Source organism: Pseudophryne corroboree, chromosome 2, assembly GCF_028390025.1.
Source record: "Pseudophryne corroboree isolate aPseCor3 chromosome 2, aPseCor3.hap2, whole genome shotgun sequence".
Taxonomy (NCBI): domain Eukaryota; kingdom Metazoa; phylum Chordata; class Amphibia; order Anura; family Myobatrachidae; genus Pseudophryne; species Pseudophryne corroboree.
Window position 1 is genome coordinate 260,719,580 of NC_086445.1, and position 144,179 is coordinate 260,863,758.

At 47.1% G+C, this 144,179-nt stretch overlaps 1 protein-coding gene across 3 annotated transcripts; it reads left to right on the forward strand.

The window, feature by feature from the left end:
* Window positions 1–18,002: 18,002 nt before the first annotated feature.
* DDX23 (DEAD-box helicase 23) lies at window positions 18,003–112,638 on the forward strand. Of its 3 annotated transcripts, none has more exons than XM_063952723.1 (17): window positions 18,003–18,122; window positions 18,903–19,113; window positions 38,818–38,901; window positions 40,605–40,701; window positions 40,826–40,891; window positions 63,960–64,098; window positions 86,460–86,593; window positions 87,877–87,989; window positions 88,773–88,916; window positions 90,024–90,249; window positions 90,649–90,794; window positions 91,269–91,446; window positions 105,889–106,131; window positions 106,213–106,364; window positions 106,545–106,653; window positions 106,901–107,075; window positions 110,886–112,638. In XM_063952723.1, the coding sequence occupies exons 2-17, from the start codon at window positions 18,920–18,922 to the stop codon at window positions 111,107–111,109; spliced, it is 2,424 nt and encodes an 807-aa protein (XP_063808793.1). In that variant the 5' UTR covers window positions 18,003–18,122; window positions 18,903–18,919; the 3' UTR covers window positions 111,110–112,638. The 3 variants fall into 3 exon arrangements, with proteins under 3 accessions (XP_063808793.1, XP_063808791.1, XP_063808794.1); XM_063952721.1 differs by having other exon boundaries at window positions 18,004–18,122; window positions 18,920–19,113; XM_063952724.1 differs by lacking the exon at window positions 18,003–18,122 and adding an exon at window positions 18,183–18,204 and having other exon boundaries at window positions 18,920–19,113.
* The last annotated feature ends 31,541 nt before the right edge of the window (window positions 112,639–144,179 follow it).

The window sequence follows — 144,179 nt, forward strand, 5'->3', positions numbered from 1 at the left end:
AAACATCTGGACTTCAGGAACTGAAGCCAATTCTTTCTGGAAGAAAATCGACAGGGCCGAAATTTGAACCTTAATGGACCCCAATCTGAGGCCCATAGACACTCCTGTTTGCAGGAAATGCAGGAATCGACCAAGTTGAAATTTCTTCGTGGAGCTTTCCTGGCCTCACACCACGCAACATATTTTCGCCACATGTGGTGATAATGTTGTGCGGTCACGTCCTTCCTGGCTTTGACCAGGGTAGAAATGACCTCTTCCGGAATGCCTTTTTCCCTTAGGATCCGGCGTTCAACCGCCATGCCGTCAAACGCAGCCGCGGTAAGTCTTGGAACAGACATGGTACGTGCTGAAGCAAGTCCCTTCTTAGCGGCAGAGGTCATGAGTCCTCTGTGAGTATCTCTTGAAGTTCCGGGTACCAAGTCCTTCTTGGCCAATCCGGAGCCACGAGTATAGTTCTTACTCCTCTACGTCTTATAATTCTCAATACCTTGGGTATGAGAAGCAGAGGAGGAAACACATACACCGACTGGTACGCCCACGGTGTTACCAGAACGTCCACAGCTATTGCCTGAAAGTCTCTTGACCTGGCGCAATACCTGTCCAGTTTTTTGTTCAGGCGGGACGCCATCATGTACACCTTTGGTCTTTCCCAACGGTTCACAATCATGTGGAAAACTTCCCGATGAAGTCCCCACTCTCCCGGGTGGAGGTCGTGCCTGCTGAGGAAGTCTGCTTCCCAGTTGTCCACTCCCGGAATGAACACTGCTGACAGTGCTATCACATGATTTTCCGCCCAGCGAAAAATCCTTGCAGTTTTTGCCATTGCCCTCCTGCTTCTTGTGCCGCCCTGTCTGTTTACGTGGGCGACTGCCGTGATGTTGTCCCACTGGATCAATACCGGCTGACCTTGAAGCAGAGGTCTTGCTAAGCTTAGAGCATTATAAATTGCCCTTAGCTCCAGTATATTTATGTGGAGAAAAGTCTCCAGACTTGATCACACTCCCTGGAAATTTTTTCCCTGTGTGACTGCTCCCCAGCCTCTCAGGCTGGCCTCCGTGGTCACCAGCATCCAATCCTGAATGCCGAATCTGCGGCCCTCTAGAAGATGAGCACTCTGTAACCACCACAGGAGAGACACCCTTGTCCTTGGAGATAGAGTTTTCCGCTGATGCATCTGAAGATGCGATCCGGACCATTTGTCCAGCAGATCCCACTGAAAAGTTCTTGCGTGGAATCTGCCGAATGTAATCGCTTCGTAATAAGCCACCATTTTTCCCAGGACTCTTGTGCAATGATGCGCTGACACTTTTCCTGGTTTTAGGAGGTTCCTGACTAGCTCGGATAACTCCCTGGCTTTCTCCTCCGGGAGAAACACCTTTTTCTGGACTGTGTCCAGAATCATCCCTAGGAACAGCAGACGTGTCGTCGGAAACAACTGCGGTTTTGGAATATTTAGAATCCACCCGTGCTGTCGTAGAACTACTTGAGATAGTGCTACTCCGACCTCCAACTGTTCCCTGGACCTTGCTCTTATCAGGAGGTCGTCCATTTTCTTCGAAGAAGAATCATCATCATTTCGGGCATTACCTTGGTAAAGACCCGGAGTGCCGTGGACAATCCAAACGGCAGCGTCTGAAACTGATAGTGACAGTTCTGTACCACGAACCTGAGATACCCTTGGTGAGAAGGGCAAATTGGGACATGGAGGTAAGCATCCCTGATGTCCCGGGACACCATATAGTCCCCTTCTACCTGGTTCGCTATCACTGCTCTGAGTGACTCCATCTTGATTTGAACCTTTTTAAGTGTTCAAATAATAAGATTTTACTTACCGATAAATCTATTTCTCGTAGTCCGTAGTGGATGCTGGGACTCCGTAAGGACCATGGGGAATAGCGGCTCCGCAGGAGACAGGGCACAAAATAAAAGCTTAAGGATCAGGTGGTGTGCACTGGCTCCTCCCCCTATGACCCTCCTCCAAGCCTCAGTTAGGATACTGTGCCCGGACGAGCGTACATAATAAGGAAGGATATTGAATCCCGGGTAAGACTCATACCAGCCACACCAATCACACCGTACAACTTGTGATCTGAACCCAGTTAACAGTATGATAAACGCAAAGGAGCCTCTGAAAAGATGGCTCACAACAATAATAACCCGAATCTTTGTAACAATAACTATATACAAGTATTGCAGACAATCCGCACTAGGGATGGGCGCCCAGCATCCACTACGGACTACGAGAAATAGATTTATCGGTAAGTAAAATCTTATTTTCTCTGACGTCCTAGTGGATGCTGGGACTCCGTAAGGACCATGGGGATTATACCAAAGCTCCCAAACGGGCGGGAGAGTGCGGATGACTCTGCAGCACCGAATGAGAGAACTCCAGGTCCTCCTCAGCCAGGGTATCAAATTTGTAGAATTTAGCAAACGTGTTTGCCCCTGACCAAGTAGCTGCTCGGCAAAGTTGTAAAGCCGAGACCCCTCGGGCAGCCGCCCAAGATGAGCCCACTTTCCTTGTGGAATGGGCTTTTACTGATTTTGGCTGTGGCAATCCTGCCACAGAATGTGCAAGCTGAATTGTACTACAAATCCAACGAGCAATCGTCTGCTTAGAAGCAGGAGCACCCAGCTTGTTGGGTGCATACAGGATAAACAGCGAGTCAGATTTTCTGACTCCAGCCGTCCTGGAAACATATATTTTCAAGGCCCTGACAACGTCAAGCAACTTAGAGTCCTCTAAGTCCCTGGTAGCCGCAGGTACCACAATAGGTTGGTTCATGTGAAATGCAGAAACCACCTTAGGTAGAAATTGAGGACGAGTCCTCAATTCCGCCCTGTCAGAATGAAAAATTAAGTAAGGGCTTTTATATGATAAAGCCGCCAATTCTGACACACGCCTGGCTGAAGCCAAGGCTAACAGCATCGACACCTTCCATGTGAGATATTTTAAGTCCACAGTGGAAAGTGGTTCAAACCAATGTGACTTTAGAAAACTCAACACCACATTGAGATCCCAAGGTGCCACTGGAGGCACAAAAGGAGGCTGTATGTGCAGCACCCCTTTTACAAATGTCTGAACTTCAGGTACTGAAGCCAGTTCTTTCTGGAAGAAAATCGACAGGGCCGAAATTTGAACCTTAATGGACCCTAATTTTAGGCCCATAGACAGTCCTGTTTGCAGGAAATGAAGGAAACGACCCAGTTGAAATTCCTCTGTAGGGGCCTTCTTGGCCTCACACCACGCAACATATTTACGCCAAATGCGGTGATAATGTTTTGCGGTTACGTCCTTCCTGGCTTTGACCAGAGTAGGGATGACTTCTTCTGGAATGCCTTTTTCCCTCAGGATCCGGCGTTCAACCGCCATGCCGTCAAACGCAGCCGCGGTAAGTCCTGGAACAGACAAGGCCCCTGCAGTAGCAGGTCCTTTCTTAGAGGTAGAGGCCACGGTTCGTCCGTGAGCATCTCTTGAAGTTCCGGGTACCAAGTCCGTCTTGGCCAATCCGGAACCACGAGTATAGTTCTTACTCCTCTCCTTCTTATGATTCTCAGTACTTTTGGTATGAGAGGCAGAGGAGGGAACACATACACTGACTGGTACACCCACGGCGTTACCAGAGCGTCCACTGCTATTGCCTGAGGGTCCCTTGACCTGGCGCAATATCTGTCCAGTTTTTTGTTTAGACGTGACGCCATCATGTCCACCTTTGGTTTTTCCCAACGGTTTACAATCAGGTGGAAGACTTCTGGGTGAAGTCCCCACTCTCCCGGGTGAAGGTCCTGTCTGCTGAGGAAGTCTGCTTCCCAGTTGTCCACTCCCGGAATGAATACTGCTGACAGTGCTATCACATGATTTTCCGCCCAGCGAAGAATCCTTGCAGCTTCTGCCATTGCCCTCCTGCTTCTCGTGCCGCCCTGTCTGTTTACGTGGGCGACTGACGTGATGTTGTCCGATTGGATCAACACCGCCTGACCCTGAAGCAGAGGTTTTGCTTGACTTAGGGCATTGTAAATGGCCCTTAGTTCCAGAATGTTTATATGAAGAGACGTTTTCAAGCTTGACCACAGGCCCTGGAAATTCCTTCCCTGTGTGACTGCTCCCCAGCCTCTCAGGCTGGCATCCGTGGTTACCAGGATCCAATCCTGAATGCCAAATCTGCGGCCCTCTAGTAGATGAGCACTCTGCAGCCACCACAGGAGAGACACCCTTGTCCTTGGCGACAGGGTTATCCGCTGATGCATCTGCAGATGCGATCCGGACCATTTGTCCAGTAGATCCCACTGAAATGTTCTTGCATGGAATCTTCCGAATGGAATCGCTTCGTAAGAAGCCACCATTTTCCCCAGGACCCTCGTGCACTGATGCACTGAGACCTGTCCTGGTTTTAGGAGGTTCCTGACTAGCTCGGATAACTCCCTGGCCTTCTCCTCCGGGAGAAACACCTTCTTCTGGACTGTGTCCAGAATCATTCCTAGGAACAGTAGACGTGTCGTTGGAATCAGCTGCGATTTTGGAATATTTAGAATCCACCCGTGCTGACGTAACACTACCTGAGATAGTGCTACTCCGACTTCTAACTGTTCCCTGTATCTTGCCCTTATCAGGAGATCGTCCAAGTAAGGGATAATTAAAATGCCTTTTCTTCGTAGAAGAATCATCATTTCGGCCATTACCTTGGTAAAGACCCGAGGTGCCGTGGACAATCCAAACGGCAGCGTCTGAAACTGATAATGACAGTTTTGTACTACAAACCTGAGGTACCCTTGGTGAGAAGGGTATATCGGGACGTGGAGATAAGCATCTTTGATGTCCAGAGACACCATATAGTCCCCTTCTTCCAGGTTTGCTATCACTGCTCTGAGTGACTCCATCTTGAATTTGAACCTTTTTATGTAAGTGTTCAAGGATTTCAGATTTAAAATTGGTCTCACCGAGCCGTCCGGCTTCGGTACCACAAACAGCGTGGAATAATACCCCTTTCCTTGTTGCAGGAGGGGTACCTTGATTATCACCTGCTGGGAATACAGCTTGTGAATGGCTTCCAAAACTGCCTCCCTGTCGGAGGGAGACTTTGGTAAAGCAGACTTCAGGAAACGACGAGGGGGAAACGCCTCGAATTCCAGTTTGTACCCCTGCGATACTACCTGTAGAATCCAGGGATCCACTTGCGAGTGAGCCCACTGCGCGTTGAAATTCTTGAGACGGGCCCCCACCATATCTGAGTCTGCTTGTAAAGCCCCAGCGTCATGCTGAAGACTTGGCAGAAGCAGGGGAGGGCTTCTGCTCCTGTGAAGCGGCTGCATGGTGCAGTCTTTTTCCTCTGCCCCGGGGCAGAAAAGAGTGGCCTTTTGCTCGCTTGTACTTATGGGAACGAAAGGACTGAGTTTGAAAAGACGGTGTCTTTTTCTGCTGATGTGGAGTGACCTGGGGTAAAAAGGTGGATTTTCCAGCCGTTGCCGTGGCCACCAGGTCCGATAGACCAGCCCCAAATAACTCCTCCCCTTTATACGGCAATACTTCCATGTGCCGTTTGGAATCCGCATCCCCTGACCACTGTCGCGTCCATAACGCTCTTCTGGCAGAGATGGACATAGCACTTACTCTTGATGCCAGGGTGCAAATATCCCTCTGTGCATCACGCATATATAGTAATGCATCCTTTAAATGTTCTATAGTTAACAAAATATTGTCTCTATCCAGGGTATCAATATTCTCGGTCAGGGACTCCGACCATGCGACTCCAGCACTGCACATCCAGGCTGAGGCGATTGCTGGTCGCAGTATAACACCAGTATGTGTGTATATACTTTTTAGGATATTTTCCAGCCTTCTATCAGCTGGTTCTTTTAGGGTAGCCGTATCAGGAGACGGTAACGCTACTTGTTTTGATAAACGTGTGAGCGCCTTATCTACCCTAGGGGGTGTTTCCAAACGCGCCCTAACCTCTGGCGGGAAAGGATATAATGCTAATAATTTTTTAGAAATTAGCTGTTTTTTATCAGGGGAAACCCACGCTTTTTCACACACCTCATTTATTTCCTCTGACTCAGGAAAAAATATTGGTAGTTTTTTCTCACCCCACATAATACCCTTCTTTGTGGTACTTGTAGTGTCAGAAAGGTTCAATGCCTCTTTCATTGCCGTGATCATGTAACGTGTGGCCCTACTGGACATTACGTTTGTCTCGTCACCGTCGACACTAGACTCAGTATCTGTGACAGGGTCTGTGTCGACCCACTGAGGTAACGGGCGTTTTAGCGCCCCTGACGGTGTCTGAGACGCCTGGACAGGCACTAATTGATTTGCCGGCTGTCTCATGTCGTCAACAGTTTTTTGCAAATTGCTGACATTATCACTTAATTGTTTAAATACAATCATCCAGTCAGGTGTCGACTCCCTAGGGGGTGACATCACCAACACAGGCAACTGCTCCGCCTCCACATAATTTTCCTCCTCATACATGTCGACACACGCGTACCGACACACAGCACACACACCGGGAATGCTCTGATAGAGGACAGGACCCCACTTAGCCCTTTGGAGAGACAGAGGGAGAGTCTGCCAGCACACACCCAGCGCTATATATATATATATATACACAGGGATAACCTTATATAAGTGTTATTCCCTTATAGCTGCTGTTATTATCGTTATTTGCTGCCAAAAATGCCCCCCCTTCTCTTTTTTACCCTGATTCTGAAGCAGGACTGCAGGGGAGAGTCAGGGAGCCGTCCTTCCAGCGGAGCTGTGAGGGAAAATGGCGCTTGTGTGCTGAGGAGATAGGCTCCGCCCCTTCACGACGTCCTTATCTCCCGCTTTTTTGTGTAAAATGGCAGGGGATTAAAATACATCCATATAGCCCAGGAGCTATATGTGATGTATTCTGTTTTGCCACCTAAGGTATTCTGTTATATTGCGTCTCAGGGCGCTCCCCCCCCAGCGCCCTGCACCCTCAGTGACCGGAGTGTGAAGTGTGCTGAGAGCAATGGCGCACAGCTGCGGTGCTGTGCGCTACCTTAGTCTGAAGACAGGATGTCTTCTGCCGCCGATTTCACCGGACCTCTTTGTCTCTTCTGGCTCTGTAAGGGGGACGGCGGCGCGGCTCCGGTGACCCATCCAGGCTGAACCTGTGATCGTCCCTCTGGAGCTAGTGTCCAGTAGCCTAAGAAACCCGATCCACTCTGCACTCAGGTGAGTCCGTTTCTTCTCCCCTTAGTCCCACGATGCAGTGAGCCTGTTGCCAGCAGGACTCACTGAAAATAAAAAAACCTAACTAAACTTTTATTCTAAGCAGCTCAGGAGAGCCACCTAGATTGCACCCTTCTCGGCCGGGCACAAAAATCTAACTGAGGCTTGGAGGAGGGTCATAGGGGGAGGAGCCAGTGCACACCACCTGATCCTTAAGCTTTTATTTTGTGCCCTGTCTCCTGCGGAGCCGCTATTCCCCATGGTCCTTACGGAGTCCCAGCATCCACTAGGACGTCAGAGAAATTTCAGATTTAGAATAGGTCTCACCGAGCCTTCTGGTTTCAGTACCACAATATAGTGTGGAATAATACCCCTTTCCTTGTTGTAGGAGGGGTACTTTGATTATCACCTGCTGGGAATACAGCTTGTGAATTGTTTCCAATACTGCCTCCCTGTCGGAGGGAGACGTTGGTAAAGCAGACTTCAGGAACCTGCGAGGGGAAACGTCTCGACTTTCCAATCTGTACCCCTGGGATACTACTTGTAGGATCCAGGGGTCCTGTACGGCTCCAGCGTCATGCTGAGAACTTGGCAGAAGCGGTGGAAGGCTTCTGTTCCTGGGAATGGGCTGCCTGCTGCAGTCTTCTTCCCTTTCCTCTATCCCTGGGCAGATATGCTTATGGGGACGAAAGGACTGAGGCTGAAAAGACGGTGTCTTTTTCTGCATAGATGTGACTTAGGGTAAAAACGGTGGATTTCCCAGCAGTTGCCGTGGCCACCAGGTCCGATGGACCGACCCCAAATAACTCCTCCCCTTTATACGGCAATACATCTTTGTGCCGTTTGGAATCTGCATCACCTGACCACTGTCGTGTCCATAAACATCTTTTGGCAGATATGGACATCGCACTTACTCTTGATGCCAGAGTGCAAATATCCCTCTGTGCATCTCGCATATATAGAAATGCATTCTTTAAATGCTCTATAGTAAATAAAATACTGTCCCTGTCAAGGGTATCAATATTTTCAGTCAGGGAATCCGACCAAGCCACCCCCGCGCTGCACATCCAGGCTGAGGCGATCGCTGGTCGCAGTATAACACCAGTACGTGTGTATATACTTTTTAGGATATTTTCCAGCCTCCTATCAGCTGGCTCCTTGAGGGCGGCTGTATCTGGAGACGGTACCGCCACTTGTTTTGATAAGCGTGTGAGCGCCTTATCCACCCTAAGGGGTGTTTCCCAACGCGCCCTAACTTCTGGCGGGAAAGGGTATACCGCCAATAATTTTCTATCGGGGGAACCCCGCGCCTCATCACACACTTCATTTAATTTATCTGATTCAGGAAAAACTATAGATAGTTTTTCCACACCCCACATAATACCCTTTTTTGTGGTACTTGTAGTATCAGAAATATGTAACACCTCCTTCATTGCCCTTAACAAGTAACGTGTGGCCCTAAAGGAAAATACTTTGTTTCTTCACCGTCGACACTGGAGTCAGTGTCCGTGTCTGTGTCGACCGACTGAGGTAAAATGGGCATTATAACGTCCCTGACGGTGTTTTAGACGCCTGGACAGATACTAATATGTTTGCCGGCCGTCTCATGTCGTCAACCGACTTGCAGCGTGTTGACATTATCACGTAATTCCTTAAATAAGCCATCTATTCCGGTGTCGACTCCCTAGAGAGTGACATCACCATTACAGGCAATTTGCTCCGCCTCCCAACATCGTCCTCATACATGTCGACACACACGTACCGACACACAGCACACACACAGGGAATGCTCTGATAGAGGACAGGACCCACTAGCCCTTTGGGGAGACAGAGGGAGAGTTTGCCAGCACACACCAAAAACGCTATAATTATACAGGGACAACCTTTATATAAGTGCTTTTCCCTTATAGCATTTTAATATATGTAGTCATATCGCCAAATCAGTGCCCCCCCTCTCTGTTTTAACCCTGTTTCTGTAGTGCAGTGCAGGGGAGAGCCTGGGAGCCTTCCCACCAGCATTTCTGTGAGGGAAAATGGCGCTGTGTGCTGAGGAGAATAGGCCCCGCCCCCTTTTCGGCGGGCTTCTTCTCCCGTTTTTCTGAGACCTGGCAGGGGTTAAATACATCCATATAGCCCCCAGGGGCTATATGTGATGTATTTTTAGCCAGAATAAGGTACTATCATTGCTGCCCAGGGCGCCCCCCCCCAGCGCCCTGCACCCTCAGTGACCGCTGCTATGAAGTGTGCTGACAACAATGGCGCACAGCTGCAGTGCTGTGCGCTACCTTATGAAGACTGAAGAGTCTTCTGCCGCCGTTTCTGGACCTTCACTTTTCGGCATCTGCAAGGGGGGTCGGCGGCGCGGCTCCGGGACGAACCCCAGGGTGAGACCTGTGTTCCGACTCCCTCTGGAGCTAATGGTGTCCAGTAGCCTAAGAAGCCAATCCATCCTGCACGCAGGTGAGTTCACTTCTCTCCCCTAAGTCCCTCGTAGCAGTGAGCCTGTTGCCAGCAGGACTCACTGAAAATAAAAAACCTAACAAACTTTTACTCTAAGCAGCTCTTTAGGAGAGCCACCTAGATTGCACCCTGCTCGGACGGGCACAAAAACCTAACTGAGGCTTGGAGGAGGGTCATAGGGGGAGGAGCCAGTGCACACCACCTGATCCTAAAGCTTTTACTTTTGTGCCCTGTCTCCTGCGGAGCCGCTATTCCCCATGGTCCTGACGGAGTCCCCAGCATCCACTAGGACGTTAGAGAAAACAGTGCTAAAGCCTCTCTTATGCAGAAGAAAACCAATAGGTTTCCTACCGTTCTCATCGTCCACTGGATCAGTACAAGATACCGCCGGACGGGATCCCGGCGGTCAGAATACCGACATCGGGATCCCGACCAGCACAATCCCGACAGGGGAGCGAGCACAACGCAGCCCCTTGCGGGCTTGCTGTGCTCGCCATGCTGCAGGCATGGTGCCTCGCTTCCCTCGGCACACTAATTTATTCTCCCTCTATGGGTGTTGTGGACACCCACAGAGGGAGAATATGTCGGGATTTTGCCGGTCGGGATCCCGACTGGCGGAATCTTGACCGCATCCCTCATCCACTATTTGCACCTACCCCTCACTACCCACAAATAATGTGGCTCTCTCAGGTGTAAATGCACCTGTGTCCATGTCTGCATTGCATGAGATTGTGTGAACACAGCCTTACTGTACTCAGCTTACACTAGAACGTTCCACATCAATGCACAAGCAGGTATGAGTTGCAGGATCACGCAAATCTGCATGAGGCATATACACTTTTCTAGGCAAAACCATACAACTTGCACAACACAAACTGTATAGTACTCACTTTGGGGTGCATTTATCAATAATCACATTTGCAATGCGATCTGGGTGTAATATTAGTGCACAAACTCACATTGCAGGATGTAATTACATCGCTGGCACGTATGAAGCAACATACGCAGCACACGCATTTTCCCTGCCATGTGTTTACTTCAGAGCTGGGACTCCTTCGCATGTGTTGTCTACTCACCCCGTATGTGCAGCGCCATTGCTGGAAAGGAACCCTCGTCCGGGCTAAGTTTGTGAAGTGTAGCCCAAACACTACAACAGGGTAACTGCATTAGTGGCGGAGGCCAAACTCGTGAATGCTTTGCTTTCCTCAGCTTGGTAAATCTGGCAGCATCATATCCCCCTTAGAAACATATTGGGGCTGCAGCTGCTTTCGGGAATGGAGGGACCGCAGCAAATATCTCCAATATCTGCTGATATTCCCCCCCGAAAACAAGTGCTTTTGGGGAAATAGCCACAAATATTTAATGATAAATGGTCCCTCTGTCCTCCTCATGGTATAGTTACAATGCAGAATAGTGTGCAGTAGAGTTATTCACCTGACAGCCTTCCAAGAAAAAAAAATCACATCCATCATTAATGACATCTTCAAAGGAACTGCTAAATATTTGATGAAACCCATTCAGATCACATATGCACATCCAGCGTTTTTTATTCACAGGCTATGGAGTATGGAATATAAAATACACAGAAACACAATTTTCCATGCATTATGTACACAGTTACAATCCATCAAAGAGTAGCATAAATAGGCTTACCATACCATCCCTTTAAACTGGGATGCTCATTAATTACACGTGTTGTGTGGCTGATTAAACCTAGGTAATATGCAGGTTTGGAGTCAGCCAGCTACAGAACCTGTGTAATTTATTAGTGTCCTGGTTTAAAGGGATAACATGGTTAGCCTAAGCATAAACTACTATCATCGGCAGCATCCAACTCCTTCTTGTTTTATTGTCAGATTTGTTATAACTTATAACGCATTTGCATCATTTCGCACCTGAGAATCCATGAGAAATTGCAGCAGCGCATGATCTGCATGCACCTCAGAATCAGGCCCACCTACATGCAACATTACAGAAACCCAGCACATAGGTGTGTTTGGTAGCGGAGAGGCAGGCAGCCTCCCGTGTCTGCTTTGGTATTTGGTTCTTAGGCCGACCACTATTGCTTGACATGGACACTAGGTGACATGGGAAAATGTCGACACGAGTTTAAAAAAAATTAATTCTTTTTTAGCTTTTTCATACTTTATGATCCACGTAGACTACAATTGGGAACGGTAACCTGTGCTGAGCGCTGCAGTAACGGAGTGAGGCACCTGCGAGGGGACACGGTGCACTAATTGGGGTTCCCGGTCACTTTACGAAGAAAATGACACAATTTAAAAAATAAATAAAATAAGAATTTACTCACAGGTAATTCTATTTCTCGTAGTCCGTAGTGGATGCTGGGAACTCCGAAAGGACCATGGGGAATAGCGGGCTCCGAAGGAGGCTGGGCACTCTAGAAAGATTTATGACTACCTGGTGTGCACTGGCTCCTCCCACTATGACCCTCCTCCAAGCCTCAGTTAGGACACTGTGCCCGGACGAGCGTACACAATAAGGAAGGATTTTGAATCCCGGGTAAGACTCATACCAGCCACACCAATCACACCGTATAACTCGTGATATTATACCCAGTTAACAGTATGAAACAATTGAGCCTCTCAACAGATGGCTCAACAATAACCCGATGTAGTTAACAATAACTATGTACAAGTATTGCAGATAAACCGCACTTGGGATGGGCGCCCAGCATCCACTACGGACTACGAGAAATAGAATTACCGGTGAGTAAATTCTTATTTTCTCTGACGTCCTAGTGGATGCTGGGAACTCCGAAAGGACCATGGGGATTATACCAAAGCTCCCAAACGGGCGGGAGAGTGCGGATGACTCTGCAACACCGAATGAGAGAACTCCAGGTCCTCCTTAGCCAGGGTATCAAATTTGTAGAATTTTGCAAACGTGTTTGCCCCTGACCAAGTAGCAGCTCGGCAAAGTTGTAAAGCCGAGACCCCTCGGGCAGCCGCCCAAAATGAGCCCACCTTCCTTGTGGAATGGGCATTGACAGATTTTAGCTGTGGCAGGCCTGCCACAGAATGTGCAAGCTGAATTGTACTACAAATCCAACGAGCAATAGTCTGCTTAGAAGCAGGAGCACCCAGCTTGTTGGGTGCATATAAAATAAACAGCGAGTCAGATTTTCTGACTCCCGCTGTCCTGGAAACATATATTTTCAGGGCCCTGACAACGTCTAGCAACTTGGAGTCCTCCAAGTCCTTAGTAGCCGCAGGCACCACAATAGGCTGGTTCAGGTGAAACGCTGACACCACCTTAGGGAGAAACTGGGGACGAGTCCTCAATTCTGCCCTATCCATATGGAAAATCAGATAAGGGCTTTTACATGATAAAGCCGCCAATTCTGATACTCGCCTGGCCGAAGCCAAGGCCAATAACATGACCACTTTCCACGTGAGATATTTCAGATCCACGGTCTTTAGTGGCTCAAACCAATGTGATTTTAAGAAAACTCAACACCACGTTGAGATCCCAAGGTGCCACAGGAGGCACAAATGGGGGCTGAATATGCAGCACTCCTTTTACAAATGTCTGAACTTCAGGTACTGAAGCTAGTTCTTTTTGAAAGAAAATCGACAGAGCCGAGATCTGTACCTTAATGGAACCTAATTTTAGGCCCATATTCACTCCTGCTTACAGGAAATGCAGAAATCGACCTAGTTGAAATTCCTCTGTTGGGGCCCTTTCGGCCTCACACCATGCAACATATTTCCGCCATATGCGGTGATAATGATTTGCTGTAACCTCTTTCCTGGCTTTAATAAGCGTAGGAATGACTTCTTCCGGAATGCCCTTTTCCTTTAGGATCCGGCGTTCATCCGCCATGCCGTCAAACGCAGCCGCGGTATGTCTTGGAACAGACAGGGCCCTTGCTGTAGCAGGTCTTGTCTGAGCGGCAGAGGCCACGGGTCCTCTGAGATCATCTCTTGAAGTTCCGGGTACCACGCTCGTCTTGGCCAATCCGGAACCCCGAGAATTGTGTTTACTCCTCGCCTTCTTATTATTCTCAATACCTTTGGTATGAGAGGCAGAGGAGGGAACACATAAACTGACTGATACACCCACGGTGTCACTAGAGCGTCCACAGCTATCGCCTGAGGGTCTCTTGACCTGACGCAACACCTCTCTAGTTTTTTGTTTAGGCGGGACGCCATCATGTCCACCTGTGGACAATCCCACTGATTTACAATCATTTGTGATTTTCCGCCCATCGGAGAATTCTTGTGGCTTCTGCCATTGCCATCCTGCTTCTTGTGCCGCCCTGTCGATTCACATGGGCGACTGCCGTGATGTTGTCTGACTGGATCAGCACCGGCTGGTGTAGGAGCAGGTATTTTGCTTGACTTAGGGCATTGTACATGGCCCTTAGTTCCAGAATATTTATGTGAAGGGAAGTCTCCTGACTTGACTATAGTCCTTGGAAGTTTCTTCCCCTTGTGACTGCCCCCCAGCCTCGAAGGCTGGCATCCGTGGTCACCAGGACCCAGTCCTGTATGCCGAATCTGCGGCCCTCTAGAAGATGAGCACCGTGCAGCCACCACAGAAGAGACACCCTGGTTCTTGGAGACAGGTTTATTAAACGATGCATCTGAATATGCGATTCTGGCATGGAACCTGCCGAATGGAATTGCCTCGTAAGAAGCTACCATCTTTCCCAGGACCCGCGTGCAGTGATGCACCGATACCTGTTTTGGTTTCAGGAGGTCTCTGACTAGAGAAGACAACTCCCTGGCTTTCTCCTCCGGGAGAAACACTTTTTTCTGGACTGTGTCCAGAATCATACCCAGGAACAGTATACGTGTAGTCGGAACCAGCTGTGACTTTGGGATATTCAGAATCCAGCCGTGCTGGCGCAGCACTTCCTGAGATAGTGCTACTCCCACCAACAACTGTTCCTTGGACCGTGCCTTTATTAGGAGATCGTCCAAGTACGGGATTTTTTTAATTAAAACTCCCTTTTTTTTGAAGGAGTATCATCATTTCGGCCATTACCTTGGTAAACACCCTCGGTGCCATGTACAGTCCAAACGGCCGTGTCTGGACTTGGTAATGGCAAACCTGTACCACAAATCTGAGGTACTCCTGGCGAGGATGGTAAATGGGGACAAGCAGGTAAGCATCCTTGATGTCCCGGGATACCATGTAATCCCCCTCGTCCAGGCTTGCAATAACCGCCCTGAGCGATTCCATCTTGAACTTGAATTTTTTTATGTATGTGTTCAAGGATTTTAAATATAAAATGGGTCACACCGAACCATGCGGTTTCTTTACCCCAAACCGTGTGGAATAGTAACCCTGTCCTTGTTGAAGTAGGGGCACCTAGAGTATTACCCGCTGGGAATACCGCTTATTAATCGCCTCTAGCACAGCCTCCCTGCCTGAGGGAGTTGTCGGCAAGGCATATTTGAGGAAAACGGCGGGGGGGAGACATCTCGAATTCCAGCTTGTACCCCTGAAATACTACTTGAAAGAAACAGGGATCCACGTGTGAGCGAGCCCACTAATTGCTGAAATTTTTGAGACGGCCCCCCACCGTACCTGGCTACACCTGTGGAGCCCCCGCGTCATGCTGTGGACTCACAGGAAGCGGGGGAAGAATTTTGATTCTGGGAACAGCTTTTTCCCTCTTCCCTTGTCTCTGTACAGAAAGGAAGCGCTATTTGACCCGCTTGCTTTTCTGAAGCCGAAAGGACTGTACCTGATAATACAGTGCTTTCTTAGTCTGTGAGGAAACCTGAGGTAAAAATATTTCTTCCCAGCAGTTGCTGTGGATACGAGGTCCCAGAGACCATCCCCAAATAATTCCTCACCCTTATAAGGCTCTATGCGCCTTTTAAGTCAGCATCACCTGTCCATTGACAGGTCTCTAATACCCTCCTGACAGAATGGACATTACATTCATTTTGGATGCCAGCCGGCAAAATATCCCTCTGTGCATCCCTCATATATAAGACGACGTCTTTAATATGTTCTCATATTAGCAAACTAGTATGCTTGACAGGGTCACCGACCACGTTGCAGCAGCACGATCTGCAGGTCTCAGTCTAGTACCTGAGTGTGTAAATACAGACTTCAGGATAGCCTCCTGCTTTTTATCAACAGGTACCTTCAAAGTGGCCGTTCCTAAAACAGCAGTGCCACCTTTTTTTGACAACCGTGTGAGCGCCTTATCCACCCTAGGGGATATCTCCCAGCGTAACTTATCCTCCTGGCGGGAAAGGGTACGCCATCAGTAACTTTTTAGAAATTACCAGTTTCTTAACGGGGGAACCCACGCTTTTCACACACTTCATTTATTCATCTGATGGGGGAACAAAACACTGCCTGTTTTTTCTCCCCAACTTAAAAACCCATTTTTAGAGGTGCTTGGGTTAATGTCAGAAATGTATAACACATTTCTTATTGTCGGGATCAAGTCACGGATGTTCCTAGTGGATTGTGTATATGTCTCAACCTTGTCGACACTGGAGTCAGACTCCTTGTCGACATCTGTGTCTGCCATCTGAGAGAGCGGGCGTTTTTGAGCCCCTGATGGCCTTTGAGACGCCTGGGCAGGCGCGGGCTGAGAAGCCGGCTGTCCCACAGCTGTTACGTCATCCACCCTTTTATGTAAGGAGTTGACACTGTCGGTTAATACCTTTCAGCTATCCATCCACTCTGGTGTCGGCCCCACAGGGGGCGACATCACATATATCGGCCTCTGCTCCGTCACCATATAAGCCTCCTCATTCAACATGTCGACACAGCCGTACCGACACACCACAGACACACAGGGAATGCTCTAAACGAGGACAGGACCCACAAAAGCCCTTTGGGGGGACAGAGTGAGAGTATGCCAGCACACACCAGAGCGCTATATAATGCAGGGACTAACTGAGTTATGTCCCCTATAGCTGCTGTTTCTATATAATGTATACTGCGCCTAAATTTAGTGCCCCCCCTCTCTTTTTTAACCCTTTTCTGTAGTGTAGACTGCAGGGGAGAGCTAGGGAGCTTCCTTCCAGCGGAGCTGTGAGGGAAAAATGGCGCCAGTGTGCTAAGGGAGATAGCTCCGCCCCTTTTCCGCGGCCTATTCTCCCGCTTTTTTATGGAATCTGGCAGGGGTATTTACCTCATATATAGCCCCTGGGGCTATATATTGAGGTATTTGTGCCAGCCAAGGTGTTTTTATTGCTGCCTCAGGGCGCCCCCCCCAGCGCCCTGCACCCTCAGTGACCGGAGTGTGAAGTGTGTGAGAGGAGCAATGGCGCACAGCTGCAGTGCTGTGCGCTACCTTGGTGAAGACTGATGTCTTCATGCCGCCGATTTTCCGGACCATCTTCTTGCTTCTGGCTCTGTAAGGGGGACGGCGGCGCGGCTCCGGGACCGAACATCAAGGCTGGGCCTGCGGTCGATCCCTCTGGAGCTAATGGTGTCCAGTAGCCTATGAAGCCCAATCCGGCTGCAAGCAGGCGAGTTCGCTTCTTCTACCCTTAGTCCCTCGCTGCAGTGAGCCTGTTGCCAGCAGGTCTCACTGAAAATAAAAAACCTAAGACTATCTTTCTTTCTAAGAGCTCAGGAGAGCCCCTAGTGTGCATCCAACCTCGGCCGGGCACAAAATCTAACTGAGGCTTGGAGGAGGGTCATAGTGGGAGGAGCCAGTGCACACCAGGTAGTCATAAATCTTTCTAGAGTGCCCAGCCTCCTTCGGAGCCCGCTATTCCCCATGGTCCTTTCGGAGTTCCCAGCATCCACTAGGACGTCAGAGAAAAGCTAATGTCCATGTCAACCTAGTGACTATGTCGACCTATTTCAGGCGTCGGCTGAGTCCCTGTCGACCAATAGCGGTTGACCACCTAGTGACTTTCGACCTAGTTACTGTCTATGCTATGATCCACAGCCATCTGCTTTATAGGCACAGCTTTTGCTGCAGCAGCACAATTATTAGGGGGATAACAACGTATCCCATGTAGGAGCAAATGCACAAACTGAGGCAAATGTGGGGACCAATGGTGACTTGCTGCACCTTGCACAATTTGCTCTATGTAAAGGATGACCAATGTCTGGCATGATACATAGTCACCCTCATAGAGCTGTTAGTTTGATACTAAATACACGTATGGGTTGTGAAGCATAACTTTCCTTACCAACATCACTCACTTACCTCTCACTGCTCCATGCACAAGACAATGCACCCATTTCCCTCTTATCTAGCAGTCTTTATAAAAATAAACTGACCATCAAACTAATGAGTACGAGTATTCCAGGTAACTGCAGTAACAACACCCCTCACAGTAACCCCTAGAGGCGCTATAGAGCAGTCTGTCACCAGCAGCCAGATACGTAATACGCACACTTCCGTACAGCGGCGGCCTTCCCAGCATTCCGTAGGTAAACAAGATGGCGCCTTAGTGTGTACGGATTAGCGACGTATAGCGAGAGATCAGTATATTGCCGGTGTATAGCGGTGAGTAATGGTGGCCCGTGTGGGTGTGATCATGTCCATAGCAGATTACAGGGCTGGTGTATAGAGGCGTCCTGGCCATGTTGTGTGTATATTCCGTGTGACCTGAGAGGTTTTCTACACAGTCTTTCCACGTTGAGGGAATACAGGGTGTAAAGCATGGGTCTTCAATCTGCGGCCCTCCAGCTGCTGTGGAACTACACATCCCAGCATGCCGTACCTCAGTTTTGCCATGAAGGCATGCTAAAACTGAAACAGGGCATGCTGGGAGGTGTAGTTCCACAGCAGATGGAGAGCCACAGGTTGAAGACCATTGATGTAAAGCATCTGGTAAACTGTACGCATTGTTAAAGTGATGTGCAATGTGCTTCCAGCACATCTGTTTGTAGCTTTTACAGATTGCATGTAAGGGGTCATCTTTCCTGAAAAAAAGTAAAAATCTTGCTGCTGTTAAATGATTGTAACAAGTGTCTCCACATTATATTGCAGCTCATACTGCTACCTACAATGTTGTGCGTCATAATATATGTTAGTCATTTCATCTGAAGCCTCACTTGCTATCCGCAGTATTATCTGTATACAATTCATACATAAAACAGGCTGCAGTATTTCTTATATAAAGTCCAGAGCAAGACAAGGGTGTATTTGTAGCATGTAGAGAAGTGTAGATGGAATAAGAAAATTCTCCATTTACTGGAAATGTACTGAACATCTCACCTTTTCATTTATTTTGCATGTGTTTAAATTAAAGATATGAGAGCTGTGGATATATCTTTTATGTAGCTAATTATTGTATTCAGATGGCTGGGGAGCCGACCGATAAACGTGAGCGTGATGCGTCTCCATCCAAGGATCGTAAGCGGTCTCGCTCCCGATCTCCTGAGAGGGACCGTGATAGGAAAGCTTCTCCGACAAAAGACAGGAAGAGGCATCGCTCTCGGGAGAGAAGACGCTCACGAAGCCGTACCCGCTCACGCTCTAAATCTAATGAAAGGTAAGAACAAGCTGCTGTGTGAATTATTTTTTCTTCAGTTTTTGAAGCCATTGAAGTAAGCTGTCACAATACATTTTAAATAAATACCGCAGTAAAGATCCTTATAACATGTCCGTGTATTTACTTTTTTCTACTTCTTAAGACTGAATTATACCAAACAGTAAAGGATTTGGGACATTAAAATATATAACTTCTCGAGATATATTGTTTTTTATTATGTTTTATATCCTATCTTTTGTATTCTGTGCTCTCTGTTTGGTGAATAGCTCCAGCCATCCACCAATCAGCATGCTGACAGCCATTCACTAGCTGGAGGCAGATAGAGGATGCTGCCTGGCTACTCTGATTGTGTGACCACCCACCAGCCCTGCTTGTAGACCCCTAGAATTGTGGGTCCCTGGGTGGCTGCTCAGTGTGCCTATACATTAAGAATGCCCTGATATGGGATCCGGTCTGAAGATCGACAGTGTCTAGGTTGACCACTATAGGTCGACAGTCACTAGGTCGACATGGATGGAAGGTCGACAGGGTTTCTAGGTCGACAGGTCTAAAGGTCGACATGAGTTTTTCACATTTTTTTCTTTTTTTGAATTTTTTCATACTTAACGATCAACGTGGACTACGATTGGAACGGTAAAGTGTGGCGAGCGAAGCGGTAGCACCATGCCCGACGCTCGCCATGCGAGGGGACGCGGTGCACTAATTTGGGATCCCGGTCACACTACGAAGAAAACGACACCAAAAAAAAAAAATCCTCATGTCGACCTTTAGACCTGTCGACCTAGCACATGTCGACCTAGAAACCCTGTCGACCTTCCATCCATGTCGACCTAAACATTGTTGACCTAGACACTGTCGATTTGATGAACCACACCCCCCTGATATATATACTGGATGTAATCAATTTGCGGTCTGTTGGGATCCCAGCGATCAGGATACAGACGCAGGGACTATTCTCACTCGTGGGTGTCCACGACATCCAGAGAGTGAGAATAGAACCTGCGCTGGCATTCTGGTGGGCGGGATGCCGCTGTCGGGATATTGACAGGCGGCATCCCACCCACCTGGAAATAGTATGTATTCCATATATTCCTAAAACAGACCAATATAATATAAAAGCCAACACTACTGACAGTGTATCTTATTTAAGTAATGCTTCAGAATATTTGCCCTTTTTTGTTTTGTTCTACTAATGGATTTTAGGTTGAAATAAAGGTAAGACAAAAAGAAATGGCAGTAGAGTAATTTTAATAAGATGACGGACACCACGTGCATCCAGTATGGCCTGTATGCAAGTCTACCAATGTCTGGAATTGAACAGTAGGAATGCAACATCATTCTTCCACAAGAACATCATGTACCTGACACCTGTTTGATGGTAGAAACCACTGTCTCTGGCGTTATTCCAGAATAACTCATGAATGCATGGTGGTGCTCCGATCTGAAGAAGCTCCTGTCATATGGATAACATCAGTGTCATGCTCATAATCACCTCATAATAACGGATACAGTTTATGCTCTGTATCCGTTATTATGAGGTATCCAGCAAAAGCAGTAATATATCATGTCAATACTGATTTAGAATCCTATAGACCATCTGCTATAAGAAAATGATACTCTGTTGTGCAAAGCAAGGAACCACTGCCTGGGTTGTTGACTCCGGGTTCTCATTGATGACTGTCTATATTGTGAAATTATATATAGGAGTGTGCCTATGACAGCTATGTAATATTCTTTTTACAATCAGGATATATTTACAGGTGTTGATTGGTGAAGGTTTTATGAAATAATTATCAATAAGTTTGAAAACGGATTCCTAATCTATAATCTTATATGGAAATGTTTTGTATGCTGTAGCGGCCATAACAACATATCACTACTAAAATAATAGGTGAATAATTATGCCCTAAATTAACTACTTATGATACTTTGAGCTAAGCTGTATGACTTAGGTATTGATTATCCACACGTTGGATTTAAGTAAAAATGTAATTCATACAAAAAATTCACCATGGACACGAATATTGTCCTTTAATATATATATATAACTAGAATAAGGAGGGGGTGACATGCATATAATTATTTACAAAGTCACACAAATCACAATTACTTACCCCTATTATCCTAAGTAAGAATATTAAAAGTTTTTTTAAATTAACAATCATATCAATTTAATCATCACATATACAAAATATAAGAGTAACTGCCAATAAGTAGATAGTATCAAAGTCCACCTGAATGTCAATGTTTTTCATGCTTTTTTGTGTGCAGCCTCTAATGTCTGTCACAATCGCTATATATTGCACAAAAAATGCAGAGTTTTATATGGGTTAACAGCACATATCCAGTTTCAAAAGTCACTAAGAATGTACACCCAACTGGGGAGTGGGGGATTACTGACATTGCCCTGGGGTCTTAATGTAGCATTGGGTTAGTGAGGAATAGGTGGAGGCTGCGACAGCACGACAAGGTGATCCAGACTCTGTGTAGCTGTAAGGTGTCCGGAGTAGGTTCACCACTGCACACCTAATGTGATTCTTGGTCTCCTGTATAGTAAAGCACTGCATCATCCAGTGTTGTGGATTCTCTCCAGCATGTTCGTTTTCAGGAGAATACCCAATCATGCGATGGCATCAGTGCTCTCCATTTATCCATGTATTTCCATATATTATTTATTTATTTACGTCCTAGAGGATACTGGGGTCCACAGTATCATGGGGTATAGACGGGTCCAGTAGGAGCCATGGGCACTTTAAGAATTTGATAGTGTGGGCTGGCTCCTCCCTCTATGCCCCTCCTACTAGACTCCGTTTAGAAAATGTGCCCGGAGGAGCCGGTCACGCTGAAGGAAGCTCCTGAAGAGTTTTCTGCATTTATTTTATATGTTTGGTATTTTCAGGCAGGGCTGGGTGGCACCAGATTGCCTGCTTCGTGGGACTGGGGGGGAGGGGGGAACGGCCCAACCTCTTGAAGGGTTAATGGCCCCGTTCCCCGCTGACAGGATACTGAGCTCCTGAGGGAACTATTCGCAAGCCCTCCAACGGCGAGCGTACATTCCCACAGCACGCCGCCACCCCTAACAGAGCCAGAAGAATAAAGAGTGGCGAGTACTGAGCCGGCGTCCCAGTTAGCGGGCGCCGGCCATTATGGCGACACAAGGGTACAGAGTCGTACGGCTTCTAAATGGGGCGGAATGCGTCTCCAGACACAGTACACAACTGAGTCACTGTACACTGTACCCATACTGGCAACACAGCCTTAAAACGGTTTCTGTCCATGTTAAGCACCAAATTCCTCAGCCAGTATAAAAAAAGTGGGAAGACCGCGCACCATTGAAGGGGTGGGGCTTCACCAACACCATTTTCCCTCTGCAGTGTACACAGACGCTGATTGACAGGGACAACTTGGCATTAGCGGTAAGGGTGCGGTGGGGGCTGGCTCCAAACAACTCTGTGTCTCCCTGAAGGGCTCTTTGTGGGTTAATTGTGCTTAACCTTTTCGTGTGTGTGTGTGCTGTCACATTTACATTATGTCAGTCAAAGAGTGTGTTTCTTGTACAGTGGAGTGTTCCTCTTCACCAGGGGGCTTACTGCTGGGTATTCAGGCTTCACAGAATAGCGGGACTGAACCAGAGTGGGTTAATTCTCTGAAAGGAATGATCTCCACTCAAAAGCCATCAGGGGCTCTAAAACGCCCGCTACCTCAGCTGGCTGACACAGATGTCGACACGGATACTAATCTCCAGTGTCGACGACGATGAGACTAATGTAACTTCCAGTAGGGCCACACGTTACATGATTGAGGCAATGAAAAATGTGTTGCACATTTCTGATGTTACCCCCGGTACCACAAAAAAGGGTATAATGTTTGGAGAGAAAAAACTACCAGTAGCTTTTCCTCCATCTGAAGAGTTAAATGAAGTGTGTGAAGAAGTGTGGGCTTCCCCTGATAAAAAGCTGGTAATTTCTAAGAGGTTACTAATGGCGTACCCTTTCCCGCCAGAGGATAGGTCACGCTGGGAAACATCCCCTAGGGTGGATAAAGTGCTCACACGCTTTTCAAAGAAGGTGGCACTACCGTCTCCGGATACGGCCGCCCTGAAGGAATCTGCTGATAGAAAGCAGGAGGCTATCCTGAAATCTATATATACACACACAGGTGTTATACTGAGACCGGCTATTGCTTCAGCCTGGATGTGCAGTGCTGCTGCTGCGTGGCCAGATTCCCTGTCAGAAAATATAGATACCCTAGACAGGGTCACTATATTGCGAAACGTAGAGCATATAAAAGACGCACTTTTATACATGAGGGATGCACAGAGGGATATTTGCCGGCTGGCATCCAAAAATTAGTGCAATGTCCATTTCTGCCAGGAGAGGGTTATGGACTCGGCAGTGGACAGGAGATGCAGATTCCAAACGACACACGGAAGTTCTGCCTTATAAGGGTGAGGAGTTGTTCGGGGATGGTCTCTCGGAGCTCGTTTCCACAGCAACAGCTGGGAAGTCTACATTTTTACCCCATGTTCCCTCACAACCAAAGAAAGCACCGTATTATCAGGTACAGTCCTTTCGGCCCACTAGGGGCAAGCGGGTTAAAGGCGCGTCCTTTCTGCCCAGAGGCAGAGGTAGGGGAAAGAAGCTGCAGCATACAGCCAGTTCCCAGGAGCAAAAGTCCTCCCCCGCTTCCTCTAAGTCCACAGCATGACGCTGGGGCTTCACAGGCGGAGCCAGGTACGGTGGGGGCCCGTCTCAAATATTTCAGCAATCAGTGGGCTCGCTCACGGGTGGATCCCTGGATCCTTCAAGTAGTATCTCAGGGGTACAAGCTGGAATTCGAGACGTCTCCCCCCCGCCGTTTCCTCAAATCTGCCTTGCCAACCACTCCCTCAGGCAGGGAGGCAGTGTTACAGGCAATTCACAAGCTGTATTCACAACAAGTGATAGTAAAGGTGCCCCTACTTCAACAAGGAAGGGGTTACTATTCCACAATGTTTGTGGTACCGATACCGGACGGTTCGGTGAGACCCATTTTAAATTTGAAATCCTTGAACACGTATATAAAAAAATTCAAGTTCAAGATGGAATCGCTCAGGGCGGTTATTGCAAGCCTGGACGAGGGGGATTACATGGTATCACTGGACATCAAGGATGCTTACCTGCATGTCCCCATTTACCATCCTCACCAGGAGTACCTCAGTTTTGTGGTACAGGATTGTCATTACCAATTCCAGACGTTGCCGTTCGGTCTATCCACGGCTCCGAGGGTCTTTACCAAGGTAATGGCCGAAATGATGATACTCCTTCGAAAGAAGGGAGTTTTAATTATCCTGTACTTGGACGATCTCCTGATAAAGGCGAGGTCCAGAGAGCAGTTGTTGGTAGGGGTAGCACTATCTCGGGAAGTGCTACAACAGCACGGCTGGATTCTAAACATTCCAAAGTCACAGCTGGTCCCTACGACACGTCTGCTGTTCCTAGGGATGGTTCTGGACACAGAACAGAGAAAAGTGTTTCTCCCAGAGGAGAAGGCCAAGGAGCTGTCATCTCTAGTCAGAGGCCTCCTAAAGCCAAAACAGGTGTCGGTGCATCACTGCACACGGATCCTGGGAAAAATGGTAGCTTCCTACGAAGCGATTCCATTCGGCAGGTTTCATGCAAGAACCTTTCAGTGGGACCTGTTGGACAAGTGGTCCGGATCGCATCTTCAGATGCATCGTCTGATAACCCTGTCTCCGAGGACAAGGGGGTGTCTGCTGTGGTGGCTGCAGAGTGCTCATCTTCAAGAGGGCCGCAGATTCGGCATACAGGACTGGGTCCTGGTGACCACGGATGCCAGCCTTCGAGGCTGGGGAGCAGTCACACAGGGAAGAAACTTCCAAGGACTATGGTCAAGTCAGGAGACTTCCCTGCACATAAATATTCTGGAACTGAGGGCCATTTACAATGCCCTAAGTCAGGCAAAACCCCTGCTTCAAAACCAGCCGGTACTGATCCAGTCAGACAACATCACGGCGGTCGCCCATGTAAATCGACAGGGCGGCACGAGAAGCAGGACGGCAATGGCAGATGGGCGGAAAATCACGTGTTAGCACTGTCAGCAGTGTTCATTCCGGGAGTGGACAACTGGGAAGCAGACTTCCTCAGCAGGCACGACCTCCACCCGGGAGAGTGGGGACTTCATCCAGAAGTCTTTCAAATGATTGTAAACCGGTGGAAAAAGCCACAGGTGGACATGATGGCGTCCCACCTAAACAAAAAGCTAGAAAAATTTTGCGCCAGGTCGAGAGACCCGCAGGCGATAGCTGTGGACGCTCTAGTAACACAGTGGGTGTACCGATCGGTTTATGTGTTCCCTCCTCTTCCTCTCATACCAAATGTACTGAGGATAATAAGGAGAAGAGGAGTAAGAACTATACTCATTGTTCCGGATTGGCCAAGAAGAGCTTGGTACCCGGAACTTCAAGAAATGATGTCAGAGGACCCATGGCCTCTACCGCTCAGACAAGACCTGCTGCAGCAGGGGCCCTGTCTGTTCCAAGACTTGCCGTGGCTGCGTTTGACGGCATGGCGGTTGAACATCGGATCCTGAAGGAAAGGGCATTCCGGAGGAAGTCATTCCTACGCTGATTAAAGCTAGGAAAGAAGTAACCGCAAACCATTATCACCGCATATGGCAAAAATATGTTGCGTGGTGTGAGGCCAGGAAGGCCCCAACGGAGGAATTTCAGCTGGGCCGTTTCCTGCACTTCCTACAGTCAGGGGTGACTATGGGCCTTAAATGGGGTTCCATTAAGGTCCAGATTTCGGCTCTATCGATTTTCTTCCAGAGAGAACTGGCTTCACTACCTGAAGTTCAGAATTTTGTTAAGGGAGTGCTGCATATTCAGCCCCCTTTTGTGCCTCCAGTGGCACCTTGGGATCTCAACGTGGTGTTGGATTTCCTAAAGTCACATTGGTTTGAGCCACTGAAAACCGTGGATTTGAAATATCTCACGTGGAAAGTGGTCATGTTGTTGGCCTTGGTTTCGGCCAGGCGTGTATCAAAATCTGACACTGAAGAAGCCGCCGACGCAATAGAAGGTGGGGAAACGCGTCTGTCGTTACAGGAGTTAGCAGCGGAGACACTAACGGGCCGGCCGGCCGCAGGCATAAGAAACCCCACCGAGGTTGGGAAGTGAAATACGCTGCAGTAAGAACCCGGAGGCTCCAGATAAGGCTAATACCAGCCGGGAGGGGTTCATCCAAGAACATCTCACAGGCATAGTATCATACCCTGAAAGAGTGGAATGCTATAATTGCTGTATAAGAGGCTTTAATCTTGTATGATCTGCCTAGCTAAACGGCAGAAGCCCGAAATATGGATAATGCAAGTCTAAGAGCATAATTGAATGTGGATCTCTTTTAATTGACTAGAGAGACTTTCTGATTCAGGACTGAGCTATTAATTGAATTTATGCTGGGACAAAATATCACTATCTGAAAGGAAAGATACTTGGCATGGTTGCATGTCACAAACCATAAAAAAGCGCTGGACAACCTATTTTGGTTTGAATTCATTGGAGGCGATATAACTATAATATTCCAAGAGAAAGTTATTAATGGTTCATCATCTTTTAACATATATATTGAGGATATAAAGTGTATTAGGTATATGTTGGAATCGATTAATGTATCCTCTATTAATAGACCCAGGAGTAATATATTGATTGGTTTCATAATATAATTTTTATGTGATGCTGGCCGGCATATAGCAGTGTATGTGTTTGTATGTATTTAAACATTTTTAGAGATTAATTTTATGTGATAATAAATATCCATATCAGAGTGAATTGCGCAGTCCCAGATTTGTTTTTCTTGTGTATCAAAATTGGCGGCTTTGTCATGTAAAAGCCCTTATCTGATTTTCCATATGGATAGGGCAGAATTGAGGACTCGTCCCCAGTTTCTCCCCAAAGTGGTATCAGCTTTTCATCTGAACCAACCTATCGTGGTGCCTGCGGCTACAAATGACTTGGAGGCTTCCAAGTTGTTGGATGTAGTCAGGGCCCTAAAAATCTATGTTTCCAGGACAGCTGGAGTCAGAAAGACTGACTCGCTCTTTATCCTGTATGCGCCCAACAAGTTGGGTACACCTGCTTCAAAGCAGACTATTGCTCGCTGGATCTGTAGTACGATTCAGCTTGCACATTCTGCGGCTGGACTGCCGCATCCTAAATCAGTAAAAGCCCATTCCACGAGGAAGGTGGGCTCTTCTTGGGCGGCTGCCCGAGGGGTCTCGGCTCTTCAACTTTGCCGAACAGCTACTTGGTCGGGGTCAAACACGTTTGCTAAATTCTACAAGTTTGACACCCTGGCTGAGGAGGACCTTGAGTTTGCTCATTCGGTGCTGCAGAGTCATCCGCACTCTCCCGCCCGTTTGGGAGCTTTGGTATAATCCCCATGGTCCTTACGGAGTCCCCAGCATCCACTTAGGACGTTAGAGAAAATAAGAATTTACTCACCGGTAATTCTATTTCTCATAGTCCGTAGTGGATGCTGGGCGCCCATCCCAAGTGCGGATTGTCTGCAATACTTATATATAGTTATTGCTTAACTAAAGGGTTATTGTTGAGCCAACTGTTGAGAGGCTCAGTTGTTATCATACTGTTAACTGGGTATTGTATCACGAGTTATACGGTGTGATTGGTGTGGCTGGTATGAGTCTTACCCGGGATTCAAAATCCTTCCTTATTGTGTCAGCTCTTCCGGGCACAGTATCCTAACTGAAGTCTGGAGGAGGGTCTTGGTGGGAGGAGCCAGTGCACACCAGTAGTCTAAAAGCTTTCTTTATAGTTGTGCCCAGTCTCCTGCGGAGCCGCTAATCCCCATGGTCCTTACGGAGTCCCCAGCATCCACTACGGACTATGAAAAATAGAATTACCGGTGAGTAAATTCTTATTTTATATATATATATATATATATATATATATATATATATATATATATATATATGCACACACACACACACACACACACACACATACATACATACATACATACATACATACATACATACATACATATATACACATATATATATATATATATATATATATATATATATATATGTGTGTATGTATGTGTGGATATATATATATATATATATATATATATATATTATGAGCCCCCGCCAAATTTTGATGTTTTGAGCGGGACAGAAGCCCGCCGCCGAGGGGGCGGGGCTTCTCCCTCAGCACTCACCAGCGCCATTTTTCTCCACAGCACCGCTGAGAGGAAGCTCCCCGGACTCTCCCCTGCTTATACCACGGTAGACAGAGGGTTTTAAAGAAGAGGGAGGGCACAAAATTAGGTGCATATTGTATATGTAAACAGCGCTATCTGGGTAAACATAAAATTGTGTTTTTTTTCCTGGGTCATATAGCGCTGGGGTGTGTGCTGGCATACTCTCTCTCTGTCTCTCCAAAGGGCCTGGTGGGGAAACTGTCTTCAGAATAAGAGGTTCCCTGTGTGTGTGGTGTGTCGGTACGCGTGTGTCGAAGGCTCACCTAGGGAGGAGGGGGAGCGTATGAATGTGAGGTCTCCGTCGGCGGTGCCGACACCTGACTGGATGGATATGTGGAATGTTTTAAGTGCTAGTGTGAACTTATTACACAAGAGATTAGACAAAGCTAAAGCTAAGGAACAGTCGGGGAGTAAACCCACATCTGTCCCTATGTCGCCGGGACCTTCATGGTCTCAGAAGCGCCCGCTATCCCAAATAGCAGACACTGATACCGACACGGATTTGGACTCCAGTGTCGACTACGATGATGCAAAGTTACAGCCAAAAGTGGCTAAATGTATTCGATATATGATTATTGCAATAAAAGAAGTGTTGCATATCACAGAGGAACCCCCTGTCCCTGACACGAGGGTACACATGTATAAGGGAAAGAAGCCTGAGGTAACTTTTCCCTCCTCACATGAGTTGAACGAATTATGTGAAAAAGTGTGGGAATCTCCAGACAAAAAACTGCAGATTCCCAAAAGAATTCTTATGGCGTATCCTTTCCCGCCAACAGACAGGATACGTTGGGAATCCTCCCCTAAGGTGGACAAAGCGTTGACTCGTTTGTCAAAAAAGATAGCGCTGCCATCACAAGATACGGCTACCCTCAAGGATCCTGCTGACCGCAAGCAGGAGATGACCTTGAAATCCATTTACACACATTCTGGTACATTACTCAGACCGGCAATTGCGTCGGCCTGGGTTTGTAGCGCGGTAGCAGCATGGACAGATTCCTTATCGGCGGAGATTGAGACCCTAGATAAGGATACCATTTTATTGACCCTAGGCCATATAAAGGATGCTGTCTTATATATGAGAGATGCTCAAAGAGACATTAGTTTACTGGGTTCCAGAATAAACGCTATGTCAATCTCTGCTAGACGAGTCCTCTGGACCCGGCAGTGGACAGGTGATGCCGACTCAAAAAGACATATGGAGGTTTTACCTTACAAGGGTGAGGAATTGTTTGGGGAAGGTCTCTCGGACCTGGTCTCCACAGCTACGGCAGGTAAATCGAATTTTTTTGCCTTATGTTCCCTCACAACCTAAGAAAGCGCCACATTATCATATGCAGTCCTTTCGTTCAAATAAAAGCAAAAAAGTTTCTTGCCAGAGGTAAGGGCAGAGGTAAAAAGCTGTACAACACAGCTAGTTCCCAGAACAGAAATCCTCCCCGGCCTCTGCAAAATCTACCGCATGACGCTGGGGCTCCGCTGAGGGAGTCCGCCCTAGTGGCGGCACATCTTCGACTTTTCAGCCACATCTGGGTTCACTCACAGGTGGATCCCTGGGCAATAGAAATTGTTTCTCAGGGATACAAGCTGGAATTCGAAGAGGTGCCTCCTCGCCGGTTTTTCAAATCTGCTCTACCGACTTCTCCCCTAGAAAGGGAGATATTGTTAAATGCTATTCACAAATTGGGTCTTCAACAAGTGGTGGTCGAAGTTCCCCTGCTTCAGAGAGGGAAGGGATACTACTCCACCCTGTTTGTAGTTCCGAAACCGGACGGTTCGGTCAGACCCATATTGAATTTAAAATCCCTGAACCTATACTTAAAACGGTTCAAGTTCAAGATGGAATCGCTCAGAGCGGTCATCGCCAGCCTGGAAGGGGGGTATTTTATGGTATCCCTGGACATAAAGGATGCATACCTTCATGTTCCCATATATCCACCTCATCAGGCGTACCTGAGATATGCGGTACAGGATTGTCATTACCAATTTCAGACGTTGCCTTTTGGGCTTTCCACGGTCCCGAGGATTTCCACCAAGGTAATGGCGGAAATGATGGTGCTCCTGCGCAAGCAGGGTGTCACAATTATCCCGTACTTGGACGATCTCCTCATAAAAGCGAGATCACGAGAGAAGTTACTGAACAGCTTGTCACTTTCATTGAAGGTGTTACAGCAACACGGCTGGATTCTCAATATCCCGAAGTCACAGCTGGTTCCTACGACTCGTCTGACCTTCTTGGGCATGATTCTGGACACAGACCAGAAAAAGGTTTTTCTCCCGATAGAAAAAGCTCAGGAACTCATGACTCTAGTCAAGAACCTATGGAAGCCAAAACAAGTGTCTGTGCATCATTGCACTCAAGTCCTGGGAAAAATGGTGGCAACATACGAGGCCATTCCCTTCAGCAGGTTCCATGCAAGGACTTTCCAATGGGACCTATTGGACAAGTGGTCCGGGTCACATCTACAAATTCATCAGCGGATCACCCTGTCCCCTAGGGCCAGGGTATCTCTCCTGTGGTGGCTGCAGAGTGCTCACCTTTTGGAAGGACGCAGGTTCGGCATTCAGGAGTGGATCCTGGTGACCACGGACGCGAGCCTCAGAGGATGGGGAGCAGTCACACAGGGAAGAAACTTCCAAGGACTTTGGTCAAGTCAAGAGACTTGTCTTCACATCAACATCCTGGAACTGAGGGCCATATACAATGCCCTACGTCAAGCGGAGAACTTGCTTTGCGACCAACCAGTTCTGATCCAGTCAGACAACATCACCGCAGTGGCTCATGTAAACCGCCAAGGCGGCACAAGGAGCAGGGTGGCAATGGCGGAAGCCACCAAGATTCTTCGCTGGGTGGAAAATCATGTAAGCGCACTATCAGCAGTGTTCACTCCGGGAGTAGACAACTGGGAAGCAGACTTCCTCAGCAGACACGACCTGCATCCTGGGGAGTGGGGACTTCATCTGGAAGTCTTCGCACAGATTGCAAGTCAGTGGGCACTGCCCCAGATAGACATGATGGCATCCCGCCTCAACAAAAAGCTACAGAGGTATTGCGCCAGATCAAAAGATCCTCAGGCGGTAGCAGTAGATGCCCTAGTGACACCGTGGGTGTTCCAGTCGGTCTGTGTGTTTCCTCCTCTTCCTCTCATACCCAAGGTGTTGAGAATAATAAGAAAAAGATGAGCGAGAACAATTCATTGTTCCAGATTGGCCACGAAGGACCTGGTATCCGGATCTGCTGGAAATGCTCACAGAAGATCCGTGGCCTCTTCCTCTACGACAGGACCTGTTACAACAGGGGCCCTGTCTGTTCCAAGACTTACCGCGGCTGCGTTTGACGGCATGGCGGTTGAACGCCGGATCCTAGCGGAAAAGGGCATTCCGGATGAGGTCATTCCTACTCTGATAAAGGCTAGGAAGGACGTGACAGCTAAACATTATCACCGTATATGGCGAAAATATGTTTCTTGGTGTGAGGCCAGGAATGCTCCTACGGAAGAATTCCATCTGGGCCGTTTCCTTCACTTCCTACAGACTGGAGTGAATTTGGGCCTAAAGTTAGGATCCATTAAGGTTCAGATTTCGGCCTTATCCATTTTCTTTCAAAAAGAATTGGCTTCTCTCCCAGAAGTACAGACTCTGGTAAAGGGAGTGCTGCATATTCAGCCTCCTTTTATACCTTCGGTGGCGCCTTGGGACCTTAACTTGGTGTTGTTTCCTTAAGTCGCACTGGTTTGAACCACTTCAAACGGTGTAGTTAAAATATCTCACTTGGAAGGTGGTCATGTTATTAGCCTTGGCTTCGGCTAGGCGAGTGTCGGAATTGGCGGCGTTGTCTCATAAAAGCCCCTATCTGGTTTTCCATATGGATAGAGCGGAATTGCGGACTCGCCCTCAATACTTGCCTAAGGTGGTGTCATCTTTTCATATGAACCAACCTATTGTGGTGCCTGTGGCTACACGAGATTTGGAGGATTCTGAGTCCCTTGATGTGGTCAGGGCTTTGAAAATTTATGTGGCCAGAACGGCTAGAGTCAGGAAAACGGAAGCACTGTTTGTCCTATATGCAGCCAACAAGGTTGGCGCCCCTGCTTCGAAGCAGACTATTGCTCGCTGGATCTGTAATACGATTCAGCAGGCGCATTCTACGGCTGGATTGCCGTTACCAAAATCGGTCAAGGCCCATTCCACTAGGAAGGTGGGCTCGTCTTGGGCAGCTGCCCGAGGGGTCTCGGCACTACAACTGTGCTGAGCTGCTACTTGGTCGGGTTCAAACACCTTTGCAAAGTTCTATAAGTTTGATACCCTGGCTGAGGAGGACCTAAGGTTTGCTCATTCGGTGCTGCAGAGTCATCCGCACTCTCCCGCCCGTTTGGGAGCTTTGGTATAATCCCCATGGTCCTTTCGGAGTCCCCAGCATCCTCTAGGACGTTAGAGAAAATAAGATTTTAAACCTACCGGTAAATCCTTTTCTCGTAGTCCGTAGAGGATGCTGGGCACCCGTCCCAAGTGCGGACTACTTCTGCGAGACTTGTATATTGTTTTGCTTACATAAGGGTTATGTTATAGCTCCATCAGGTTGAACTGATGCTACGTTATTTTTTCATACTGTTAACTGTTTAATTGATACACAAGTTATACGGTGTGATTGGTGTGGCTGGTATGAATCTTGCCCTTGGATTAACAAAAATCCTTTCCTCGTACTGTCCATCTCCTCTGGGCACAGTTTTTCTGTAACTGAGGTCTAGAGGAGGGGCATAGAGGGAGGAGCCAGTGCACACCCAGACCTAAAGTCTTTCTTAAAGTGCCCATGTCTCCTGCGGAGCCCGTCTATCCCCATGGTCCTTTCGGAGTCCCCAGCATCCTCTACGGACTACGAGAAAAAGATTTAGCGGTAGGTTTAAAATCTTATTTTCCTGTGTCAAAGGAATTGAATACCCTGTTTGAAGAACCGTGGGTTAATCCTGGTAAAAAAAGTCAGATCCCTAAAAGGTTGCTCTCACCTTTTCCCTTTCCTCTGGAGGATAGGAAAAAATGGGAAAATCCACCGATAGTGGACGCATCAGTCTCTAGGCCGTTACGAAAAATTGTATTGCCTGTTCCTGGTGCAGCCTCCCTAAAAGACATGGCTGATCATAAAATTGAGACTACACTCAAATCCTTGTACACAGCTGCTGGGGTGGCCCAAAGACCCACTATTGCATGTGCGTGGATCACAAAAGCCATTGCAAAATGGTCAGGTAACCTAATTGAGGGATTAGATTCCTTGTCTGGGGGGGGGGTGTTGTTTTACTCCTGTAGCATATACAGGACTGCAAATTTTATGGTGGAAGCCATAAAAGAGATTGGCTTTCTTAATGCACGCACCACCGCTATGGCAGTGTCGGCTCGCAGGGGCTTGTGGATACGCCAGTGGACTGCTGACGCGGACTCCAGGAAAGGCGTGGAAGGCCTACCATTCACAGGAGAGGCCTTGTTTGGAGATGCGGATAAGTCTACGTATCTTCCTTCTGCAGCTCCCCTACCAAGAATTCAGCTTCTAAGTTATAGTCCTTTCGGATGGCCAAGTTCAAGGGCAAACCCAGAGGTGCTTCTAGTTCCTCCAGCAGCACTAGAGGTAAACCACGCAAACCAGCAATTGCAGGTGCTCAGGAACAGAGCTCAGGCTCTGCTTCCTCAAAGACTTCAGCATGACGGTGGACCGCAATGCCTGGAAGACTGTCAGGTGGGAGCCCGACTACAATTCTTCAGTCAGATCTGGTCAAGTTCGTTCCAGGATCCCTGGGTCATAGATCTTATTTCCCAGGGCTACAGACTGGAGTTCCAAGAGTTCCCACCTCACAGATTCTTCAAATTAGGCTTGCCAGTTTCACAAGAGGCAAGTATAACTTTACAGTATGCCAACCAGAAACTGGTACAGACTCGGGTCATTGTTCCAGTTCCACCTCATCTGCTCAACAAGGGGTACCACTCTTTGTTCGTAGTACCGAAACCAGACTGTTCGGTAAGACCGATTCTTAATCTCAAATCTTCGAACCCGTACTTACCGGTGTTCATATTCAAGATGTAGTCTCTGAGAGCAGTAATCTCAGGTCTGGAGGGGCGGGGGAATTCCTAGTGTTTCTGGATATCAAGGATGCGTACGTTCACATTCCGATCTGGCTGCCTCATCAGGCTTATCTACAGTTTGCACTGCAGGACTGTCACTACCAGTTCCAGGCCCTGCCCTTTGGTCTCTCCACGGCACTGAGGGTGTTCACCAAGGTGATGGCAGAGATGATGTTTCTAATCCGCAAACAGGGAGTGAACATAATTCCGTACCTAGACAATCTCCTGATAAAAGCACCGCCAGGGAAAGGTTGCTGGACAGCATTGGTCTCTCAACCAAACTCCTCCAGGATCACTGGTGGATTCTGAACCTTCCGAAATCTCACCTAGAGCCAACAAGGAGGCTCCCATTCCTGGGAATGATACTGGACACGGAGTCGCAGAAAGTGTTCCTTCCGTTGGAGAAGGCATTGGTGATCCAGTCGATGGTTCGGGATGTCCTGAAGCCAACCCAGGTATCTGCATTCACCTTCTGGGGAAAATGGTGGCCTCTTACGAGGCTCTTCAATACGGAAGGTTTCACGCAAGACCCTTCCAGCTCGATCTGTTGGACAGATGGTCTGGATTGCATCTTCATACGCACCAGAGGATCCGTGAGTCGCCAAAAGCCAGGATCTCCCTTCTGTGGTGACTACAGACGTCTCACCTCGTCTGAGGTTCGGAATTCAGAACTGGATTCTGTTAACCACAGACGCAAGCCTCAGAGGTTGGGGAGCAGTCACTCAAGGGGTGCAGTTTCAAGGAAGATGGTTAAGTCAGGAATTCGTTCTTCCAATCAACATTCTGGAACTCGGGACCATATACAACGCCCTTCTGCCGGCCTCACATCTTCTTCAAGATCGGGCCATTCAGGTCCAGTCGGACAATTTGATGGCAGTGACGTACATAAACCAACAGGGTGGAACGAAGAGCAGAGCAGCAATGTCGGAGATGTCGAGAATTCTCCTCTGGGCAGAAAGAAACGCTGTGGCTTTATCAGCGGTCTTCATTCCGGGAGTAGACAACTGGGAAGCAGACTTCCTCAGCAGACACGACCTGCACCCGGGGGAGTGGGGCTTTCACCAGGAAGTGTTCAGGTGCTTGACAAGTCAAAGGGGATATCCACAGATCGACATGATGGCCTCTCGTCTCAACAAGAAGCTCAAGCGATATTGTTCCAGGTCGAGAGACCCACAGGCGGTGGCAGTAGACGCCATGATGACTCCATGGGTCTATCAGATGGTGTACGTATTTCCTCCACTTCCTCTGATCCCAAGAATTCTAAAGAGAATAAAAAGGCTCAAGCAATACTCATTGCTCCGGACTGGTCAAGAAGGGCCTGGTACGCGAACCTTCTGGAGATGCTCCTCGAAGATCCGTGGCCTCTACCTCTTCGCGAGGATCTTCTGCAACAGGGCCCGTTCGTCTATCTGGACTTACTGCGGCTACGTTTGACGGCATGGAAGTTGAACGGCTGATTCTAGCCAGGAGAGGGATCCCTAACAAGGTTATCCCAACTATGATGCAAGCCAGGAAGGGGGTAACGTCTAAGAATTACCATCGTATTTGGAAGAAATATGTCTCTCTTGGTGTGAGAGCAGAAATTATTCTGCGGTGGAATTTCATCTGGGACGTTTCCTGCTTTTTCTGCAGGAAAAAGATGTGGGCCTGGATGTGGGCCTGTGGGCCTGGATGTGGGCCTGTGTCTGGGCTCCTTTTTAAAAGTCCAGATTTCGGCCTTGTCCATTTTTTTTTCAGAAACAATTGGCTTCTCTCCCTGAGGTCCAGATGTTCTTGAAAGATGTTATGCACATCCAACCTCCCTTTGTGCCTCCTACGGCACCTTGGGATCTCAACGTGGTGCTGCATTTCCTCCAGTCGGACTGGTTTGAACCGTTACAGGAGGTGGACGTAAAATATCTTATGTGGAAGACCGTCACACTGTTGGCCTTGGCTTCAGCAAGACGTGTGTCGGAGTTGGGGACTTTGGGGGTAATTCAGAGTTGATCGCAGCAGCAAATTTGTTAGCAGTTTGTCAAAACCATGTGCACTGCAGGGGGGCCAGATATAACATTTGCAGAGAGAGTTAGATTTGGGTGGGTTATATTGTTTCTGTGCAGGGTAAATACTGGCTGCTTTATTTTTACACTACAATTTAGATTTCAGTTTGAACACACCACACCCAAATCTAACTCTCTGCACATGTTATATCTGCCCCTCCTGCAGTGCACATGGTTTTGCCCAACTGCTAACAAATTTGCTGCTGCGATCAACTCTGAATTACCTCCTTTGTCTCATAAAAGTCCCTATTTAATTTTCCATGAGGACAGAGCTGAACTTGGAACTCGTCAGCAATTTCTTCCTAAAGTGGTGTTTGTGTTTCACATCAACCAACCTATTGTGGTTCCGGTTGTCACCGACACTTCTGCTACTTCAAAGTCTTTAAATGTTGTGAGCGCTTTGAAGGTGTATGTGAAAAGAACTGCTCGTCACAGAAAAATGGACTCACTGTTTGTTCTTTATGATCCCAATAAGATTGGGTGTCCTGCTTCAAAGCAGATAATTGCACGCTGGATAAGACTTACTATCCAGCATGCTAATTCCACGGCAGGTTTGCCATGTCCACAATCTGTATAGGCCCACTCTACTAGTTCGGTGGATTCTTCCTGGGCGGCTGCTCGGGGTGTCTCAGCTTTACAGCTCTGCCGAGCAACTACTTGGTCAGGTTCGAACATGTTTGCTAAGTTCTACAAGTTCGATACTTTGGACTCTGAGGACCTTCAGTTTGGTCAATCCGTTCTGCAGGAACCTCAGCACACTCCCACCCGGTTTGGGAGTTTTGGTACATCCCCATGGTACTAAATGGACCCCAGTATCCTCTAGGCCATAAGAGAAAATAGGATTTTAAATACCGGTAAATCCTTTTCTCGTAGTCTGTAGAGGATACTGGGCGCCCGCCCAGTGCTTCGTTCTTCCTGCAATGTTACTTGGTTAAGTAATGTTGGTTCAGCCGTTGCTGTTCAGGTTTCAAATTTGGTTAGGTTGGCTTTCCCCGTGTGTGTGTGTGGGTTCAGAATCTTACCACTATCCTTATCTATCCTTCTCTCAAAGTATGTCCGTCTCCTCGGGCACAGTTTCCTAGACTGAGTCTGGTAGGAGGGGCATAGAGGGAGCAGCCAGCCCTCACTATCAAATTCTTAAAGTGCCCATGGCTGCTAGTGGACCTGTCTATACCCCATGGTACCAAATGGACCCAAGTATCCTGTACGGACTACGAGAAAAGGATTTACCGGTAGGTAAATAAAATGCTATTTTTTTGAGTCATGTATTTTTTTATAGAGTTTTTTTTCAAAGTACAATACAGAACAAAAAACATATTCGTCGATGATGAAAACAGTAACAATAAAAAGGTGCCATCAATAAAAAGGTACAGATAAACTATAAATCTATCTGTGTGTCAATTTGTCTTATCAAACTATAGCAAGGTCACAGGAAACTCCTACAGATGTAAGCGTAGCATCTATGACGACTAATAATAGTATGCTATCAATGGAAAGGCAAGATTAGTACGGTGTTACTGCATTTGCTTATTATCTTATCGTATATACATTTAGGGGGTTTGATAGAGTCCCGTCAGGTCTGCCCAGTCTAGAGCTACACCAGCCACCCTACTTCTCAGAAAATTTACTGATAGAACCACGTATTTTGATCATGTGACGTTCATGTCGGGCCACATCGTTAACCAACGTCCTCCAATGATATATATTGGAAGAATCAGCTGAAAATCAGACAATTGCTATAATCGCCTTAAGATAGAGGACATAATCTATCATTTGTGACTGAGTGTGACTCTTCAAGATCTAAACCAAATAAACATATCCTTGGATTTATAGCAGGAAGTAAAGGAGTAGTGAGCAATACATCCCTCCGTATGCCTTCCCAAAATGCATTGGGGCAGATGTATTAACCAGGAGAAGGCATAAGGAAGTGATAAACCAGTGATATGTGCAAGGTGATAAATGCATCAGCTAATCGGCTCCAATATGTAAATTAACAGTTAAAAGCTGATGGGCTGGTACATTTATCACCTTGCACATATCACTGGTTTATCACCTCCTCCAGGTAAATACATCTGCCCATATAACCTTAGGGCAGTCCCATATCATATGCCAAAACCCAGTGTTATCAGCCCGACACTTGGGGCAAAAGGAATTATCTTTAAGGCCAGTTTTTATTATTATTATTATTATTATTATTATTATTATTATTATTATTTGTTTTTTAACTGCCTTTTTCAAATTTAATTTTTGGAATTTTTTTTACTGATTTATAGGGATCGAAGACAGAAAGATAGGAAGAAAGAGAGGGAGAGAGAAAAGGACCCACATCGTCGGGACAAAGAAAAGAAAAGATCAAGGTAAAAGTAACCTGACCATTTTATAAACATTCTTTAATTAAATATGAAGGTACCAGACCATAACGTTTAGTTTCAGTGTGAAAGTTGGATTGTCTGCAATCCACCTCAGTGCAAGATAATGGGGTCCACGCACCAACTGTTTTTCTCGGCACTGAGGACACCATTAATCCTGACCAAATCCCCAACTCTTTTTGCTGAAATGCAGCTTCAAACTTGCAAGGAACCTCCACCATGCTTCTAGGTTGCCTGCAGACACTCATTATTGTACTGCTCTTCAGCCCTTCAGCGTCTTTAGTTACAGCCAGATATTTAACATTTTTACTCATCAGTCCAGAGCACCTGCTGCCATTTTTCTGCCCACCAGTTCCCATGTTTTCATGCATAGTTGAGTCATTGAAGATACGGCTTTTTAGACGCAATTCTTCCATGAAGACCACTTCTGGCTAGACTTCTCTGAACAGTAGATGGGTGTACCTGGGTCCAACTGGTTTCTGCCATCTCTGAGCTGCTGGCACTGCTGGACATATTCCAATTTCGAAGGGAAGTAAGCATGATGTGTCTTTTATCTGATGCACTAAGTTTACTTGCGCGATCACTGCGTCTACGGTCCTCAACCTTGTCTGTTTCTTTGTGCTTCAGTGCTGGGAAATACAGGCAGTTGCTTATCCATCATGCAGTACCATCAGGGAGGCGTCTGATTGGCTCCAAATTTATTCGGCAGCAGGACAACAACCTAAAACATACAGCCAATGTCATTAAGAACTATCTTCACCGTAAAGAAGAACAAGGAGTCCTGGAAGTGATTATATGGCCCCCACAGGGCCCTGATCTCAACATCATTTAGTATGTTTTGGATTACATGTAGAGACAGAAGGATTTGAGCAAACCTACTTTCACAGAAGATCTGTGGTTAGTTCTCCAAGATGTTTGAAACAACCTCTCTGCCGAGTTCCATCAAAAACTGTGCAAGTGTACCTAGAAGAATTTATGCTGTTTTGAAGGCAAAGGGCGGTCACACCAAATATTAATTTATATTAGATTTCTCTTCTATTCATTCACTTTGCATTTTGTTTAATTGATACAAATAAACTATTAACACTTCTATTTTTTTAAAGCATTATTACTTTGCAGTACCTGCCTAAAACATTACTGCATATGTATAATATATATGTTTATTTGTATCTAGACAAAATCTGCACTTTAACTGTATTTGTGCAGGGCTTCATGCATAAAATGGGGTGACTGCAGCAGCTAAAATTCTAGACTGTATGAACATCGGAATTTATCAGTACAAAACTTATCTACTTTAGCAACTTGTATGAAAACAAATACAGAACCACAACTGGCTAGTACTAGAGTCTATTACTGTAAGCTTTACATTGTATGTAATGTCTATTCATTCAGCAAATAGCAGAACAGTAGGAGTTGGATGTGCTGTGCACCCTGGACACCTCATTGTACTGGGCGTCATCGTGTTAGGAGAACTTTGAAATTCACAAAGCCGACTCCCTTGTCACGAATATTCGGTGGTCCAGTTTTGGAGTCCCATACTTTGGTACCCCGAAGGTTTGGGTAGGGGGGGAGGGGATATGTCATCTTTATAAGGCCCTCACTTTTTTATATGCCCTGCAACATACTGGGTTTGTTTGTTTTTTTTTTTGTTTTTTTTTTATAGTTGTCAATATGGTTTTTTTTTGTCTTAGGAGCCCATCTCCCAGCCGAGGAGGTAAAGATGCCAAACTGAAAAAAGAACTGAAAAAGGAAGGTGAAGAGGAAACGCAGGCTGACAAAAAGAAAAAGGTAACCTCCTTGTTCTGCATTACTTCATTATATATGCATGTAATTGATACTTTCATTATTATAAACCAGGCAACTTCCTGTATGTAAAAGATCAGCAATGATTCTTATGGTATTTGTGTTGCAGTTTAAGCCCCTCTCATTGGAGGAGCTGTTGGCAAAAAAGAAAAAAGAGGAAGAGGCAGAATCTAAGGTAGGTCAGGAGTCTGCTGTGCTTCCTTTCATTTTCCTTTTACATATAACCTCTGACTTACAGTTTTTACGTCTTTCCTCGCTCGATCTTTTTCATGTCTGTGAGCGCCACTCCACCTTCAGTTGCAGTTTTCCGTAATTCATCTTGGTCAGGAATGCAGATCACCTGGTACCCTGCTGTAATTTTCAGGTCTTCCACTCAACGTCAGCAGCCTCTACAAGTTAGCTGCTGGGGTTTAGAGTAGCATAAGTTGGATCTGTGTCACTGGATCCAACGGAGGGCCTGATTCTGAGGTAATTAAAAAGAAAAAAGGAGCAATTTGCTCCTGAAACAAGCCATGCTGAAATGCAATGGTGCATTGTTTTTACACTGGAATTTCACAACTCTAAATGTTTGTGCACATTTTAAATCTGCCCGCAAGGCAAAATGTTTGTGCCAAAGTTAAAATCGCTCCTCAACTTTGAATGAGGCCCTGAATGTGTGACATTTTATGATTCAAAGGGGAACTCTTGATATGCATTTGGGGTTATTTGGGAACTACATTGTAAATGAAACATATCTGATTACATGGTAAAACATTTAATCTATTTAATTTTGACTGGTTTAATTTAAGATATATATCTCTCTCTCTACAGTTGTTGTGTTGAGAAGTGACCCAGCACTTTACATAGAGCTGGCTCTTGTGCAGCTCCCCTCCAGTCCTCATCTAATCTCTGGAGTAGTAGAGATCTGAAAGCTGGCTGCTGATTGGAGTAGCTGTTATTTACAGCTGCTGCAACCGGATCTACTGTTCTTGAGAACCCCAAGGAAATGAACCCCCTCCAAAGTACTATGTTAGGGAATGAATTTAAACATGCAAACTTTGGGCCTGATACAGATTTGGTTGAAGGTGCTATCGCTGCTGCTTACATGTAACACTGATATGGGAATGCTGATATAAGTAGATGCCTCCTGCAAGCATTAATATTCCTGGTGCATCCTAAGATGCAGCATTGGATCACCTGCGACACAATTAGCTGGCTGCATGACACATGGGTTCATGCAAGCTAACTGCTACAGATCCAAAGAGGTCAGGATCCTGGCCTCGTCACACCCCAAAAAACAGGCAACTCGCTTCTGTTTTTTTGGAACTGCCTCGTCGCTGCCCCTAATCACTGACATTCTGCAACCGTAGTCTCTTTACATTGAAAGAAAAACATGTAACATTCTTCTGTAAGTTTTTTGATTTTATTTTATTTTTTGTTGTAATTTTCAGGGTAGACATGTCGTCATAAGAAAATAGTGCCATACATCCCCAGAACCTAGTTTCAGCAGCAAATGCTAGAAATTAGGAATTCTTAATGCTGTAGCTATTCATATTTCTGTAATTCTCTTTTACTACTACCTTTCTGTATATGACTTATTGTTTATTAGACAAAATATTGTGTTCAGGTTCGACCCTTTTTTTTTTCATATTTCTTCCACCCCTTTATTGTGTAATGCCTCATTCTGCTTAAACACAGTTTTGGATCTGGCTAAATACTGTTGTTCCATTTTCGATCATGAAATGGGAACATTGCCTCAAATCATACTGTCCTCTAGAAGCTAAATATTATAGTTTATCATTTGTTTAACGCCACCATATTATGCAGCACTTTACAGAGATTGTTTTGATCATTCACATCATTATTATAAAGTGGTGTTTGAGCTTTTTCTCATCAATGCCACAAAATCATACCAATCATCATGATTTTATTTCTGCAGAGTTGACATATTACACAATGATGTACAGATAATTATTGTTCCCCTCAGTCTCTGCCCGTATTGAGTTTATAATCTATATTCCCTACCACCAGCACGCAGTTATTTTCCCTTTCATCCACTAGGGGATACTGGAACAGCATATACATTAGGGGTGTGAAGCTTGCAACCGGAGGTGTGGCACAATCTAAAAATTAAACCTTGTCTGCACAGCCGGCTCCTCCCCCTTCACGCCCCCCTTCCCTCAGTTTGAAAAATTGTTCTTGAGGTACAGCACGTGGGAGCTACTGCTCCTTGAAAGAATTTAGAATCCGCTTAATGAGAAAAAGAATGGTTAGTGCTGCATCCTCCTAATAAAAGGAGGACAAAGCCTAAGGTAGCTGAGAGACAATGATCCCTTCTGAAGGGAACTGCATCTCTCTACTGGAGATCCTAGAGCCAGCAAAACAGTGAGTACTGGTGGTAGAAATATGTGACCAGGAAGGCTATACCACATTGAAGGGCGCCGCGGTATAACATTAGACCTAAAGTACTCCCCTGCTCTGAGCAAGAGAGCGGAGAAAGGCAGATCAGACGCGGCAGCTAATTGAAGGAGAGGAGCTCTCCTTATAGAGGCGTCTGCGGCAGTCAGTTTCCCCAACGGGTATCACCACTGGGTTTGTTAGGAGACGGCATGCGCCGGCCGGAGGAAGCGCTCAGCCTGGAAGCGTGCGCTGGCCGGAGGAAGCGTTCAGCCTGGAAGGTCCGCGCCGCCGCAGCCGCGCCCCCGCTCCCCCTCCGACAACTGGAGTTGCACATCGCCGCAGAACAGACCTGACAGAGAGCGGAGAAGAGCTACTCAGGTCAGGAGGGGACGCGCTGCGGGTACAGTGATCAGCGCTGCGGCGGCTATCACAGTTTAGGTGTATGGCAATGTGGATTACGCCAGTCGCTGGCCAGCATTACAGAGCTCACAGCAGGGCTCCATAGAAAGATAACTAGTACTCCCTTGTTAACAAGGGGGGAGTTTTGAAGTGAATATGAATTTTAATTTGCGGCCATTTTTAATACATTCATGGGCGCCAAAACTGAGGTAGAGGGGGGGTTACGCCCCTCTCAGTGAGAAAACCAGTTAGCTACAGGGGGAGGGTTCCGCACAACAAAAAAGATTGCCCCATCTACTGGTAAGAGTCTATGCTGCAAAGGATCTCCTGTACATTAATCATGCATTCTTATACTTTTATTTTCAAGGGACTTTATTACATAGATCCTGATGAAAATAAACAGAAGCTATTGAATATCAACCCCATCATCAAAACTGAATTACAGTGGATGTGCGAGGGTTGCAGATCGTCTGATGTTTTAAATTGTAATTTTTTTATTTATGTATTTATTTTCTCTTCTCTGTATTTTTCTTATTTAAAGAAAAGAAGAATACAGTTTTCTCTAACGTCCTAGTGGATGCTGGGGACTCCGTAAGGACCATGGGGAATAGACGGGCTCCGCAGGAGACTGGGCACTCTAAGAAAGATTTAGTACTACTGGTGTGCACTGGCTCCTCCCTGTATGCCCCTCCTCCAGACTTCAGTTAGAATCTGTGCCCGGACAGAGCTGGGTGCATTTTAGTGAGCTCTCCTGAGCTTGCTAATAAGAGAGTATTTTAGTTAGGTTTTTTATTTTCAGAGAGTTTCTGCTGGCAACAGACTCTCTGCTACGTGGGACTGAGGGGAGAGAAGCAAACCTACTAACTGCGGCTAGGTTGCGCTTCTTAGGCTACTGGACACCATTAGCTCCAGAGGGATCGAACACAGGAACCTAACCTTGGTCGTCCGTTCCCGGAGCCGCGCCGCCGTCCCCCTCGCAGAGCCAGAAGACAGAAGCCGGCGGGTTTAAGCAAGAAGACGTCAAAATCGGCGGCAGAAGACTCCTGTCTTCATATGAGGTAGCGCACAGCACTGCAGCTGTGCGCCATTGCTCCCACACTAACCCACACACTCCGGTCACTGTAGGGCGCAGGGGGGGGGGGGGCGCCCTGGGCAGCAATTGAGTACCTCCTGGCAAGAAGCAGCATATATACAGCTGGGCACTGTAATATGCATGAGCCCCCGCCATTATTTTTACACAAAATCGCGGGACAGAAGCCCGCCGCTGAGGGGGCCTTCTTCCTCAGCACTCACAGCGCCATTTTCTCTCCACAGCTCCGCTGAGAGGAAGCTCCCCAGGCTCTCCCCTGCAGAAGCACGATAGAGAGGGTGAAAAAGAGAGGGGGGGCACATAAATTTGGCGTAAAAACAATATATACAGCAGCTACTGGGTTAACACTAAGTTACTGTGTGATTCCTGGGTCATATAGCGCTGGGGTGTGTGCTGGCATACTCTCTCTCTGTCTCCCCAAAGGGCCTTGTGGGGGAACTGTCTTCAAATAGAGCATCCCCTGTGTGTGTGGTGTGTCGGTACGTGTGTGTCGACATGTCTGAGGTAAAAGGCTCCCCTAAGGAGGAGATAGAGCAAATATGTGTGTGAGAGGGTGTCTCCGTCGACAACGCCGACACCTGTTTGGATATGTGTAAGTGCTAAGGTGAATTTATTGCACAAAAGATTAGAGAACAGACAGGAAATCTACCCATGTCTGTCCCTATGTCACAGAGACCTTCAGAGTCTCACAATGCTCACTATCCAAAATAATAAACACTGATATCGACACGGAGTTTGACTCCAGTGTCGACTACGATAATGCAAAGTTACAGCCAAAATGGCAGAAAGGTATTCAATATATGATTATTGTAATAAAAGATGATTTGCATATCACTGATGACTCATTTGTCCCTGACAGAAGGGTACACATATTAAGGGGAAGAAAGCGGAGGTAAATTTCCCTCCTCTCATGAGGAAAAAGAGCAAAAATCTCCAGACAAGAGACTGCAGCTTCCCACAAAAAATTCTCAGGCAGTATCCTTTCCCCCACTAGGGCCAGGATGTGATGGAAATCTTCCCCTAGGGTGTCACGTTCGCCCAGAAGGTAGCACTAGCTATTCTCAGGGATCCTGCAGATAGCGTGCACATTCTGGTACACTACTCAGACCGGCGATTGTGTCGGCATGGGTTTATAGCGCTGTGGCAGCGTGGACAGGTACCTTATCAGCAGAGATTGAGACCCTAGTATGCATATAGATATATATATATATAGAGATAGATATATATATAGAGATAGATATATATATATATATATATATATATATATATATATATATTAAAGATGCTGTCTTAAGAGATATGTATATATAAAACATGCCCAAAGAGACATGAGTATACTGGGTCCTAGAGTCAAAGCTATGTAGATTTCTGCTTGACGTGTCCTGTAGAATATGCAATGGACAGATGATGCCGATTTAAGAGGCATATGGAAGGCTGAGGATTGTGTGGAGAAGGGTTCTCGGACCTGGTCTCCACAGCTATAGCTGGTAATTCTGATATTTTGCCTTATATTCCTGCACAGCCTAGGAAAGCACAACATTATCAAATGCAGCCTTTCGAATAAAGAAACAAGAAAGTCCGATGTGCGTCCTTTCTTGCCAGAGGCAGGGGGCAGAGGAAATAAGCTGCACAACACAGCTAGTTCCCAGGAACAGAAGTCCTCCCCGGCCTCTACAAAAATCCACCGCATGTCGCTGGGGCTCCACAGGCGGATCTAGGCCCGGTGGGGGCACGCCTTCGTAAGTTCAGCCACAAGTGGGTTCACTCCCTGTTAGATCCCTGGGCAATAGATATTGTGTCTCAGGGATACAAGCTGGACTTTGAGAAGATGCCCCCTCACCGACGGCCCTGTCGGCTTCCCCCCACGAGAGGGAAACAGTGTTAACTGCAATTCACAAATTGTATCTTCAACAGGTGGTGGTCAAGGTTCCCCTCCTTCAACAAGGAGGGGGTTATTATTCGACCATGTTGTAGTCCCGAAACCAGACGGTTCGGTCGGACCCATATTGAATTTAAAATCCCTGAACATATACCTGAAAAGGTTCAAGTTCAAGATGGAATCGCTAAGAGCGGTCATTGCAAGCCTGAAAGGGGGAGATTTTATGGTGACTCGGGACATAAAGGATGCATACCTTCATGTCCCCATTTATCCACCTCATCAGGCGTACCTCAGAATTGCGGTACGGGATTGTCATTACCAATTTCAGACGTTGCCGTTTGGTCTCTCCACGGCCTTGAGAATATTCACCAAGGTAATGGCGGAAATGATGGTGCTCCTGCGGAAGCAAGGTGTCACTATTATCACGTACTTGGACGATCTCCTCATAAAAGCGAGATCAAGAGAGCAGTTGCTGAACAGCGTATCACTTTCTCTGAAAGTGTAACGGCAACACGGCTGGATTCTATATATTCCAAAGTCGCAGTTGGTTCTTACAGCTCATCTGCCTCTCCTAGGCATGATCCTAGACACAGACCAGAAAAGGGTTTATCTCCCGATAGAGAGCGCTCAGGAGCTCGTGACACTGGTCAGGAATCTATTAAAACCAAAACAGGTGTCAGTGCATCACTGCACTCGAGTCCTGGGAAGGAGGGTGGCATCATACGAGGCCATTACCTTCGGCAGGTTCCATACGAGGACCTTCCAATGGGACTTACTGGACAAGTGGTCCGGATCACATCTTCAGATGCATCGGTTAATCACCCTATCCCCCAGAGCCAGGGTGTGTCTCCTGTGGTGGCTGCAGAGTGCTCACCTTCTCGAAGGTCGCAGATTCGGCATTCAGGACTGGCTCCTGGTGACCACGGATGCAAGCCTCCGAGGGTGGGGGGCAGTCGCACAGGGAAGAAATTTCCAAGGGCTGTGGTCAAGGCAGGAGATTTGCCTTCACATCAATATCCTGGAACTTAGGGCCATATACAACGCCCTAAGTCAAGCGGAGACCCTGCTTCGCGACCAACCGGTTCTGATTCAGTCAGACAATATCACCGCAGTGGCTCATGTAAACCGCCAAGGCGGCACAAGGAGCAGGGTGGCGATGGTAGAAGCCACCAGAATTCTTCGCTGGGCGGAGAATCACGTAAGCGCACTGTCAGCAGTGTTCATTCCGGGAGTGGACAACATGGAAGCAGACTTCCAAAGCAGGCACGACCTCCACCCGGGAGAGTGGGGACTTCATCAAGAAGTCTTCGCGCAGATTGTAGGTCGGTGGGAACTGCCACAGGTGGACATGATGGTATCCCGCCTCAACAAAAAACTACAGAGGTATTGCGCCAGGTCAAGAGACTATCAGGCGATAGCTGTAGACGCACTGGTGACACCGTGGATGTTCCAGTCGGTTTATGTGTTTCCTCCTCTTCCTCTCTTACCCAAGGTGCTGAGAATCATAAGGAAAAGAGGAGTGAGAACAATACTCATTGTTCCGGATTGGCCAAGAAGGACTTGGTATCCAGAGCTGCAAGAAATGCTCACAGAGGACCCATGGCCTCTGCCTCTAGGGCAGGATCTGTTGCAGCAGGGACCTTGTATGTTCCAAGACTTACCGCAGCTGCGTTTGACGGCATGGCGGTTGGACGCCGGATCCTAGTAGAAAAGAGGGATTCCGGATGAGGTTATTCCTACGCTGATAAGGGCTAGGAAGGACATGACAGCTAAACATTATCACCGTATACGGCGAAAATATGTTGCTGGGTGTGAGGCCAGGAATGCCTCTACAGAGGAATTCCAGCTGGGCCGTTTTCTTCACTTCCTACAGTCGGGAGTGACTTTGGGCCTAGAATTGGGGTCCATTAAGGTCCAGATTTCGGCCCTATCCATTTTCTTTCATGAAAAAACTAGCTTCTCTACCTGAAGTTCAGACGTTGTAAAGGGAGTGCTGCATATTCATCCCCCTTTTTGTGCCACCAGTGGCACCTTGGGATCTTAACGTGGTGTTGAGTTTCCTGAAATCTCACTGGTTTGAGCCGCTTAAGACCGTGGAGTTAAAATATCTCACGTGGAAAGTGGTCATGCTATTGGCCTTAGCTTCGGCTAGGTGTGTGTCAGAATTGGCGGCTTTGTCATGTAAAAGCCCCTATCTGGTTTTCCATATGGACAGGGAAGAATTACGGACTCGTCCGCAATTTCTGCCAAAGGTGGTGTCATCTTTTCATTTGAACCAACCTATTGTGGTGCCTGCGGCTACTCGTGACTTGGAGGATTCCAAGTTACTAGATGTAGTTAGGGCTTTGAAGATTGATGTAGCCAGAACGGCTGGAGTCAGGAAACCTGACTCGCTGTTTATCCTGTATGCATCCAACAAGCTGGGTGCTCCTGCTTCAAAGCAAACTATTGCTCGCTGGATCTGTAACACGATTCAGCAGGCTCATTCTGCGGCTGGCTTGCCGCCTCCAAAATCAGTAAAAGCCCATACCACAGGGAAGGTGGGCTCTTCTTGGGCGGCTGCCCGAGGGGTCTCGGCATTACAGCTTTGCCGAGCAGCTACTTGGTCGGGTTCAAACACTTTTGCAAAGTTCTACAAGTTTGATACCCTGGCTGAGAAGGACCTTGTGTTTGCTCATTCGGTGCTGCAGAGTCATCCGCACTCTCCCGCCCGTTTGGGAGCTTTGGTATAATCCCCATGGTCCTTACGGAGTCCCCAGCATCCACTAGGACGTTAGAGAAAATAAGATTTTACTCACCGGTAAATCTATTTCTCGTAGTCCGTAATGGATGCTGGCGCCCGTCCCAAGTGCGGACTTCTTCTGCAATACTTGTATATAGTTATTGCTTAAATAAGGGTTATGTTATGGTTGCATCAGGTTTGTCTGATGCTCTGTTGTTGTTCATACTGTTGACTGGGTATGTTATCACAAGTTATACGGTGTGATTGATGTGGCTGGTATGAGTCTTACCCTGGATTCCAAAATCCTTTCCTTGTAATGTCAGCTCTTCCGGGCACAGTTTCCTTAACTGAGGTCTGGAGGAGGGGCATAGAGGGAGGAGCCAGTGCACACCAGATAGTACCTAATCTTTTCTTTAGAGTGCCCAGTCTCCTGCGGAGCCCGTCTATTCCCCATGGTCCTTACGGAGTCCCCAGCATCCACTACGGACTACGAGAAATAGATTTACCGGTGAGTAAAATCTTATTTATTTCTCTGACGTCCTAGTGGATGCTGGGGATTCCGTAAGGACCATGGGGAATTGACGGGCTCCGCAGGAGACTGGGCACTCTAAAGAAAAGATTAGGTACTATCTGGTGTGCACTGGCTCCTCCCTCTATGCCCCTCCTCCAGACCTCAGTTAGAATCTGTGCCCGTCCAGAGCTGGGTGCTCCTAGTGGGCTCTCCTGAGCTTACTAGTAAAGAAAGTATTTATTAGGTTTTTTATTTTCAGTGAGATTCTGCTGGCAACAGACTCACTGCTACGTGGGACTAAGGGGAGAGAAGCAAACCTACCTGCTTGCAGCTAGTTTGTGCTTCTTAGGCTACTGGACACCATTAGCTCCAGAGGGTTCGAACACAGGCACCTGTCCTCGACCGTCCGTTCCCGGAGCCGCGCCGCCGTCCCCCTTGCAGAGCCAGAAGAACAGAAGCTTGAAGACGACGAAATTGGCGGCTGAAGACTCCTGTCTTCATTAAGGTAGCGCACAGCACCGCAGTTGTGCGCCATTGCTCCCAGCACACTTACACACTCTGGTCACTGTAGGGTGCAGGGCGCTGGGGGGGGGGGGGGGGGCGCCCTGGGCTGCAATTGAAGTACCTTTGGCATAAAAACATACATGTATACAGTCTAGCACTGTATATATGTAAAAAACCCCGCCATTTTTTTACATGGAAAGCGGGACAGAAGCCCGCCACTGAGGGGGTGGGGCCTTCTTCCTCAGCACACCAGCGCCATTTTCCCTTCACAGCTCCGCTGGAAGCAGCTCCCCAGGCTCTCCCCTGCAGTATCCAGGTACAAGACGGGTTAAAAAGAGAGGGGGGGCACATAAATTTAGGCGCAAAACAATACAAAAAAAGCAGCTATTGGGTAAATCACTTATTAGCAGTGAAAATCCCTGTGTTATATAGCGCTGTGGTGTGTGCTGGCATACTCTCTCTCTGTCTCCCCAAAGGACTTTGTGGGGTCCTGTCCTCAGTCTGAGCATTCCCTGTGTGTGTGCGGTGTGTCGGTACGGCTGTGTCGACATGTTTGATGAGGAGGGTTACGTGGAGGCGGAGCAAGGGCAGATAAGTGTGGTATCGCCCTCGTCGGGGCCAACACCTGATTGGATGGATATGTGGAAGGTCTTAAATGACAATGTAAACTCCTTACATAAAAGGTTTGATGACGCTGCAGCCTTGGGACAGCCGGGGTCTCAGCCCGCGCCTGCCCAGGCGACTCAGAAACCGTCAGGGGCTCATAAACGCCCTCTATCTCGGATGGTTGACACAGATGCCGACATGGAGTCCGACTCCAGTGTCGACGATGATGAGGCACATTTACAGTCTAAAATGACCAAGGCCATCCGATACATGATTATTGCAATGAAAGATGTATTACACATTTCTGAGAGTAACCCGGTTAATACCAAGAGGGTTTATATGTTTGGGGAGAAAAAGCAGCCAGTGACTTTTCCCCCATCTGATGAATTAAATGAATTGTGTGAAAAAGCATGGAGTTCCCCTGATAAGAAATTTGTGATTTCTAAGAGGTTATTGATGGCGTACCCTTTCCCGCCAACGGACAGGTTACGTTGGGAAACATCCCCTAGGGTGGACAAGGCACTGACACGCTTATCTAAAAAGGTGGCCCTGCCGTCTCAGGATACGGCCGCCCTAAAGGAGCCTGCGGATAGAAAGCAGGAAGCTATCCTTAAGTCAGTGTATACACACTCTGGTACTCTACTGATACCTGCTATTGCTTCAGCCTGGATGTGTAGTGCTGTAGCAGCGTGGACAGATACTCTGTTAGACGACATAGATTCCCTCGACAGAGATACTGTTTTGCTAACCCTGGGCCATATCAAAGACGTCGTCTTATATATGCGGGATGCTCAGAGGGACATTTGCCTGCTGGGCTCTAGAATTAATGCTATGTCCATTTCTGCCAGGAGGGTCTTATGGACTCGGCAATGGACAGGAGATGCTGATTCTAAAAAACACATGGAGGTTTTGCCTTATAAGGGTGAGGAATTGTTTGGGGACGGTCTGTCGGACCTCGTGTCTACAGTGACAGCTGGAAAGTCGACTTTCTTGCCTCAGGTTTCCTCACAGCCTAAGAAAGCACCGTATTATCAAATGCAGTCCTTTCGTTCCCAGAAAGGCAAGAGAGTCAGGGGCGCATCCTTTCTTGCCAGAGGCAAGGGTAGAGGTAAGAAGCTGCACCATGCAGCCAGTTCCCAGGAACAAAAGTCCTCCCCTGCTTCCACTAAGTCCACCGCATGACGTTGGGGCTCCACAGGCGGAGCCAGGTGCGGTGGGGGCGCGTCTCCGAAACTTCAGCAGCCAGTGGGTTCGCTCACAGGTGGATCTCTGGGCTATACAAATTGTATCTCAGGGATACAAGCTAGAATTCGAAGCGACCCCCCCCCCCCCGCCGTTACCTCAAATCAGCCTTGCCAGCTTCCCTCATGGAAAGGGAGGTAGTGCTGGCGGCAATTCACAAGCTGTACCTCCAGCAAGTGATTGTCAGGGTCCCCCTCCTTCAACAGGGAAGGGGTTACTATTCCACAATGTTTGTGGTACCGAAACCGGACGGTTCGGTGAGACCCATTCTGAATTTAAAATCCTTGAACACTTATATAAAGAAATTCAAGTTCAAAATGGAATCGCTCAGAGCGGTTATTGCAAGCCTGGAAGAGGGCGATTTTATGGTGTCGCTGGACATCAAAGATGCTTACTTGCATGTCCCCATTTATCCACCTCACCAGGAGTACCTCAGATTGGTGGTACAGGACTGTCATTACCAATTCCAGACGTTGCCGTTTGGCCTGTCCACGGCACCGAGAATATTTACCAAGGTAATGGCCGAAATGAAGATACTCCTTCGGCAGAAGGGGGTTATAATTATCCCGTACTTGGACGATCTCCTCATAAAGGCGAGGTCCAGGGAGCAGTTGTTGATCAGCGTAGCACTCTCTCAGGAAGTGTTGCAACAGCATGGCTGGATTCTGAATGTTCCAAAGTCGCAGCTGATTCCTACGACGCGTCTGCTTTTCCTGGGTATGATTCTGGACACAGAACAGAAGAAGGTGTTTCTCCCGGTGGAGAAGGCCCAGGAATTAGCATCTCTGGTCAGGGACCTCCTGAAACCAAAACAGGTATCGGTGCATCACTGCACGCGAGTCCTGGGAAAGATGGTGGCTTCATACGAAGCCATTCCCTTCGGCAGGTTCCATGCGAGGATCTTTCAGTGGGATCTGTTGGACAGTGGGATGCATCGGCTGATCACCCTGTCCCCAAGGGCCAGGGTGTCTCTTCTGTGGTGGCTGCAGAGTGCTCACCTTCTCGAGGGCCGCAGGTTCGGCATACAGGACTGGGTCCTGGTGACCACGGATGCAAGCCTCCGAGGGTGGGGGGCAGTCACTCAGGGAAGAAACTTCCAAGGGCTGTGGTCAAGTCTGGAGACTTCTCTACACATAAATATACTGGAACTAAGGGCCATTTACAACGCCCTGAGTCAAGCAGAGCCCCTGCTTCAAAACCGACCAGTGCTGATTCAGTCAGACAACATCACGGCGGTAGCCCATGTAAACCGCCAGGGCGGCACAAGAAGCAGGATGGCAATGGCGGAAGCCACAAAGATTCTTCGATGGGCGGAGAATCACGTGCAAGCACTGTCAGCAGTGTTCATTCCGGGAGTGGACAACTGGGAAGCAGACTTCCTCAGCAGACACGACCTCCACCCGGGAGAGTGGGGACTTCATCAAGAAGTCTTCCAACTGATTGCAAACCGATGGGAACTGCCACAGGTGGACATGATGGCGTCCTGCCTCAACAAAAAGCTAAAAAGATATTGCGCCAGGTCAAGGGACCCTCAGGCGGTAGCTGTGGACGCCCTAGTGACACCGTGGGTGTACCAGTCGGTATATGTGTTTCCTCCTCTTCCTCTCATACCAAAAGTACTGAGAATAGTAAGAAAGAGAGGAATAAGAACAATACTCATTGTTCCGGACTTGCCAAGAAGGACTTGGTACCCGGAACTACAAGAAATGCGCACAGAGGACCCATGGCCTCTGCCTCTCAGACAGGACCTGCTGCAACAAGGGCCCTGTCTGTTCCAAGACTTACCGCGGCTGCGTTTGACGGCATGGCGGTTGAATGCCGGATCCTAGCGGAAAAAGGCATTCCGGATGAAGTTATTCCTACGCTGATAAAGGCTAGGAAAGACGTGACAGCAAAACATTATCACCGTATATGGCGGAAGTATGTTGCTTGGTGTGAGGCCGGGAAGGCCCCTACAGAGGAATTCCAACTGGGTCGTTTCCTGCACTTCCTACAGTCGGGGGTGACTATGGGCCTAAAATTGGGGTCCATAAAGGTCCAGATTTCGGCCCTATCCATTTTCTTTCAAAAAGAACTGGCTTCACTGCCTGAGGTTCAAACATATGTTAAGGGAGTGCTGCATATTCAGCCCCTTTTTGTGCCACCAGTGGCGCCCTGGGATCTTAACGTGGTGTTAGATTTCCTGAAATCCCACTGGTTTGATCCACTTAAGACCGTGGAACTAAAATATCTCACGTGGAAAGTGGTCATGCTGTTGGCCTTAGCATCGGCTAGGCGTGTGTCGGAATTGGCGGCTTTGTCATGTAAAAGCCCATATCTGATCTTCCATATGGACAGGGCAGAATTGAGGACTCGTCCCCAATTTCTCCCAAAGGTGGTGTCATCGTTTCATTTGAACCAACCTATTGTGGTGCTTGCGCCTACTCGGGACTTGGAGGACTCCAAGTTGCTGGACGTAGTCAGGGCTTTGAAAATATATGTTTCCAGAACGGCTGGAGTCAGGAAGACTGACTCGCTGTTTATCTTGCATGCACCCAACAAGCTGGGTGCTCCTGCTTCAAAGCAAACTATTGCTCGCTGGATCTGTAGCACGATTCAGCAGGCTCATTCTGCGGCTGGATTGCCGCATCCAAAATCGGTGAAGGCCCATTCCACAAGGAAGGTGGGCTCTTCTTGGGCGGCTGCCCGAGGGGTCTCGGCTTTACAACTTTGCCGAGCAGCTACTTGGTCGGGTTCAAACACATTTGCAAAGTTCTACAAGTTTGATACCCTGGCTGAGGAGGACCTTGTGTTTGTTCATTCGGTGCTGCAGAGTCATCCGCACTCTCCCGCCCGTTTGGGAGCTTTGGTATAATCCCCATGGTCCTTACGGACTTCCCAGCATCCACTAGGACGTCAGAGAAAATAAGAATTTACTCACCGGTAATTCTATTTCTCGTAGTCCGTAGTGGATGCTGGGCGCCCGTCCCAAGTGCGGATTTTCTGCAATAAGTGTATATAGTTATTGCTTAACTAAGGGTTATTGTTATGAGCCATCCGTTGAGTGAGGCTCAGTTGTTGTTCATACTGTTAACTGGGTAAGGTTATCACAAGTTGTACGGTGTGATTGGTGTGGCTGGTATGGGTCTTACCCTGGATTCAAAATTTCCTTTCCTTGTAATGTCAGCTCTTCCGGGCACAGTTTCCCTAACTGACGTCTGGAGGAGGGGCATAGATGGAGAAGCCAGTGCACACCAGATAGTACCTAATCTTTTCTTTAGAGTGCCCAGTCTCCTGCGGAGCCCGTCTATTCCCCATGGTCCTTACGGAGTTCCCAGCATCCACTACGGACTACGAGAAATAGAATTACCGGTGAGTAAATTCTTATTTTTGCTTCCATCATCCGTCACGGCCTTTCTCATCCTAGGTTAAAGGGTGAAAGTACGGCGGAGTAGTCTGGGACGGGGTTAGTCTAAAGCACCAACCCAGACTTCTAAACATATTACGTTTACAGAAACGTAAGACGGGAGCAAAGGAAAGAACCAGGTGACTCCAGTTTATTTTGCTTCCATCATCTGTCAGGGCCTTTCTCTTCCTACGTTAAAGGATGAAAGTACGGCGGAGTAGTCTGGGACGGAGTTAGTTTAAAGCACCAACCCAGACCTCTAAACATATGACGTTTGCAACGCAGTTGGCAGCTCCGGGTTGTGCAATTCGTGTTTAGAAAGGGACGCACAACCCGGGAGCAGTACTCCGTCTAGGTCATGGGAACATGCCCTAGCAGATTTCCAGCATCCAGGCTGCGGGATTTTTCTATAAGGGCACAGTTTCGTAGTAATATGGCGGTCGGCACTGGTCCGAACCTCGCTAGTTGGTCATTACAAGTCAATCTCGCAGCAAGAGATTGGGGTGTTAAGAATTGGAGGATCCTCACAACGGATGCCAGTCTTAGAGTCTGGGGTGCCGTTCTAGAGGAACATCAGTTTCAGTGCAGGTGGGCGCCACAAGAGAGCGTTCTACCCATGGAATTTATGCAAACACAGAGCAGTTGACAGAAGCTCTTCTCTTAGCCGAGAACCTGGGGAAGAGTCAACACTTATGGATACAGTCGGACAATGTACCAGCAACAACATACATATCCCGTCAGGGAGAAACAAGTTGGCGTTAAAGGTGACCTCAAAGATCTTGTTGTGAACAGTGAGGCGCACTATAGTTCCTATCGACGTTGTTCATTTCGAGAGTGGAGACTAGGAGGCAGACTATATCAGTTGGCAGGACATGTGTCGAAGAGTGTGGCGTCTACGTCCACGTGTCTTCGTGATGGGAGTGAGGAGATGGGGCCTCTCTCTCTGCTTGGGCCGTTTCGACACAATCATCAGCTGCCTGGGTAAGCGACCTGACTGAGATTCGTCAGCAGACTGAGTGGACGCGTTAAGACTTTCAGGGTCTTAAAAAAGAGTGTCCATTTTTCAAGCATTGTCCTTCATACCCAGGGTACGTAGGATGATAGCCGCTCGGAAGCCAGTCAGGCACAGTACAGATGATGTCAGGGTTAGCATTGCTGCCTTTCAGCACACGGACCTACGTGTGCGGAATTTGTACATACTTCCTGTACTTGCAGAGGTTTTTTCCAGCCATGCTCTACTACAGAATATGGAAAAGATACATGGAGTGGTGTCAGGAAAGGGGGTGAAAGTAAAATGACTTTCACCTGTCTAGATTCTACGTTCCCTCCACGCCGGTTTAGAGGGAGGCCTACGTTTGGGTTCCTTGAAGGTTCAGACTTCGTCTCCCTCTCCATCCTATGTTCAACAGCGTTTCATATCCCTACGGGGAGTGTATACTTATTGCAGGGACTTCTAAGAATATAACCTCCTTTCTCTGTCCTCCCGCTGCACTGTGGGTCCTGAACTTGGTGTTAGAGATTGAGATCAGCAATCATTTGGCTTTCAGAGGGAGCAGACTGGAATTTTGCTCCTTGAAGATCACTTTATTAGCCTTAGTTTAAGCCAGACGAGTCCTTTCCTACTTTTCCAGGACGATAGGGCAATGCTCCATACGAGAGCAGAATCCTCCCTTCGGTAGGACAGGATACGATAGCTACATGTGTAAGAAGTTATCACAGGAATATACAAGATCATGGGTTTTGAATCCTGGTTATGACAGAATTTTAAATATTTAGTTTTTTGTTGTGGTCCCATCAGTTCAAGGATTTGCAGAAGGGGACGTGTCTTTAGACGTGGTAAGAACACATAAAATACGGATTTACGTACAGATACATCAGCCTTCAGCAGGTCTGACCATTTGTTTATTCTTTATTATGGTACGATATTATGGTACGAAGCAGGATTGGCCAGCATCACAACGGCCTCTGACCAGATGAAGTAGGCGTTCCATTCACAGACATATTATATATAATATCTCCTGTGGTAAACCGGTCCCCTTTTTCAGGGAGAGACTCCTACTATCGGATCGGTGGGTGGCTGCAAGAGGTACCCCCCCAATCAACTTTGCAGAGCGGCAACGTGGGCATCTACACACACGTTCACAAAATTGTACAAATTTGATACTGTATGTTTGCGTCCAGAGATTCCAGGTTTGGACGTTTAGTTTGGCAGACCACTGACAGCACTCCCACCCTTGGGAATAACTTTGGGACGTCCCCTAATGTATATGCGGTTTCAGTGTCCCCTAGTGGATGAAAGAGAAAAGAGGATTTTGGTACTTACCGATAAATCCATTTCTCTGAATCCACTCGGGGACACTGGACGCCCACCTCGGTGCTGTCAACCTGCTGTGTTTAGTTGCTGTTGGATTTATTGTACTGGTAGGCTCCTCGCCATTGGTTTGTAGTCTCATGTCCTATTCTCTCCGTCAAATTTTCCAAACTGAGGGAAGGGGGGGCGTGAAGGGGGAGGAGCCGGCTGTGCAGACAATGTTTAATTTTTAGATTGTGCCACACCTCCGGTTGCAAGCTTCACACCCCTAATATATATGCTGTTCCAGTGTCCCCGAGTGGATTCAGAGAAATGGATTTATCGGTAAGTACCAAAATCCTCTCTTTTGTCAGACGCCAATTCACCTGACAGTTTGTCTTTGAAGTGTGAAATCGTGTCTAACTTGATGGGGCAAAAATATTTTTACTATTGCTATTTATTCATAATTTCTGTAACGTCCTAGTGGATGCTGGGGACTCCATAAGGACCATGGGGAATAGACGGGCTCCGCAGGAGACATGGGCACTTTAAGAAAGAATTTGGATTCTGGTGTGCTCTGGCTCCTCCCTCTATGTCCCTCCTCCAGACCTCAGTTTGAATCTGTGCCCGGACGAGCTGGGTGCTACTTAGTGAGCTCTCCTGAGCTTGCTATAAGAAAGTATTTTGTTAGGTTTTTTATTTTCAGGGAGATCTGCTGGCAACAGACTCCCTGCATCGTGGGACTGAGGGGAGAGAAGCAGCCCTACTCTCTGAAGGTCCTGCTTCTTAGGCTACTGGACACCATTAGCTCCAGAGGGATCGTACACCGGATCTCACCCTTTGTCGTCCGATCCCGGAGCCGCGCCGCCTTCCCCCTCGCAGAGCCGGAAGACAGAAGCCGGGTGAAAGAAGCAAGAAGACTTCGAAATCGGCGGCAGAAGACTCCAGTCTTCACTGAGGTAACGCACAGCACTGCAGCTGTGCGCCATTGCTCCCACACTACACCCACATACTCCGGTCACTGTAGGGTGCAGTGCGCAGGGGGGGGCGCCCTGGGCAGCAATTAGGACCTCTTGGCAAAAGTTAGACATATATACAAGTGGGCACTGTATATATGTATGAGCCCCCGCCATAATAGTGTACAGAAACGCGGGACAGAAGCCCGCCGCTGAGGGGGCGGGGCTTCTTCCTCAGCACTCACCAGCGCCATTTTCTCTCCACAGCTCCGCTGAGAGGAAGCTCCCCAGGCTCTCCCCTGCAGATCACGGTAGAAGAGGGTAAAAAGAGAGGAGGGGCACATAAATTAGGCGCAAAAACATAATATACAGCAGCTACTGGGTTAACACTAAGTTACTGTGTGATTCCTGGGACATATAGCGCTGGGGTGTGTGCTGGCATACTCTCTCTCTGTCTCTCCAAAGGGCCTTGTGGGGGAACTGTCTCCAAAAAGAGCATCCCCTGTGTGTGTGGTGTGTCGGTACGCTTGTGTCGACATGTTTGACGAGGAAGGCTATGTGGAAGCAGAGCGGGAGCAAATGAATGTGGTGTCTCCGCCGACGGCGCCGACACCTGATTGGATGGATATGTGGAAGGTTTTAAATGATAATGTTAATTCCTTGCATAAAAGGTTGGATAAAGCTGAAACCTTAGGACAGTCGGGGTCTCAGGCCATGCCTGATCCGATGTCGCAGAGGCCGTCAGGGTCTCAGAAGCGCCCACTATCCCAAATTGTTGACACAGATACCGACATGGATTCTGACTCCAGTGTCGATTATGATGATGCAAAGTTACAGCCTAAATTGGCTAAAGCCATCCGTTATATGATTATAGCAATGAAGGATGTGTTGCACATCACAGAGGAAACCCCAGTCCCTGACAAGAGGGTTCATATGTATGGGGAAAAAAGGCAGGAGGTGACCTTTCCCCCTTCACATGAGCTAAATGAGTTATGTGAAAAGGCTTGGGAATCTCCAGATAAAAAACTGCAGATTTCCAAGAGGATGCTTATGGCGTATCCCTTCCCGCCAACGGACAGGTTACGCTGGGAATCCTCCCCTAGGGTGGACAAAGCTCTAACACGCTTATCCAAGAGGGTAGCCCTGCCGTCACAGGATACGGCCACCCTAAAAGATGCTTCGGACAGAAAGCAAGAGGGTACCCTGAAGTCCATTTATACACATTCAGGTACCTTACTAAGGCCGGCAATTGCGTCGGCCTGGGTGTGTAGTGCTGTAGCAGCATGGACGGATACCTTATCTGAGGAACTTGATACCTTAGACAAGGATACTATATTAATGACCCTGGGGCATATAAAAGACGCTGTCCTATATATGAGAGATGCTCAAAGAGACATTAGCCTACTGGGCTCTAGAATAAATGCAATGTCGATCTCTGCCAGAAGGGTCCTGTGGACTCGGCAATGGACAGGCGATGCCGACTCAAAAAGGCACATGGAGGTTTTACCTTACAAGGGTGAGGAATTGTTTGGGGAGGGTCTCTCGGACCTGGTCTCCACAGCTACTGCTGGAAAGTCAAATTTTTTGCCATATGTTCCCTCACAACCTAAGAAAGCACCGCATTACCAAAGGCAGTCCTTTCGATCACAGAAAAACAAGAAGGTCCGAGGTGCGTCCTTTCTTGCCAGAGGCAGGGGCAGAGGAAAGAAGCTGCACAACACAGCTAGTTCCCAGGAACAGAAGTCCTCCCCGGCTTCCGCTAACTCCACCGCATGACGCTGGGGCTCCACAGGTGGAGCTAGGCCCGGTGGGGGCGCGTCTCCGAAATTTCAGCCACAAGTGGGTTCACTCCCAGGTAGATCCCTGGGCAATAGAGATTGTGTCTCAGGGATACATGCTGGAATTCGAAGAGATGCCCCCTCACCGATACCTCAAATCGGCCCTGCCAGCTTCCCCATTAGAGAGGGAAGTAGTGTTAGCTGCAATTCACAAATTGTATCTTCAGCAGGTGGTGGTCAAGGTTCCCCTCCTTCAACAAGGGAAGGGTTATTATTCGACCATGTTTGTGGTACCGAAACTGGACGGTTTAGTCAGACCCATATTGAATTTAAAATCTCTGAACATATACCTGAAAAGGTTCAAGTTCAAGATGGAATCGCTCAGAGCGGTCATTGCAAGCCTGGAAGAGGGAGAGTTTATGGTGTCTCTGGACATAAAGGATGCATACCTTCATGTCCCCATTTATCCACCTCATCAGGCGTACCTCAGATTTGTGGTACAGGATTGTCATTACCAATTTCAGACGTTGCCGTTTGGTCTCTCCACGGCACCGAGAATATTTACCAAGGTGATGGCAGAAATGATGGTACTCCTGCGGAAGCAAGGGGTCACAATTATCCCATACTTGGACGATCTCCTCATAAAAGTGAGGTCAAGAGAGCAGTTACTGATCAGCGTAGCACGCTCTCTGGAAGTGTTAGGACAGCACGGCTGGATTCTGAATATTCCAAAGTCGCAGTTGATTCCTACGACTCGTCTGCCCTTCCTGGGCATGATTCTGGACACAGACCAGAAGAGGGTTTATCTCCCGATGGAGAAGGCTCAGGAGCTCATGACACTGGTCAGAAACCTATTAAAGCCAAAAAAGGTGTCGGTGCATCACTGAACACAAGTCCTGGGAAAGATGGTGGCATCATACGAGGCCATTCCCTTCGGCAGGTTCCATGCGAGGACCTTTCAATGGGATCTCCTGGACAAATGGTCCGGATCACATCTTCAGATGCATCGGTTAATCACCCTATCCCCCAGGGCCAGGGTGTCTCTCCTGTGGTGGCTGCAGAGTGCTCACCTTCTGGAGGGCCGCAGATTCGGCATTCAGGACTGGGTCCTGGTGACCACGGATGCAAGCCTCCGGGGGTGGGGGGGCAGTCACACAGGGAAGAAATTTCCAAGGCCTATGGTCAAGTCGGGAGACTTGCCTTCACATCAACATCCTGGAACTAAGGGCCATATACAACGCCCTACGTCAAGCGGGGTCCCTACTTCGCGACCAACCGGTTCTGATTCAGTCAGACAACATAACCGCAGTGGCTCATGTAAACCGCCAAGGCGGCACAAGGAGCAGGATGGCGATGGCGGAAGCCGCCAGGATTCTTCGCTGGGCGGAGAATCACGTAAGCGCACTGTCAGCAGTGTTCATCCAGGGAGTGGACAACTGGGAAGCAGACTTCCTCAGCAGGCACGACCTCCACCCGGGAGAGTGGGGACTTCATCAAGAAGTCTTCACACAGATTACAAGTCGGTGGGAACTACCACAGATAGACATGATGGCGTCACGCCTCAACAAGAAGCTACAGAGCTATTGCGCCAGGTCAAGGGACCCTAAGGCGGTAGCTGTAGACGCCCTGGTGACACCGTGGGTGTTCCAGTCAGTCTATGTATTTCCTCCTCTTCCTCTCATACCCAAGGTACTGAGGATAATAAGGAAAAGAGGAGTAAGAACAATTCTCATTGTTCCAGATTGGCCACGAAGGACTTGGTATCCAGATCTGCAAGAATAGCTCACAGAGGATCCGTGGCCTCTTCCTCTAAGACAGGACCTGTTGCAACAGGGACCCTGTCTCTTCCAAGACTTATCGCGGCTGCGTTTGACGGCATGGCGGTTGAACGCCGGATCCTAGCAGAAAAGGGTATTCCAGAGGAGGTCATTCCTACGCTGATAAAGGCTAGGAAGGACGTAACAGCTAAACATTATCACCGGATATGGCGAAAATATGTTTCTTGGTGTGAGGCCAGCAATGCTCCTACTGAGGAGTTTCAGCTGGGCCGTTTCCTTCACTTCCTTCAGTCAGGAGTGGATTTGGGCCTGAAGTTAGGCTCAATTAAGGTCCAGATTTCGGCCCTTTCCATTTTCTTTCAAATCCTGTACCACAAATCTGAGGTACGCCTTGGCTTCTCTGCCAGAAGTTCAGACGTTTGTGAAAGGAGTGCTGCATATTCAGCCTCCTTTTGTGCCTCCAGTGGCACCTTGGGATCTTAACGTGGTGTTGAGTTTCCTGAAATCACACTGGTTTGAACCACTTAAAACAGTGGAGTTGAAATATCTCACGTGGAAGGTGGTCATGCTATTAGCCTTGGCTTCGGCTAAGCGCGTGTCAGAATTAGCGGCTTTGTCTCATAAAAGCCCATATCTGGTTTTCCATATGGATAGAGCGGAATTGAGGACACGTCCACAATTTCTGCCAAAAGTGGTCTCATCCTTTCATATGAACCAAGCTATTGTGGTGCCTGTGGCTACTCGTGACTTGGAGGATTCCGAGTTACTAGATGTAGTCAGGGCTTTAAAAGTTTATGTAGCCAGAACGGCTAGAGTCAGGAAAATGGAGTCACTGTTTATCCTGTATGCATCCAGCAAGCTTGGTGCTCCTGCTTCAAAGCAGACTATTGCTCGCTGGATTTGTAACACGATCCAGCAGGCTCATTCTGTGGCTGGATTGCCGCAGCCAAAGTCAGTGAAAGCCCATTCCACTAGGAAGGTGGGCTCTTCTTGCGCGGCTGCCCGAGGGGTCTCGGCGTTACAGCTATGCCGAGCTGCTACTTGGTCAGGTTCAAATACGTTTGCAAAGTTCTACAAGTTTGATACCCTGGCTGAGGAGGACCTATCGTTTGCTCAATCGGTGCTGCAGAGTCATCCGCACTCTCCTGCCCGTTTGGGAGCTTTGGTATAATCCCCATGGTCCTTACGGAGTCCCCAGCATCCACTAGGACGTTAGAGAAAATAAGATTTTACTTACCTGTAAATCTATTTCTCGTAGTCCGTAGTGGATGCTGGGCGCCTGTCCCAAGTGCGGACTTCTTCTGCAATACTTGTATATAGTTATTGCTTAAATAAGGGTTATGTTATGATTGCATCATGGTTTAGCTGATGCTCTGTTATTGTTCATACTGTTAACTGGGTAAAGTTATCACAAGTTGTACGGTGTGATTGGTGTGGCTGGTATGAGTCTTACCCTGGATTCCCAAAATCCTTTCCTTGTACTGTCAGCTCTTCCGGGCACAGTTTCTTTAACTGAGGTCTGGGTCTGGAGAAGGGACATAGAGGGAGGAGCCAGAGCACACCAGAATCCAAATTCTTTCTTAAAGTGCCCATGTCTCCTGCGGAGCCCGTCTATTCCCCATGGTCCTTATAGAGTCCCCAGCAACCACTACGGACTACGAGAAATAGATTTACCGGTAAGTAAAATCTTATTTTATTAACATGTTTCTTTCATCATCATCCAGCCTAAATTCCTCTCCAAAGCGGAGCGTGAGGCTGAAGCCCTGAAACGTAGGCAAATGCAGGTTGAAGAGCAGCAGAAATTTATAGAAGATGAGCGTAAAAGGAGGAAGCAGTTTCAAGATGTAGGAAGAAGAATGATGGGTAATGTCCTACCTCTGCCCCTTTTATGTAGGCTTTAATATTGTTATAATTTTTTTTAAAACATTTTCTCTATCGTCCTAAGTGGATGCTGGGGTTCCTGAAAGGACCATGGGGAATAGCGGCTCCGCAGGAGACAGGGCACAAAAGTAAAGCTTTTACAGGTCAGGTGGTGTGTACTGGCTCCTCCCCCTATGACCCTCCTCCAGACTCCAGTTAGATTTTTGTGCCCGGCCGAGAAGGGTGCAATTCTAGGTGGCTCTCATAAAGAGCTGCTTAGAGAGTTTAGCTTAGGTTTTTTATTTTACAGTGATTCCTGCTGGCAACAGGATCACTGCAACGAGGGACAGAGGGGAGAAGAAGTGAACTCACCTGCGTGCAGGATGGATTGGCTTCTTGGCTACTGGACATGAAGCTCCAGAGGGACGATCACAGGTACAGCCTGGATGGTCACCGGAGCCACGCCGCCGGCCCCCTCACAGATGCTGAAGCAAGAAGAGGTCCAGAATCGGCGGCTGAAGACTCCTGCAGTCTTCTTAAGGTAGCGCACAGCACTGCAGCTGTGCGCCATTTTCCTCTCAGCACACTTCACACGGCAGTCACTGAGGGTGCAGGGCGCTGGGGGGGGGGCGCCCTGGGAGGCAAATGAAAACCTTTAAAAAGGCTAAAAATACCTCACATATAGCCCCAGAGGCTATATGGAGATATTTACCCCTGCCTAAATGTACTAAATAGCGGGAGACGAGCCCGCCGAAAGAGGGGCGGGGCCTATCTCCTCAGCACACGGCGCCATTTTCTGTCACAGCTCCGCTGGTCAGGAAGGCTCCCAGGTCTCTCCCCTGCACTGCACTACAGAAACAGGGTATAACAGAGAGGGGGGGCAAAATAAATGGCAATATATTAATATAAAAGCAGCTATAAGGGAGCACTTAATCATAAGGCTATCCCTGTCATATATAGCGCTTTTTGGTGTGTGCTGGCAGACTCTCCCTCTGTCTCCCCAAAGGGCTAGTGGGTCCTGTCTTCGTATAGAGCATTCCCTGTGTGTCTGCTGTGTGTCGGTACGTGTGTGTCGACATGTATGAGGACGTTATTGGTGTGGAGGCGGAGCAATTGCCAAATATGAGGATGTCACCTCCTAGGGGGTCGACACCAGAATGGATGCCTTTATTTGTGGAATTACGGGATAGCGTCAACTCGCTTAAGCAGTCGTTTGCCGACATGAGGCGGCCGGACACTCAATTAGTGCCTGTCCAGGCGCCTCAAACACCGTCAGGGGCTGTAAAACGCCCCTTGCCTCAGTCGGTCGACACAGACCCAGACACAGGCACTGATTCCGGTGGTGAAGGTGACGAATCAACCGTATTTTCCAGTAGGGCCACACGTTATATGATTTTGGCAATAAAGGAGATGTTACATTTAGCTGATACTACAGGTACCACTAAACAGGGTATTATGTGGGGTGTGAAAAAACTACCAGTAGTTTTTACCGAATCAGAAGAATTAAATGACGTGTGTGATGAAGCGTGGGGTGCCCCGATAAAAAACTGCTAATTTCAAAGAAGTTATTGGCTTTATACCCTTTCCCGCCAGAGGTTAGGGAGCGCTGGGAAACACCTCCTAGGGTGGACAAAGCGCTAACACGCTTATCAAAACAAGTGGCGTTACCCTCTCCTGAGACGGCCGCACTTAAAGATCCATCAGATAGGAGGATGGAAAATATCCAAAAAGGTATATACACACATGCAGGTGTTATACTACGACCAGCTATTGCGACTGCCTGGATGTGCAGTGCTGGGGTAGTTTGGTCAGAGTCCCTGATCGAAAATATTGATACCCTGGACAGGGACAATATTTTACTGTCGTTAGAACAAATAAAGGATGCATTTCTTTATATGCGTGATGCACAGAGAGATATCTGCACACTGGCATCACGGGTAAGTGCTATGTCCATTTCGGCCAGAAGAGCTTTATGGACACGACAGTGGACAGGCGATGCGTAGAGGAGTTATTTGGGGTCGGTCTATCGGATTTGGTGGCCACGGCTACGGCCGGGAAATCCACCTTTCTACCTCAAGTCACTCCCCAACAGAAAAAGGCACCGACCTTTCAACCGCAGCCCTTTCGTTCCTTTAAAAATAAGAGAGCAAAGGGCTATTCATATCTGCCACGAGGCAGAGGACGAGGGAAGAGACAGCAACAGGCAGCTCCTTCCCAGGAACAGAAGCCCTCCCCGGCTTCTACAAAAGCCTCAGCATGACGCTGGGGCTTCGCAAGCGGACTCGGGGGCGGTAGGCGGTCGTCTCAAGAATTACAGCGCGCAGTGGGCTCACTCGCAGGTAAATCCCTGGATCCTGCAGATAATATCTCAGGGGTACAGGTTGAAATTAGAGACAGAGCCACCTCGCCGTTTCCTGAAGTCTGCTTTACCAACGTCCCCCTCAGAAAGGGAGACGGTTTTGGAAGCCATTCACAAGCTGTATTCTCAGCAAGGTGATAGTCAAGGTACCTCTTCTACAACAAGGGAAGGGGTATTATTCCACTCTTTTTGTGGTACCGAAGCCGGATGGCTCGGTAAGGCCTATTCTAAATCTGAAGTCCTTGAACCTGTACATAAAGAAGTTCAAGTTCAAGATGGAGTCACTCAGAGCAGTGATAGCGAACCTGGAAGAAGGGGACTTTATGGTATCCTTGGACATCAAGGATGCGTATCTCCACGTTCCAATTACCCCTCACACCAGGGGTACCTCAGGTTCGTTGTACAAAACTGTCACTATCAGTTTCAGACGCTGCCGTTTGGTTTGTCCACGGCACCTCGGGTCTTTACAAAGGTAATGGCCGAGATAATATTTCTTCTTCGAAGAAAAGGCGTATTAATTATCCCATACTTGGACGATCTCCTAATAAGGGCAAGGTCCAGAGAACAGCTAGAGATGGGTTTAGCACTATCTCAAGAGGTGCTAAAGCAGCACGGATGGATTCTGAATATTCCAAAATCCCAATTAATGCCGACAACTCGTCTGCTGTTCCTGGGGATGATTCTGGACACAGTTCAGAAAAAGGTTTTTCTTCCCGAAGAAAAAGCCAAGGAGTTATCTGACCTGGTCAGGAACCTCCTAAAACCAGGAAAGGTGTCTGTACATCAATGCACAAGAGTCCTGGGAAAAAATGGTAGCTTCTTACGAAGCAATCCCTTTCGGCAGATTCCATGCAAAGGGATCTGTTGGACAAATGGTCAGGGTCGCATCTTCAGATGCACCTGCGGATAACCCTGTCGCCGAGGACAAGGGTATCCCTTCTGTGGTGGTTGCAGGAGGCTCATCTATTGGAGGGCCGCAGATTCGGCATGCAGGATTGGATCCTGGTGACCACGGATGCCAGCCTGAGAGGCTGGGGAGCAGTCACACAGGGAAGAAATTTCCAGGGAGTGTGGTCGAGCCTGAAAAAGTCTCTTCACATAAGCATTCTGGAACTAAGAGCAATCTACAATGCTCTAAGCCAGGCGGAACCTCTGCTTCAAGGAAGACCGGTGTTGATCCAGTCGGACAACATCACGGCAGTCGCCCATGTAAACAGACAGGGCGGCACAAGAAGCAGGAGGGCAATGGCAGAAGCTGCCAGGATCCTTCGCTGGGCGGAGAATCACGTGATAGCACTGTCAGCAGTATTCATCCCGGGCGTGGACAACTGGGAAGCAGACTTCCTCAGCAGACACGACCTTCACCCGGGAGAGTGGGGACTTCATCCAGAAGTTTTCCACATGCTATTAAACCGTTGGGTAAAACCAATGGTGGACATGATGGCGTCTCGCCTCAACAAAACACTGGACAGGTATTGCGCCAGGTCAAGAGATCCGCAGGCAATAGCTGTGGACGCGCTGGTAACACCTTGGGTGTACCAGTCGGTATATGTGTTTCCTCCTCTGCCTCTCATACCAAAGGTATTGAGGATTATACGGCAAAGAGGAGTAAGACTAGTGGCTCCGGATTGGCCAAGAAGGACTTGGTACCCGGAACTTCAAGAGATGGTCACGGACGATCCGTGGCCTCTACTTCTGAGAAGGGACCTGCTTCAGCAGGGTCCTTGTCTTTTTCAAGACTTACCGCGGCTGCGTTTGACGGCATGGCGTTTGAATGCCAGATCCTAAAAGGAAAAGGCATTCCAGAAGAAGTCATTCCTACCTTGATAAAGGCAAGGAAGGAAGTCACCGCGAAGCATTATCGCCGTATTTGGCGAAAATATGTTGCGTGGTGCGAGCAGCGGAGTGCTCCGATGGAGGAATTTCAACTGGGTCGTTTTCCTACATTTCCTGCAATCAGGATTGTCTATGGGTCTCAAATTGGGATCTATTAAGGTTCAAATTTCGGCCCTATCAATATTCTTCCAAAAAGAATTGGCCTCAGTCCCTGAGGTCCAGATTTTTATCAAAGGAGTACTGCATATACAGCCTCCTGTGGTGCCTAAGGTGGCACCGTGGGATCTAAATGTAGTTTTAGATTTCCTCAAATCCAATTGGTTTGAACCACTAAAGAATGTGGATTTGAAATATCTCACATGGAAAGTGACTATGTTACTGGCCCTGGCTTCGGCCGGGAGAGTATCTGAACTGGCGGCTTTGTTTTATAAAAGCCCTTATTTAATTTTCCATTCGACATAGGGCAGAGCTGCGGACGCGTCCGCATTTTCTCCCTAAGGTGGTATCAGCGTTTCACCTGAACCAGCCTATTGTAGTGCCTGCGGCTACAGACGACTTGAAGGACTCCAAGTTGTTGGACGTTGTCAGAGCCTTAAAAATATACATTTAAAGGACGGCTGGAGTCAGAAAATCTGACTCGCTGTTTATACTGTATGCACCCAACAAGTTGGGTGCACCTGCTTCTAAGCAGTCGATTGCTCGTTGGATTTGTAACAAAATTCAACTTGTACATTCTGTGGCAGGCCTGCCACAGCCTAAATCTGTTAAGGCCCATTCCGCAAGGAAGGTGGGCTCATCTTGGGCGGCTGCCCGAGGGGTCTCGGCATTACAACTCTGCCGAGCAGCTACGTGGTCAGGGGAGAACACGTTTGTAAATTTTTACAAATTTGATACCCTGGCAAAGGAGGACCTGGAGTTCTCTCATTCGGTGCTGCAGAGTCATCCGCACTCTCCCGCCCGTTTGGGAGCTTTGGTATAATCCCCATGGTCCTTTCAGGAACCCCAGCATCCACTTAGGACGATAGAGAAAATAAGAATTTACTTACCGATAATTCTATTTCTCGGAGTCCGTAGTGGATGCTGGGCGCCCATCCCAAGTGCGGATTATCTGCAATACTTGTACATAGTTATTGTTAACTAATTCGGGTTATTGTTTAGGAAGCCATCTTTCAGAGGCTCCTCTGTTATCATACTGTTAACTGGGTTTAGATCACAAGTTGTACGGTGTGATTGGTGTGGCTGGTATGAGTCTTACCCGGGATTCAAAATCCTCCCTTATTGTGTACGCTCGTCCGGGCACAGTACCTAACTGGAGTCTGGAGGAGGGTCATAGGGGGAGGAGCCAGTACACACCACCTGACCTGTAAAAGCTTTACTTTTGTGCCCTGTCTCCTGCGGAGCCGCTATTCCCCATGGTCCTTTCAGGAACCCCAGCATCCACTACGGACTCCGAGAAATAGAATTATCGGTAAGTAAATTCTTATTTTTTAAAGTACAGCGTGAATATACCTACACCTGAAATTCCACTCTACTTGGTGCACATCATATGACCCTTTTTTATTTTTTAATTGTTTGTATACAGTGCTAAATATTTTTCTCTGACGTCCTAGTGGATGCTGGGGACTCCGTCAGGACCATGGGGATTAGCGGCTCCGCAGGAGACAGGGCACAAAAATAAAGCTTTAGGATCAGGTGGTGTGCACTGGCTCCTCCCCCTATGACCCTCCTCCAAGCCTCAGTTAGGTTTTTGTGCCCGTCCGAGCAGGGTGCAATCTAGGTGGCTCTCCTAAAGAGCTGCTTAGAAAAAGTTTTTAGGTTTTTTATTTTCAGTGAGTCCTGCTGGCAACAGGCTCACTGCATTGAGGGACTTAGGGGAGAGAAGTGAACTCACCTGCGTGCAGGATGGATTGGCTTCTTAGGCTACTGGACACCATTAGCTCCAGAGGGAGTCGGAACACAGGTCTCACCCTGGGGTTCGTCCCGGAGCCGCGCCGCCGACCCCCCTTGCAGATGCCGAAGATGGAAGAGGTCCAGAAGCAGGCGGCAGAAGACTTTTCAGTCTTCCTGAGGTAGCGCACAGCACTGCAGCTGTGCGCCATTGTTGTCAGCACACTTCACACAGCGGTCACGGAGGGTGCAGGGCGCTGGGGGGGCGCCCTGGGCAGCAATGTATAATACCTTTTTATGGCTAAAAATACATCACATATAGCCCTTGAGGCTATATGGATGTATTTAACCCCTGCCAGATCTCACAAACTCCGGAGAAGAGCCCGCCGAAATAGGGGGCGGGGCTTATTCTCCTCAGCACACAGCGCCATTTTCCTGCTCAGCTCCGCTGTGAGGAAGGCTCCCAGGACTCTCCCCTGCACTGCACTACAGAAACAGGGTAAAACAGAGAGGGGGGGTACTTTTTTTGGCGATATTACTATAGTTAAGCTGCTATAATGATACAACACTTATATAGGGTTGTTCCCATATATATTATAGCGCTTGGGTGTGTGCTGGCAAACTCTCCCTCTGTCTCCCCAAAGGGCTAGTGGGGTCCTGTCTTCAATAGAGCATTCCCTGTGTGTCTGCTGTGTGTCGGTACGTGTGTGTCGACATGTATGAGGACGATGTTGGTGTGGAGGCAGAGCAATTGCCGGTAATGGTGATGTCACCCCCTAGGGAGTCGACACCGGAATAGATGGCTTTGTTTATGGAATTACGTGATAATGTCAGCACATTACAAAAATCAGTTGACGACATGAGACGGCCGTCAAACCAGTTAGTACCTGCCCAGGCGTCTCAGACACCGTCAGGGGCTGTAAAACGCCCTTTACCTCAGTCGGTCGATACAGACCCAGACACGGACACTGAATCTAGTGTCGACGGTGAAGAAACAAACGTATTTTCCAGTAGGGCCACACGTTATATGATCACGGCAATGAAGGAGGCTTTGCATATCTCTGATACTACAAGTACCACAAAAAGGGGTATTATGTGGGGGGTGAAAAAACTACCTGTAGTTTTTCCTGAATCAGAGGAATTGAATGATGTATGTGATGAAGCGTGGGTTAACCCAGATAGAAAAGGGCTAATTTCAAAAAAGTTATTGGCATTATACCCTTTCCCGCCAGAGGTTAGGGCGCGCTGGGAAACACCCCCTAAGGTGGATAAGGCGCTCACACGCTTATCAAAACAAGTGGCGTTACCGTCTCCTGATACGGCCGCCCTCAAGGATCCAGCTGATAGGAGGCTGGAAACTACCCTAAAAAGTATATACACACATACTGGTGTTATACTGCGACCAGCCATCGCCTCAGCCTGGATGTGCAGTGCTGGGGTGGTCTGGTCGGATTCCCTGACTGAAAATATTGATACCCTGGATAGGGACAGTATTTTACAGACTTTAGAGCAATTAAAGGATGCTTTTCTTTATATGCGAGATGCTCAGAGGGATATTTGCACTCTGGCATCGAGAGTAAGTGCGATGTCCATATCTGCCAGAAGAAGTTTATGGACACGACAGTGGTCAGGTGATTCGGATTCCAAACGGCATATGGAAGTATTGCCGTATAAAGGGGAGGAATTATTTGGCGTCGGTCTATCGGATCTGGTGGCCACGGCAACGGCCGGGAAATCCACCTTTTTACCTCAGACCCCCTCCCAACAGAAAAAGACACCGTCTTTTCAGCCGCAGTCCTTTCGGTCCTATAAGAACAAGCGGGCAAAAGGACAGTTATATCTGCCCCGAGGCAGAGGAAAGGGTAAGAGAGGGCAGCAAGCAGCTCCTTCCCAGGAACAGAAGCCCTCCGCGGGTTCTGCAAAGCCCTCAGCATGACGCTGGGGCTTTACAAGCGGACTCAGGAACGGTGGGGGGTCGACTCAAGAATTTCAGCGCGCAGTGGGCTTGCTCACAGGTGGACCCCTGGATCCTGCAGGTAGTATCTCAGGGTTACAGGTTGGAATTCGAGAAGTCTCCCCCTCGCCGGTTCCTAAAGTCTGCTTTGCCAACGTCTCCCTCAGACAGGGCGACGGTATTGGAAGCCATTCACAAGCTGTTTTCTCAGCAGGTGATAGTCAAGGTACCCCTCCTACAACAGGGAAAGGGGTATTACTCCACGCTATTTGTGGTACCGAAGCCGGACGGCTCGGTAAGACCTATTCTAAATCTGAAATCTTTGAACCTGTACATACAAAAATTCAAGTTCAAGATGGAATCACTCAGAGCAGTGATAGCGAATCTGGAAGAAGGGGACTTTATGGTGTCCCTGGACATAAAAGATGCTTACCTGCATGTCCCAATTTGCCCTTCACATCAAGGGTACCTCAGGTTCGTGGTGCAAAACTGTCATTATCAGTTTCAGACGCTGCCGTTTGGATTGTCCACGGCACCTCGGGTCTTTACCAAGGTAATGGCCGAAATGATGATTCTTCTGCGAAGAAGAGGCGTATTAATTATCCCTTACTTGGACGATCTCCTGATAAGGGCAAGGTCCAGAGAACAGCTGGAGGACGGAGTAGCACTAACCCAAGTAGTGCTGCAACAACACGGGTGGATTCTGAATTTTCCAAAATCTCAGTTGACCCCGACAACACGTCTGCTGTTCCTGGGAATGATTCTGGACACGGTTCAGAAAAAGGTGTTTCTTCCGGAGGAGAAAGCCAAGGAGTTATCCGAACTTGTCAGGAACCTCCTAAAACCAGGAAAAGTGTCTGTGCATCAATGCACAAGAGTCCTGGGAAAGATGGTGGCTTCTTACGAAGCAATCCCATTCGGCAGATTCCACGCACAAACTTTTCAGTGGGATCTGCTGGACAAATGGTCCGGATCGCATCTGCAGATGCATCAGCGGATAACCTTATCGCCACGGACAAGGGTGTCTCTTCTGTGGTGGTTGCAGAGTGCTCATCTGTTAGAAGGCCGCAGATTCGGCATACAGGACTGGGTCCTGGTGACCACGGATGCCAGTCTGAGAGGCTGGGGAGCGGTCACACAGGGAAGAAACTTCCAGGGAGTATGGTCAAGCCTGGAGATGTCTCTTCACATAAATATACTGGAGCTAAGAGCGATTTACAATGCTCTAAGCCTGGCAAAACCCCTGCTTCAGGGTCAGCCGGTGCTGATCCAGTCGGACAACATCACGGCAGTCGCCCACGTAAACAGACAGGGCGGCACAAGAAGCAGGAGAGCAATGACAGAAGCTGCAAGGATTCTTCGCTGGGCGGAAGATCATGTGATAGCACTGTCAGCAGTGTTCATTCCGGGAGTGGACAACTGGGAAGCAGACTTCCTCAGCAGACACGATCTACACCCGGGAGAGTGGGGACTTCATCCAGAAGTCTTCCACATGATTGTGAACCGTTGGGAAAAACCAAAGGTGGATATGATGGCGTCTCGCCTCAACAAAAAACTGGACAGGTATTGCGCCAGGTCAAGAGACCCTCAGGCAATAGCTGTGGACGCTCTGGTAACACCGTGGGTGTTCCAGTCAGTGTATGTGTTTCCTCCTCTGCCTCTCATACCCAAAGTACTGAGAATTATACGGCAAAGGGGAGTAAGAACGATACTCGTGGCTCCGGATTGGCCAAGAAGAACTTGGTACCCGGAACTTCAGGAGATGCTCACGGAAAATCCGTGGCCTCTACCTCTAAGGCGGGACCTGTTTCAGCAGGGACCGTGTCTATACCAAGACTTACCGCGGCTGCGTTTGACGGCGTGGCGGTTGAACGCCGAATTCTAAGGGAAAAAGGCATTCCGGAAGAGGTCATTCCTACACTGGTTAAAGCCAGGAAGGAGGTGACTGCACAACATTATCACCGCATTTGGAGAAAATATGTTGCGTGGTGTGAGGCCAGGAAGGTCCCCACGGAGGAATTTCAACTGGGTCGATTCCTGCATTTCCTACAAACAGGATTGTCTATGGGCCTCAAATTGGGGTCCATTAAGGTTCAAATTTCGGCCCTGTCGATTTTCTTCCAGAAAGAATTGGCTTCAGTTCCTGAAGTCCAGACTTTTGTTAAAGGAGTACTACATATACAGCCCCCGGTGGTGCCCCCTGTGGCTCCGTGGGACCTTAATGTAGTTTTGGATTTTCTCAAATCCCATTGGTTTGAGCCACTCAAATCGGTGGATTTGAAATATCTTACGTGGAAAGTAACCATGCTACTGGCCCTGGCTTCGGCCAGGAGAGTATCAGAATTGGCGGCTTTATCGTAAAAAAGCCCATATCTGATTTTCCATTCGGACAGGGCAGAACTGCGGACGCGTCCTCATTTTCTGCCTAAGGTGGTGTCAGCGTTTCATCTGAACCAGCCTATTGTGGTGCCTGCGGCTACTAGCGATTTGGAGGATTCCAAGTTGCTGGACGTTGTCCGGGCATTGAGAATATATATTTCAAGGACGGCTGGAGTCAGAAAATCTGACTCGCTGTTTATACTATATGCACCCAACAAGCTGGGTGCTCCTGCTTCTAAGCAGACGATTGCTCGTTGGATTTGTAGCACAATTCAACTTGCACATTCTGTGGCAGGCCTGCCACAGCCTAAATCTGTCAAGGCCCATTCCATAAGGAAGGTGGGCTCATCCTGGGCGGCTGCCCGAGGGGTCTCGGCATTGCAACTCTGCCGAGCAGCTACGTGGTCGGGGGAGAACACGTTTGTAAAATTCTACAAATTTGATACCCTGGCTAAAGAGGACCTGGAGTTCTCTCATTCGGTGCTGCAGAGTCATCCGCGCACTCCCGCCCGTTTGGGAGCTTTGGTATAATCCCCATGGTCCTGACGGAGTCCCCAGCATCCACTAGGACGTCAGAGAAAATAAGATTTTACTTACCGATAAATCTATTTCTCGTAGTCCGTAGTGGATGCTGGGCGCCCATCCCAAGTGCGGATTGTCTGCAATACTTGTACATAGTTATTGTTACAAAAAAATCGGGTTGTTATTGTTGTGAGCCGTCTGTTCAGAGGCTCCTACGTTTGTCATACTGTGTTCAGATCACAAGTTGTACGGTGTGATTGGTGTGGCTGGTATGAGTCTTACCCGGGATTCAAAATCCTTCCTTATTGTGTACGCTCGTCCGGGCACAGTATCCTAACTGAGGCTTGGAGGAGGGTCATAGGGGGAGGAGCCAGTGCACACCACCTGATCCTAAAGCTTTATTTTTGTGCCCTGTCTCCTGCGGAGCCGCTAATCCCCATGGTCCTGACGGAGTCCCCAGCATCCACTACGGACTACGAGAAATAGATTTATCGGTAAGTAAAATCTTATTATTAGTGTCAAGTGTATTCTTATGCTAATGTGTAGTGGATTTTAGTTTGTGTGCTTCTAATAAAAATAAAAAAAATACATACATACATACATACATACATACATACATATACACACACACACACACACTAGGTGATTCATCGCACGCTTTGGGCACTCTTCACACCATCGTAAAGGGCTACGCTCCCTTAACCCTTGCACGTCCTTGTGGCGTGCAATATTTTTATTATATGGAGTATTACCGCCAAATATAATTTTGTGAGTGGTAAAATATTGCACAGACAAAGGGCTTGCAATGGTTAAGGGGCCGTAGCACCTTGCAGCGGCGTGAACAGCGCACGCAGGGCCTGATGAATCACCTAGTAGGTGCTGTGGTTAGGGGAGTGGCAGGTGCGGGGGAGACGCGGGTGTGGGAGGGGCAGGTGCGTGCGTGGGGACTGGAGCAGGTGGGGGTGGAGCGGTTGCGGGGGTGCTGCGGGTGGGGGAGGAGGGGTGTGGGGGTGCCGGGGATGGGGCCCGGAGGTACTGCGAGTAAGGGAGGGGTGGTTAATGCTTCTCCTCCTGGAAGCAGCCAAGCTGCTGTCCTCCCTTGGGCAGGGGCTCTCCCGGAGACTTGCACAGCAGCCAGTCATTATTGTTAGCGCCGGTGTCCCAACTCGCCGCATTATTACAGGGAAGAAGATGCACTCAATAAACTACAGCTTCCAGCCGGAATGCTTAGGCGCTAAGGGCTTGCGAGAGCTATAGTTTGTTTAGTGCTTCTACTTCCCTGTAATGCAGCTCGTTGGGACACCGGCGCTAACAATAGTGACTGGCCTGCAGAACTGACTGACTTGCTGAATCAATGTAAAAGGTGAGAGTGTCAGTGACACTGCACACCCACCTTTTACATTGATTCAGCGTCCAGACATTACCCTCCGCGATATCACCCCCACTATCCGTTACACTCTATCCGTTACATTAGCCATCTCGGGGCTCTCAAGCCGGCAGCCCAGGTGCTGTGTTGCAGAGTCAGGGCCTCTGGGGATCTGGGCGCGGCTGTGGCGGGGAGACACTCCTGTGACGTCACGCGCAGATGAGGCTCCTGGGCTCAGAGAGTATGCGGCCCAGGGAGGGCTATGAAAGCCTTCCGCTGCGCCGCTTTCATACACATCTACGGCGGTGGCCGCAGCAGCTTTTGTTCCACCTGCGCTGCGGCTAGGGAGTGGGGATTGTTGATGCCGGAGGGGGCAGGCGGACTGGCAGCAGGACATAGGACGCTGCAGTAAAACATTTTTACTTTAGGTTTTTTAGTTCCCTATCTACAGCGCAGAGACTTGCTGCAGATGCAGTGCCATACCCTCCAATTGTGCCTTTTTTGCAGGTACAGTACTTTTTTTTTTTTTTTTATGGTCTGTACCGATTTTTGGCTCTCCAAACTTCTATTGAAAGTATAGGAAAAGGAGCGTGGCCACGCCACTGTACCCGTGGCCACGCCCCCTTTCGAATTTGTATCGATTTTTATGTGCAAATTGTTGGAGGGTATGTTGCTGCAGATGCAGTGGGCCTGTTTTGGGGTGTGGACCTGAGCTCCCATCAGCCCTATTGTTAATCCTGCTCTGGGAACACACAACAGCCAAAGGGCAGAGCCTCCCATTGGCTGTAACCTGTGTGGGAGGGCCGCGTCTTGCCCAATCAGCTTTGGACTGGGTGTGATAGACCTGCCGCGAACCCAAAGAGAGCTCCTAGCCACACCCAGCGTTATACACACAGTCACTCTGGGCTATTATATAAGAGATTATATATATATATATATATATATATATATATATATATATATATGTTTCTCTATCGTCCTAGTGGATGCTGGGGTTCCTGAAAGGACCAGGGGGATAGCAGCTCCGCAGGAGACAGGGCACAAAAAGTAAAGCTTTACGATCAGATGGTGTGTACTGGCTCCTCCCCCTATGACCCTCCTCCAAGCCTCAGTTAGATTTTTGTGCCCGGCCGAGAAGGGTGCAATCTAGGTGGCTCTCCTAAAGAGCTGCTTAGAAAAGTTTAGCTTAGGTTTTTTATTTTACAGTGAGTCCTGCTGGCAACAGGATCACTGCAACGAGGGACTTAGGGGAGAAGAAGTGAACTCACCTGCGTGCAGGATGGATTGGCTTCTTGGCTACTGGACATCAGCTCCAGAGGGACGATCACAGGTACAGCCTGGATGGTCACCGGAGCCTTGCCGCCGGCCCCCTTGCAGATGCTGAAGTAAGAAGAGGTCCAGAATCGGCGGCAGAAGACTCCTCAGTCTTCTAAAGGTAGCGCACAGCACTGCAGCTGTGCGCCATTTTCCTCTCAGCACACTTCACACGGCAGTCACTGAGGGTGCAGGGCGCTGGGAGGGGGGCGCCCTGGGAGGCAAATGAAAACCTATTTTGGCTAAAAATACCTCACATATAGCCTCCGGAGGCTATATGGAGATATTTAACCCCTGCCAGAATCCGTTAAGAGCGGGAGACGAGGCCGCCGAAAAAGGGGCGGGGCCTATCTCCTCAGCACACAGCGCCATTTTCCCTCACAGAAAGGCTGGAGGGAAGGCTCCCAGGCTCTCCCCTGCACTGCACTACAGAAACAGGGTTAAAACAGAGAGGGGGGGCACTAATTTGGCGTTAGAAATATATAAAAAAGATGCTATAAGGGAAAACACTTATATAAGGTTGTCCCTATATAATTATAGCGTTTTTGGTGTGTGCTGGCAAACTCTCCCTCTGTCTCTCCAAAGGGCTAGTGGGTCCTGTCCTCTATCAGAGCATTCCCTGTGTGTGTGCTGTGTGTCGGTACGTGTGTGTCGACATGTATGAGGACGATGTTGGTGAGGAGGCGGAGCAATTGCCTGTAATGGTGATGTCACTCTCTAGGGAGTCGACACCGAAATGGATGGCTTATTTAGGGAATTACGTGATAATGTCAACACGCTGCAAGGTCGGTTGACGACATGAGACGGCCGACAAACAATTAGTACCGGTCCAGACGTCTCAAAAACACCGTCAGGGGTTTTAAAACGCCCGTTTACTTTAGTCGGTCGACACAGACACAGACAGGGACACTGAATCCAGTGTCGACGGTGAATAAACAAACGTATTCCTTATTAGGGCCACACGTTAAAGGCAATGAAGGAGGTGTTACATATTTCTGATACTACAAGTACCACAAAAGAGGGTATTATGTGGGATGTGAAAAAACTACCGTAGTTTTTCCTGAATCAGATAAATTAAATAAAGTGTGTGATGATGCGTGGGTTCCCCCCGATAGAAAATTATGGGCGGTATACCCTTTCCCGCCAGAAGTTAGGGCGCGTTGGGAAACACCCCTTAGGGTGGATAAGGCGCTCACACGCTTATCAAAACAAGTGGCGGTACCGTCTATAGATAGGGCCGTCCTCAAGGACCAGCTGACAGGAGGCTGGAAAATATCATAAAAAGTATATACACACATACTGGTGTTATACTGCGACCAGCGATCGCCTCAGCCTGGATGTGCAGAGCTGGGGTGGCTTGGTCGGATTCCCTGACTAAAAATATTGATACCCTTGACAGGGACAGTATTTTATTGACTATAGAGCATTTAAAGGATGCATTTCTATATATGCGAGATGCACAGAGGGATATTTGCACTCTGGCATCAAGAGTAAATGCGATGTCCATATCTGCCAGAAGATGTTATGGACACGACAGTGGTCAGGTGATGCAGATTCCAAACGGCACAAAGGTGTATTGCCGTATAAAGGAAGAGGAGTTATTTGGGGTCGGTCCATCGGACCTGGTGGCCACGGCAACTGCTGGAAAATCCACCGTTTTTACCCTAAGTCACATCTCTGCAGAAAAAGACACCGTCTTTTCAGCCTCAGTCCTTTCGTCCCTATAAGATCATATCTGCCCAGGGATAGAGGAAAGGGAAGAAGACTGCAGCAGGCAGCCCATTCCCAGGAACAGAAGCGTTCCACCGCTTCTGACAAGTTCTCAGCATGGCGCTGAGACTGTACAGGACCCCTGGATCCTACAAGTAGTATCCCAGGGGTACAGATTGGAATGTCGAGACGTTTCCCCTTCGCAGGCTCCTGAAGTCTGCTTTACCAAGGTCTCCCTCCGACAAGGAGGCAGTATGGGAAAAAATTCACAAGCTGTATTCCCAGCAGGTGATAATTAAATTACCCCTCCTACTACAAGAAAAGGGGTATTATTCCACACTATATTGTGGTACTGAAGCCAGAAGGCTAGGTGAGACTTATTCTAAAAAAAAATTTGAACACTTACAAAGGTTCAAATCAAGATGGAGTCACTCAGAGCAGTGATAACGAACCAGGAAGAAGGGGACTATATAGTGTCCCGGGACATCAGGGATGCTTACCTCTATGTCCCAAATTTGCCCTTCTCACTAAGGGTACCTCAGGTTCGTGGTGCAGAACTGTCACTATCAGTTTCAGACGCTGCCGTTTGGATTGTCCACGGCACCCCGGGTCTTTACCAAGGTAATGGCCGAAATGATGATTCTTCTTCGAAGAAAAGGCGTCTTAATTATCCCTTACTTGGACGATCTCCTGATAAGGGTATAGTCCAGGGAACAGTTGGAGGTCGGAGTAGCACTATCTCGGATACTGCTACAACAGCACGGGTGGATTCTAAATATTCCAAAATCGCAGCTGATCCCGACGACACGTCTGCTGTGCCTAGGGATGATTCTGGACACAGTCCAGAAAAAGGTGTTTCTCCCGGAAGAGAAAGCCAGGGAGTTATCCGAGCTAGTCAGGAACCTCCTAAAAACAGTGCATCATTGCACAAGGGTCCTGGTAAAAATGGTGGCTTCCTACGAAGCAATTCCATTCGGCAGATTTCACGCAAGAACTTTTCAGTGGGATCTGCTGGACAAATGGTCCGGATCGCATCTTCAGATGCATCAGCGGATAACCCTATATCCAAGGACAAGGGTGTCTCTCCTGTGGTGGTTATAGAGTGCTCATCTTCTAGAGGGCCGCAGATTCGGCATTCAGGATTGGATGCTGGTGACCACGGAGCCCAGCCCGAGAGGCTGGGGAGCAGTCACACAAGGAAAAAATTTCCAGGGAGTGTGATCAAGTCTGGAGACTTTTCTCCACATAAATATACTGGAGCTAAGGGTAAATTTATAATGCTCTAAGCTTAGCAAGACCTCTGCTTCAAGGTCAGCCGGTATTGATCCAGTGGGAAAAACATCACGGCAGTCGCCCACGTAAACAGACAGGGCGACACAAGAAGCAGGAGGGCAATGGCAAAAACTGCAAGGACTTTTCGCTGGGCGGAAAATCATGTGATAGCACTGTCAGCAGTGTTTCATCCCGGGAATGGAAACTGGGAAGCAGACTTCCTCAGCAGGCACGACCTCCACCCGGGAGAGTGGAAACTTCATCGGGAAGTTTTTTCCACATGATTGTAAACCGTTGGGAAATACCAAAGGTGGACATGATGGCGTCCCGTCTGAACAAAAAACGGGACAGGTATTGCGCCAGGTCAAGAGACCCTCAGGCAATAGCTGTGGACGTTCTGGTAACACCGTGGGTGTACCAGTCGGTGTATGTGTTCCCTCCTCTGCTTCTCATACCTAAGGTGCTGAGAATTATAAGACGTAGAGGAGTAAGAACTATACTCATGGCTCCGGATTGGCCAAGAAGGACTTGGTACCCGGAACTTCAAGAGATGCTTACAGAGGTCTTATGGCCTCTGCCGCTAAGAAGGGACTTGCTTCAGCAAGTACCATGTCTGTTCCAAGACTTACCGCAGCTGCGTTTGTCGGCATGGCGGTGGAACGCCGGATCCTAAGGGAAAAAGGCATTCCGGAAGAGGTCATTCCTACCCTGGTCAAAGCCAGAAAGGAGGTGACCGCACAACATTATCACCACATGTGGCGAAAATATGTTGCGTGGTGTGAGGCCAGGAAGGCCCCACAAAGAAATTTCAACTCGGTCGTTTCCTGCATTTCCTGCAAACAGGAGTGTCTATGGGCCTCAAATTGGGGTCCATTAAGGTTCAAATTTCGGCCCTGTCGATTTTCTTCCAGAAAGAATTGGCTTCAGTTCCTGAAGTCCAGAAGTTTGTCAAGGGAGTATTGCATATACAACCCCCTTTTGTGCCTCCAGTGGCACTGTGGGATCTCAACGTAGTTCTGGGATTCCTCAAATCACATTGGTTTAAAACCAGTCAAATCTGTGGATTTGAAGCATCTCACATGAAAAGTGACCATGCTCTTGGCCCTGGCCTGGACCAGGCGAGTGTCAAATTGGTGGTTTTTTCTCAAAAAAGCCCATATCTGTTTGTCCATTCGGACAGGGCAGAGCTGCGGACTCGTCCCCAGTTCTCTCCCTAAGGTGGTGTCAGTGTTTCACCTGAACCAGCTTATTGTGGTGCCTTGCACCTACTAGGGACTTGGAGGACTCCAAGTTGCTAGATGTTGTCAGGGCCCTGAAAATATGTTCCAGGACGGCTGGAGTCAGGAAAACTGACTTGCTGTTATCCTGTATGCACCCAACAAACTGGGTGCTCTTGCTTCTAAGCAGACTATTGCTAGTTGGATGTGTGATACAATTCAGCTTGCACATTCTGTGGCAGGCCTGCCACAGCCAAAATATGTAAATGCCCATTCCACAAGGAAGGTGGGCTCATCTTGGGCGGCTGCCCGAGGGGTCTCGGCTTTACAACTTTGCCGAGCGGTTATTTAGTCAGGGGCAAACACGTTTGTAAAATCCTACAAATTTGATACCCTGGCTAAGGAGGACCTGGAGTTCTCTCATTCGGTGCTGCAGAGTCATCCGCACTCTCCCGCCCGTTTGGGAGCTTTGGTATTATCCCCATGGTCCTTTCAGGAACCCCAGCATCCACTAGGACGATAGAGAAAATAAGAATTTACTTACCGATAATTCTATTTCTCGGAGTCCGTAGTGGATGCTGGGCGCCCATCCCAAGTGCGGATTGTCTGCAATACTTGTACATAGTTACAAAAATCGGGTTATTATTGTTGTGAGCCATCTTTTCAGAGGCTCCGCTGTTATCATACTGTTAACTGGGTTCAGATCACAGGTTGTACAGTGTGATTGGTGTGGCTGGTATGAGTCTTACCCGGGATTCAAAATCCTTCCTTATTGTGTACGCTCGTCCGGGCACAGTACCTAACTGAGGCTTGGAGGAGGGTCATAGGGGGAGGAGCCAGTACACACCACCTGATCGTAAAGCTTTACTTTTTGTGCCCTGTCTCCTGCGGAGCCGCTATCCCCCTGGTCCTTTCAGGAACCCCAGCATCCACTACGGACTCCGAGAAATAGAATTATCGGTAAGTAAATTCTTATTATATATCAGAATCAGCTTTATTGGCCAGGTATACTTGCGTATACTAGGAATTTGTCTTCGGTTTGCCAACAACAGCCAAGTAGGTAACAGATAAGCAGGTGGGGGGGCAAGTAAAGTCACACGGATAGGTATACCGTAGGGACACAAGTTAGTTACATGTACGTCTAGTCAGTCAATGTTCAGGAGTTCAGCAGGCGGACCGCTTGGGGAAAGAATCTTTTGAGGCTTCTGGTGGACCTGGTGGGGACGGGTGTAGTACGGTAGGCCGGCGACCAGCATACCAGCGCCGGGAGCCTGACCGCCGGAATACCGACAGCGTGGCGAGCGCAAAGGAGCCCCTTGCGGGCTCGCTGCGCTCGCCACGCTGCGGGCACGGTGGTGCGCTAAGCGCGCCACACTATTTTATTCTCCCTCCAGGGGGGTTCTGGACCCCCACGAGGGAGTTGTCGGTATGCCGGGTGTCGGGATTCCGGCACCGGTATACTGTGTGCCGGGATCCCGACATTCGGCATACAGAAGACCACCCGGTGGGGACGGCCCTGTAACGCCTGCCTGAAGGAAGCAAGTTAAACATGCTGTGGCCGGGGTGTAGCTGGTCTTTTACTATCTTCGTTACCCGCTTTTTAGCTCTGGACAGGTACAGGTCCTAGAAAAAGTAACAAGGAACGCACTCACCAGTCTTCTTCAATAGTGAAAATAAGATTTCTTTAATTCAGCTCACATAATTTACAGGGTCCAGCTGAATGTTTCGGTCCTCTATGGAACCTTTGTCAAGACCAGAATTTTAGGCTGCCAAACCCCCCTGCACACATCCTGCCTGTGGAGCCATAAATACCATAAGGGACAGCCCACCAATTAATTCCTAACCAATAGGGAGCTTGTATCTACTATTTGCTTCAAAATACTAGTATAGTGTCCACCAAAAAGCCAAGGCCAGTGTGTGTAGGTTAATAACTACAAGCAGCAAAAAGAAATAAAAAAGGCAATAATGAAATAACTATAAAAATGATAAATGGAAGCTGTTCCCGGCGATGGAACGCACGCCACTGCCGTGGAACGCATCGCGCTTCCTGTCTCAGATTGCGCACTTCCGGTTGCGCGTCATCTGACACAGCGCGCGTCATCCCGCGTCTCCTAGCAACCAGCCCATCATGTATCACTAGGACGCAATGTCTGCTCTGGCTCTGGAGGCAGGGGATAGGTGTAGCAGTGGGTAGTATTGCAGAATTACAACATTACAGCATGACAGGGCTGGCACTATCAAAATAACACCCCACCCAAAAAAGTTAATGAATATACACACTGACAGGATAACAGAAAAATAGAAAAAAGAGAAGCCTACTGGATCCACTTCCTCGGGACAATGTCCCCTAAAGGACTCCATGAACAGAATCCGCTCCATATGTTTACATAGATCTTCGTCCATTTTCAATAAATTTTGACTCCTATTTTTTCTATTTTTGTGTTATCCTGACAGTGCTGGGGTGTTCTGGCACCGTTGAGCTTGCTGGTCGTGGCTACACCGCACCCCTTGACCCACAGGCTTTAATATTTAGTATTTATTATTTGATTTTCTGTCCTATGATAATTGAGTCTTTGTGTTTTTATATCTTTGAACACAAGGACTCATCTGTGTGGTGTTTATGTACTCACTTGACTAAGGATTTCTTCTCTGAATTGGAGCTTTTGGAATGTTTTGGAATTATGGAGCTATAAATATTGTGGGAAGCCTATATAACCACCGATATATCCAGTGCATTTTTTATCTCGCAATTATACACTAATTTCTAGTTGTTTGATATATTGTATTATTATTTTTGATGGCAGCTATGCATGTCAGTGTGTATATTCATTAACTTTTTTGGGTGGGGTGTTATTTTGATAGCGCCAGCCCTGTCGTGCTGTAATGTTGTAATTCTGCAATACCCACTGCTACACCTATCCCCTGCCTCCAGCACCAGAGCGGACATTGCGTCCTAGTGATACATGCCGGGCTGGTTGCTAGGAGACGCGGGAAGACGCGCGCTGTGTCAGATGACGCGCGACCGGAAGTGCGCGATCTGAGACAGCAAGCGCGATGCGTTCCACGGCGGTGGCGTGCGTTCCACCGCCGGGAACAGCTTCCATTTATCTTTTTTATGGTTATTTCATTATTGCCTTTTTTATTTCTTTTTGCTGCTTGTAGTGATTAACCTACACACACTGGCCTTGGCTTTTTGGTGGACACTATACTAGTATTTTGAAGCAAATAGTAGATACGAGCTCCAAATTGGTTAGGAATTAATTGGTGGGCTGTCCCTTATGGTATTTATGGCTCCACAGGCAGGATGTGTGCAGGGGAGATGGCAGCCTAAAATTTTGGTCTTGACAAAGGTTCCATAGAGGACCGAAATGTTCACCTGGACCCTGTAAATTATGTGAGCTGAATTAAAGAAATCTCATTTTCACTATTGAAGAAGCCTGGTGAGTGCGTTCCTTGTCACTTTTTCTATGTTTGAGACAGCTTCTGGAGGGGACTGATCTCTGGCTATTGCACCCCAGCAGTTGTGATTGTGACAGTTCAGTTACATACATACATACATACATACATACATACACATACACACACACACACACACACACACACACACACACACACCTGAGCACGCTTACATGTATGGTACTGTTTCGATAATATTAGTGCATCAGTTTAAAACAAAACAATTTTCAGTTACATAGAATAAAATTTATTCATAAAAGTACAGAATAAAACATAATACGTATTTGTGATTTTACAGAGGACGTCTTCAAATATGTCCGGTTTTACATTCAGTTTTTGGTGTATTTCTTTGTTGAAACATACGATACAGAAGTAGAACAATAGATCGACCCAACGCATTTTGTCCCTATCGGGACTTTATCAGGGGTACTTTAGCAAAATGCTCAAACAATGATGTGAAGAAAATCTGATGAAATGTATAAACCTCTATTAAAACCAGGTTATCTGAATATGATACCAGATTAATAACTAGTATGAAAAATCTCAGTGTGATGTGTTTCCATTATGGAAAAACAGTGTCCATACACTAATATGCAGTATCTCAACGATGGTCTAAAATGACCGCTATGGAACAGATAAGGGTCTACCACTGAACTTTAGTAGATGCACAACAGCTGTATGTATGTGGGTGAGAATAGAATAAACCTAGGAGACTTGAAGCAGAATTTATATTTACATCACCTTTTTTAATTCTGACATGAGTGATGTAGCTCTTAGCCAAACAGATACAGCAAGGCTTTTTATTTTCTTCACTATTTGACAAGTAAAATGTTCTTCTATCCAGACTCAAGTATTTTCAATAAGTGTTAACTTCCTACTTCTCTTCATCTTTCCAAAACTGTATAGAATTGGCCGCCTCTTAATAGGACCGTGTACTGTTATAAGTCTGTTACTGAATCCAGTATATTGTGAGGCGAATTTAAAGCGATGGGAACATTTTTCATTGTGCACTACTGTCCGAATATTCTGTGTAAGTTGACCCTACTTTGACTTCATTGGAAATATGTCTTGGTCTGTGTTATCCATTTGTAGAAGATCCACAGGAAAGGGAGAGGCGAGAACGGAGGGAGAGGATGGAGCGGGAAAATAACGGCAATGAGGATGATGAGGGAAGGATAAAAGTCAGAGAGGAGAAAGATAAAACCAAAGAACTACAGGCGATAAAGGTAAATATAAGCTGATGAAATGCAGACTGCACTGTTACTTGTCATGAAGATTAATAATGAGTGGGATAAATCTGGATGCATGAAGTGTTGGGGAAATGTGATGGGATAAAATTCTCTTCCCTGAAAGACTGTGTGCCTAATGGTTCCCATACACTTGTGCGATGCGACATAGCGGGGCATCGCACCTGAACTGCCAAAATGATTACCATGCGATAGATCGCATGGTAATCACGTGATGGGCACGTCACCGCCGAAAGCAGATTAGTGAGCTCTTAATATATTCACGTTCTCTGTAACCTTTAAGGATGAGCTTTCTCTGTGGTTTTAAGATGATCTGTAGATGCTATGTAGTAGTTGTTACAGCCTGCCAGTCTGTAAGAGATTGGTGACTCTTCACTGCACATCTCATGACTAATATTCATAAAACGCTATTCACAGTGACTTGGTCACAGCAGTGCTTCAGCCACCATTAGCTACCTGCTGTTTTGTGGTTCTTTGTATAATGAGCTTCAATAATAGTAGAACTATTCTTTTTAGTATTTTAAGCTATACTGTGTTAGTTTCTCTTGACTGGAAGAACGCTCTGTATGCTGCATTACTTCTGTAAAAATTGTCGGACACCCAATTTAAATGAATAAAACACCATGTTACAGCTTTACGGATAACGAGTAGAATTTATTTTCCCTATCTGTCCTTGTAATAAGACGAGAATGAGAGCATCAGAATAAATCTTTGCTGGTAACATTCTGTCCTCTCAGTGTACAAAGCAGGATACCGCCCTCCTTTGCTAAAGATTGACATGCCCACTCAGTCAGCATCCTCCAGGTTTACTGAGCCGCAGTAATAATTTTATTGGTCTCACTGTTTGATTAAGCCGATGGTGAATATGCTAGATTGGCACTTGCATGGGTGTAACATAATATTCTGGTTAGTATGTTTCACCAGAAGGTAAATGTCTTAAGGTGCCTTGCTTGCACCATTTGGGCACTATAGAGGTACAGCATAGAGGTCCCCCTTTACTTTGATCAGTGCGCTCTTGTTATCTTTTCACACAGCAGTAACGTTTCCAGCAATACACTAATTAATTCATGCTATATGTAGCTTGGGAGTGAACCGTCAAATTTGTCATTTTACAAATGGCTTGAAACATTGTTAATGCATTACCATTCCAAGAGAACTTTATCAGTCTAGGTTTTGTCCCTGGGGGAGTGCAGGTGAAGGCATCTGGAATAACGGAACAATGTGCTCGTTACAACTGACACATATACTGTCACTCCTCATAGGAACGTTACCTGGGTGGTATAAAGAAGAGGAGACGCACTCGCCATTTGAATGACAGAAAGTTTGTGTTTGAATGGGACGCATCGGAGGATACTTCAATTGACTATAACCCTCTGTAAGTAGAGATTAACCATGAAAACAACAAATTATTATATCCTCAATAGCACGTACACCTTTATTGCAGCTTCCCTGCCACTTGTAATAGCATGGACACTGATTGGATCCATGGCATGCAGTCACTGGTCTTCTGCTCTATCCTATATTTTCTGTGCTGTCCTATTGATAAATAGAGTATGATTTAAGGTAACATGCGTGTACTTTTGTATTTTTTTTTTTACTTGTATGTAAGCTGAATTTAAATCAGTTATACATTGCATGATTTTTTTATTAAATCCAGCCCTGTTCAGCATTGTATGGTACGGTGTTCGCTACATTTATTCTTAGACACAGAGCAATGTGTTATGGCCTTTTCTTGGTTTCGTCATATATAGACTGGACTGTCTCCGTCATTATCATCTCCCCTTTAGCAAACACCTGAGATTGGAGACCTATGTCCGTATATACTGCCAGTCTAGCACTATCGCATGTATGATTCCATGGCTCTTATGTTTGTTACTAATATTCTTCTACATGATATAACCACTGCTGTAGTGCAGTCATCAGGAACTCTGGGATGTGCTGCAATATGCTTTTTTTTTGTAGATGTTGAGGTATTCCAAATATGACATTTCCAGTTTATGGAAAGTTCCAGACCCTAATTTAGCTCGTGAGAGTAATTGTGGGATTCGCTGTGAAGATTTGCTCAGCAGACAGTTGTCTCACTGTTTATGAAGCACCTGGTCTGTGACATCCCACATGTATGTAGCTACATCCATCCCTGGTTTGTCCTCTCTTTTAGGTACAAGGAACGACACCATGTCCAGCTTCTTGGTCGTGGCTTCATTGCAGGTATAGACCTAAAACAACAGAAGCGAGAACAGTCCCGGTTCTATGGGGATCTGATGGAGAAGAGGCGGACCCTGGAGGAGAAGGAGCAGGAGGAGTAAGTGGGCCTCATTAACTAGCTATCTGGAGAAAAAAAAGACCCTAATTTCAATTAAATACAAAGAATGTGTTTTAATTGACATATGTAAGTAAACCTTTGAATACTGCAAAGTGTTGAATTACATGGCATCTGCATGTCATTATTCACTATATCCGATCAGCTGTTTTTTTTGTTGGGGATGCAGGCAGAATGTCGAGTCATTATGTTGTCAGTTGCTATGTAGACATTAGAGCACAAGGATATGCACTGAAACTGGAGGGGAAACTTGAGGAGAAATTACCTCACAGAAAGGGTAGTGGATAAGTGGAATAGCCTTACATCAGAAGTGGTAGAGGATAAGACAGTAGAGCAATTTAAACATGCAAGGGATAGACCTAAGGATATCCTTACAAAGAAATAAGGATCAAATAGGGTTTGAGGTTACAATATGGTTAAAAAAAACACTAAAAAAAACAAAGGGGCAGACTAAATGGGCCAAGTGGGTCTTATTGATCATCAAATTCTATGTTCCATATCTACAGAATGCCGACATGACGGCATGTTGACGTTCTGCATTAGGGCTAGACTGCAGGAAGTTAGGACTAGTGTTGGGCTGTGGGAGGTTGGGGCTATCATTGGGATAGCAGTGCAGCCTATCCATTTACTAGGAGCAATGACGTCACTGATGGACAGATGATCATTTCCACTTACTATGTGTATACAAGACCTCCACTGTAGCTCCCTGATGTCACAGGTACTTTCTGCTTATAAGCTGTTATTTCACAGTAATGTTCTTACAAGGTTATGGTCAGTGGCGGCTCCAGGACTGGGGCTACAGTGCCGTCCAAATTTCAAATGGAGAGCCACACCAACCTCCAGTGAGTCCCAGACGGCGATGTTTGGGGTGGGGTTTTTGGTGTGGCTCCCCTATGTGAATTTTGGACCATGGAGCAGCCCCACATTTGGAGCCACCACTGTTTATAGTAATTGGTAAGTATGCAGTATATCTATAGGTGCCAATAAAATGCCTCTGATTTTTAGAGAATGGAGAATCTAGCTTCCCCTTTATCCATATTGGCATCTAAGGAGACTCTAGGTATAACGCATTGTTTTGCATACAAACAGGGTGCGGCTGCGCAAGGTGAGGAAGAAGGAAGCTAAGCAGCGCTGGGATGACAGACACTGGTCACAGAAGAAGCTTGATGAAATGACAGACAGGGACTGGCGTATCTTTAGGGAGGATTACAGCATCACCACCAAGGGTGGCAAAATTCCCAACCCCATCCGCTCCTGGATTGACTCCTCTCTGCCGCCTCATATCCAGGAAGTTATTGACCAGTGTGGATACAAGGTGTGTTGTAATATGAGAGATTACTGGAGTTATTCTCTGAAGCATAGATTAATCTGGTAAGGAGTGACTGAAGGCATGAAGTTCCCTGTTGTAGTCTAGTCCACATGTATCCAGCCCAAACCTCTATTTTAAGAAGAACCCTACTCTTTGGTTACAACATCGAGTACAGATTATATATTATGATTAATATGGTTTTGGACTCCTTGCTGTAGAGTGGTAAACCATAATCCAAAGTAGCAGAGCCTATTTTAAGACGTGTTTAGCTGAGAAAACTGTGGGTTTATGTTGCATGGTAGACAGAGATTAGCATGTGTCTCACCACCTTGCTTGTGCCCCTAAGAGAATGGGACTAGCTACTTTTTCATTATCTGAACCGTATCTTGTCTTTAACGTCTACAGGAACCAACACCCATTCAGAGACAAGCCATTCCTATTGGTCTGCAGAATCGTGACATCATTGGTGTGGCTGAGACTGGCAGTGGTAAAACTGCTGCTTTCCTCATTCCCCTGCTGGTCTGGATCACAACTCTGCCCAAGATTGACAGGTCAGAGGAACCTTACTATTGTACATGCATTCTGCTTGATAGAAGAGATAACTAACAATGGGATCGATTCAATTAAATGTGATTTGAGTAATGCCGGAAATAGGTCCCGGAGCTATGTAATTCAGCATTCTGTTATGTCGGAGAATGCCGTTTCTCACGCTGTAAACTGGGTGTTTAGTTGCAAGAAAAGCCCTTCTCTAATTTAAGTGTCCCGCAACGATTCTGTTTGCGCTGCGCTAATGCACCAAACTGCATCGCTGCACTAGTTTTGTCTGATTTCTGCTCACACCTCAGGAGGTGTGCGAGCAGAATCCTGTGATTGGACTTAACAGTGCGCTAAATTGAATAGCTCCGGTACCTCCTTCCTGGCACTATTAACAGCGTGCTGAATTGAATCGACCCCAATCATTGTGATACTATCAAACCTCTTTGAAACACATTTGAGCGTTATCATTTACATTGCATCTTTTATAGGATTGAGGAGTCTGACCAGGGACCTTATGCAATCATTCTGGCTCCAACAAGAGAGTTGGCCCAACAGATTGAGGAGGAAACAATCAAGTTTGGAAAGCCACTGGGTATTCGAACTGTGGCTGTTATTGGAGGTATCTCTCGTGAGGACCAGGGATTCAAACTGCGAATGGGCTGTGAGGTAAGTCTTACCTTGGTGTTACATAAAGTGATTTGCTGGGGCACACCGGATTACCATAAAGTGTTTTGACAAGGAGATTGAGTACTTTAAATGGCAAAAGCTCATGCTCCATATCCTATTTTTTGAGTAGTAACTTCAATTTGTGTTCAGTAGATATGATTCTGGCTGCCGTCCTTCTGTGCTGGGCCCTGCGGGGAAGTCCCCATCCCTTTGGATCTTCCTCTCTGGTGTGGCTTTTTACTTAGCAAGCCCTCCAGTATGAAGAAAGCAACCATTTTCTGGGGATGCTGATCTGATGTAGCTTCATTTCTTCCTCATCTGCCCACTCATCTACAGGGAAGTAGTGGTGAGGTGAATTGACGTGTTGGACCTATTTTCTTTTTTTTCTTTTTTTTTATGGGCTGTTTTAGGTCTTTGACCTCTGTGACTCTTGTTGCTCCAAGTCCTCCTGGGTTGTGCAACTGCAGCTGTCCTGCCCTTTTCTTTGCTCATTTTCTCTGTCTGGGATGTGGCGTTCGTACAGGGCTTCGCCTCCATGAAAGGCAGTCGCAAAAATATTTACTTGCTCAAGATGTCACTCCACATTACCTTGTGCCTGGACCATGGTGGATGTCTTGTACATGGCACATGAGACAGATGATCAGTGGATGTGCTTACCTGTGAGTGCTCTCTCTCCTCCATTCGAGTTACATTAATCACCGTAAGTGACATTGGACTTCATATGAGTCAAAACTCCCTATAGACGTGCTAAGCTCTCAGTGATTTTCAAAGGTCTTGTCTGAATGCTTTTGAGAGGTGGGGCCAACATTGCTACCGCTGTCGCTTGCATAAATCACCATGGGGACTCCCAAAAGTGCCCTGGCCGTGATAGACTAGTAAGATCATGTATAGTCTGAAGAACAACGTTACAGCCATTGCAGGGATTTTCATCCCCAGCTGAAGAACTGGGATGCCGATTTCCTCAGCAGACAGATTTTGCCCAACTGAAGATTTTGAAAAACTGGTGGACTTGAGGGTAACATGAAGTTGACATCTCAGTTCAGTCACAAGGTGGCACACTGCTCTCTGAAAAGGGATCAACAGGCATTTCTGTTAGATGCCTTGTCTGTTACTAGGAGTTTCCATCAGATCTACTTGCTCCCTTCGGCAGCTATGCTTCTACTGGTATTCAAAGTTTTATAGAGAGTGCTTTTCAATTATTTCTCTGACGTCCTAGTGGATGCTGGGGACTCCGTAAGGACCATGGGGAATAGCGGCTCCGCAGGAGACTGGGCACAGCTAAGAAAGATTTAGGACTACCTGGTGTGCACTGGCTCCTCCCACTATGACCCTCCTCCAGACCTCAGTTAGAATCCTGTGCCCGGCTGAGCTGGATGCACACTAGGGGCTCTCCTGAGCTCCTAGAGAGAGAGTATATTTTAGGTTTTTTATTTTACAGTGAGATCTGCTGGCAACAGACTCACTGCAGCGAGGGACTAAGGGGAGAAGAAGCGAACCTACCTAACTGGTGGTAGCTTGGGCTTCTTAGGCTACTGGACACCATTAGCTCCAGAGGGATCGACCGCATGGAACCGGCAATTATTGTTCGGTCCCAGAGCCGCGCCGCCGGCCCCCTTACAGAGCCAGAAGCAAGAAGAGTCCAGAAAATCGGCAGCAGAAGACATCAGTCTTCACCAAGGTAGCGCACAGCACTGCAGCTGTGCGCCATTGCTCCTCATACACACTTCACACTCCGGTCACTGAGGGTGCAGGGCGCTGGGGGGGGGCGCCCTGAGCAGCAATAAAAACACCTTGGCTGGCAAATATATCACAATATATAGCCCCAGAGGCTATATATGTGATAAATACCCCTGCCAGAATCCATTAAAAAGCGGGAGAAAAGTCCGCCGAAAAAGGGGCGGAGCTATCTCCCTCAGCACACTGGTGCCATTTCTCCCTCACAGCTCCGCTGGAAGGAAGCTCCCTGGCTCTCCCCTGCAGTCTACACTACAGAAAGGGTAAAAAAGAGAGGGGGGGCACTAAATTTAGGCGCAATATACATATAGCAGCTATAAGGGGATATAATTTAGTTAATCCCTGTATTATATAGCGCTCTGGTGTGTGCTGGCATACTCTCTCTCTGTCTCCCCAAAGGGCTTTGTGGGTTCCTGTCTTCTGTCAGAGCATTCCCTGTGTGTGTGCGGTGTGTCGGTACGGCTGTGTCGACATGTTTGATGAGGAGGCTTATGTGGAGGAGGAGCAGGTGCCTATAAATGTGTTGTCACCCCCTGCGGGGCAGACACCTGAGTGGATGGACTTGTGGAAGGAATTACGCTAAAGTGTCGACTCCTTACATAAAAAATTTGACGGCATGCCAAATGCGGGGCAGCCGGCTTCTCAGCCCGTGCCTGCCCAGACGTCTCAAAGGCCATCAGGGGCTCTAAAACGCCCGCTACCTCAGATGGCAGACACAGATGTCGACACAGATACTGATACCAGTGTCGACGACGAAGAGACTAATGTAATGTCCAATAGGGCCACTCGTTATATGATTGAGGAAATGAAAAATGTTTTACACATTTCTGATGTGACCCCAGGTACCACAAAAAAGGGTATTATGTTTGGGGAGAAAAAACTACCAGTAGTTTTTCCCCCTTCTGAAGAATTAAATGAAGTGTGTGAAGTAGCGTGGGCTTCCCCCGATAAAAAATTAATAATTTCTAAAAAGTTACTAATGGCGTACCCTTTCCCGCCAGAGGATAGGTCACGCTGGGAAACACCCCCTAGGGTGGATAAAGCGCTTACGCGCTTATCAAAAAAGGTGGCACTACAGTCTCCGGATACGGACGCCCTAAAGGAACCTGCTGATAGAAAGCAGGAGCATCTTCTGAAGGCTATTTATACGCACACTGGTATTATACTGAGACCAGCTATTGCTTCAGCATGGATGTGCAGTGCTGCAGCTGCGTGGTCGGATTCCCTGTCGGAAAACATTGACACCCTAGACAGGGACACTATATTGCTAAACATAGAGCATATTAAAGACGCTGTCTTATACATGAGAGATGCACAGAGGGATATTTGCCGGCTGGCATCAAAAATAAGTGCACTGTCCATTTCTGCCAGGAGAGGTTTATGGACTCTGCAATGGACAGGTGATGCAGATTCTAAAAGGCACATGGAAGTTTCGCCTTATAAGGGTGAGGAGTTGTTCGGGGATGGTCTTTCGGACCTAGTTTCCACAGCAACAGCTGGGAAGTCAGCATTTTTACCACATGTCCCCTCACAACCAAAGAAAGCACCGTATTATCAGGTACAGTCCTTTCGGCCCCAAAAGAACAAGCGGGGTAGAGGCGCATCCTTTCTGCCCAGAGGCAGAGGTAGGGGAAAAAAGCTGCAGCATACAGCCAGTTCCCAGGAACAAAAGTCCTCCCCCGCTTCTTCTGCTAAGTCCGCCGCATGACGCTGGGGCTCAACAGGCGGAGCCAGGTACGGTGGGGGCCCATCTCAAAAACTTCAGCAATCAGTGGGCTCGCTCACAAGTAAATCCCTGGATCCTTCAAGTGGTATCTCAGGGGTACAGACTGGAATTCGAGACATTTCCCCCCCCCCCCCCCCCCCCCCCGCCGTTTCCTCAAATCTGCCTTGCCAACGACTCCCTCAGACAGGGAGGCTGTGATAGAGGCAATTCACAAGCTGTATTCCCAGCAGGTGATAATCAAGGTGCCCCTACTTCAACAAGGACGGGGTTACTATTCCACAATGTTTGTGGTACTGAAACCGGACGGTTCGGTGAGACCCATTTTAAATTTAAAATCCTTGAACACATATATAAAAAAATTCAAGTTCAAGATGGAATCGCTCAGGGCGGTTATTGCAAGCCTGGAAGAGGGGGATTACATGGTATCTCTGGACATCAAGGATGCTTACCTGCATGTCCCCATTTACCATCCTCACCAGGAGTACCTCAGATTTGTGGTACAGGATTGTCATTACCAATTCCAGACGTTGCCGTTCGGCCTGTCCACGGCACCGAGGGTATTTACCAAGGTAATGGCCGAAATGATGCTACTCCTTCGAAAAAAGGGAGTTTTAATTATCCCATACTTGGACGATCTCCTGATAAAGGCGAGGTCCAGAGAGCAGTTGTTGGTCGGCGTAGCGCTATCTCAGGAGGTGCTACACCAGCACGGTTGGATTCTGAATATTCCAAAGTCACAGCTGGTTCCTGCGACACGTCTACTGTTCCTGGGGATGATTCTGGACACAGTCCAGGAAAAAGTGTTTCTCCCAGAGGAGAAAGCCAAGGAGCTGTCATCTCTAGTCAGAGGCCTCCTGAAACCGAAACAGGTGTCGGTGCATCACTGCACGCGAGTCCTGGGGAAAATGGTAGCTTCCTACGAAGCAATTCCATTCGGCAGGTTCCATGCCAGAACTTTTCAGTGGGATCTGTTGGACCAGTGGTCCGGATCGCATCTTCAAATGCATCGGTTGATAACCCTGTCTCCAAGGACCAGGGTGTCTCTGCTGTGGTGGCTGCAGAGTGCTCATCTCAAAGAGGGCCGCAGATTCGGCATACAGGACTGGGTCCTGGTGACCACGGATGCCAGCCTTCGAGGCTGGGGGGCAGTCACACGGGGAAGAAACTTCCAAGGACTTTGGTCAAGTCAGGAGACTTCCCTACACATAAATGTTCTGGAACTAAGGGCCATTTACAATGCCCTAAGTCAGGCAAAGCCCCTGCTTCAAAACCAGCCGGTTCTCATCCAGTCAGACAACATCACGGCAGTCGCCCATGTAAACCGACAGGGCGGCACAAGAAGCAGGACGGCGATGGCAGAAGCCACAAGGATTCTCCGATGGGCGGAAAATCACGTGTTAGCACTGTCAGCGGTGTTCATTCCGGGAGTGGACAACTGGGAAGCAGACATGACCTCCACCCGGGAGAGTGGGGACTTCATCCAGAAGTCTTCCAAATGATTGTAAACCGTTCGAAAAGGCCACAGGTGGACATGATGGCGTCCCGCCTAAACAAAAAGCTACAAAAGTATTGCGCCAGGTCAAGAGACCCGCAGGCGATAGCTATGGACGCTCTAGGGACACCGTGGGTGTACCGGTCGGTTTATGTGTTCCCTCCTCTTCCTCTCATACTCAAGGTACTGAGGATAATACGGAGAAGAGGAGTAAGAACTATACTCATTGTTCCGGATTGGCCAAGAAGAGCTTGGTACCCGGAACTTCAAGAAATGATCTCAGAGGACCCATGGCCTCTACCGCTCAGACAAGACCTGCTGCTGCAGGGGCCCTGTCTGTTCCAAGACTTACCGCGGCTGCGTTTGACGGCATGGCGGTTGAACACCGGATCCTGAAGGAAAAGGGCATTCCGGAGGAAGTAATTCCTACGCTGATTAAGGCTAGGAAAGAAGTAACCGCAAACCATTATCACCGCATATGGCGAAAATATGTTGCGTGATGTGAGGCCAGGAAGGCCCCAACGGAGGAATTTCGGCTGGGTCGATTTCTGCACTTCCTACAGTCAGGGGTGACTATGGGCCTAAAACTGGGTTCCATTAAGGTCCAGATTTCGGCTCTGTCGATTTTCTTCCAAAAAGAACTGGCTTCACTACCTGAAGTTCAGACATTTGTCAAGGGAGTGCTCCATATTCAGCCTCCTTTTGTGCCTCCAGTGGCACCGTGGGACCTCAACGTGGTGTTGGGTTTCCTAAAGTCACATTGGTTTGAGCCACTTAAAACCGTGGATTTAAAATATCTCACGTGGAAAGTGGTCATGCTTTTGGCCTTGGCTTCGGCTAGGCGTGTGTCGGAATTGGCGGCTTTATCATGTAAAAGCCCCTATTTGATTTTCCATATGGATAGGGCAGAATTGAGGACTCGTCCCCAGTTTCTTCCTAAGGTGGTATCAGCTTTTCACTTGAACCAACCTATCGTGGTGCCTGCGGCTACTAGGGACTTGGAGGACTCCAAGTTACTGGACGTAGTCGGGGCCTTGAAGATTTATGTTTCCAGGACGGCTGGAGTCAGAAAGACTGACTCGCTATTTATCCTGTATGCACCCAACAAGCTGGGTGCTCCTGCTTCGAAGCAGACTATTGCTCGCTGGATTTGTAGCACAATTCAGCTTGCGCATTCTGCGGCTGGCCTGCCGCAGCCTAAATTGGTAAAAGCCCATTCCACGAGGAAGGTGGGCTCTTCTTGGGCGGCTGCCCGAAGGGTCTCGGCTTTACAACTTTGCCGAGCTGCTACTTGGTCAGGGGCAAACACGTTTGCAAAATTCTACAAATTTGATACCCTGGCTGAGGAGGACCTAGAGTTCTCTCATTCGGTGCTGCAGAGTCATCCACACTCTCCCGCCCGTTTGGGAGCTTTGGTATAATCCCCATGGTCCTTACGGAGTCCCCAGCATCCACTAGGACGTCAGAGAAAATAAGATTTTACTCACCGGTAAATCTATTTCTCGTAGTCCGTAGTGGATGCTGGGCGCCCGTCCCAAGTGCGGACTGTCTGCAATACTTGTATATAGTTATTGTTACCTAAAAGAGTTATTGTTGAGCCATCTGTTGAGAGGCTCTGTTATGTTCATACTGTTAACTGGGTAAAATATCACGAGTTATACGGTGTGATTGGTGTGGCTGGTATGAATCTTACCCGGGATTCAAAATCCTTCCTTATTGTGTCAGCTCTTCCGGGCACAGTATCCTAACTGAGGTCTGGAGGAGGGTCATAGTGGGAGGAGCCAGTGCACACCAGGTAGTCCTAAATCTTTCTTAGCTGTGCCCAGTCTCCTGCGGAGCCGCTATTCCCCATGGTCCTTACGGAGTCCCCAGCATCCACTACGGACTACGAGAAATAGATTTACCGGTGAGTAAAATGTTATTTCTCTGACGTCCTAGTGGATGCTGGGGACTCCGTCAGGACCATGGGGAATAGCGGCTCCGCAGGAGACAGGGCACAAAATTTAAAAGTTTGACCACTAGGTGGTGTGCACTGGCTCCTCCCCCTATGACCCTCCTCCAAGCCTCAGTTAGGTTTTTGTGCCCGTCCGAGCAGGGTGCAATCTAGGTGGCTCTCATAAAGAGCTGCTTAGAGTAAAAGTTTTGATAGTTTTATTATTTTCAGTGAGTCCTGCTGGCAACAGGCTCACTGCAACGAGGGACCTAGGGGAGAAGAAGTAAACTCACCTGCGTGCAGGATGGATTTGCTTCTTAGGCTACTGGACACTAGCTCCAGAGGGACGATCACAGGTACAGCCTGGATGGGTCACCGGAGCCACGCCGCCGACCCCCTTGCAGATGCCGAAGTAAGAAGAGGTCCAGAAACCGGCGGCTGAAGGCTTTTCAGTCTTCATGAGGTAGCGCACAGCACTGCAGCTGTGCGCCATTGCGCTCAGGCACACTTCACACCGGCGGTCACTGAGGGTGCAGGGCGCTGGGGGGGGGCGCCCTGGGCAGCAATGTTAATACCTTTCTGGCTAAAAAGAATACATCACATATAGTCCATGAGGCTATATGGATGTATTTCACCCCTGCCAGGTCTCTGAAAAACCGGGAGAAGAGCCCGCCGGAATAGGGGGCGGGGCCTATCTCCTCAGCACACAGCGCCATTTTCCTACACAGCTCCGCTGCTAGGAAGGCTCCCAGGCTCTCCCCTGCACTGCACTACAGAAACAGGGTAAAAAACAGAGAGGGGGGGCATTTTTTGGCGATATTATATATATTTAAGCAGCTATAAGGAAACAACACTTATATAAGGTTGTTCCTATATAATTATAGCGCTTTGGTGTGTGCTGGCAAACTCTCCCTCTGTCTCCCCAAAGGGCTAGTGGGGTCCTGTCTTCTATCAGAGCATTCCCTGTGTGTCTGCTGTGTGTCGGTACGTGTGTGTCGACATGTATGAGGACGATGTTGGTGTGGAGGCGGAGCAATTGCCGGTAATGGTGATGTCACCCCCTAGGGAGTCGACACCGGAATGGATGGCTTTGTTTATGGAATTACGTGATAATGTCAGCACGCTGCAAAAGTCGGTTGACGACATGAGACGACCGGCAAACCAGTTAGTACCTGTACAGGCGTCTCAAACACCGTCAGGGGCTGTAAAACGCCCTTTGCCTCAGTCGGTCGACACAGACCCAGACACGGACACCGAATCTAGTGTCGACGGTGAAGAAACGAACGTATTTTCCAGTAGGGCCACACGTTATATGATCACGGCAATGAAGGAGGCTTTGCATATCTCTGATACTGCAAGTACCACAAAAAGGGGTATTATGTGGGGTCTGAAAAAACTACCTGTAGTTTTTCCTGAATCAGAGGAATTGAATGACGTGTGTGATGAAGCGTGGGTTACCCCTGATAAAAAAACTGCTAATTTCAAAGAAGTTATTGGCGTTATACCCTTTCCCGCCAGAGGTTAGGGCGCGCTGGGAAACACCCCCTAGGGTGGACAAGGCGCTCACACGTTTATCCAAACAAGTGGCGTTACCGTCTCCTGATACGGCCGCCCTCAAGGATCCAGCTGATAGGAGGCTGGAAAATACTCTAAAAAGTATATACACACATACTGGTGTTATACTGCGACCAGCAATCGCCTCAGCCTGGATGTGCAGTGCTGGGGTGGCTTGGTCGGATTCCCTGACTGAAAATATTGATACCCTGGATAGGGACAGTATTTTATTGACTATAGAGCAATTAAAGGATGCATTCCTTTATATGCGAGATGCACAGAGGGATATCTGCACTCTGGCATCAAGAGTAAGTGCGATGTCCATATCTGCCAGAAGAAGTCTATGGACACGACAGTGGTCAGGCGATGCGGATTCCAAACGGCATATGGAAGTATTGCCGTATAAAGGGGAGGAATTATTCGGGGTCGGTCTATCGGATTTGGTAGCCACGGCAACAGCCGGGAAGTCCACCTTTTTACCTCAAGTCCCCTCCCAGCAGAAAAAGACGCAGTCTTTTCAGCCGCAGTCCTTTCGTTCCTATAAGAACAAGCGAGCAAAAGGACATTCATATTTGCCCCGAGGCAAAGGAAAGGGTAAGAGACTGCAGCAAGCAGCCCCTTCCCAGGAGCAAAAGTCCTCCCCGGCTTCTGCAAAGGCCTCAGCATGACGCTGGGACCTTACAAGCGGACTCAGGGGCGGTGGGGGGTCGCCTCAAGAATTTCAGCGCACAGTGGGCTCACTCGCAGGTGGACCCCTGGATCCTGCAGGTAGTATCTCAGGGTTACAGGTTGGAATTCGAGAAGTCTCCCCCTCGCCGGTTCCTAAAATCTGCTTTGCCAACGTCTCCCTCAGACAGGGCGACGGTATTGGAAGCCATTCACAAGCTGTATTCTCAGCAGGTGATAATCAAGGTACCCCTTCTACAACAGGGAAAGGGGTATTACTCCACGCTATTTGTGGTACCGAAGCCGGACGGCTCGGTAAGACCTATTCTAAATCTGAAATCTCTGAACCTGTACATACAAAAATTCAAGTTCAAGATGGAGTCACTCAGAGCAGTGATAGCGAATCTGGAAGAGATCCTTCTTCGAAGAGAAGGCGTATTAATTATCCCTTACTTGGACGATCTCCTGATAAGGGCAAGATCCAGAGAACAGCTGGAGGTCGGAGTAGCACTAACTCAAGTAGTGCTCCAACAGCACGGGTGGATTCTGAATTTTCCAAAATCCCAACTGATCCCGACGACACGTCTGCTGTTCCTAGGGATGATTCTGGACACGGTTCAGAAAAAGGTATTTCTTCCGGAGGAGAAAGCCAGGGAGTTATCCGAACTCGTCAGGAACCTCCTAAAACCATGGACAGTGTCTGTGCATCAATGCACAAGAGTCCTGGGAAAAATGGTGGCTTCTTACGAAGCGATTCCATTCGGCAGATTCCATGCACGAATTTTTCAGTGGGATCTGCTAGACAAATGGTCCGGATCGCATCTGCAGATGCATCAGCGGATAAAATTGTCGACAAGGACAAGGGTCTCTCTGCTATGGTGGTTGCAGAGTGCTCATCTGTTAGAGGGCCGCAGATTCGGCATACAGAACTGGGTCCTAGTGACCACGGATGCCAGCCTGAGAGGCTGGGGAGCGGTCACACAAGGAAGAAACTTCCAGGGCGTGTGGTCAAGCCTGGAAACGTCTCTTCACATAAATATACTGGAACTAAGAGCAATCTACAAAACCTCTGCTTCAGGGTCAGCCGGTGTTGATCCAGTCGGACAACATCACGGCAGTCGCCCACGTAAACAGACAGGGCGGCACAAGAAGCAGGAGGGCAATGGCAGAAGCTGCAAGGATTCTTCGCTGGGCGGAAAATCATGTGATAGCACTGTCAGCAGTGTTCATCCCGGGAGTGGACAACTGGGAAGCAGACTTCCTCAGCAGACACGATCTTCACCCGGGAGAGTGGGGACTTCATCCAGAAGTCTTCCACATGATTGTAGTCCATTGGGAAAGACCAATGGTGGACATGATGGCGTCCCGCCTCAACAAAAAACTGGACAGGTATTGCGCCAGGTCAAGAGACCCTCAGGCAATAGCTGTGGACGCTCTGGTAACACCATGGGTGTACCAGTCAGTGTATGTGTTCCCTCCTCTGCCTCTCATATCCAAGGTCCAAGGTACTGAGAATTATACGGCAAAGGGGAGTAAGAACGATACTAGTGGCTCCGGACTGGCCAAGAAGGACTTGGTACCCGGAACTTCAGGAGATGCTCACGGAAGATCCGTGGCCTCTACCTCTAAGAAGGGATCTGCTTCAGCAGGGACCGTGTCTATTCCAAGACTTACCGCGGCTGCGTTTGACGGCATGGCGGTTGAACGCCGGATCCTAAGGGAAAAAGGCATTCCGGAAGAGGTCATCCCTACCCTGGTCAAAGCCAGGAAGGAGGTGACTGCACAACATTATCACCGCATTTGGAGAAAATATGTTGCATGGTGTGAGGCCAGGAAGGCCCCGACAGAGGAATTTCAACTGGGTCGATTCCTACATTTCCTGCAAACAGGATTATCTATGGGCCTCAAATTAGGGTCCATTAAGGTTCAAATTTCGGCCCTGTCGATTTTCTTCCAGAAAGAATTGGCTTCAGTTCCTGAAGTCCAGACTTTTGTAAAAGGAGTACTACATATACAGCCCCCGGTTGTGCCCCCAGTGGCACCGTGGGATCTCAATGTAGTTTTGGATTTTCTCAAATCCCATTGGTTTGAGCCACTCAAATCGGTAGATTTGAAATATCTTACATGGAAAGTAACCATGCTACTGGCCCTGGCTTCAGCCAGGAGAGTGTCGAAATTGGCGGCTTTATCGTATAAAAGCCCATATCTGATTTTCCATTCGGACAGGGCAGAATTGAGGACGCGTCCTCATTTTCTGCCTAAGGTGGTATCAGCGTTTCACCTGAACCAGCCTATTGTGGTGCCTGCGGCTACTAGCGATTTGGAGGATTCCAAGTTGCTGGACGTTGTCAGAGCATTGAAAATATATATTTCAAGGACGGCTGGAGTCAGAAAATCTGACTCGCTGTTTATACTGTATGCACCCAACAAGCTGGGTGCTCCTGCTTCTAAGCAGACGATTGCTCGTTGGATTTGTAGCACAACTCAACTGGCACATTCTGTGGCAGGCCTGCCACAGCCTAAATCTGTCAATGCCCACTCCACAAGGAAGGTGGGCTCATCTTGGGCGGCTGCCCGAGGGGTCTCGGCATTACAACTCTGCCGAGCAGCTACGTGGTCAGGGGAGAACACGTTTGTAAAATTCTACAAATTTGATACCCTGGCTAAGGAGGACCTGGAGTTCTCTCATTCGGTGCTGCAGAGTCATCCGCACTCTCCCGCCCGTTTGGGAGCTTTGGTATAATCCCCATGGTCCTGACGGAGTCCCCAGCATCCACTAGGACGTCAGAGAAAATAAGAATTTGCTCACCGGTAATTCTATTTCTCGTAGTCCGTAGTGGATGCTGGGCGCCCATCTCAAGTGCGGATTGTCTGCAATACTTGTACATAGTTATTGTTACAAAAAAATCGGGCTGTTTATTGTTGTGAGCCATCTTTTCAGAGGCTCCTACGTTATCATACTGTTAACTGGGTTCAGATCACAAGTTGTACGGTGTGATTGGTGTGGCTGGTATGAGTCTTACCCGGGATTCAAAATCCTTCCTTATTGTGTACGCTCGTCCGGGCACAGTATCCTAACTGAGGCTTGGAGGAGGGTCATAGGGGGAGGAGCCAGTGCACACCACCTAGTGGTCAAACTTTTAAATTTTGTGCCCTGTCTCCTGCGGAGCCGCTATTCCCCATGGTCCTGACGGAGTCCCCAGCATCCACTACGGACTACGAGAAATAGAATTACCGGTGAGTAAATTCTTATTTTTTGGATTAGGTCTGATCCAGAAGGTCTTCGTACAGATCTAGTATTTGTAAGTTAGATCCCTTTCATCACCACATTTTATCTTGGCTGGATGTAATGTTGTAGCTGTTGAAGCAATGGCCCACAGGTTTTCCTTAGTGTGGTTCAGACAAAGCTCTATGCCTTATATGAAGTGAATGAGTTTCTTACCTCTACTTTTCACTCGGAAAAATTGGTGCTCCATCTGCAGGATGGTCAGTAAGTGGGTTTAACTCTCGGCTCTTTGACTATTCATGTTCCAGCCCCTTTGGTTTTCTTTTAGAGAAAGCTGGCTCATTTACTTGAAGTTTAGACCTTATAGGTAATTATGCATGTAGCCTCCATACACCCCACCTGTGCCATCTCCTGGATATCATAGCACTTTCCTAAACTCAGTATATCAAAAACTGAACTCTTTGTATTCCCATCCCATCCAGGAACCCTCACATTCTGTCCCCTTTCTATCTGTTGACTGCACCACCACTTCCTCTGTTCTCAAGTGCATTGCCTAACCATCATCCTAGACTCTTCCCTCTCTTCCCACTCCTTACATTCATTGGGGTGAATTGTATAACAGCGCTCACTCTCATGGTAACCTTAATGTATAGGAGCTGCGTATACGTGAAGTGTCCAAATGAACAACAATTGATATAGAAAAATGGGAAGTACAGCACTCTGCTTCTAGATTGATTTCCTCCCTTTGTCTGCACACCACACATGCACAATGTGTAATACACATACATTACAATCAGTAAACCACTCTGACCAATATCTAGAATTTGAGTGCTGGCCTTCCCAATTTTTCAACACCATACGTTCAGTCAGTCTATCTCTCAATGTTTGCCTCTTCAACCATCGCAAGATCTTTTTTTTTTTTTTTTTTCACGTTGCATGCCACCAAAATTATCATTCATGCACTTACCATTTGCCACCTGGGGCAAAAATTACCAAAGTTTGATTTTGGCGATTCAAGGGTTTGGCATTCTGTTTCAATTTGATATCCGTTCGATTTGGGTTGAACAGATTTACTAAAGCCCAAATGGAATGTCAAATCGATTCTAAAGGCAGATTCAACTCACATCCCAATAGAACTCGCATTTCTTGAAAAACATCAATGTTCTCGCATAGACCAACATGAAATCCCCTCATTTACTAAAGTTCGATTTGAAATTGAACTCTAAAGCGAACTCCAAATCGAACCTGAACTCCCCAAATGTTTAGAATGATGATTGACATTCCTAAACCCATTTTAATGTTAGTTCTGTTAGCACTTACTCCCTTGCTCTATAAGAATTTATGCCAGTCTCCACACCTTCATACAAGTTCTTAATGGCATGCGACTGCAGCCAGCTGGGCTTTCATTGATTTGGCTGCATCACATGCTACCTTGCCCTACTGCACCACACATGCAGAACGGATTTCCTCAACCTTGTCTGGCCCTCTGACCGCCAACATCATTGTCGATTTGTGCCCCAGAATGCCATATGAGCACATCATTTTACCATTATTAATACTTTTGCATCTAAAGATGCCATTTTTGGATATTAGGTGCTGCACATGACAGCTAGCAAGCATACCTTCGCTTTGGAGACATTCCATAACTGTCCACTTTGTAATGTAGTGTTGATGAATACAATGATACAATGGATGAATAGAGGAACTTAAATTGCAGCCTATTGGGGGATACTAGACACACTTCCATTTCTTTCTTTCTTTGTGTTTCCATCCGTCATTGTTTCACTGTGTTCCTTGTTAGGATGATTGTTCTCATTCACTCTGTACCCCTGGCCTGTTTGAGGCTTTGGTACACAAACCTGAACTTCACAAGCTACCAATGGGATATAGACGGGATGGGGCTTGATCTTTTTGCTGGTAAATTTAAAGTTCCCTGTCGCCGCCCTACACCCCATGGTATTCTGGTGTCCCTGAATGGACTGCAAAAAAAGAATCTAAGGCAACTACAAAAAGGCCATGTTTTCTGCGTGCATTGAGTGGTTGGATGTGGCCTAGTGTAATAGTGTTACATGTGTTGATGATCTCCCATTCTTCGCTTCTCTTTCCAAAAGATTGTGATTGCTACTCCTGGACGTCTGATAGATGTGCTAGAAAACCGATACTTAGTCCTAAGTCGATGCACCTATGTGGTACTGGATGAAGCTGACCGTATGATTGACATGGGCTTTGAGCCTGATGTCCAGAAGATCTTGGAGCACATGCCAGTCACCAACCAGAAGCCGGATACAGATGAGGCAGAAGATCCAGAGAAAATGATTGCCAACTTTGAGTCTGGGAAACATAAATATAGACAAGTAAGTGTTTTGATTTTTATCTGCATTATCGATAAGATGTCTGCAACCACAAAATTAATGTCCTCCTTTCTCCATGTGTAGACGGTCATGTTTACTGCCACTATGCCTCCATCTGTGGAGCGGCTGGCCAGAAGCTATCTTCGTCGTCCTGCGGTGGTGTATATTGGCTCTGCTGGTAAACCTCATGAGAGAGTTGAACAGAAGGTGTTCCTCATGTCTGAAGGGGAGAAGAGGTGGGTGTTTTGTTCTTGTTTTTGTGGCTCTTGATGTAGATGTGAATTTGGTCCAGATGCTTGTGTAAAAGCAACATTAAAGGCTTGGAGGGTGTATGAAAGAAGCATGTGGCATACATGATTCTTTCCACCCTACGTTGCTTCTAAATAATTTACATTTGCTTGCTTTCCGTCATTTAGGAAGAAGCTGCTTAACATCCTGGAGAAAGGCTTTGATCCTCCAATCATTATCTTCGTCAACCAGAAGAAGGGTTGTGACGTACTGGCCAAGTCACTTGAGAAGATGGGGGTATGTAGCCTAAATGTTTGTTGTGTTATTTTTTGTGCTGTAACTTCAATTCTGTCAGCAATTCCGCCTGCTTTGGATCTATTTGTGCAGCATTGACGTTTTCCACATATTAAATGCTACCATTTAGTCCCAACACATTTTCCATTGGTGCTCTCCTTTAGTAGAAGCACATACGAGACCTATCAGGAACAGTTGCATCAAGCCCTGTGATTTCAGAATTCTCATGAACCTATTTTATTTTCCACAGTACAATGCTTGTACTCTACACGGTGGTAAAGGTCAAGAACAGAGAGAGTTTGCCCTGTCTAACCTTAAGGCTGGAGCTAAGGATATACTGGTGGCCACAGACGTGGCTGGTCGAGGTATTGATATTCATGATGTCTCCATGGTCGTGAACTACGATATGGCTAAAAATATTGAAGGTAAGTCCGCTCCTGATCACTCTTTGGTCTCTGTATACAGTTGGTATTTACTGTTTTACACCAATATGCTCTCACATATATGTTAAAATAACCAATTTTCATTTACATGTTGCATGATACAGAACATATTTTAATGTGAAATCGTGTATAACTTTTGTTATGGACAGACTGTAATGAATCTTCAGATAGATATAGATATATATATCGTAAATTTTTGTTGAGCTTTTACAGTGGAAAAAGGAGCAATAAATGGAGGAAAGTGGGAGAGGAATGACTAGAAAAAAGGGGGAGAGTTGTGGAGGGGTTAAGGGTACAGGACATAATGTACATAAGAACATAAATCACAAGAATAGTCAAGTATACCAAACATACAAAACAGCAGACGTGGCATAAAATGCAGTTCATACCAAATCACTGCTCAAATCCAAGACAAATGGATTATTGTTACATAGAAACCAAGAACTATTCTCGGATTACGGTCAAGAGAATAAGTCAGCTCTTAGTAAATCAGCCCCCTCACTATCTGAAATGAACTCATGCCACCTAAACCATTTCATTAATGGTGGGGAAGCAGATGTTGAGTAAGGAACATTAAGAGTTTCCAATAAAAAGGCATAGTAACATTTTTTTAACAACCTTGTAAAAGGACATTTCCAAAGTTGGGCTATAGCTGTTTTGTAGCTATGAAAATATATCCCACAGTCATGGAGCAGAGCAAGCACAGGAGACGGCTGTATATGAATATTTAAACCTTATATACAAACTCAAATACAGCAGCCCATAAGGATCGGAGAGAAGGACACCCCCCAAAAAATTGATAAATGTCACTGACTTCTAAGCAATTAGACCAGCAGAATTTAGATTGGGTTGGCAACATGGAATGCAATTTATCTGGGGTATAATACAGGTTGAGTATCCCATATCCAAATATTCCGAAATACGGAATTTTTTGAGTGTGATAGTGAAACCTTTGTTTTTTGATGGTTTAATGTACACAAACTTTGTTTAATACAAAAAGTTATTAAAAATATAGTATTAAATGACCTTCAGGCTGTGTGTATAAGGTGTATATGAAACATAAATGAATTGTGTGAATGTACACACACTTTGTTTAATGCACAAAGTTATTAAAAATATTGGCTAAAATGACCTACAGCCTGTGTGTATAAGTTGTATATGAAACATAAATGCATTCTGTGCTTAGACTTAGGTCCCATCACCATGATATCTCATTATGGTATGCATTTATTCCAAAATACGGAAAAATCCGATATCCAAAATACTTCTGGTCCCAAGCATTTTGGATAAGGAATACTCAACCTGTATAAACAATAAAGAAAGATGTATTGGAGTTCTAAGTGGTTATGACATTTAGACAGTTGGTTTGCCTTCAAATAAAACACTTCCCATTGTCTTGAATTAGGATTTGTAAGGCAAATTATTACAAACACAATGGGAGTACCAAGAACGACTATGACCCCCAGTATTGCCACGGGCAAATTTGGCTAAAATGTGCTCAGTAGAACTACGTATAGGACCACGCTAGTTACCATATCAGACACTGGGTAATAGGTCAAAAGAGTCTGCCGGGAAGAGACTAAACTGGTCTTTAAGGTGTCAAAAGGGACCAGAGAAGTGTTACCTAGGAGATCAGCACATGTCATCCGACTTGTCAGCTAGTGCAGTAGTTCTCAACCTCTGTCCTCAAGTACCCCCAACAGTTCATGTTTTCCAGTTCACCTAGCAGTTGAAACAGGTGCATTCATTACTCACTGACACATTATAAAAGACCCACAGGTGGAGCAAATTATTTCACTTGCAATCCTGTGATTTGACCTGGAAAACATAAACTGTTGGGGGTACTTGAGGACCGAAGTTGAGAACCACTGAGCTAGTGCATGGACCCTAAGGTCTGGAATCAGTCGAGAAAGTGCTTATAGGGTTAGTGTACTAGCTGTAACATGAGACAATGAGAACTAGCTATCGTGAAATCCCACAGCTTGAGAGTCTATGATTGACTGAGGTTTATCAGGAGGTAGGGGGCGTAACTGGGCAGGGGTCCATGGGAGGTCTCTAAGTGGGTAATCGGTAATAATGCCTGTTCCAAGTCAACCCACTCTTTGATCCCAGGGGACCACCCAGTCGCTTATTTGAGAAATCAAACATGCAGAGTAATATGCAGATTTGTTAGGAACATTTAACCCACCCTTTCATCTGGGCCTAAGGAGATGAGAAAATGGCAAATGGGGAGGTTTATTCTTCCAAATGTAGGAAACAATAAGCCTATGTATATAACTGTTTTAGGAATACAATATGGAAGAGTGCGGAACAGGAACATTAGTTTTGGTTAAATCGTAATCTTGAATGCTGCTAGATGAACCAGCAATGAAACCTCGAGGCCCAGCTAGCATTGCACAAGGTCTGCGATATGTCTAAACATAGGGTCAAAATTAAACTCTGCGCATTTGGCAATTATGTTCAGGGTATAGAAACTCCCAAATAGAGAGTAGAGTGCCTCTTCCAATTATATAGGAAACAATGTTTAAGACTGGAAAGTTTGTCAATAGAAAAACTAAAATCTAACACTGGTTTTTATAGTGTTTACCTTATAAAAGAAAGCTTCACAATAGTTATCCAACACTCTGTGCAAGACGGGCAAAGAGGTCACAGGGCTGGTAACAAACAAAAGAATATCATCTATAAAAAGGCTAATTGTATGCACAGAAGAGCCAATAGTTATACCAGGGAAGGTAGAGAGAGATCTAATTAACGCGGCCAAGGTTTCAACAGCTAAGACTTACAATAAGGGGGGACTTTAAGTAAGTGCGAAGAAACATCTGGAGTGAAAAACAAACGTTTTTCCTGATTTTTCCTGATGTTTCTCAGATTTTTTTGATGGGTAATCCAATTTGGTCGGCTGAAAATTGGGTTGTTTTGTCTGACCAAGGCAGGTGAAGCAAAATCCCTGATAAGCAGCGTGTCTCAGGCAATTTCATTTTCCCCCTAAAGGAGAGAGCGGGCAGCCCTGTCTCCCTACTATTCTGATTAGGCAATACTGAGGATAGGAAACCATTACTAAAAACCCTAGCTACGGGATTGCTCTATATGTCCTTAATAGATTGGAGTATTGCACCCTAAAAAACAAATTTAGAGGGTGCCAATGGAGACGGTCAAATGTCTTGTCAGCATCTAAGGATAGAAGAACAAATTCCTTATGGCGCTTCAAGACATATTCAGCAGTGTTAGTCTCTACGGTAATTGTCCGATGCCTGCCTACCACCTATAAAGCCCACGAACAGAGGAGATAGTCGATTAGCAATCATTTTAGCGTAGATCTTAATATCACAATTAAGCGCAATAGGTCGAACATTTTGGCAGGATCTTTCCCAGGTTTGGGAAGCGTTATTATCCCTATCTTCTAGCATCTCTGAAGGGAAAGACCCCTGCTCTGAGTTTGAATTAAACAGAGAAATAAGGTAGGGCACCAAGGAATCTGCAAAAAAAAAATTCAAATTAATTAGTGAATGCATCCAGACCAGGTGCCTTACCTGTTGGAAGAGCCTTAATCACGTCTAGAACCTCTCATTCAGTTCAAGGGGCTTTAAGGGAAGCTAAGTCCTCTGACTCTAATGAAGGGAGGTGAAGGTCCCATAAACAACAAAAACAACCTATATACTGTAGATACTGGTTTATATTTAATGGTAAATCATCAGTTCCTGTAGATGATTGAAAACTGAATTGCAGCTTATAACATTACCAGGAAACATGTTTTGGTGATCTCTGCTGAGCTGTATTCTTCTCTCTCCACAGACTATATCCATCGTATTGGTAGAACGGGTAGAGCTGGTAAGAGTGGTGTTGCCATTACTTTCCTTACCAGGGAAGATTCCACTGTGTTCTATGACCTTAAGCAAGCCATCCTTGAGAGCCCAGTATCATCCTGCCCACCTGAGCTTGCAAACCATCCCGATGCCCAGCACAAGCCTGGCACCATCCTTACTAAGAAGAGAAGGGAAGAGACCATCTTTGCTTGAGTTGTTTCTGGAGACTGGTAGAACTGTATTCTGGCACGTCAATATTTATTCCTGGTTTTATATGGATGAAAAGTCTCCTGAAAATTACATGGGAAGATTGGCATCATTGACTGTTTATGTACTTGTTAGGATCTTCAGATAAAAACTTTCCTGTACAGAATTAAAGATAACTAAAACAATGAGGGGATTATCCTCTCTGAGGCACTAAGGTCTACAAAATGCTGATATTCCTTCATAAACAACATATGGACAATAAAGACCTTATAGTGCAGGTGGAGCATCTGCTCGTCCAGTTATTTCCATATTGCTTTTGTTTTTTTATTTTTAAATTCCTGAACATAACCAAATGTGGATGAAACTGTCACCAAGTAACCTGTACAATAGATAATCTGGGTTTAGCACAAATGCCATTTAAATGAAGTAATGAAAGGGTGATGGTGTTTATTGTGGTCATGTGCCATAGGCAGACTCCTTGCATTCAAAGTATTCTATAAGCCTCTTGGTGGTTAAAAATGTTAATTCATTTGATCTTTAGCAACTTGTTATTTTGAGCATGACAATTTGATCAGATCAATCTTGGTTCCTGCATATTGTCTGCCGACCAAATGTAGATACATTTTTCTTGCAGTTTTTTCAGTTGAGCAGAAACCTGTTGGTTCCCAACTCAAGTCTAGTGTTCTAGGTGCTGGTCAGTGAGGAGGGCATATTTTAATTTAGAAGGGCATAATTTATATATGCCCTCTTCAATGATTGGCACCCTGCACCTAGAGTGAACACTACAAGCCTCCTAACAGTTCGAGTTTATTGGTAATCATGCTTGAACACGTGGTTAAGAAAGTGTCTTTGGTACTAATTAAGTCATCTGTACGGATATCCTTTAAAACCTGGACTGTCAGGGAGGTTTTTGAAGAGTGCAATTGAGGAACACTGTCAGAGGTTTTCAAGGTGGACCTTTCCTCATTCTGTGGTCCAGAAAGATCACCTATTTTTCTGTCCAGGTCATTGTAGGTGTTTTTCAGCACATTTATTTTTCTTTGCCAAGTTATTTTCCTGTTGTCTGACTTTTTTCATGCAGAACCACTCTTTAATGCCAACAAGATTCCACCATGGGGAAATTTCCCATGGGCCGGTTAGAGAAAAATAAAATAGGTTTGTACAATGTTCTGTTGTTTCAAGCATCCAGCTTTGTTTTCATCTCAGCTCTGCCTTAGTAATTGCTGCCTAAATCGTACAGTATCAGTCACCTTTTCACTGCTTCTGCTCCACAATATGATGCAACTGGACCCGTAGAATGTGTGCGGTATTTAATATCTGTAGTTCTAACCAAGCATTGTGCCTCTACTGTATTTAGACTGTAGTGAAGTTTTAAAATGTGTTTCATTAACATATTCTTTATAAATGTCATGTCCTCCAGTGCAGACTGTAAGGTAACTTGTGCTTGTAAATACTTGTGTTGAAGGTGTATTTTTGATATTTTCTATCAAATACAAAATTCTGCCGATTTTTAAATTAAACCTATAATCAAAGTAGTAAGTCTGTGATTTTTTTTAAATAGCCTGGGCGGGATGTATTAACATACATCGCCGCCCCTCGCCGGTTACCGCAGCGATGTTGATCGCATATGTACTAACATATGCGATCAACATCGCGATGCGGTGACTGAGGCCCCCCGCGATACCTGTTAGGTGGTCTGCGGGGGGTCTCCGTCACCTCCCCGGGGTCCCCACACTGGCTAGATGCCGGGAAGCAGCAGCAGGCTGCCCCCGGCACCTCCTCCTCCCCCCTGCAGCCGGAAGGACGTCCGGCTGCGTTGCTAGGGGGAGGAGGACACTACCTTCCGGGTCCAGGGCAGCCTGGAGGAAGGTAAGCCAGGGGGAAGGGGGGTCGGCGTCTGCGGCGGGGGTCGACGGTGTCGGCGGGTTGCGGCGGTCGGCGAAAAGAAGCCCATAGGCTTCTATAGGGTTTCGCCATCCAGAGATGGCGAAACCCTGGACGCCGAAAACGCTGCGGTAGGGTCTTAGTAAATATGAAAATGCGGTAAAACCCCCGTTTTCGGGGGTTTTACCGCATTTTTGCTTTAGTACATCCCGCCCACTATGAGAAACAGAAGTGCGGGAATTCATGTGAGTCTGGCTGGATTTTTAAAGTGGCAATCATTTACACAACATAACCAGGTTGGTATTGCCATGAAAATTATGGGAGCTTAAAAATCTGGCCTGACTCGCATGAAATCCCGCACTTCTGCTTCACTCAGGCTATTGCATTTAGCCAATGGTCTGGAGTTTTTGCAACTGTTCATTTTAAAGCGACAGATTAAGCCCTTTCCCACTAAAGGCCCGTATTCACTAGCAGATCTAATGAGAGATGTGTGCTGAGCGAACCGCTCAGCACACATCTCTCCCCCCAGCTCAGCACAGCGCGATGTGTGCTGAGCGTGCGCGGGGGGAGGGGGGGGGGCGCTCATTTCACTCAGCGGGTGAAGTGAGCGATCTGCTAGATTGGCCTGCATGCAGGCCAATCTAGCACTAGCGATGCGCGGGGCTGCGCATCGCTATCGCTGTGAGGGGTACACACGGAGTGATCGCTGCTTAAAATCTAAGCAATCTAGTCAGATTGCTTAGATTTTAAGCAGTGATCACTCCGTGAGTACCCCCCTTTACTCTAGGATAAGTTACATGAGTCTATTCCTAATAGGAAAACATAAAAGCAGTCCTTATTGGTTAAGAAATGCCAAACAAATATTCTGTACACCCTGTAATTTGTTTTAAGATTTTAAAGCTAAGTAAGTTGTTAGTACAGATCTAGGAGATAGCAGCAAGAGTTAAAAATGTTGGTGTCCAGCTTTCACTGTAATTAAATGGCCAACACCAGTCTCTGGTTTCCCTAATTAATGACCAGTATGACGCTCGGCTAGATGTTCTATGACTTTCATTGTCTGACACAGAAGGAGAGTTGTACAGTTGACTCCAATAAAGATTAGCCAGCTCAATAATGTTGTCACCAGCTGAGATGTGTCATTACTTCAGCACCAAGTTAGGATTTCCATTTGTTTTTCACTGTATTTAAGTACAGTATGCCAATGTATGTAAAGTATCCGTACAGAGAAATTGCCTTTTAAAATGACAGTTAAGTATAAGATTCCGCAATAAAGGTTCTAAATTATTTTTCAGTAGTCAGATTTTGGGAAGTAGAGCAAGCTTAGGCATCCTGAGGTTGACTGATCGCTTGCTGATACTTAAAGTTCCACAGAAGTCTAAGCTTCTATGTACTCTCTAGATTACGGGAACCAAAATATCAGAGCGAGACTCAAGTTACTTATGTAGTATTTATTTAAGGATGTACTGGAAATCTTGGAACAAAATTGTGTAAAAAACTGAGGAAGTAAGGAGTGTCAAAGAAAATGCCTTTGCAGACAGGGTTCCAAATATTGTATTTCTTTTATACATAAGGGGGTATTTATCAAGGCATGGAGAGAGCTAAAGCGGGAAGAAATATAGCTCCTGTCACTTTTCAAACGCTGCCTGTAAAATGACAGAAGCTGATTGGTTAGTGCTTTTTATTTCTCCTATTTATCACTCTGCATGCTTTGATAAATACCCCCCTAAATCTTTGTACATGGGCCTAACTGTAGTGGATGCAAGGGGTGGCATTGCTCTGGGGCTCAGAGAGGCCTGGACTCATATTATAAAGTTGCATACCAATTTCTCATATTTGCTGCTAAGCAACTGGGTCTGATCCATTGCCAAGCCTGAATTCTGTGGCATTACATTTTTTTTCACAGTAGTGTTTATTAAGTTTTTGATAGCATATAACATAGAAAATACAATCAAACATACAATAAAGAGGGAGTAATTAAAAAGAGGGGTAGGTGGAGGGAGATAAAAGAAAGACAGTAAATAACATGAGAAAAGGGAGGGGGATTGCCAGACCTAGTCCAGTACAATAGGAAAAAAGGCGGGCAAACCCGGCTCTTATCCACTTAGTCAGAGAATGCGAAAATGAGTAATCACAAATCTATTCAATAACGTAACCACTATCTCAGGGATCTTCTACAGGGGAATCCAGAACACCAAAATCTATAGGCACACTGTAAATAACGGAATGACCCATGCGCTCTCTGAACTCTCCCCACTTAAACCATAACATATGACTGGAAGAGGCAGAGGTTGAATAGGTAGTCTCTGCCGTTTCAAATAGTGTCTGTGGACTTTATCCAAAATAGCAGTGGGTGTAGGGATTATAGGAGATTTACACAATTAGCCAATGGAAGCCTTGGTGGCTATTAAATTATTTCCCATAAGGTACCTGTCTCCTCGGGAAAATGGTCCTGGATAGAAATTAAATAAGGCTGTTAAGGGGTCTGCAGGGACATCATAACCTAATACTTCACTGATCATTCGGAACACTTCCCTCCAAAGCGGCTGCACAACAGGGCAAGCCCAGAAAACATGAAAAATATCTCCAATCGAGGCACAGTTCCGCCAGCAAAACTGGGAGACTGTAGGCCAGATTTTATGCAGCCGCACCGGAGTGAAATAGGCTCTATGGAGTAGTTTAAAGAACATCTCCGAATGGTGAACACATTTGGAAACCCTAAAACAAGTTCGAAAAATGACATCCCAGTCCTCATTGGATAGAACTTGAGAGAAATCCTTCTCCCATTTGATTAGAGAGGGCATTTTCCCCGAGACCCGTCCGGACAGCAGAAACTGATACTATCAGGAGATATTACCTCTCTGAGCTGATGACTTAAGTTTAGACAGCAATAGGGGAGGGAAAGCCAAGTCGCCAAAGGGGAGTGAAATATAATTCTGTATCCAGTGCCTCAACTGGAGATACTTGTAAAAATCCTGAGGCGAAATATGAGCCTCACTCTGGAGGTGAGAAAAGGGAACCAGACCATCCACTCGAAGCACATCATTTAATGAGGACAATCCCATCCCAACCCACATATCTAATTGTAAAGAGGGTATTAGGGCAGCTATGGCAGACAAGGACAATTCTAGAGCAGGCAGAGTAATCTCTGCCTTAGAGGATGTAAATCTACGCCATATCTGGAGAGTTGTGGCAACCGCCTTGCAGGTGTGGGTCTGGCGGGTAGTTACCGTAGCGGGCAACCATAGGAGATTGGGGAGACTAAAAGGGGACATCACTGAACGCTCAATGATAGCCCACGGTTTAAGGGATCCGGAGTGGAACCAGTCTTCAATTTGGCTCAGTAAACAGGCTGAATGATAGGCCTTAAGATCTGGAAAGGCAGCACCTCCTTTGAGTTTCGGAAGGGAGATGATATGTCTGGCTATTTTAGGCTTAGAGCCCTTCCAAACATATTTAACTAGAATTTGATTAAACTTATGTAATAATGGTTTTGGAAGAAGCCTTGGAATAGCTCTGTAAAGATACATCAATTTTGGCAGTAGCACCATTTTAGCGGCCGCTATGTGGCCCAACCAGGAAACTTCATGTAACATCCAATCTTTGGTTAGAGTCTCAAAGTCCTGCAATAGTGGTTTATAGTTGCAATCAATCAAATCACATTCTCTAGCTAGGGTAATACCTAAATACTTGAGAGACTTAGACTGCCAGGCATACCTAAAACTATCTTGCGGAAATACAAAGAGGAAGGGCCTCAGTTTTTGAGGTATTTAATTTTTTTTTTTAAACAATTTATTTTATATCAACAATAAGAACAGGACATAACTGGAATAGGTGATCGACAGTACAATTGGTCAACAGTGTATAGAGCATGTCCAATCACAGAGAACAGCAGATGAAAAAATAAAAATTTAACAGTTCGGTGATAAAACGATACAGGAGGATATATTGAGTGCTGTCACAGAAATAGTATGGTGTAACAGAGAAGAAAAACAAAAACAGAAAGATCAACAAAAAGGAAATATCTCAGAAAGCAAAGCATATAAATGTCTCATGGTAAGTATGCTATAGAGAAAAAGGGAATAGATGAAGTGGGGGGGGGGGGGGGGAGAGAAAAACCTGAAAAAGAAAGGGGGAAAAAAATGGATTAAATAGTGCCGAGGAGGAGACGGCCAGTAAAGAAGGGTAGAGGAGTGAAGGGAGGGGGGGGAAGGAGGGGTGAGGTGCTAGGAGGAGGAAAGGGGTAAGGGAGGGGTACCAGGCAAAGGAGAGGAATACAAAGTGTACCAGGAGTTCCACACCCGATGGTACTTGGACACAGTATCATTGAGGAGGGAGGTGATATATTCCATAGAGGAAACGTACCACAGTCTATTAATTACCACAGTCTATTAATTAGAGCGCTTTGGGTAGGAGGTATGGGGGATTTCCACGATTTGGCAATCAGGAGTGTGGTAGCGTTAGATATAAGGAAGATCAGCTTGTTCTCTGCCTTAGACTCCGAACGAAGGGGTATGTGGAGAAGGAGTATCGATGGATCCATAGGCACAGAGCAGGAGGTAACATTTGCCATAAGGGTCACTGCCACTTTCCCGAACTGTTGGATCACCGGACATTCCCACCAAATATGAAAAAAGGTGCCCACCATGCCACAGCCTCGCCAACACTGGGCTGAGGAATGTGGATATATACGATGAAGTTTGTCAGGGGTCAAATACCAACGGGTGTACACCTTGTAGGCCGTCACCCTGATGCCAACACTAATGGAGGCTTTAGCGATCTGGTGTCGGATACGAGACCATTCCTCGTCGTCAAACTGTGTGCCAAGGTCGTGTTCCCAGGCAGTTTCTAAAGATTCTTTGTGGGGGGATTTGGGGGAATAGAATAGAATGGTACAGCATAGAGATGGCGCCGCTACAGCCAACCGAGTATAGACATAGGCATTCAAAAAGAGAGGGTTGGCGAAAGAGTTTAGAGTTGCGGTAAGTATGTACAAAATGGTGGATCTGCAGGTAAGAGTAGTGCAATGCAGCGGGGAGGTGGTATCGTTCTTGAAAACCTGCAAAAGTGGACGGAGCCGAGTGCCCAGCAATGTGCATAAAGCGAGTGATGCTGGCCGCTAGCCAGGGGGCAGCCCATTTATCAGAAAACCCTGGCGGGAATAGGGGGTGTCTCCAAAGGGACGTTAAAGGAGAGGGGTAAGTCGTGAGGGAAAAACGCTTGTTAATCGTGTCCCACGTCGTCAGGGTAAAAAGGATAGAGAGGCGTAGGCCGAGGCTGGTCTGTGAATACGGGGCAGCCATGGGAGAGAGTCTACACTAAGATCTGGATATAACGCGTTTTCAATGTCGACCCACTTTTTCAGTCCGGGAGGGGGATGCCATGAGATAATGTGGCTCAATTGTGTAGCGTAGTAATAATTTTGCAGTAGGGGGAGGCCTAGACCGCCATTGTCTGGATTTGGACAGTACCAGACGGCTTAATCTCGGTTTTTTGCCTCCCCATATAAATTTCCCAAACAGGGCTTGTAGAGATTGGAGAACATGTGCTGGAACCCTAATCGGGAGTGTTTGGAATAGGTACAATAATTTAGGAAGGGCATTCATTTTTACTGCATTGTGCCTTCCAATCCAAGATATATAAAGGGATTTCCAGGTTGATATATCTTGTTGAAGCCGTCTGAGAAGGGGGGCGTAATTGACATGGTATAAATGGGAGTATTGCTTGGTGACATATATACCCAAGTAACGGATCTGGGTGGGTCGCCATTGAAAATTAAAAGCAGGTTCCAAGTTCAGTCGCGTTTGGCGTGGGATGTGAAGGGATAGCGCCTCGGATTTCCCCTCATTGATTTTGTAACCCGAGAGGGAACCAAATCTGCGTAGTTCACGTAGCATGGGGGGGAGAGAGACAGTGGGGTTAGTCACAGTAAAGAGTATGTCATCTGCAAATAATGAGTTTGTATTGTTGGTCACCCAGAGAAACTCCAGAGATTATGTTATTGGCTCTAATTTGTGGAGCTAATGGCTCAATACAGAGCACGAAGAGTAGAGGGGAGAGGGGGCATCCCTGCCTAGTACCATTATTCAGTTTAAAGGGTTCTGAACAAATACCATTGGTCGTGACCACTGAAGAGGGGTTGTGGTATAAGGTCCTGACAGCATGAAGAAAACGTCCATTAAGGCCGAAAGCTTCAAGGGTGTGGAACAGAAAAGGCCAAGAGACCCGGTCAAATGCCTTTTCGGCATCCATCGCCAGGACCACCGAGGGTAGTTTAAACCGATTAATATGTTGGATCAGATCGATGGTTCTACGCGTGTTATCTAGTCCTTGGAGATGAGGGACAAAGCCCACTTGGTCCGGGTCTATCAGGGTTGGTAATATCGCGTTAAGTCTAGTGGCCAAGATTTTGGCGAATAGTTTGAGGTCAGTGTTCAGAAGGGAAATGGGCCTATAGTTAGAACATATAGTGTGGTCTTTGTCTGGTTTAGGGATGACTATAATTTTAGATTTTGTGGATTCAGGGCTAAAATAGGATCCATCTAGTACGGAGTTGAACAGTGTAGCAAGACGGGGAACTAAGAGGGTTGCGAAGGATTTATAGTAAATCATGGGAAAACCGTCCGGGCCGGGGGCTTTAGATGGTATTTGAGGGCTTGTGTAATTTCCTCCTCGGAAATATCCCGGCTAAGACCAAGTTGTGTGTGAGGACTAATGGAAGGAAGAGCGCAAGATGCGAGATAGTCCCTACATTGTTGTGAGAATGCGGAGGTGTCTAGAGGTGAGGGGAGTTTATATAAAGTTTCGTAGTATTCCTTAAATGTTTGGTTGATGGTGTTGGGATCATAGGACAGTGTGTTAGTTTTATCCTTTAGAGAGATTACTGCTTGTGCTGCACGTTTAGCTCTTAATTTGTTAGCCAATAAGGTGTCAGCTTTGTTGCCTTTATCGTAAAATTTCTGACCTAGCCAGCATAGGGATTTTTCATTTTTTTCTGCTAAAATAGTATTCAGGTCGCCTCTCGCCTTATCCAGCTGTTTTAGTACCGTGGCCGAGTGAGTGCGTTTGTGTTCAGCTTCCAACTTCTAGATGCTGGCTGAAAGGGCAGACATGTTGGCCAATTGGGTTTTTTTGCGGTGAGAAGCATAACGGATAATCTCCCCCCTGATCGTCGCTTTATGGGCTTCCCACACCGTGTTTAAGGATACATCTGGCGTATTGTTAGTTTTGAGATATTCAGATAATTTAGTCGATATGGTAGTCTGAAAGTCTGGGAGCTTCAGGAGTGTCTCGTTTAGTCTCCAGAAATGCCCATCCATGTGAGGAGACGCGAGATCTAGGTGGATTGTGACAGCAGAGTGGTCTGACCAGGGAACAGAGTGAATGGTCGAGTCAATAAGGGAATTGGTTAAAGACGCGCAACAAAGAAGCATATCGATCCTCGAGTATGAGTCATGAGGGCGGGAATAGTAAGTATAGTCCCTGGCTGTGGGATAGAGAACTCCAAGTATCAAACAGGCCAGCCTCGGCCATTTGCCTCCCCAAGGTCCTAGAGCTAGCGGGACAAGAAGGAAGGTAGGCACTACTGGAGCGGTCTAGGGTGTGGGAAATAATAGAATTAAAGTCACCTCCCAGTATAACCTCACCACGGTGAAAATTGTGAAGTTCTAGAAAAAAACTGCGAAAAAAAGCAGATTGACCTGTATTAGGAGCATACACTGAAGCTAGTGTAATGTCCTTCCCACCAAGCTGACCTTTCAGTATGAGAAAACGTCCGTTATCATCGTGAAGTGAGTCGGTCAGTACAAAAGGAACTGAATTGCGTATTAAGATCTCCACTCCACAACGTTTTGACTGATTATTTGAATAAAAACCTGTTGGAAATTGTTTGGATGACAGCGAGGGATGGTCTCCAAGTTTAAGGTGAGTCTCCTGTAAAAAAAGGATGTCGGCAGATTGAGAGCGGGCGTATGATAGTAGCATGGAGCGTTTTTGAGGAGTATTGAAACCCCTTACGTTCAGCGTCAAAATACAGAGCGACATATTGAGTTGGGGGGGGAGAGGGATAGAGGAGAGGTTGGGGAAAGAAAAGGTGCAAAGTAAATGAAGTAACTAAAACAAAATGTGGGTATAGACCTCCCGAAGAGGAGGTCGGCCACACAGTTGGAGCACCCAGGCAAGATAGGGGGGTGCTCTAGGTAGGGAGCGAGAGAAGGTAAGATAAACCCCAATTGGGGGTACTAGAGGGAGAGTCTACAGGAAGACTGTTATAGAAATTCCCTGAATGTAGAGGAGGGGCGCAGTCTGGTGGAAAGGGAGAAGGCAAGTAGAGAAAGTGCATCCTGAGCCCTAAGTAATAACATCAAACAGTAAGTGTGGATATAACAGTCAATAAAGTAAATTGCAAACACAACAGGAACATATACAGCGTGGTAGCTCAAAATTCTTGTGGTACAACAGTACTAAGGAACCTAAACAGATGAAATATTATGAAGGATTACAACAGGCCATCATATGGGGGGGGGTAGAGATACAATAAGGCAGATGTCGCATCACTCGTTGCAGTTGGGGAGGAGGCAAGTCGGAGGTCCAACTGCTGGAGTAGTCCTTTTCCCTCATCAGGAGTGCGGATAACGTGTTGACACCCATTGACGTCCACCAGAAGGCGAAAAGGAAACCCCCCAACGATACTTGTAGCCATGGTCACGAAGAGTTAGTGTAACGTTTCGGAGATCTCTGCGCTTGGCTATAGTAATGGGTGCCAAGTCCTGAAATATCTGATGTTTCGTTCCTTCAAATAGTATCGGGGGTGAGTTACGACTGACCGACAGGATTTGCTCTTTAATGCGAAAGGATAGGAAACGGAGAACCACATCTCGGGGAGGGTCAGAGTCCTTAGGTTTGGGGCGTAAGGCGCGGTGTGCGCGTTCTATGCCCAGATCCGGAGGGGACAGGGATGGTACTAGGAAGGTGAAGAAACGAGTGAGGTAGGAGAGAAGGTTAGCAGGCACTACAGACACGGGGATATTTCTGATGCAGATGTTGTTGCGTTTCTCCCGATTTTCCAAGTCCTCGTTCTTCTCCTTCAGGAATTCGAGCTCACGGCTGAGGTACTCCAGGTCTGTATATGTGTTTGAGTGAAAGGAAGAGCATTGGGAGGAGGTGGATTCCAGTGCTGTGGTGCGCTTGTCAAGAGCAGAAATGTCTTGCTTCAGTTCGCCGCCACTTTATGGAGTTCGGTGGTGAGGGAGGTGTTAAGAGACACAAGAAGAGCCTTAAGATCAGAGATGTCCTTCTTGGTGGCTGGCGCTTCCTCTCGGTCCATGTCTAAATCAGTATGTGTGCGGGGAGAGGCCGGGTGTGAATTGGAGGGGGACGATTTGTCGTTCTTGTTAAAGTGGTGTGTAATATCAGCTTGAGGCCGGTTCTTATTTTTATCTTGAGATTTGCATATGGTGGAGGAGTTATGGAATAGTTCCAGCGGAATTGCAAGGAAAAGCTTACTTGTTTAGAAGGAGAAGCTCAGGATGCATCCTCCGGGGGTCAGCAAGGCATCAGCTTACAGGAGGCAATGTGTGGAGGAAAGTAGAGCTTGCTGGGAAGGGTGGATGCGTCACCTCCGGGGAACACCACTAGCTGGAGATTGATGTCAGTGCCAACGGATTCAGCACACTGGGAACAGTATGGGTGCGTGAGCGGTGAGGCGGGTAGTTGTGAACACAGCTGTGGATGTGACATAAAAGCTGCACAGGTGTAGTAGAAATAGGGCGGTAGTGGCTACGTGACACAGTATCGTTACGGCACCGTAACTCTGGGTGTAGCGTGACAGCAACACTGGAGAATCTGGTGTGATGTGGCTGTGGCTCAGGGCACTTGGTAGAGACAATAGCAATACATATACGTATGATGCGGTGCGGGTATAATTGTGGAGCACCGCTTACCATTTAATTGCAGGTCAGGAATGTTGGGTAGAGTTACTGTCGGTGCCTCAGGAAAAAGGAAGCAGGGGTCAGGGAGCCAAGGGGATTGGTGTGTGGAACAGTGGATAGCTGCTACACAGGTGCACTAGAGGTGGCGTGAGGGTAGTAGGGAGTATTGTGCAGCCAAAGCTGAAGCATGCAGGGTAGCAGGATACTGTAGTATCAATGCCTGCAGTGTCTCCAGAAATAATATGGAGTCAAAACAGTGTTGAACTCCACTTGTCCATGAGGGGTGGGCACGGTATTAGCACTGCGGGGATGAGGATCAATGTGGAGGGCAGCAATCCTTAAAAGTCGCCTGAGCAAAATGGTGGACAGGAGGGGCGGTGGATCATCCTCCCAGTATTCATGTGAGAGGGGGGTGCCAACATGTAGAAACAGGGGGCCGATTATATATTATAATAAAAAAAATATATAATAATGATAAAAGAAAAAAGCTGATGAGGCAATTTGCAAGGGTGATCGGCTACTCACAGTTCAAGCGAGGGTGCGTGGAGGGCACCACCGGGAGATGAGGTCAGGGAGAGCCTCCACAGCCGCAGCCCAAGCAATGAGGGGAGGGAACGGCAGAGTCGGGTAGGAGCAGCGGGGGTATCTGCAGGAGCAGGCCGCCGTAGCAGTAGTCTTCGTGGGGTATCCGACCTGCGTCCCTGCAGCACAGCCTCAAGTCCGGGGAGAGCTGTCAGGGGAAGCCGTGGTTAGCGGTAGGGAGAGCTTCCACAGCTGCAGCGCCCGCGCTGAGAAGGAGGGGGACAGCGGAGACAGGCAGGAGCAGCGGGAAAGAATACAAGGCAAGGATAGAGTCAAGTATACCCCAAGGAATCCAAAATAACACAATGCGGCCTGTACAAACCCCCAGTGAAGCCTGTCAAATGCCTTTTCAGCATCCAAAGAAAGAATTGGAAGAGGGGACCCGTAGAAATCACAATAGTCCTCCACGTCAACAACCCGACGGGTATTGTCCGGAGCCTGCCTGCCCGGAATGAACCCCACCTGATCCGGTTTGATAAGATGAGACAGAAAGGAACACACACGATTAGCGATCATTTTGGCATATATCTTGACATCCGTGTTCAACAATGCTATGGGTCTGTAATTTTGCACTGAGGAAGGAATAGTCACAATTCATGCATCAAGCATTTCCTTCGGGAAACACGGATGTCAGAACCGGAGCCAACTCTGCTTTAAAAGTTTTGTAAAAGTTAGCGGGGAATCTGTCTGGGCCAGGGGCTTTATCAAGCGGTAACGAATCGATGGTGGCAATTATTTAATCCACGGTCCAGAGGAAGCTCAGGGACAGGCAGGAGGAGAGTGATAAGGACTGCAAGAAGGCCTCAATATCTACTGGAGAAGGCTGGGGGGTGTTCAAATCATCCCGGAGGTTATAGAGGTGTGAATAATATTCTGCAAACGCATCAGCAATTTGGTGCAGATCAGATAACTTGGCGCCTCCAGAATTAAAAACGTGATGCACACGATCTTTCGCCTTGCGCCCCCTCAATTTACTGGCCAATAGTCTACCGGCTTTATCACCAAAGACATAACATTTCTGATTAAGTCGCGCTATGTTGCGCTGTACTACACGTAATGAAAAAGTTAACCTTTTCCCGTGCCAGAAGAAGTCGCCTATAAAGAGTTTTATCGGTCAGATCCACTTTGTGAGCCCTCTCCAAATCAAGAGCCTCTTGTTCAGCTTGTTCATAAATCCGTTTATAATCCCTCTTCAATTTCGCAGCAATTTGTATAGCTGACTCTCTAACGACAGCCTTAAGAGAACACCAATGATTAAATATTGATGTGTCGTCAAGGTCATTTTCTCTCAGATAATGGGACACAGACTGCTGAATAGCTTGTCGAGCCTCCAGATGGGAGAGGACACCAAATCCCAGCTGCCATGGCCCAGGTGTGACCTTCCTGGCACCTAAATCCCACACCAACAGCAAGGGGGAGTGGTCCGACCACGTCATAGGTAAGATGTCTATTTTGCTGACAGAGGATAGAGTCAATCTGTCTGAGAAAGCTAAATCAATCCGAGAGTATGTTCGATGGACATGGGAGTAGAATGAATAATCTAGGTTGCAATATACTACAAGTATAAAAGGTACTGCAAAGGGATACAAGGGCTGGCAATAGGAAGACAAAACATAAAGAATAAAATCCAAACTAACATAGGAGAAAAAATTTACCTGAACTGACCCCACAAGGGGCCAAAACAGGCACCATACCATGGTCGCCTGAACAAACCCCCGTTGCCCTTAAAAGAAAACATAAGGGTATCCGTTGGTGAACCCCCGCTCCGTCCGAAGCAGATACAAAATCTGTCGTCCACTCCGGAATTCTATCAGTAAACAACTAACTACACAGATCAGCACGGAGGTTCCCCAAATCAGAACACCTAAACAGAGAAAACAACAGTCATAACATTGCGTAAGGTTGAGAGAAAAGAAGGAACATCACACAAAAAGCACTCCCTGCTCCTGTCGAAAAGGAGCTAGGCAAAACATTAAAGGAACGTTCACAGCAGAGGAGCTAAGAGAGATCACGGTGCATTAATCAGCTCGATCCAGCCGTGGACCAGTCCTTCTGAAGACCTCGAGCTGGGGAGCCACGGTCTGAAGATCCGACTAGGTTCCATCTCTCAAGCATTTTCATGCCATCAGGCACATTAGTAAGAACAATCGTGGAGCTGTCCTTTGATATCAACAGTTTAGTGGGGAATCCCCACCGGTAGGGAATGTTAGCACTAGGATGCTCTGTGTATTGTATGTTGGTCACTGTGATGCTTGGTGTATAGTGTGTTAGTCACCGGGTTCTCCATGTAATGTATGGTGGTCACTAGGATACTCTGTGTAATGTATAATGATTACTGGAATGTTCCCCATATTATATAGTGGTCAGTGGGATGCTCTGTGTATTGTGTGTGCCATTGAAACACAATTCTGACTCAAGCTCTTTCAAATTACCGTCCCATGGTGCTCCAAGATGCTTGACAGACTTGCAAATACACCCGTCTCACACACTTTCTGGATTGGCACATTTTTCTCTACCCACTTCAGTTCAGTTATCATTCACAACACTCCAGAGACTGCACTGACTAAGGTGATCTCTGCTAAATCTAAAAGCTGTTACTCGCTTCAAATTCTTCTGGATCTCTCTGCTGCATTTAACACAGTTGACCACTCTCTTCTGAGACATGGTCGTATCTTCGTTTTCATCCTATTAATCAAATTGCTCTTTCAAACCTTTTCACTTGCTCCACCAGGTGTCTACTTCCTTCATGATTTAGAGTACCACAATGCTCAGTCCTAGGTACTCTACTTTGCTCTGTCTATACCACCTCTCTTTGGAAACGAAAAAGCTCTTTTGGAATTCAGTATTATTTATACGTGACATTTTCTTGATTTTCCCTTCTGCACTCCATTTGTTTACGAGACCCAGCTTGATGATCATTCTTTGTACCTGCACCACCATGGCACAATGGGAGGCACAGCAAAGGTATACAGCCTTCCAGTACCAAATCCTTAATCCCCCTGCGGGGGTCACTGATGTATATCAAAGACTTGTTAGGCTCTGCTCCTCTGCCAGGAAACCATCCAGATTGGTGTTAGTGAATCCACTAAACCAGTGAGAAATTGTGACAGTATACTCTGGCCTTGGATACGGCTAGTAAACTGTCACCATGTTGACCAAGCAGAGAAACAAGAATCCGACTAGGCCCAGATTTTACAAGTTCTGCAGAAACTTTCACATCGGTGCCTCATAAAAGTCACTTTGGTAATCACACCCCTCGGGCTCTGTCACCAGCTCCAGATATCTACTCCACAAAATGCCATGGGGGATCCCAAGGCATACAGGGGTTTTCACAATTAGTGCTCTGTTTACTTTGAGCTACTACCTGAAAACAGGTGAAGGTGGACTTTATCGCCTTGCTTTCCTGTCAAGCCTTAGCCTGAGTCTCTCAGCTGTGGGAGAGCGATGATCCCCTATCCTAATTTCTTGTGATCTTTAGAAAGGTATTCAATGAACCAGGATGTGTCTCCACAACTGCAGTAGGAATTTTTCATCTTTGTCAGGGTTTCACTTCAGTGGGCCTATACACAGTGCAGTCCTGGAAGATGGCTTCTGAACAACAGTAGAATAATGTGGCTTTGATGGCCACATTCTGATTGGACCTTTGCTTATATACTTGTTTGGGGTCTTCAGGATCACTCCCAGTGTATTCACAGGGTTCAACCACCCACTTGCTTGCCCATATCCTCCACCTCTGTTATATATCACATAACCTGTTTGTATTCAGCCTTCATTCAATTTCTTCGGCAAGCAGAATGCAGAGGTATTACCGCTTCATCGTGGGCCAAATTCCTGCTCGTGGTCTAAAAACTCCCTTGTCCCTATTAGAAACAAAAGCCTTGTCTGAATACATAAAGAACTTGGAGCGGGGTCTGATTCGTAAATCTTGACACTGTGTAAATGGATCACAGAAACCACTTATCTCCAATTAGACCAGTGCCTAAATCCCCGGCAAATAAAAGTGGTCACTAGTCAAGCTTTAATCTTATGCTCACATTCCAGCTGGGTTCTAAAAATATTGAGGTAGATAGTTGAATTATCTAATTGTTTTGACCATTATATTCGGATATCCGGTTCTCAAAATCATTGCATCGTCGATACTAGCTGTATTATACTGGTAACTGCTGCCATTCCTGAAAACTTTACTCCAGGAACCAAGGATTCTACAGTGACTGCATGCCTAACCATTTGCTGAACATGCTGGAGTCAAGACGACGCGAAAGCTATTTATGAGAGATTACTAGTGACCTTTGTTTTCCATAGGGACTTGGTTGTAGCTTGTTCTACATATGCACAGTTAATTACATACAATGACACAAGGTAAAGCTAGCCCTGCCTCAATGAGTTTCTAAGAAAGAGGTTCCCAAACTTTCAATTACGGCACCCCTAGGACAAAAGTTTCTTACTGAGAGATTGAGCAAAACGTATTCAATTAAGTACATTGTTCTTATACGGTACTGCAGGTCATCCTTAGGACACTTACTTAGTGGTAGTGGGTTACGCTGCTCTTTGTACACACATTTTATGACTAGCAGCTGACCATAAATAACTTGATCCAGTACTGGACCAGCAGTTTCTAGCATCACAGTATGTGTCCTGTGGCACCTAGGTTGGAAATTACTGGTCTAAGGTTTGGGGAATACCTGATGCATAAAATATATATTATTCCTCGAATTCCCAATAACATTTCCTTCCGTTTTAAGAGACTTTAATTCCCAGTATCAAGTCGCAAGGTCAGACAACTGGATGCTTTGCGCATAGATTATGTAACCTGTTCTAGAGTCAGTACAGCAGAGAGCTTTAAAATTGCACTGAAGGCAATACAGCTGAAACAAGAATAATTGTATATAGGGAGGCTCTACAATAACATTGCAAACTGCATTAAATCCGAATTACACGCAGTCAAAGCCGCAGGTAGGACCCAGTTATTGTTATAAGTAAATGACAATAATAACAACAATTTCCTTTCATCTTTACCACATCCTTTCAATATAGTGCCTCCATAATGTTTCTTCTAAAAGATTTAACTTTCAGTCATGCTTATTGCAACATTTTTTGGGATTCAAGTTTCCCATCAGTATTATTAGCACACCAACTTTCAAGGTTATAATATGTGCGGGTAATCCTGATGCTGATAGATTATTCCGGAACTCAGGGGGATAGTACACTGCATCTTCTACATTCATGGCAGTGTTTATAGAATTGTAAATGCTCATTTCCCCTAGAAACCTCCCCAATATAAATTTGTTAAAAGAGTGATCTTGTTCGTTTTTGGGTGCAAGGAGAACACATTCTCATAACCATGAGTTGCTATCTCTTCCATTGATGATGCCAATAAATTATGTCTTTGTTATTACTCAGCTTTAACTTGACGGATCGTGATGAAACAAAGTGCAATTTATTTCTAGGAGTTTCCACTGCAAAATTATAGTGTTCATGAAAATCTGTTCAGTAGCTTTTGCACCAACCTGGAAAAGACAGACACGACGTTCTTATATTAGTATACAGATAGATAATGGTAGTAGAGGGACTGAAAACATGTTGGTGTTTGTAACATCTGTGACCTGCTGATGGAGTAGCATGGGTGACACGGTGAGACACAATACAAGATCCAGGTGTTGTAGAAACCTTACAATAGTCATAACTGTCCTCTGCATTTATAACAACTTGGTCTCCTTCTTCTTCTGGTTGTGGGATACAGAGCTAGGACTTATGTATCCCATGAGCAGCAGCAGCAGCTGCACTCACCAAGGAAGCAGCAGCATCACACAAATGTACTGTTGTTATATAAATGTGGCAGGTAGGGCCCAGAGCTAATCTAAGCTGCAGGCTATCTCTAGCTGCAGCCTGCATGCATTGTGATGTCACAGCCCAGGTCACGGCCCTATAGAAAGGATGCCCAGCTACTGGCAGCCATTTTGTGGTGACATTTTGTCCTAGATGGATACCCTGAGTAATTCCTGCTTCATTTAGATGACTTTGGAAAACGACTACTGATAAGGATTTGGATTACATCGTCCAGTAAGGTGCTGAACAACATCTTCTGATAATGAATTTTAATTATATCTTCAGAAAAAGAATCTGAATAACATCTTCAGGTAAGGACTAAATAACAACCTCAGCTAACACCTATTGTCCTGTCACACTTACCCCTTCAGACATCTCGCTTCATTTTATCTGTAGTTTTGAATATAGAAACAATAGATAAAGCACATTTTTCATCAGATGTGATGCTGCATGACTTAGAAATGGAAACCAGACCTTGTGCATAATGCTAGGACTATTACATAGGGTCAGTTTATCAGATAGCAAGGAGATCTCCACCCCAGTAGGCTCCTGCACTTTGATGCCTTTTCTGTTATTTGGAGCACCCATACATTCATTTTAGCCTACAAGAGGGGCTGTGTGTGTGGTGATCGTACCAACAGAGATATGTATTTTTACTAGTACTAGAGCTTAGTAGTCCTTCATTCCTGATTCAAATATTAGTTTTCATACCTTTTTCTGATATTGGGGGAGATGTATGAAGGAGTGAGCCAGTGGAGAAGTTGCATGTGGCAACAAATCGGCTGCTACCTGTTATTTGATAGAATGCACTTGATAAATGTTATTTCACAGCTGATTGCTTCTCCACTGGCCACTTCCTCACTCTTTTCACTGCTTCATACATCTCCCGTGTATCAAATGGCACTGAAAGGGGATGTCCACATTGCACTACCTCAGGCTCTTCTTAATCAAATATACAACCCCCGCATATTGCAATTACCTGGAGTGCTATGGATGGAGTGTAATGAGCTCTACTTAGTGCTGCATCACAACTGGGCTCTTCCTTGTGCTCATCAATAGCCACAACCTACACCCATCCGTTACTTCTAGTACAATGACAACCACCAGAACTTAGTGGTGGAAATACTCCCTGGTTGTATTGATTTTTTTTGTGCTTTTGTTTATTGCGCCATAAGTCTAATGTTCTCCAATATCCAAGAGATGTCGAATTAAAATCATAATATTGCTTGGAAATGCCAAACAAGGTTTATAGCACTTTCCATGACCTTTAGCCCAGTACAGGAACTATTCCATTTCACTCTAAGTACATTTTATTTTACCTTGGCAAAGCAATAGACACAGCAGCTCATGTTGTACTGTCAGCTGCTAAATAAGATATTTTTCATTTCAATGTGCAGAAGATTCAAATCTCAGATCAATTTCTGTACCTGCATTGTTAATTAAATGTGTACCAATAACTGGCATGGTATGAGCAAGTGTCTGAGAGGAAGCTTATCTAATATGAAGTGTGATCACACTATTATAATGTGCACACCAACTGATGCTGTATAATTACTAAACCTCAGCGAGTTTCAGGTGTATAATACGGCATTATGCAAGCTTTTATTTTCATGCATTTGGTCTTCTGGTATCAGTGGACAGTCTGGACTGCAGCTGTTTTTAACTCTGCTGTTAAGGTCTAAACTTATGTTATAAGACACAAAAAAGGGTGTTATCCTATTAGCCCTGATGCCGGTACCTGATGCCGGCACTTATTGGGGATTATGCTTCAGGTGCTTCAGACTTATCCCCGATCCCATGTGTTTTTGTGTGATTGCAGGTTCAATTTTGGCCGATCAAAACGACCTTTAATTGGATACCATGATAATGACCATCGGTCATACAGTACATCGTGATATCCAACTGTTTTGATCATCTGAAGCGGCATCGGGGCTAATAGGATACCGCCTAAAGGCTTTACAGGATTTTTAAAAATGACATCATTAAACCTGTGAAGCAGTGTTCATTTTGACAAGGATTTTACATTTATTTTTAGTCTTATGCTAGCCATACATCAGACCAACTTGTCATTCCAACTAAAACAGTGCTCCACACATCTAAGCAACTTTTCAGCAGACCAGCCAACTTCTCTCCAACTTGTGATGTCACAGAAGTAGGTGGACAGTGTCTGCCTACTTCTGCATGTTTTGAATAGTTATTTACTATTTAAACAGCCGAGACATTGTATCGAGGACTCCATGGGGAACTGTGCCCAGGAATGGGAGGCTGATGGTGGGAGAGGGCATGCGCAGACCTCTGGCATTGGGGTGGGTGGGGGAGGGGAATGGTTTAAGCTCCTGCAGCCCTTGGCAGGGGTTGAGGTGGGGGCCCTTCTCCAGTTGAAGTGCAGTGTGACTGGGTGCAAGTACAGCTGCAGGCCACATAGCAGCTGTAAACCCTGCACCCACAATAGTTATGTCTCTGTATGTATAATACATTTACACAGTGATGGACTGGTGCCACAATTTGGCCCTAGCATCTGTGAACGCACGCGCCCATCATGGGGAACGTGTTGCGCGTCTGGGGGTGTGAACTCACGGCACCCCCCCATATTTATTAAAAAGCACACTACGGGCGGGGCGCATGGACATGGCGCACAGGATGTCCCCATTTCCTTGGAGACATATACTTTGGGCTATAATGTGGAAGGGGGGGGGGGGGGGTTGTTGCAAGGTGCTCCAAGGGAGGAAGAGGTCCGGAGCTGATGACGAGGGGGAAAGGGGGGGTCCAGCAGCAGTTGACAGTGGTGACCCACAGCCGGAGCTGATGACCTGGGTGGGGTTGCGCGGGTGCTCTGATCGCGGGGGGGTGTCACGATCTCTGGTGCCACGAATGCAATGGTGCTATGATTGCAGGGATGCCGTGATCGCAGGTGGAATGCAGGGGTGCCACGGTCCCGGGTGGGGTGGTGCAGTGATCGCAGATGGGGTGTGGGGGTCCCGGGATCACGGGTGGAATATGTGGGTGCCTCGATCGCGGGTGGGGTGCAGTGATTGCAGGTGGGGTGCCACTGTTGGGGGTCCCGGTGTGACAGGGTCAGCCCGGCAGCAGTGATGTACTGCCATAGCTGCCCCTGCTCCTCCCTGCTGCTACTGCTAGGGTTCCCGGTGTGACAGGGGCAGCAGTGATGAACTGCCGCAGCTGCCCCTGAACTTCTTCCCGGGTCCTGCTCCACAGTGCTGCCGCTGCAGCAGGCAATATGACAGAAGTAGGCGGACATAGCTGGTCAGTGTCCGCCTGCTTATCGTTCAGTTGGGGGAAGTTCCCCCTACACCTGAACGATTAGTTGGGAAAATCAAACATGTTTGATTTTCCCAACTAGTTGGACAAACCGTTTCTGGAAGTTTTTTAGCATGTGGGAGCAAACGGCTGATAATCGTTTGCTCCCACACACTGCCAGATTATCGTTATAGTTGGCTGGTTGGAACGATATCTTCCTGATGTATGGCTAGCATAAGTTGCTTACTTAAGTCACATTTTAGTCTCGATTGCTTTGTTTTAGTCTAGATTTAGTCAATAAATCTGTTTTCATTTTAGTCTAATTTTAGTCAGTGCTTTAGTAATAACTTTTGCAAACAGTATAATGATAGTGTAAAGGATTTTGCTAAAAAACATTTCTCTAAAATTCCCATGAGAAGTTTGCATACCTTTAACAATGTGTTTAGTAATTTAGGCTCAGACTGAGAGCGTGTTACATACTGTTCAGCCTGATTTACCATAGTCAGGATTTCCATACACACACACACACACGCACGCACGCACGCACGCACGCACACACAATATGTGTGTGTGTGTGTGTATATATATATATATATATATATATAAAAGGAGATTTATGGTAAGAACTTACCTTTGTTAAATCTCTTTCTGCGAGGTACACTGGTTTCCACTGGGATAACATCACGGTGTAGAGTTGGATCTTGATCCGAGGCACCAACAGGCCAAAAGCTTTGACTGTTCCCAAGATGCATAACCCCGCCTCCATGCACAGGAGCTCAGTTTTGTTAACCAGTCCAAAGCAGTAGCAGGTACAACAGGCGACAACCGTTAGTAGCCACATATACCACATTTTCGCATCAGGAGAAGGTACCAGCAGCTAATGCCATACAAACCCAAAGAAGCTAGTGCGTCAGGGTGGCCCTGTGGAATCCAGTGTACCTCGCAGAAAGAGATTTAACAAAGGTAAGTTCTTACCATAAATCTCATTTTCTGCAGTGGGGTACACTGGGGTTCCACAGGGATAACATCGGGGATGTCCTAAAACAATTCCCCATGGGAGGGGACGCACTGTAGCGGGCACAAGAACCCGGCATCCAAAGGAGGCATCCTGGGAGGCGGAATTATCGAAGGCATAGAACCTAATGAACGTGTTCACTGAGGACCACGTAGCCGCCTTGCACAATTGTTCAAGGGTCGCACCACGTCGGGTCGCCCAAGAAGGTCCAAGTAGAATGGGCTTTGATGGTAGCAGGAGCTGGAAGACCAGCCTGTACATAAGCATGTGCAATCACCATTCTAATCCATCTGACAAGGTCTGCTTATTAGCAGGCCAGCCACGTTTGTGAAAACCAAAAAGGACAAAGAGGGAATCAGATTTCCTAAGAGAAGCTGTTCTCTTCACATAAATACGGAGAGCCCGTACCACATCCAGAGACCGCACTTTGGAGGATAAACCTGGAGAGGTAAATGCCGGAACCACAATTTCCTGGTTAAGGTGGAAAGACGACACCACCTTAGGCAAATAACCAGGACAAGTTCTAAGAACCGCCCGGTCATGGTGAAAAATCAGAAAGGGAGGCCTTTTCCTGTAGTTCTGAAACCCATCTAGCAGAGGCAATAGCCAGCAAGAACAAGACCTTAAGAGTAAGCCATTTAAGGTCCACAGACTCAAGAGGTTCAAACGGAGAATCTTGTAAGGCGTCCAGAACCACCGACAAATCCCAAGGAGCCACAGGTGGGACATAGGGAGGTTGAATCCGTAAAACACCCTGAGTGAATGTATGAACATCAGGCAGAGTCACAATTTTTCTCTGAAACCATATCGACAAGGCAGAAATATGAACCTTGAGGGAGGCCAGCTGAAGGCCTAAGTCCAGGCCCTGTTGCAGGAAAGCCAAAAGCTTGGCAGTACTGAACTTATATGTGTCATAATGGTTAGTCGCACACCAGGCGAAGTAAGAATTCCAGACCCTATAATAAATCCGAGCAGACGCTGGTTTACGGGCCTTCAACATAGTTTAAACAACCGCCTCAGAAAATCCTTTTGCCCTCAGTACGGAAGCTTCAAGACCCACGCCGTCAAAGCCAGCCGGTCCAAATCCTGGTAGACAAAAGGGCCCTGAATGAAGAGGTCTGGGCGCTGTGGAAGTAGAAGAGGATACTCTATCAAGAGACCCTGCAGGTCTGAGAACCAATGCCGTCTGGGCCACGCTGGAGCGATTAGAAGTAGTATTCCTCCTTCTTGTTTGAACTTCCTTATCACCCTGGGCAGAAGTGACACCGGAGGGAACACGTACGGCAGCCAAAAGTTCCATGGAATTGCCAGTGCGTCCCCGAACGCTGCTTGAGGATCCCTTGTCCTTGCTCCGAAGACCGGAACCTTGTGATTGTGTCGAGACGCCATCAGGTCTACATCTGGTAGGCCCCACTTGTCCACTAGGAGTTGAAAGACTTCTGGATGAAGGCTTCACTCTCCGGCGTGTACATCCTGATGACTGAGGAAGTTTGCTTCCCAGTTGAGGACTCCCGGAATAAACACTGCCGATATGGCTGGCAGATGGCTTTCCGCCCAACAAAGGATTTTTGACACTTCCATCATTGCCATGCGGCTTGATGATTTATATATGCCACCGTGGTGGCGTTGTCTGACTGTACTTAAACAGGCCTGTTCTGTACTAGAGGCAGGGCTAGTGTCAACGCATTGAACACTGCCCGCAATTCCAGAATGTTTATCAGGAGGAGAGATTCCTCCCCGGTCCACCGACCCTGAAGAGAGTGTTGCTCCAACACCGCTCCCCAGCCCCGCAGACTGGCATCCGTTGTCAGAAGGACCCAGTTGGAGATCCAGAAGGGACGACCCCTGCTCAGTTGCTGGTCCTGTAGCCACCAGCTCAGTGACAAGCGGACCTCCGGAGTCAAGGAGATCATGTGTGTCCTGATCCGGTGAGGCAGGCCGTCCCACTTGGAGAGTGTCAACCGCTGCAGAGGGCTTGAATGAAATTGAGTGTACTCTACCATGTCGAAAGCCGACACCATGAGGCCTAGTCCTTGCATCAGTGTACCGACACACGTGGGCGAGAGAGGAAGCATCTTATCTTGTCCTGAAGTTTCAGGACCTTCTCCGGAGACAAAAACAACCGCTGGTTGTGGGTGTCCAATAGCGCTCCCAGGTGCACCATGCTCTGAGCAGGGACCAGGGAAGGTTTCTTCCAGTTGATGAGCCACCCATGGGCTTGCAGGAATTGGACCGTCAGTTCCAGATGACAGAGGAGAACCTCTGGAGAGTTCACCAGGATCAACAAGTCGTCCAGATACGGCAGGATCCTGATACCCTGACGGCGGAGTAGAGCCGTCATGACCGCCATGACCTTGGTGAAAATTCTTGGAGCCGTGGTCAGACCAAAAGTTAAGGCCTGGAATTTAAAATGTAGGTTTCCAATAGCAAACCGCAGGTATTGCTGATGCGACACTGCAATAGGTATATGAAGGTAAGAATCCTGTATGTCCAGGGATACCATGTAGTCCTTGAGCTCCAAAGCCAGAACAACAGAGCGAAGCGTTTCCATACGGAATTTGAAAACTTTCACAAATATGTTCAAAGACTTGAGGTTGAGAATGAGCCGAGAGGACCTTATTCGGTTTACGGACTAGGAACAGCGTGAAATAGTACCCCCTGCCTCTCTGAGCCAGAGGCACCAGCACTATGACTCCTGTATAACAGGAGAGATTGTACCACCAAATGGAGAGTTTTTGTTTTTACCCGATCCGAATCGATGTTTGTTGAGCAAAATTGGTGAGGGGGACGTTTCTTGAAAGAGATGACTACTTCCCTTACCCAGGCATCTGAAGTGGTCTGCAACCACGCCTGAGCAAACTGTAGAAGTCGGCCTCCCACCCTGGGATCTCCCAGGCGGAGGCCTGCCTCGTCATGGTGCAGGCTTGTCTGTTTTGGAAGCAGGCTGACGGGCAGCCCAGGCACGTTTAGGTTTGGGCTTAGAGGTTTTGGAAGTGCGAGCCTGTTTCGGGTACGCCTGACCCTTTGCTTTACCTGGAGTTCGAAAGGAACGAAAGGAAGTACTCTTACCCTTCAGAGCCGAAGGAGAAGTACTAGGCAGATATGCAGACTTAGCTGATGCCAAGTCTTGTTGAGATCTTCCCCAAAAAGAATGTTTTCCTTAAAAGGGATCACCTCCAAGGTCTTTTTAGAGTCCAGATCTACACACCAGGACCGCAACCAGAGAATCCGGCGAGCCAGAATGGACGTAGTAGACGCCTTAGCTGCCAGGACACCTGTATCGGATGCCGCCTCCTGAATATAATGAGAGGCTGTAATAATATATGAAAGACATTGTCTAGCATTATCAGGAAAATCCGACGGTAGTTCCGCTTCAACTTCCTGAACCCAAGCTTCAATAGCTTTTGCCGCCCAAGAACCCGCAATAGTGGGCATATGCAGAGCTCCAGCAAGAGTGTACATGGACTTCAAGCAACCCTCCACACGCTTATCCGCGAGGTGACGTAGTGACAGGCAGAGTAGAGGACACCACCAGACGCGCGACTTGTGAGTCCACCGGCGGTGGTGTTTCCCAATTTTTACTTAACTCTGTAGCGAGGGGATAATGAGCTAGCATCGTTTTAGATAGGGAAAATTTCTTTCCTGGATATTCCCAGGATTCCTGTCAACCAAGTGGTCAGAATGAGGTAAAACTTATTTAGTAACCTTCTGACGTTTAAACTTCTTTGGTTTCTTAGAGGTAGCTGGAGGCTCTTCATCAACATCGACTTGAAGAATCAGCCTGATAGCCTCCAAGAGATCAGGACCATCCACTTGTGTCAGAGATTCCCCATCAGAAGCATCTGCATCAGTGTCTGAAGGGTCAGTGTAAGCGCCATCTTCGTCGGATGAGGTATCCGAAACATGTGTAGATTGTGAGGAAGTAATGGCCCGTTTAGATGACCCCCTTGGTCTTAGGCGGGCGAGAGTCAGGATTTTGCTTAGCCAGAGACTGATTTAATTGCTGTAACTGAGAGGACAGTGTATCTGCCAATGGCGGATTAACTGCAGGGACAATATATGGCTGTAATGGCACAGGAGGTCCCATAGGGGGCGCAAGTCTAGTTACTAATGTAGTCAGTAAATTGGAGAAAGCAGCCCAAGGTGGGTCTTGATTTGCCCCCATTGCTGCAGACTGACCATGGGGTATAGAACCCCCAGTACCTGAACCCTCAGCTGCTATGTTTTCCTCCGAGCAATCCGTGGCGTCAGCACTGCATGGTGCAGGATCAGCCATGGATCTACCACCTTGTTTAGCAGACATTATATGTAAGCGTAACTTTAGGGAGTAAAAGTACAAAATAAGCAGACAATTTACCTGACAAAAAAAATCCTGTATAGTGTGACTGCAAAGCAGAGCACAAACAGAGGATTTAAGAGGTATGAGGTGACTGTAAAACACAGAGACAAATACCAAAGTAGTATATCCTGTCAAACATTATATTATATGATAACCCTGACACACTTAGCCCCCCTCAGGGTACAGAATATATGGATAGCAATATGTGTGAGACACACAAAATAGAAATCACACAGCAGCTATTGGCACACACTCAGTCACATATACAATGCAGAAATTATAACAAACCATAAAACTGCACTGGACTAGCAATACGAAGTACAAACTGTACCACTAAGTAAAGCTATATAGGTATATACACTGCTCAAAAAAATAAAGGGAACACTTAAACAACACAATGTAACTCCAAGTCAATCACACTTCTGTGAAATCAAACTGTCCACTTAGGAAGCAACACTGATTGACAATCAATTTCTCATGTTGTTGTGCAAATGGAATAGACAACAGGTGGAAATTATAGGCAATTAGCAAGACACCCCCAATAAAGGAGTTGTTCTGCAGGTGGTGACCACAGACCACTTCTCAGCGCCTATGCTTTCTGGTTGATGTTTTGGTCACTTGTGAAAGCTGGTGGTGCTTTCACTCTAGTGGTAGCATGAGACGGAGTCTACAACCCACACAAGTGGCTCAGGTAGTGCAGCTCATCCAGGATGGCACATCAATGCGAGCTGTGGCAAGAAGGTTTGCTGTGTCTGTCAGCGTAGTGTCCAGAGCATGGAGGCGCTACCAGGAGACAGGCCAGTACATCAGGAGACGTGGAGGAGGCCGTAGGTGGGCAACAACCCAGCAGCAGGACCGCTACCTCCACCTTTGTGCATGGAGGAACAGGAGGAGCACTGCCAGAGCCCTGCAAAGTGACCTCCAGCAAGCCACAAATGTGCATGTGTCTACTCAAACGATCAGAAACAGACTCCATGAGGGTGGTATGAGGGCCCGACGTCCACAGGTGGGGGTTGTGCTTACAGCCCAACACCGTGCAGGACGCTTGGCATTTGCCAGAGAACACCAAGATTGGCAAATTTGCCACTGGCGCCCTGTGCTCTTCACAGATGAAAGCAGTTTCTCACTGAGCACATGTGACAGACGTGACAGAGTCTGGAGACGCTAAGGAGAACGTTCTGCTGCCTGCAACATCCTCCAGCATGACCGGTTTGGCAGTGGGTCAGTAATGGTGTGGGGTGGCATTTCTTTGGGGGGCCGCACAGCCCTCCATTTGCTCGCCAGAGGTAGCCTGACTGCCATTAGGTACCAAGATGAGATCCTCAGACCCCTTGTGAGACCATATGCTGGTGCGGGTGGCCCTGGGTTCCTCCTAATGCAAGACAATGCTAGACCTCATGTGGCTGGAGTGTGTCAGCAGTTCCTGCAAGACGTAGGCATTGATGCTATGGACTGGCCCGCCCGTTCCCCAGACCTGAATCCAATTGAGCACATCTGGGACATCATGTCTCCACGTTGCACCACAGACTGTCCAGGAGTTGGCGGATGTTTTAGTCCAGGTCTGGGAGGAGATCCCTCAGGAGACCATCTGCCACCTCATCAGGAGCATGCCTAGGCGTTGTAGGGAGGTCATACAGGCACGTGGAGGCCACACACACTACTGAGCCTCATTTTGACTTGTTTTAAGGACATTACATCAAAGTTGGATCAGCCTGTTGTGTGTTTTTCCACTTTAATTTTGAGTGTGACTCCAAATCCAGACCTCCATGGGTTAATAAATTTGATTTCCATTGATAATTTTTGTGTGATTTTGTTGTCAGCACATTCAACTATGTAAAGAACAAAGTATTTAATAAGAATATTTCATTCATTCAGATCTAGGATGTTTCAGTGTTCCCTTTATTTTTTTGAGCAGAGTATATATATATATATATATATATACACACACACACACACACACACACACACACACACACACACGGTATATTAACACACACAGCAAAAACAGTGGTCGTCACTGCAAGGAGATCTTAATAATGAAACCACATCACAGCATGTTGCCTAGTTGGTATATACACAGTGGTCGAAGTGGAAATTTTGAAGTGGGGGTATGGAAAAGTGAAGGCTGTAATTAAGCACGTGCCGAAGGTGCGCACGGTCTGGAAAAGGGTGTGTGGTCACTCAAAAGGGGGCCTGTCCTTAAGTATAGTGTACCAAACCATATACCCCTTAACACATTTTGCACCACAATAGTAGGACCCCTTATACTGTCTAGTACTGGTGCCCCTTACACATTATGCCACACAGAATGAGCCAAAATTCACATTACAGATGGAGCCACGCTAATCGTGGCTCCGTCTGTGCCTGGGCACGCCCGCCTAGGCGCGCCCATCGCCACGTCTGGGGCGTGTGCGCGTCCGAGATGCGCACACACCCCGTTCGCTTTAATGGGAGCGTCTGTGCACTCCCATAGCGGGGCTGGGCATTGGATCGCCTAGTCCCGCTGGGAGTGCACGCCTGCGATGGAGCCACACTAGATGAGTGCAGCTCCATCTCTATTCCACACGGTATGAGCCAAAATTCACACAGAATGAGACAAGATTCACATTACGCCACACAGAATGATCCAAAATTCACATTACGCCACAGAGTATTAGCCAAAGTTCACATTATGCCACACCGTATGAGCCAAAATTCGGGGACAGGGAGAATGACAGCAGGGACAGGGAGAGTGACAGAGAGAGTGGCAGCAGGTGACAGGGAGAGTGACAGAAAGTGACAGAGAGTGACAGCAGTGACAGGGAGAGTGACAGCAGTGACAGGGAGAGAGACAGAAAGACAAAAGAGTGACAGATGGACATAGGGAAGCAGGGTAACATTACCTAATGAGCTGTGTAGGAAGCTGTGGTCGGCGGCAGCGCAGAGGTTGTAGTCGGCGGCGGTGAGGAGGAGGAGGCCGTGGGCGGCGGTGGTGCAGATGAGAAGGCCCTGGGTGGCGGCGTTGCGGAGGAGACCATGTGCTGTGGCGGTGAGGAGAGGAGGCCTTTGATGCAGCTCTGGTGAGGTCCCTATGACCGCCACCATTTGAAATCTGCCACGGACCAGCAGCCAATCAGAAGCGGCCGCACTGCCGCTCCTCATTGGCTGCTGGTTCTAGAGCTTCAATTGGCTCTTGAACAGCACTGTATTTGAAAGGTGGCGGTGGGGGTCTTCAGTGCTGGAAGTGCTGGTATGCGATATCGGTGTATACCGGTCCACTTCATACATACACGCACACATAAAGTAGCATATACACACAGCATACTTACAAACACACACATAGCATATATACACTCACGGGATGTGGTCAATTTACCTACAATCAAAATCCGTACGGTCAGAATCCCGACAACCATTGACCTACGGTCAAAATCTTGACAAGGTCTAAAATACCGACATTTAAAATGTTGACTGGTAAAAAAGTCCACGTGAGTTTTTCATGATTTTTTTTCATTGAAACTGACTTCTTCATACTTTAGCATCCCAGTGGACCTGGAGGTTAAATATAATAGTGTGCCCGAACCATGGCATGCAGATGCGGTACACTTAAAGCAATGAAAATGTGTGTTGACTTTTTCACTTGTCGACATTTTAAATGTTGGTATTTTGACCTTGTTGGTATTTTAAATGTCAGTATTTTGACCTTCAGTCAATTATTGTTGGGTTTTTGACCGTCGGGATTTTGATTGTAGGTATTTCATACTAAACCCACACACACACACATAGCATACAAACACACAGAATACATACACATGTACATATAACATACATAAACACAGCAGACACACACACATGACATACTTACAAACACACACACAGCATACATAAACACATATACACACAGCATACATACAGCAGACAAACACACAAACACATTCACACTAGCATACAGACACGACTTGCAGCATACATACAGGCACACAAACACACAGTTTATGTAGATTTATGGTAAAAACTTACCGTTGTTTAATCTCTTTCTGCGAGGTACACTTGGCTCCACAAGGATTAACATCAGGGGGTGTATAGTAGGATCTTGATCCGAGGCACCAACAGGCTCAAAGCTTTGATTGTACCCAATATGCACAACGCCGCCTCCTCTATAACCCCGCCTCCGTGCACAGGATCTAAGTTTCGTTAACCAGTCCAATGCAGTAGCAGGTACCAGAGACGACAATCGTGAGTAGCCACATACACCATACACTCACTACAGGAGAGGGTGTCAGCGGCTAATACCATACCAACCCAAAGAAGCCAAGTGCGTCAGGGTGGGCGCCTTGTGGAGCCCAGTGTACCTCACAGAAAGAGATTTAACAACGGTAAGTTCTTACCATAAATCTCGTTTTCTGCTGCTGGGTACACTGGGCTCCACAACGATTAACATCGGGGATGTCCTAAAGCAGTTCCTCATGGGAGGGGACGCACTGTAGCGGGTACAAGAACCCGGCGTCCAAAGGAAGCATCCTGGGAGGCGGAAGTATCAAAGGCATATAACCTAATGAACGTGTTCACTGAGGACCACATAGCCGCCTTGCACAATTGTTCAAGGGTCGCACCACGGCGGGCCGCCCAAGAAGGTCCAACAGACTGAGTAGAATGAGCTTTGATGGTAGCAGGAGCTGGCAGACCAGCCTGTACATAAGCATGTGCAATCACCATTCTAATCCATTTGGCCAAGGTCTGCTTGTTAGCAGGCCAGCTTGTGAAATCCAAACAACACAAAGGGGTATATTTACTAACATTCGTAATTCTTCCGATTTGGTGGGAGAATAATCACGAATGACATCGAAAGTGTAAAACTGCAACTTTTTGAATTTATTACGACTAATTTACTAAGCTGCCGTATTCTGCATTTTCGGGTTTTCCGATGTCGATGTCATTCGTTTTTTTAGGCAGTGTTTTACGTGAGTGACTTGTAAAACACTGCCGACTTTAATACAATGAATCTCGGACGGATCTGAGAGATCCGTGCTGGGCTTCATTGTGCACTTTGTTTAAAAAAAAAAAAAAGTTTAAATGTTAAAAAAAAATTGCGTGGGGTCCCCTCTCCTAAGGCAAACCAGCCTCGGGCTCTTTGAGCCGATCCTGGTTGCAGAAATATGGGAAAAAAATGGACAGGGGTTCCCCCATATTTAAGCAACCAGCATCGGGCTCTGCGCCTGGTCCTGGTTCCAAAAATACGGGGGACAAAAAGCGTAGGGGTCCCCCGTATTTTTAAAACCAGCACCGGGCTCCACTAGCTGGACAGATAATGCCACAGCCGGGGGTCACTTTTATACCGTGCCCTGCGGCCGTGGCATCAAATATCCAACTAGTCACCCCTGGCCGGGGTACCCTGGGGGAGTGGGGACCCCTTCAATCAAGGGGTCCCCCCCCAGCCACCCAAGGGCCAGGGGTGAAGCCCGAGGCTGTCCCCCACATCCAATGGGCTGCGGATGGGGGGCTGATAGCCTTTGTTGATAGTTATTAATATTGTTTTTAGTAGCAGTACTACAAGTCCCAGCAAGCCTCCCCCGCAAGCTGGTACTTGAAAAACCACAAGTACCAGCATGCGGCGGAAAAACGGGCCCGCTGGTACCTGTAGTACTACTACTAAAAAAATACCCAAAAAAAGACAATACACACACACCTTGAAAGTAAAGTTTTATTACATCCATCCACACAAACAGACATCCCCTGACGAAGACTGTGATAGGTCGAAACGCGTTGGGCGTGGCTATCTGCTGAGGACGTTGTGACGTCACCCGCCGGGTCCGGAGCCGACGAGACAGTTCCAGCTCGGTTGAGCACAATTCTGATGGTCGTGTGGACCTCGCTGAGTTTGGATACTTTTACTGCAATGTATGTGGATATTACTTTTTCTATATAAAGTGAATGATTTTACGTTTACCGGTGCGCTCTCCTTATTTGTTTCTAACATACATACATACTTACCTTATGTTCACACGCAGGTCGGTCCTCTTGTCCAGTAGAATCCATGGGGTACCTGTTGAATAAATTATACTCACCAGATCCAGGGTACCAGGCTCCTCGGATAATCCTTTTGTAATCCACGTACTTGATTAAAAAAATAAAACGGAGACCCGAGCCACGCACTGAAAGGGGACCCATGTTTTCACATGGGTCCCCTTTCCCCGAATGCCAGAAACCCACTCTGACTGATGTCTAAGTGGGTTTCTTCAGCCAATCAGGGAGCGCCACGTTGTAGCA

Excerpts from the sequence above, each read along its gene's own strand:
- DDX23 (XM_063952723.1), top strand. The coding sequence starts at position 18,920 with ATGGCTGGGGAGCCGACCGATAAACGTGAGCGTGATGCGTCTCCATCC. Across the intron at positions 90,250-90,648 it reads TTGACCAGTGTGGATACAAG|GAACCAACACCCATTCAGAG; the intron begins GTGTGTTGTAAT and ends TAACGTCTACAG. Across the intron at positions 91,447-105,888 it reads AACTGCGAATGGGCTGTGAG|ATTGTGATTGCTACTCCTGG; the intron begins GTAAGTCTTACC and ends TCTTTCCAAAAG.